The sequence below is a fragment of the Pinus tabuliformis genome, chromosome 1_1 (genome assembly GCF_031772625.1).
Source record: "Pinus tabuliformis cultivar Carrire ecotype Pingquan chromosome 1_1, CPIR1, whole genome shotgun sequence".
Lineage (NCBI taxonomy): Eukaryota > Viridiplantae > Streptophyta > Pinopsida > Pinales > Pinaceae > Pinus > Pinus tabuliformis.
In genome coordinates this window covers 578,331,697-578,475,875 of record NC_142297.1, presented here as the reverse complement: position 1 = coordinate 578,475,875, position 144,179 = coordinate 578,331,697, and positions in this window count along the sequence as shown.

Below are 144,179 nucleotides of genomic sequence, written 5' to 3'. Positions count from 1 at the left end.
GGCCATTGGCCTTAGCCCCGGGCACGTGGTCCCCATATGACCACGTTTTTTGGATTCAAGGTGTTAGCAGACATTTAAAGTGTTCGACAATTTCACCCAAAAATCAACGAAATTGTCGCTTCGTTAGCGTGATTTGGGGCGAAACTTTATGATGATGTCGGGTTTTGGGGAATTTGCAGTGAAATTAGCAAAATATTGGTAAAGGCCATAACTTCTTGATTTTTTACGAAATCAGGAGCAAAAAGAGGTTACACATGCATTTTTAGGCATTTTGGAGCCATTGGAACAAGTTTCAGAGCTTTCTAAGCATTGTAAACTGATGTATTCACATTTTTTAGCATAATAGAGAGGGACAAGCCTTTGGAAGTTGGACCAAGGAGATGTAACCCAGGAGGGGTGAACTCCTTCATCATGTTATGCTATGATACTGTTTATGGTGATGTTTATGTCTGTTATATGCTGATGTTCAGTCATTTGTTTATGTTAATTTGCATATAAAAATTACATAAAAGCACTCAAAAACTCATGTTTTAAACTTGCAAATAATCTCTTGAATCCTTAAGTGCATTTAACATAGTTTGGAAAGGAATTTAGTACAACAAACTAATTATCCGAATCAGATCAAGCATGGAGGAGCACATGCAAAGAAGGAAGAAGGTGACCATTGTTGATCATGATGAAGGGTTGAGTAAAAGCCACAAGAGAGGGGAGAAGGATGCTTAGAGAAATGATATGAGGAAACTAAGTTAAGAGGAATTTGAAAAGAAGATGACTGAGTTGAAGGAACAAATTAATGTGCTAATTCAACTGCTACAAGTGACACTACAAGAAAAAAGGTCATTGGTGAGGGTCATTCTTGTGATGGACCTTTAAGGTCCGTCACCAATGTCGCATATGGTGACGGTCTTTAAAAAAGTATTGTTGTAAGTGTATATAGTGATGGTCCTTTACGGTTTGTCACAAAAGCCATTTTCAATGACACTTTTGGTGAGGGTCGTTAAAGGCCCGTCACTAATTCTCTCTTTGGTGACACTTTTGGTGAGGGTCATTAAAGGCCCATTACTAATTCTCTCGTTGGTGACACTTCTAGTGATGATCTTTTATTGACCGTCACTAATGATATTTTTGGTTACTTTTGGTGGCGGTCAATAAATGTTCGTCATTATTTATCATTCCAATGAGTTTTTGATGACGCTTCATGCTCGTGATGGACCTTTAAGGTCCATCACCAATGTCACATATGGTGAAGGTCTTTAAAAAATTGTTGTTGTAAGTGTATATAGTGATGGCCCTTTAAGGTTTGTCACCAAATCCATTTTCAATGAAACTTTTGGCGAGGGTCATTAATTTCCCATCACTAATTCTCTCTTTGGTGACAATTCCAATGACGATCTTTTATTGAACCTCACAATGCTCTTTTTGGTTACTTTTGGTGACGGTCAAAAAATGTTCATCATCATTGATCATTCCAATGAGTTTTTGATGACGCTATGTACCTATTACTATATTTTTTGTCAAAATATAATGATTTAAGACCATTGTTGTGGAGTCTTTTTCATTATGTGTCCAAGGTCATAGTGGTTATAATAGCTAGTCAATTTGTTAAGAAGTAATTAGTGTGTATCATTTCCCTCAAGTCATAAGAATATAATCTTCCTATGAGTCAACACATGATTCATCTCTATTAGGTTTATTATCTAGCAAATTCCTTTAAATAAAGTTCCACTAGTGTGTGTAGGAACTATATTCTTTAATACATAATCAAGCTCTGTAAATTCTATTAATGAGAGAGACCTAGAAATCCTCAACACTCATGACACACCTTAACATTCTTTGGAACAATACGCTAACATTCCTTGGCACCTCGCATGTCTTGGAACATCTTTGTACCTGGAACATCTTTGTACCTAGAACATCTTGCCATGAGTAGGATGCAAAAGCACATGTTGGAATGCCATATCATAGCATAACACTCCCCTATCATGTGTTGGCATTCCCTGTAGTCCCTAGCATGCCCTGGAACTCCTTGGCATAATATTGCATTGACAAAAATTAGCACTTGGTACACATTGGCACTTGGCATGTATTGGAACATATTATTAGTGTGCCTATCATGCACCTTTTGAAAAAGATAAAGTCCCAACATGTTAACCCTCTTATGTGTTCATTTCCTTTCATTTTAGCTTGGTTATTCCTTTTGTTTCCTTGAAACTCCTTGACGCATATTGGCATACTTTGTCACCCTGCACATTCTAGCATGTCTTAGCACTGGAATACCTTGGCACTATTTGGCACATGTTAGCACACCCCGGAACTACCTAGCACACTCTAGAACTTCTTGACATTCCCTGATATTCCCTAGAATGCCTTACCTATTCTTAGCATACCTTGTCACTCCCTCCTTGGCATGACAACTAGCACTGATTGACACTCCCCAACACACCCTCATATCCATTCACTTCCATGCATTTTGACCTAGTGCTCCCTTGTGTTGTCCTAGTACTACCTAACACTCCTCATTATGCATTGGCACTCTCTAGCACACCTTAGCAGTCATAAGTGAAGAATGAAACTTGTAAAAAATGTTACCAGACTCGGAATAGACAATAAATTGTTGAGGCAAAAGAGCTAAGAGTTTTAATCAGATTGGGGAAAAATTGGAAAAAAAAATCAGGAAAAAATCAGTGAATTCAATAAATAAAAATATACACATGTATTGAATTAAAAAAATCATTTTTCATTGATATTCAGTAAAGCCATGTCCAAACAATTCATAATATCAATAGATGTCCAAAATATCATGAATGAATAAGCATCTCATATATGTTATGAGTCCAAACATGATCCAAAGTACTGAGTCATGACTCCTAACTAGTGACTACATAGAACTAGAAGCAACTACTTCTAAAAGTTTACAAACAACTGCATACTAATTAGAAAAAATCAGTAACTAAGAGTCTAAGACTCTTAAGAGTGAGAACTAGAAGTGATTCCTCCCACTCCTCCACTTGCTTGACTCTCAAAGTTCTTCAAGTCATGTAGGCTTAAAAGAGGAGCCTCCTCTAATTGGACCCAATCTGCTGCATTTGTAGTTTGCAAATCTATCTCTTCAAGGTCTATTGGTGAATGATCCAAACCTATCATTATCATGAGACATTGAAATGTGAATTTAAGTTTGAATTTGAACTTTAAAGTTTAAACTTTAAATTCCAAATCAGATTATGAAACCTTCAAATTCAAGCTCTCACCTAGTATTTTCTTGCTGTGAAGTTGTAGATTGTAATGGAAAAATACAAGGTCATTTAAGCGATTTTGCCTCAATCGGTTGCGCTTCTTAGAATGTATTTTCTTAAACATGATCCAGTTGCACTCACAACCTGAAGCACTGCATGCTTGGTTTAAGATTTGAATGGAAAATCTCTTCAAATTTGGAATATCACTACAAAAGTTTTGCCACCAAAGACCTAGCAAGTGGCAAGGGTTCGTGAGTAGACATACTAAATACTAAATAGTAAATACTTAAAAAGACAACAAAAGTTAATAAAACATTTAACATACAAAGTAAAGTTTAAACAAATTTAATGAATTGATAAAGACTTCAAGCCTCAAAGTGTACCTGGCAACACCTTAGACCTTTCTCGTATAACAGTGGTATAGGAAAATAATTTAGGTGGTGCTCTATAATCCTATAGTTGGGAAAATACACGAATTTGAAATTCTGGATCAGGGAAGCACCTTTCCATGCATGTCATAAGTCCTCTATGAACCTCCCCATCCTCATTAAATTTTCTCTTATCATAAAAATACTATGGGTTTAAGAAGTCCCTAGCAACATGTAAGGGGGAATGCAATTTCCTATCTCAATGTGCATCAATAATGTCCCAAAGAGGCATATACTTTGCCTCCTCATCCCCATATCTTCTTGTGATGGCCTCCTTTGTGAGATCCATCACCTCATAAATGTAACCCATACGGGTTTGTCACCATCAACCATCCTGAAAGTTCAAGCTTTCAAATTTAAATTAATATGAAACATTGAAAATAAAAAGAAGCTTGAAATGAAATTTAAAACATGAAAAAGTTAAAAGACTTGAAGTACCTGAGAACTCTAACAAGGGATTCCATCACAATAATAATCTCTTCGGCATCTTTCCAGAAACCGTCATTAAACACAAGTGCAACAACTTCAATGCCTTCAAGGGTCTTGGAATGTTTAGATGCCCCCCACTCAGGTCCCAAGGACATCCTCTTCAGATTTATCTTTCACTCAACCAAAGGGTTGAAAAGTCATAACCAAAGGAATACGCCAAACATTCAATTGTTGAACAATGAAACTTGAAACTCTCCATTGAAAACGACATTGAAACTTCAATATAGTAATATACCTATTATTTAAGCCAAGTTCCAATGTACCTCGATTGTTGAATAGTGAAGTGGCTAAACCTAAAGGTAACACACATTGAAGGTGACACATGACTGCTAGAGGGTTGATATGGAGTATAGATAGAGAACACATTGGCGACTGCTCGATATGGAGTCTAGACTTAGGTTCACCTTGGCGGTTCCCCGATATTGAGTCTGGACTGTGTAATAGTGAATAGTGATTGATTACTGAAGGTCTCGACGTATGAGTTTTGGGCCTAAGAAATGAGAAATAAATTTTGGAACGATTGACGTTTAGTTTTTAGTAATGCGGCATACCTAAACTTGAAAAACTCGTGCTCGTCGAGTCAAGGCTGAAAATCGAATAAATTGGAATCTATCATAGGACTCTGCTTTAATCGGCAAGTATGAAGTCAAACTTTCATTGACCATGAGTTAAACTTGGTCAATGTGAGTTAGACTCGCAAATATTTAGATTGGATCATTTAGAGAGCGATAATATTCCAACTCGTGATTAATCGTGATTGATCAGTGAGTCTTGTTTCACTGCTTGTAACTGAAATCTGAACTGAAAATATGAGATCTTACAATTGAAACTAATTGTGAATTTTCTAAACTGAAATTGGCCCATCTGACATCATTTCTATTTGCAGCTAGGCACGGCAGTGGAAGAGATTTATTTTAAATCAGGTTCATGGAGAAAATATTTTATGGAAGATGTTTCTTTTATGTCGAGGAAGACATAGTAATATTTTTTATTAAATTTTAATAACAGTAGTATCTACTCTGTATCTCCCGTATCTCATTACTTTTATCTCCTGTAACTCATACATAAAGTGTGGTAATAGTGGACATGTAGCATCAAGCTCCACTCCTTTTAATCCAAAGTTCTGCATGCAAACCTTTGTGTCACTTGCTCTGCAATGCCTTCATTGTGGAGTGTGGAGTTAACACCTATCTTTGCATGACAAAAGCTACACATACCTTTTGACTTAGCTTTTTCACCTTTTGTCCATTCTTTGTTTGGAGTCTGGGAAAACAAGCTCCACATGCTTTTTTTCCATACCTCTATGTGAGTGTAACTTTGCACATTTTCTTTGCTTCAAACAATATCAAAAGCATTTGTGAGCTTATTTCAAGGCATGAATACATGCTTCAATCATGGAAAATAGCAAAGTTTCTAAAGCAAAAAATAACGATGGAGATATCATTTTCCATTTCAAATATGTTAGGATTCTATTGAGATTTTTTTAGAGATAATTATTAACTGGCCCTCTACTTTTCCCTTTTTCTTAATATAAAACTCCATCTCTTATTACATTTCTAATCAAGAGATTTACATCAAATACTAGATCAAAGGGACAAGGACTTTTCATAAATGCTTCCTTGTCCAGTAGAAGAATAAATGGTCAACATGTCAACTTGGCTCCAATTTCTTGGGAATTAATAATTGTTTTGAAAAATGGCTACTCTTTTTTGAATCTAGAACTATGTTTAAGCTTTGAAAATGGATTTTCCTCCAAATTGATCTTGGAAAGGTCCTTATTAAAGGCTTCTCTATATCTCCTGCACTAGAATGAATGGCTTGTATGTTGAAAAGTATAGCAGAGCTCCCTTCTGAAAATCATGATCATCCCATTGTCACCAAGAGCTCCTCCATTTCCCCAAATTGGACCCAAAACAACATTGAGTACTTAATTATGATCCAACCTGAGAAATTTTGATTGACACTGCAACTCAAGAGCTATTAAATTTGAAGTGCTAATATGATTTGTCATTCTTTCATTGAATAAGTATATTGTTTTTGAATTTGTCATTTGTGCTTGTAGTATGTGGTACTGACCTTGTTTCACTTGAAATGGTTTTTATTCTTGGACTATGAAAATTCTAGTAAGATTTAGGCCTTTTGTAGTATTTGTACCCCATGATCATTTTTGCAAGATGTATATCCTATGTGGAAAGAAATAAGCATTTAGTTATTACCTCCTAAAATAAAGCACTATTTCTTTTATTAGGTGCCATGTAATGTCCTCTACAAATTGAGGATGAATGGGACGTAATATCCTATCCACTCGCGTAGACTATAGTCCTCCATAAAGGGGAAAAAACCCCAAAATACCCATTGTTGGGAAATTTTTGAGGAAACTGGGCTTAAATAACCCAAATTTGGGGTTTGGAGTAAGGTTTACTCAATCACTTAAGAATATGAAACCCCTCTACAAAATTTACAAAAAAAGAAGGATTGAATTCATTTTGGATCACCAAGTGTGGATTAATTCATTTGTTCTTGAGCATTAGGTCTAATAGTTTTTTACCCCTTCTATCTCTTATCAATTTCAGTGGTGAAATATTCCACCTTAGTTGACATTCCCTTATTATCTCATTGTTTGAGCACAAGGGTCTCTGGTTGGTTAGCAAATTCTGTTGGATATTGGTCTCTTGTCTTTTTCTGGGCACAAGATTTCTATTAAAGGTGAATGAATTTGGAGGATAGTGCATGATAGATTAGTTTTGTTTGGCATACACCTCTCTTGAAGGAAGCAACAAAGTTTCTAAGTCCTTAATATCTTGTTCTGGGCAAAGAACTTACCTTAGGAAGTGGATTCGTTTTTGGCACCTGGAGTAGCGAAACTCTTTGCTTTATTTAGTTTTTGCATGCACAGTTAAAAGGAGCCCTTCCCTAGTTATTAATTCTCAACCTTAACTAAGGAAGCATGTTTGCATATCTCATATGATATTCACTAGTAGCAAAATTTAATTGTCTTATCTATCCATGCAAAGAAGGTGCATTAGGATTAGGAGTTAAGAAAGTTGAGACATTGTTGTACATGTTTCTAGATTCATTGTACCTTCTAGACTAAAGGAAAAGTGAATAGTAGTGTTTGAAATTTTTAGTTATTTCTTGTTTCAAAGAGCAATTAATAGTGATGTGATTTGAGTTTCAAATTTGTGTACTTGTTGTTACTTTCTTTAGTGGCATGTGCTTCCTTGTTCAGAACAAGGGGTTTTTCTGCAGTATCTAGCCTCCAAAGCTTCTTCGATGCAAACTAAATATCAAATCATGCCCTCGTACTCCAAATCATCGAAGGCATCACCCTAGAGAAGTTCCAAAGTAGACCAATGAGCTTTGATAGGCCAACTCCAACCCCATGTCACTATACAAGTGTTGACATCACTGCTACAAAAATTATTATGAAGTTTTGCATCCTACACTAATCCTAAGATGGATGCCCAAAGGGGTTCTAGAACAAGGCTTAACCTTCATTACCACATTTAAGACTTTTTAAAGGGATCGGTCCCTTTAAACCATACCAATTTTTACACTTTCACAATGTGGCCATGTTCCTATCAATTTATATTTTGTATTGAAAATTCAGTCCTATGTTACATGTTTATTAAATTTAGGAACTATTATAGGTTAGCTCCAGCAAAATGTCAACAAATTTGTGGGTTAGGTTGGAATTTCTGCAAATACTATCACACATGCATATATAATCACACATTTTCCTTTTTAGATCTTGATTGGTTGAACAAAATGGTTCACTGCCTGTGTAATTGTGTCCCATACCTCCACATCGACACTCATACATAACAATATTCTTAATTCTTCATCTGTGTGCACAATAAGGTCCCTTTTGGTTGCTACTTTTGATGGAGAAACCTCTGACAGTACACATTTTACCATAGAGTTGTTGTTGTTGGTTAGAAATCTCCAGAGGAGTCTTACACCAGATATATAAATGGCTATTCTATGTCACAATAATAAGCATTAACATATGAATATGTGCAGACCCTAAACTATGTGCATTCAATCCATTACTTTTTCTTTCATGGAAGATTTCATTCTGCATAGTAGATGTGTTGTGGCACTTGGGTGTGTCCGCATAAAAAATTCTAAGTCCAAACTTGAATTCTCATGTGTCATGGAAATTCAACATATGCCTTGTTCACCTAAGAACTACTTGTAACTCATCTTAGGGTACTCATGTACAATCTCACTCATCCCACTTAACAAGTTACCAGGGCAAGGCTCATCACATCCAACCTTGGTCTAAAACAATTAAGCAACACAATTTACATCTTGACATGCCATAGCACCTGACATGTCTTAGAATTCCTTGGCACTATGTGGCATGCGTTAACATCCCCTACATTCCTTGGCATGCTTTGACACTCCCTAGCACACCATGGCACTTCCTAACATGCCTTGGTAGTTTAGCATACCTTGGCATTGCCTAGCATATAACCTTGTCACTCCCTCCTTAACACACCTAGAACTCATTGAAACTCCCTCTTACACACTCTTATTTGTTAATTTCCATGCATTTTGAACTAGTCTTCCTTATGTTTCCTTAACACCCCCTAGCTCACCCTAGCACTTGACACATCTTGGCCTACCACCTTAACACTCTAGCATTCCTTGGCACTACATAGTATACCTTGTCACTCTCTCCTTAGCACACCTAGACATCGCTGACACTCTTGGTCACAAACTCTTATTCATTCATTTCCATGCATTTTTACATAGTTATCCCTTGTGTTTCCCTAGCACTCCTTATCGCTCCTTGACACGTGTTGTTACACCTTAGCACCTATGACATCTTGGCATGTCGCCCTAGCCTCTAGCATGCCTTAACACTGCCTAGCATACCTTGTCAATTTTTCCTTAGCACACCTAGAACTCACTGAAACTTCTAATCACAAACTCTTGTTCGTTCATTTCCATTCATTTTCACATAGTTCTCCCTTGTGTTTCCATGGAACTCCCAGCTAACACTTCCTTACACATGTTGGCACATCTTGGCCGCATGTCACCCTAGAACTCTAGCATTCCTTAGTATTTCCAAGCATGCCTTGTAACTCCTCCTTCACACACTTGGAACTCACTAACACTCCATGCCACACACTCTTATTCCTTCATTTCCATGCATTATGACCTAGTGCTCCCTTGTGTTTCCCTAACACTCCCTAACACTCCTTGGCACACATTGGCACACCATGGCACTTGTCACATCTTAGTAGGATTTCCTAGCACTCTATTGTCTATTGGCACTGCTTATCATACGTTGTCACTCCCTCCTTAGCACACCTATAAATTGTTAATACTCCCTATCACACACACACACATTCATTCATTTACATGTAATTGAAACGAGTCCTCCCTTGTGTTTCCTTGGCAATCCCTAACATGTGTTGGCGCCACATCCCAGAACCTAGCACACATTGGCATGCCTTAGCACTTGGCATGTCTTTACATGCCTAACATTCCTTGGAAATTTATAACATGTGTTAGCACTTCCTGAAATTCCCTGCACACCTTGGCACTCCCTAGTTTTCATGCCCTCATAGATAACCTTACTTTTTTTGTGGCTTGGGAACCCAACCAAGTCATTGAAAAAATAGTTTTGTGCCTAGACCAAAGTCTCCCTTTGTCTCAAACTTCTTTTTCCATCGTCTTATCACAATCATAGGCTTTCCTCCTACAATTCCTAATATGAAATTCTCCTAACACACTTTGTCCATGGGACACCTAGAATTCACTGACACTCCCTGGCATAATCTCTTACTCATTCATTTCCATGCACTTTGACCTAGTTGTCCCTTATGATTCCCTGACACTCCCAAACACTCCTTGACATGCATTGACACTATCTGGCATATGTCAACACACCTTTTCATTCCTTGGCATGCCATGGCACTCCTTAATTATCATTCTCTCATAACTACCATTATTTTCTTTTATACTCAGGAACCCAACCAAGTCCTGCCTAGACTACAACAAATTGACCAAGTTACATTTACTACAACTAGACTATGCATTGTTCCCCTAATGGACTATAAATCATCTTAGGCTTCTCATGTCCAATATTAACTCATCCCACTTAACAAGTTACCAAGTCAAGGATCACATCCAACAGTTCCCATAAAACAACTAAGCAACACAGTTTACATCTTCACATGCCATAACATCTGGCATGTATAACAATCCATTGGCACTACATGGCACACATTATCATCCCTTACATTCACTGGCATGATTTTCCACTCCCTAACAAACCCTACCACTCCCTAACATGCCTTGACACTCTAGCATACCTTGGCACTACCTAGCATATACCCTTGTCACTCCCTCCTTAACACAATTGGAACTTGCTGACACTCCCTATCACACACTCTTATCTATTCATTTCCATGCAATTTGAACTAGTTCTCCCTTGTGTTCTCATGGCACTCCCTGACACACATTGGCACACCCTAGGACTTGGCACATCTTGGCATGTCGCCCTGGCACTCTAGCATTACTTGGAACTACCTAGCATACCTTGTCACTCCCTCAGCACACCTATGATTCGTTGACAATCCCTGTCACGCACTCTTATTCATTCATTTCCATGCATTTGAAACTAGTGATCCCTTGCTTTTCCATGACACTCCATAACTCACCCTAGCATGCATTGGCACACCTTAGCACCTAGCACATCTTGTCATGTTTCCCTGGCCTTTAGAATTACTTAGCACTACCTAGCATACCTTGTCACTCCCTCCTTAGCACACCTTGAAATCATTGACACTTCCTGTCACAAACTCTTAATCATTCATTTGCATGCATTATTTTCACCTAGTGCTCCCTTGTGTTTCCCTAATGCTCCCTAACACTTCCTAGCACTATTTGGCACACCTTGGCACCTAGCACATATTGGCTGCATGTCACTCTGGCACGCTAGAATGACTTAGCGCTGCTTAGCATACCATGTCACTCCCCTCTTACCACACTTGGAACTCATTGACACTCCCTATCACACACTCTTATTCATTCATTTCCATGCATTTTGACCTAGTGCTCCCTTATGTTTCCCTAGCACTCACTAACACTCACCACACATTGGCACACCTAACTGCAATGAGTTTCACTAACAGTCAATCCAAAAAACCTTCCAAAGTCTAGCTAATTACTTGTTCTTCACTAAGATATTAGGTTTAAGTTTATTGTATAGTGTTTAGTGTGAAAATATTACTAGGTGTTTTTATCGCATAGAGTAATTATGATCTTCCCCATGTACACAAGGATAATTGAGAAGTGTTTCCCATAATCATTCAAGTGGAACTTCAACATGTACATCAGGGTAACCACAAAATATTTATCATATTTACACAATTCAAGGTGATAGGAAAATATTTAAATTATATACGTGAATGTACTAAGATCGGGACCATTAGTATCATATCTACATATTTACCACAAGATGAGGGTCATTACAACCCATTAAAAATAGCCATAAGGCCTTCCTCTTTTCTAGCTCCTTGACCACAAGGGTTTAATTGAAAAACACATAGTTCCTTTAAAGATTTGTAGGTTGAGGCATCCACTTCAAGCCCTTGAACTTAAAGATAATCAAATATTTTCAATTTGTTACAATAATAAGTCCATTATGCACACTCGTCATCTTAGAGTTGGATAGAGAGGGAGAATACTTGATTGATTCCAGTCTTGTAAATGAAAAACTTTGCCTACTCATTGGTTGGACACTTCACCACTAGTTGACACCACTAACACACACCAAAAGTCCAATATACCAATAATATGTGCCCTACACCCAAGGGCTTAGACTACACCTCCATAAAATGTACCTTGAACATTAGATGTCCCAAAACAGTAATATTCTAACCCTAACCTATTTGTTAGATTTTTGTAACTTTCTTCTTATCTAACATTTGTTTATAACTATTTAATCCACTTACCATATACTCTCTCTTGTTTGCACCCACCTAGTATACAAGAGCACTTATGTTTTTAATACAACCAAGTTAAGAGGGCATGTTTCTTTCTTACACTTGAATGTTTTCAATAAATTCAAGTTAAGAGCACGTGTTTCTTTTTCAAATTCCAAAAGTATAACATGTCTATCTCTATAAACTAATAACAAAATCATTGCATAAAAAAGGTAAGCTTAAAATTAAATTAAAATTAGATTATTATTATTATGATAAATGCACCAAATATGGAAAAATTGTTTTCAAACACAACCATAAAAAAAAGTGTTAGTTTATCAAATACAACTAAAAACTTATTAAGCTATCCTAGATCCATCTTAACCCGGATCTATCAAGCACCGAGAGGGATCCAATATCTTGGTAGATCCAAGTTAAGATGGATAGAGGCTGGTTATATAATACTATAATATATATATATATATATATATATATATATATATATATATATATATATATATATATATATATATATATATTTGTATCTATGTGTCTCTTTCTTATTCCCTCTCTCTATCTCACCCCCCAAACATACACACATTCTCTCCATATCTATCTCTCTCTCCCTCCCTCTTCCTCTTCACCTCTCTCTCTTTCGTCTATCTCTCCTCTCTCCATCGCTCCCTTTTCACTCCCTCTCTCTCTCTACCTTTCTCCCTCTATGTATTTCTTCTTGCTTCCCTCTCTCTCCCCCTCTAACTTCATCTCTATCTCCTCTCTCTCAGTCCTCTCTCTCCATTTCTCTCTCACCTCCCTCTATCCCCCCCATCACTCTCTCTCTCCCCCCTCCATCTTTGTGCCTCCTTCTCTTTATCTTTCCCTTCTCTCCCTATCTTTATCCCCACCTATTCTCTCTCTCCCCTCCTCTCTTCTCTCCCTCTCTCTCTATCCATCTATCCCTTGTCACTCCCTCTCTCTCTCCACCTTTATCTCCCTATGCCTTATTTCTTTCCTCCCTCTCTCTCCACCTCTATCTCCCTATGCCTTAGTTATTTCATCCCTCTCTCTCCCCCTCCAATTATATATCTCTCTCTCCCCCTCCAACTCCATATCTCTCTCCCCCACTTTCTTCTTCTCTCTCTCCCCTCTCTCTTCCTACCTCCTCTCTGTCTCCCCCCATCACTCTCTCACTCTCGGTCTCTCTGTCTCTCTCCACCCTCCATCTTTGTCACTATCTCCCTCCACCTCTCTTCCCTTCACTTTGCTTGCTATCATCACTTGGATCCTTAGTTAAGATAGATCTATGTTGGTTCTTACTAATATTTGTATTATATAAATTTCACATCTTTAAATACAAAAATATTGTCATTTTTTATTTTATTAAAACCTTAATTTAATTTATATGGGAATAATTTTAGTATTCACGAGGATAGAGGGTTTATATATATCTCAAAACTAATTACAACACTTTTCCTATTAGCTTCAAATAAAAAATGTTATAAAATTAAATTAAATTAAAATATTTTTATTGTGAAATAAGTTATGGTTTTTGGGCATGTGGTATTGACAAGGCATGATATTGGCCCATGGTATTGTAACAAATCCTATTTACAAGTTAATAATATCCATGGTAAAGTGGGGGTGAATATGGATGGTTAAGAATGTTGTCATATTGTTATAAAATATTTAGATTGTGAAATAAGATGTGATTTTTTGGCATGTGGTATTGATAAGCCATGGTATTAGCCCATGATATTGTAATAAAACCTATTCACTAGTTCATAATATCAATGATAAAGCGGGGGTGAATATCCATGATTAAGAATCCTATCATATTCTTATAAAATATTTTGATTTTGAAATAAGTTATGTTTTTTGGGCAAGTGATATTGATAAGCCATGGTATTGGCCCATGGTATTGTAACAAAGTCCATTTCCAAGTTAATAATATCCATGGTAAAGTGAGAATGAATATCCATGGTTAAGAATATTTTCATATTGTTATAAAATATTTTGATTGTGAAATAAGTTATGTTTTTAGAGCATGTGGTATTGATAAGCCATAGTATTGGCCCATGGTATTATAACAAAACCAATTTTTTACAAGTTAATAATATCCATTGTAAAGTGGGGGGTGAATATCCATGGTTAAGAATCTTGTCATATTATTATAAAATATTTTGGTTGTGAAATAAGTTATGGTTTTTGGGCTTGAGGTATTGATAAGCCATGGTATTAGCTCATGGTATTGTAACAAAACTTATTCATAGGTTAATAACAAAATCAAAATATAACAAATTGAATTTTATTATTTTTATTATTAATTGAGCCAACATTTAGATTTTTGCACTCATCCCCATACTTTTGAATTTTATTATTATTATTACTATTATTCTTTAAATAAGCCCATATTTAGAATTGTTTACATACTTACATTACACCTACACATCTACTCTATACTCTATAAATATAGTATTTATTGTTTTTTAGGGAGGGACATTTTTGAAAAAATTCAGCCTTAATTTTGATGTAATAAAGCCCTCCTAATTCCAATCTTCATTTACTTTCTAAAACAAGCAATATATTTTCACTTTTCATAGGGCGAGGGGAAAACAAGTAGATATTTTCACTTTTCACAAGGCGGGAGGGAAAACGAGATTGAAGAGAGTTGTGAATTAAATTTTCACTTTTCATAAGGCGGAGGGAGGGAAAATTAGTAGCATATTTTTTCTTTTCACAGGTGGGAGGAAAAACGAGATTGAAGAGAGTTGTGAATTAAGGTTTTAGTAGTAGCAGATTGATATCGAACCCCACCATTAGATCTTCAATCTATTAATGGTGTCCAGGTATGTTTCATTTGTAACCTCGCTGCATTTACATACCACTTTTAGTATTCTTCAACACAGGGAGTACACACACCTCAGATCTCTGGTTCAAAATTCACTATTTTTTTCATCCTTGCTTTTAAGTTTACAAGTAGCATATTTTCACTTTTCACAGGGTAGGAGGGAAAACAAAATTGAAGAGAGTTGTGAATTAAGGTTTTACCAGTAGCAGACTAATATCGAACCCCACCATTGGATATTTAATCCATTAATGGCGCCCAGGGGATATTTCATTTCTAACCTCGTTGCATTTCCACCCCACTTTTAGTCTTTTGCCACACAAGGAGGACTAGTTCAAAATTCACTATTTTTTGATCCTTTCTTTTAAGTTTAAGAGTAGCATATTTTCACTTTTCACAGGGTGGGAGGGAAAACGAGATTGAAGAGTGTTGTGAATTAAGGTTTTACCAGTAGAAGACTGATATTGAACCCCACCATTGGATCTTCAATCCATTAATGGTGCCCAGGTATGTTTCATTTCTAACCTCGTTGCATTTCCACCCCACTTTTAGTCTTCTTCCACACAGGGAGGAGTACACACACCTCAAATCCCCCACCATTGGATCTTCAATCCATTAATGGCACCCAGGTATGTTTAATTTCTAACGTCGTTGCATTTACACCCCACTTTTATTCTTCTTCCACACAGGGAGGAGTACACACACCTCAGATCTCTGGTTCAAAATTCACTATTTTTTTCATCCTTGCTTTTAAGTTTACGAGTAGCATATTTTCACTTTTCATAGGGTGGGAGGGAAAACAAGATTGAAGAGAGTTGTGAGTTAAGGTTTTACCTCTGGCGCCCAGGTATGTTTCATTTCTAACCTCACTGCATTTGCACCCCACTTTTAGTCTTCTTCCACACAAGGAGGACTGGTTCAAAATTCACTATTTTTTTCATCCTTTCTTTTAAGTTTAAGAGTAGTATATTTTCACTTTTCACAGGGAAGGAGGGAAAACTAGGGAACATACGTAAAAGCATATGTATTTTTCCTTCTTTTATGGTTTATCTCTATAGAGTTGATTTTACTGGGCGTACATTGTATGCATCTCAAAATTTCTCTTTAGGAAATCCTATTTTTATTCTTTCCAAGAAAAACTCTCTGGGGAATCCTAATGGATGTTTCCCCACATTCATGGATGGCATCCCTGGTAAACCCATTGGCATTGACTAGTGCACCTCACCCAAGCAATTTTCAAACAGGGCACTTGCCAGCATAGAACTAGCCAAATACCCAGTAACATTATTGACATTCCATTGGGCTAACCCCTTGGGCTCAATAAATCATAATCAACTACACTATTTTCCATATTAACATATTGATCCTATTTAACTGTTTTTTAGAGTAACCATAACAATCCAAGCCCGTTCCTATTTTTATTTTGGTTTTTAATTCCTTCTTTGGTGTGGTGACAACTTTATATGACTGTATAGATGTTTATTTTTGTCAGAGTATATGTTGAAAAGTAGATGATCTCTTACATTCTACCTTGTATGTTATGTATTGATGGAGTTTTTCATTAGTTATGACCAAAGAACTGTGTCAGGCATGTATACAAAGATTCTTGCATCACTATTTATAAACTCAACATTATCCTTAAACAAGCAAAGTAGATCCTTAATTCTACATGTTTGTATCTCAGGGAACTTCCAATCCTAATAAATGAGGTGAAATTTAAGTGTTTCCAGAATCCAAATCTCAGGTTTTGTGAATTCACTCATATATGGTCCTGGAAAAGCGAAGTGAAATTTAATTATTTCCAAATCTTAAGTTCTGTGAATTCACTCATATTTGGTGTTGGAATCTTTTGAGCAAATGGGAAGAATTTCTTTTAGTTGCATTCAAATTTTCAAAAAATAATACTAAATTTCTCCCTGAAATGGCTTTGGGATTGAAAATTTTGTAAATATTTTTAGGGAAACAGCCCAAAATACGTTTTCTAGATTAGAGTTTTATAACACTAGGTACTAAAACAGTCTTCTATTTTCTGCTGCAAATGTCTGATAGAGTCTTCCCAGAAACTGATCAGAAAATTAGGTAGATGCACTGGATGGACTAAATAATTTTTAATGAATAATGACTTAACATAAATGATATATTTGGTTGCATAAATAAATAACTTAGAAGCATGATATGAAGAAGAAATCTCAACGATATTGACATATTCTCAATTGAGTTGAATGAGGCCAAGAATAACTTTGACTAGAGGGTGTTGAAAATGCCATAATTTTGTTTTGGTTGGATAGATTTAGAACTAAAAATCAACAGTTTTCTTGCTTGTATAACTTGGGAATATTTTTGTATCTCAAGCCTCAACCTTATTGAATAATATGATTTATGCCTTGCAATGTTGAGATATGCTGTGATACCACTTGCTAGTAACCTAAACACTTTGGATGAAAATTTAGTTGTGAATTTTACTTTCAAAAGATATAAGTGAAAATATAGATTAATTGTCCCTTGTGTAGAATTTCCTTGAAATTCTGCTACTGCTTGAATGAATAAATCTGAAACTAATTGTTGCATGAAGACAAAAAATATCTCTACCAATTTGCAGTGGAATAGAATAGAAATAAAACACAGTCACACTATAGCAAAAAAACAAAAATTTCTAGGGAACCCAACTGGGAAAGCCCTCTGCTAGCTATAGAAATTTAAAATACTATCCATATTAGACTTTGAGACACCTTCTTCAAGACCAGGTTCATCGATGCTTATTGCTTTCCATATTCATTAATTAGAATAGCTATAAAGTGTCTCTTTGGTTTCAGAAAGCAGATCAGGATCAACTTCATCCAAGAATCCCATAGAAGGCTCATCAGGAGCAAGAAGAAAGGTGTTTTTTTATTTTATTTCATCACATGCATCCATCATAATCACTGATTTGTCTTCATTTCTTTCACAGTCGTTTTCAATGTTAGATGTAAAAGGTAATTTAGTATGATATAATCCTTAGGTAACCAACCTCATACATATTTTTGGTTAATTTATGTTGTTTGAAGTTTATTGAGTTTGATTTTTATCATGAAACTACTAGAAGCATACTAGAATGGGTGAGTTGATTATCTTGATAACAATGTTATGGTTTGATCTAGTCCTTGAAATGAACTTATAGTTGATGGTCAAAATTTCACATTCCTTTCATTTTTTTATCTTCACATATAACAAATATCTTTATGTTATAGCCTCTAGCTAGATATATACAGTAACTTCCACTCAAAAGTTAGATGCCATCATTTTGGAGCTTGAGCTTACTCAAATTACCTTTGTTTGAGTTGAAAATGTCATTAAATCTCATTATATCATCTATTGCAGAGCATGAATCCAATTTACCTTTGTTTCAGTTAAAAATGTAATTAGATCTTGCTATATCATCTTTTGTAGAGAATGAATCCAATTTCTCATAGTCCATTTGCTTGAGGTATAACAAAGCTACTTTAATTCATAAAACTTACTTTTCATATTCTATTTGCTGATTGTGGTTCTGCAGGCCACATCTGCATTGGAAAAGGGGCATATTTAATGAAGTGTGGAAGGAGAGGGAAGCTTTAGTTATGTCCTTTCAAACTTTCTAAGGTATGTAATAAAATTTTAAAGAAATTCTCCATAGAATCTTGTGCTTTAACTTTTTCTTTTGATAATAGATTATTTATGTGATCTCCCCTCTCTTACACACAACCAGAGTCCAGACATACATGGTTTTTTGGGATATGTGGACAATGGAAAGATTTATGCTAACCATTTATCTATAAATTTACACTGTAGAAGATCAAGCATTTACAGTTGAATATTTCTTTACCACTAGACTCCTATTTTTCAGGCATATACCTCACGTTTAAATCAATTTATTGCTGACTCTGTATAGACCTTCCATTGGAGGGTAAAGAGTGAACACTACCATTGCTTAATCTTTCTATAGACCAAGTAAAGATTCCAAATGTGTATAAATTAGTGTCTCCTTGGAGAATCCCAAGAGTGGCGCTATTGTAGAAACAAGAAATTTGTTTATTTTGAGTTCTTCATTAGTGCATTGATAGTATATTGTTTATTCCATACAATACCTCAACAATGTATGATCAAATTACAGTTAAGCATGTCATAATATTTTGACTTACCCTCTTTTAGAGGGAAAATAGAGTGCGTGTCAAACTTGCACATCAAAATTTTATCATGTAAAGTTTACCTGGGACAAGTTTTGTGGATCTAAGCAGCAAGGTACCTCTTGAAATTCAAGAGGCAATAATACTACAAAGTGGGAAAGAGGTTTCACAGTTAACTTGGATTTCACATTATGGTTGGAGTCGGTTTGTTGGCAAGATGATGGATACCCCAACTTCCTGTTTATGACTGAGTGCAAGACTGAATCCTTTGACATATTCCTCGCTCAATTGTCATTAAGTGATGCATTTTCTCAGAAGTGTTGCACACCTATAAACTTTAATAAAGTTTTTCTTGAGTCTTCAGAGGTGGTTAGATTTTCAAAGCACACAGGTACAAGAAGAGGAGAAATAATATGCCCAACTAATTTGAAGTTATCTACCTGTGAATAGGGTGTTCCCATTCATAAACCTGACGACTCGCTCTACTTATTTCTAGAGACAAACTTTGGGACATGCCATGAATCGTGAGTCAATTCCAACCCCATAACTATAAATTTCTTATTTAAATCTATACCCAATAGATTAGAATCTGCACAAGGAGAACTCCATTCTTGTTTCGAAATAACCTGCAATCGACTTGTACCATGCTATTTAATATTTTCTGTATTTATTCGCATCCTTGGTCTATGACATAAAGATGCAACAAGCTACCTTGCATTTTCTATACTAACACTCCTAAAAAATAATAAAGTATGCCCAAATATATCATTTCAAATGATCTATGTAGCTCACCTTTTGGTTTTTCAATTATTAAAGTTGTTACCTATATTGATGAGAACTTCTACAACCGATACCACAGTGACAGTATATGTTATAGTTTTATCCGTGTTTCTCTGAAGGTTTTCTCCTTTAGCAGAGCAACAATAGACTGTAGTTTGCATTTAGGGGAGAAGTGTACCTAGTAGCAACCTTGGCCTGTGTGCAGATGGGTTGAATGCACATTAGACTCTATATGTTGTTTTGAAGGTGTTTCTCCTTCAAAAATACTTCATCTTAGTAGATTATTTCGGTTTGCGCCTTTAGTAGATGCATGTAGCCTTGGGATACATGTTGTAAATTATAGTTTTCCTATGAGGTTGTAGCAGCGATGAAAGAAGTGCATCGATTTTAGGCATATTTAGTATGCTTTTATAGTTTGACTTAGATGATCACTTTTGTTAATTTAGGTGTTTTTCTTAGTTCTGTTTTATGCATAGATTTATCTTTAAGAAAAGTGCATATTAGATAAGGGTTCTATATTTTGAGTAGGGGGCACACTTCTAGGTAGGAGGTACTCTATTCTAGGAAGTTTTTGCCATGTGGGTTAGGTGCTTTATCCGAGAATCCCAAGAGGAGCTATTGTAGAAATAAGAAATTCGTTTATTTTAAGTTCTTCATTAGTGCATTGATAGTATATTGTTTAGTCCATGCAATACCTCAATATTGTATACAACCATATTTAGTATGCTTTTATAGTTTGACTCAAATGCTCACTTTTCTTAATTTAGGTGTTTTTCTTAGTTTTGTTTTATGCACAAATTTATCTTTAATAAAAGTTCACAGTAGATAAGGGTTCTATATTTTGAGTAGGGGACACACTTCTAGGTAGGAGGTACTCTATTCTAGGAAGCTTTTTCCATGCAGGTTAGGTGCTTTATTTGAGAATCCCAAGAGGCGCTATTGTAGCAATAAGAAATTCGTTTATTTTGAGTTCTTCATTAGTGCATTGATATTATATTGTTTATTCCATGCAATACCTCAATATTGTATGATCAAATTACAATTAAGATTGTCATAATATTTTGACTTACCCTCTTTTAGAGGGAAACTAGAGTGTGTGTCAAGCTTGCACGTCACAATTGTATCATGCAAAGTTTACCTAGCATGAGTTTTGTGGATCTAAGCAGCTAGATACCCGTTGGAATTCAAGAGGGAACAATACTACAAAGTGGGAAAGAGGTTTCAAAGTTAGCCTGCCTTTCACATTATGGTTGGAGTCGATTTGTTGCAAGATGCTGGATACCCCAACTTCCTTTTTATGACTGAGTGCAAGATTGAATCCTTTGACATATTCATCGCTCAATTGTCATTAAGCGATGGGTTTTCTCAGAAGTGTTTCACATCTATAAACTTTACTAGAGTTGTTATTGAGTCTTTGGATGTGGTTATCTTTTCAAAGCACGTACGTAAAAAAAGACGAGAAATAATATGCCCGACTAATTTCAAGTTATCTTCCTACGAATAGGGTGTTCCCTTCCATAAACCTGACGACTTGATCTACTTCTTTCTAGTGAAAAAATTTGGGACTTTTCATGAATTGTGAGACAATTTCAACCCCATAACTATCAATTTTTTTTATTTAAAGTTATACCCACTAGATTAGAACCCGCACAAGGAGAATTCCATTCCTGTTTCAAAATAGCTTACAATCGACTTATACCATGCTATTTAATATTTTATGTATTTCTTCGCATCCTTGGCCTGTGACATAAAGACACAACAAGTTACCTTGCATTTTCTATACTAACACTCCTAAACAATAATAAAGTATGCCCAAATCTATCATTTCAAATTATCTATGCATCTCACCTTTTGGTTTTTCAATTATCGAAGTTGTTACCTATATTGATGAGATCATTGACAACTGAGGCCATAGTGACAATATCTGTTAGAGTTTTATCCATGTTGCACTAAAGGTGTTTTTCCTTCAACAACACTACAATACATTGTAGTTTCCATTCAGCGGAGAAGTGTACCCACTAGAAGCCTTGGTCTATGTGCAAATGGGTTGAATTCAAAATAGACTTTATCTATTGTTTTGAAGGTATTTCTCCTTCAATAGTACTTCATCTCAACAGATCCTTTCAATCTACATCTTCAGCAAATGCATACAGCCTTGGGGTAGATGCTATAGATTCTAGTTTTGCTGTGAGGGTATAGCAACAATGAAAGAATCACATTGATTTTAGGCATCTTATTGTTGTTGTATGAAAGCATGCTTGTCTAGTGTTTACCAAACTTATATAGAGCCATATTTATTATACTTTTATAGTTTGACTTAGATGCTCACTTTTCTTAATTTAGGTGTTTTTCTTAGTACTATTTTATGCACAGATTTATCTTTAAGAAAAGTGCATAGTAGAGAAGGGTTCTATATTTTGAGCAAGGGACACTCTTCTAGGTAGGAGGTACTCTATTCTAGGGAGATTCTGTCATGCATATTAGGTGCTTTATCCTAGACAAAGTTCCAAGTCCTTGCCTCCTTGACAAAGTCCCTGCTAGACAAGACATCGGTGGATAGAGTTCCAAGTCCCTAAATTTTCCAAAAACCCACCTGACCCTAGCTATCTAGCCTAAAATCCTTTACATTCTAGTCATCTTTTGGTTGTGATTTCATAGAGAGAGCCCTTTCTGGTTTGGTAGGGATAGCTACCAAACTAAAAGCTTGGTCTGTGGTTACCTCCGTCGATCTCTTCATCAACCTGGGACATTATGGAAGATAACAAAGGGCATGACAACTAGGGAGTGCCAAGGTGTTCTAGTGAATGTAAGGTTCCCAAGTCATGGAAAAATGCAATGATAGTTGTGAGGTCATGACTGCCAAGGTGTGTTAGGGAATGCTAAGATGTGTCAGATAGTACAAAGACATGTCAAACAAGCTAAGATGTGCCAAGTGCTAAGGCATGCCAAGATGTACAAGGGTTCCAAGTCCCTGCCACCTCTTCTTCTATATGATATCCACTTATGACATTTCCTTTGAAATATTTGGTGCATTTGATAGTTATAGGTCATTTATAGGTTATAAATGTCTTTAGAGTTTCACTTCTAATTGAGTATTCAACTGAACATATTGATTCTCTTATACATAACTATTTTTCCCTACACCCAATTTTCATAACTTCAATAACCATTAGGTAGGGACCTACATCTTCGATGTTTCTTTGCTTGTTTAGTAAAATATTGCCGAGACTTTAATTTATTGAAAGTTGTAGAATTTACAATTTATGAAGTTTCAAGGTCTAATTTTTTTTTTTTTTTTTAAAGGGTGCTAACTCAATGGAAGAGCACTTGCTTTACAAACAGGAGGTTTGTGGTTCGATTCCATCGTGCCCTAACATCCATATGGAATGGCGACGATCAATTTTTGGTGACAAAGGCTCTTTTGACCATCACCAATGAGCTTTGGTGACATTTTTTGACCCTCACCAAAAATATGAAATGGTGGCGGTCAACGAACGCCACCATATATACACATCACTAGTGACGACCCTTAAATGTCCGTAACCATAAATTGTTGTTGTTGATATGAAATGGTGACGGTCATTGTTTGTCATTATAGTCATTATTTATGATGGACATTGAATGTCACCAAAACACCTATACTTCTAGCAATGCAGCTTTTGGTGACGGTCAATGAACGTCACCATATATATGCACCAATACTAATGACCATTAAACATCCATCACAATAAATCATTATTGTTCATGTGAAATGGTGACGGTCACTATCCGTCATTATAGTCAATATTCGTGATGGATCTTGAATGTCACCATAACACCTATACTTTTGGCAATGCCACCTTTGGTGACGTTCAGTTTTTGGTGACCAAGGTTATGGTCCGTCACCATTGCTCATATGCAGCAATGGTGACGGTCGCTATCCATCATTATAAATCATTATTGGTGACGAACTCTGAATGTCACTACAACACCTATACTTTTGGTGATGCCACATTTGGTGACATTTAGTTTTTGGTGATGGAGGCTATGGTCCATCACCATTTCTCATATGAAATGGTGACGGTCATTATCCGTCATTATAAATCATTATCGGTGACGGACTTTGAATGTCACTACAACACCTATACTTTTTGCGATGCCACCTTTGGTGACATTCAGTTTTTGGCGACGAATGCTCTTTTGACCATCACTAATGAGCTTATGGTGACATTTTTCGCCCCTCACCAATGTCCTTTTTTCTTGTAGTGAGAGGGAAGAAGGCTAGAAACAGATGAGGAGGAAGGTTAAATTATTATTTAAACAAAAGGAATTTAAGATGAAATCCCCAAAATCCAAAGAGGTATGGAAGCTGAGGATGAAGCATTTGATAAAATCTTGGATGGAAGAAGAAAGGCTCAGAGTAGCTGAGCCTAAAGAAGGGATAATTATTTTTTGTGAATCAGAAGAAAGATCACTCATTGAGGATGAGGAGAAGTGACCAGTGGAAAGTCGAAGGCAGGAGAAGGTGATGGATAATGAGGTCAGAGAACCTTGTATGATTTTTTAGACTAATAAATTATGTGCAGATGCATAATTTGCAAGTAAAGAAGATGAGAAACCATTAAAAGTCCTTGCAAATTGAAAGCATGCATAATTTGTCCAAAGGGGAAACATGAAAGTAAACTTGCTCCAAAAATACTAGAGAGGTTGCTAGATGTTGAAAGGGGGAAAGAAGAAGAAGTGGAATTTGTTACAAAAGAGACTGAAACACATCCTAAGTGCTTCTTTAGTGAAAGAAATCAGATTCATTGAGTATGAGCGAGTGGAAGTCCACTTTTGTGAACAAGAGCAAGGATTAACCCTAGGAGAGGAAGATGATGGTGACAAAATGATTATGTACTTATCTCTATATGTCCATGGCATCAGATTAAGAGGAGGAAGAAATTAATGTATTTTTATCTAATTGTTTGAGTGAGGTTGAATTTGTAGGTACTGAATACCATAGAGCTAAACATGTGCCAAAGAATATGGAGAATACAAAACATCAGGAGGAGATGAAGTATGTTGATAAGGAACAACAAGAGAAAGTCAATTCAGAAGGTGGACAACCTCAAATAAGTGTCACAAAGTAAGGAGATGCAGGGTTATCTCAAGAATATTGTGGGAAGACTGCATTAAAGGAAGATGAGGTGCTTAAAGCCTCAAAGGATTTGTGTGGAAATCAAACTGCTGGAAGCATAATTGAAGATGTAGATGAAGTAAAACAAATGTTGTCAGAAAAAAGACAAGGGATAGGAGACAAATGTGTCTCATGATCAATTACAATCAAGAAGTATGGAGCAATATTTTATCTTAGGAATGAATCAACAAGTTGAGATAATGTATGGATCCATTCAATATACAAAAGAAGGAAATCTATTGTTCATAGAGAAACCATGAAGAGGCTTAAAAAACTACTATAACAAAGAATATAATGAGGTAGATAATACAATCTTGTAATCTCGGGATAGGTTCATGAAGATGATTGGTATTAGTACTTTGAATCAACAAGGGATAATTAGCATGTACTAGAAATAAGGAAGATTGGATATGGAGGTTGAGGAAATAATGATGTTGACAAAGAGAGTACCTGAAGAATGGTGCAATGGTGAAGAAAGGTTATTTAGTTTCAACATTTAGATGACTAGAGGGACTACATCAACATGGTAGAGGTGAATCAACTACAAAGTAGAATATGGGATTGAGGAAGGAAGAGGACAACCAACATCAAGTTGAATGTGCAAGATTGCCTCAACAAAGAAAATGGCACTGTTGGCTTGTTGGGGCCTGACCCAGGTCCGAAGATGATTTAGCCAAAAAAATCCCAGTACTACTGGCCCTTTCGGCAACAGTTCGCGGAGCACAGACTGAGGTATCACCCAAAGTAGTATGGGAGGGTGCTAGAAATAGGTTCCAGCACCTTGGGGATGTCTGATGGATTCCAAGTGGTCCACGGTTTGACCCTGCGTGCACGTCACTACGCATGCTTATCAGTACCTCGCAGCCTGGGATGCTACCTTCGCGCAACCCTACTCGGGGGCCGAACAATTTTATTACCAAAAATAATTACTAGTAACCTGATATTAGTTGATTAACTTAGCTTATCTATATGCTTTCAATTATACTTAACAATATTCACCTTTCATACAAATGTGCACAGTAAATAAACAACATAATTGCAAATGATATCAAATAAGTAATAACACAAGAACATATACACGGAATTAAGATAAAACTACTCTTTATTATTCTTCTTCCTTGGTTACAGACCCAACTCCACCCTACACACTTAGCTGCAGGGGTCTGCGCACTCAGCTGCAGACTCTACTAGGCCTCTGCGCACTCAACTGCAGAGCCTCTTCCTACTACTACGACCCAAGATACTTAGACTCTTGCTCTATGCTCGCTATCTTATTCTATCTATCAGATTCCATCGATTCATTCCTTACTTTACAACTTAGAGCCTCGCTCTATTTATACAATCCCATGGTTTGCGGACCATGGGTAGGCTGACACTACATTCAAAACTTAGGGCGGACAACCCTATGACTCTAACATACAATTTGTGCTACGCGCCCGCAATTTGCGAAATATTTACTACAATATTAATCAAAACTTGGACTTTGAGCCCCAAACCATGTTGTGGGGGGATTCCATGCCCAATAGGCCCCCAACACAAACATCTTGACTTGCCCTTGAGTCACATTGTCGGTGCGACGATCTTGGCGCAAAGTCCCTCCAACTGTTCTTGTACGGTGCTGATGTCTGCAACGCACTGAGATGCTGCTTGCTGAACCTGCTACATTCTCCCTTCTGAGACCTCTGTTTCTGGTGTGTTGCACTAGATCTGTGCATGCATCCCCTAAATCTGCTCAAGATTTCCTTCAATATCAGCCGTGATTGTGAAGGTTTCATCAATCCATGGCTCGATGCGCACTTTGAGAACTGCTTCATTATGGTGTGCCGCATCCACCTACTCCTTTAGTGCCTTGGCTTGCTGCATCCTTGCAAGCCATTGAGTAAGGACTACTGTCTACGCAGTCCCTCTAATGTTGTCGTACTGTTGCTGGAGTTTGCGTGCCTCTATCTCCAGCCGCTGGATGTTGGGGTCCTCCTGCAACATCGTGAGGACCTCAAGCGCCTATTCCAACATGTTGGTACAATCGCGCACTGCACCTCCAATCTCTTCCAACCCTGTTGTAATAGCGCTGGCATTCTATTCTTTGAATTTCGGGGGAGTGGAAGGCTACGCCTTCAACTGCTTCTTGGCGATCTGGAGATTCAACTCTAGCTACACCCTTGTTATCTCTTCTCTCGCGTCGCAGACTCCACCGGAAAAACTGTGGATTCGCACTTCCATCGGTAGATCTGCTGCGATAACCAGATCTAGGACATGTCGGCAAGTGTCATCTATCGTCTGCACCAACCTTTGGTTTTGCGACACAAACTTGACACGCTGCAAGCTGAGCTGCTCCATATTGATCTTCTGTTCACTAGGAACTTGGATTGTGTGGTTCTCCCTAGCTTGCAACTCTACTGTTATCCCATCTTGTAGTTGATAGAGAATTTCCCGAGGAAGGGTAGCTAGATTAAAGTCAATACCTTTCATCATGCTAACCATAATTTGATCCATTGCATCTGGTGATACTAATTCTCCCATTGGAAACACTATTGTGTTGGCCATCCTCGCGGGCAGCATCTGCTCTACTGCTGAAGTGCCTGCTGTGACGTGGGTAGACAGGGTATCTTCCTGAGGGGTCCACACCTGTAAATCTTGCAGCTGCACCCTGAGGGCCCCCAACACAGCCTAGTGCTCCATCATAAATTCTTGAAGAGATTCACTAGTGACATCGTGAACCATCTTGCCGATGTCATGGAGATCACCTTTGGTTAAGGTGATCGGGTCAATGGCCAACTTCGAAGCCTTGACCTTCTTCCTTGGACCCGATCTCTCTACGATGCATGGCCGTTTGAGCTGTGTGGATGCGGTCCCTGGGTCCACGCTCCCTTCTGCTATTTCTGTGTCCTCTGCCTCCTACCCTGAGGATGTTGCTTGGCCCTCCTCTGCCTGTATCGTTGCAGCCTCTGCTGTCTGCACTGTTGCTGCTGCTTCTATGGCCTTCTTCTGCTCCGTGACTTCCTATGCCGCTTCGCGGACTGCTCTTACCTCAGCTGCCACTTTTTCGTTCCACCTTCTTGTGACCAATTGGGTGATGCACAACTTGGCATCATCCTTGTTTTTCTATGCTGCCTCTTTCTCCAGTTCCGCCAAATCTAGGGTGCGCCACTCAGGAGGCCATGTCTCCAATACAGTGAAGATTGCGTCATCAGTGGCTACAAATGGTAGCTTTGTCCACTGCTTCACTGGATCCTTTCACGCCCTGATGTATATGTTGTGCATATCCACCTTGAAGTCTGCAAAACTCTGCAGACTATTGTGCACCGTAGGTGACAGGCACGGCCTCCTGTTGATCCACATTTGGATGCTCGCCTCCATGAGCACCCAGAAAATTTTTGTATCACGAATCTGTTTCGCATCCTTGGTGGCCCAGAGCGAAGCGTACTTCGCGGCCTCTGGTAAGTCTCGGTCAATGTTCAAGAATTGACTATCCTCCGACAGTTCTCCCACTACCAGCAAGATGGATAAGAGCAACCACGCATAGTGGAAGGTCTTACCCTACTCCTAGGCTTTGCGACAATTCAACAAAAATTCCTTGCAGAGGAATTTAGCCCAATTGAAATGGACCCCCTCCGCGCACTGCTTGGCTAGCGTGATCACTAGCACTGGTACCTCATCGGTGCGACACTTCCTCATCACTTTGCCAGCCAGGAAATGGGTGGCTACACTTACCCCTTTGTCCTTGACGCTGGTGATAGTGTAGCCCCTCTTTTTCTTCTCCAGCTTATACTTTGCCTTCATGGCCTCTACGAGAGCCAGATCGCTACTTTTCCTGGCTATCGTCGCGGTGTCCTTTCCCTTACAAGGAAGTCGAGAGATTCGGTGGATGAGGTATGCTATGATGGGAATAGGCTCCTCCAGCCATAGATACCCATCATGCACCAGGCAAAGCAGCTGCCTGATGATGAAAATGGTGATGGGCGCGTGGTGGTAATGTGGTATCCATAACAAATGCAGCAACCCAACCTTTTCCACACCACGCAACCATTTTCACGGCTCTAACGTTATCACCGCCCCCTCTGTATTTTGCTTCATTAGATTTTCTGTCTCTAAGTGCGGGAACTTCTCACTGTCAGCAAGGTCCTAGTCTTCAAATTTCATGGTGGGCACGCGGCGTAGGTGCGAGCCCTCAAATACAATGCCATCAGGGAGGAGCGGGGTTTGGAGTGAACTCTTTGTTGCATCTAGATCCTTCGGTACTTTGGCCTTCCCTTTTCATGGAGGGACATACACGGGCAGTTTCTTTGTAGAGCACAATGGTTGGATGTCCTCTTCCACGTCTTCTTCTTCTTCTGCAGTGAAAATCAGGGCCTGTAAATCTTCTTCATCCTCATCTGTTTCAATCATGACTTCATTTCCTTTTTATTCCATTGATAACTTGCTGTGCAGCGGATTCCTTGGGGACATGCGTACTGGTACCATTTCCTGCTTATCCTTCTTTGGCCTCGGCGTCCATGGTGATTTGGGAATTTTTGTCACAACCCCAGCACCTTCGAGAACATCCTATACCAAGGGGGTCTGCGTGGCCTCACTGGCGGTTCCTTCTTTAATTCCCAACTCATCCTCAGTGGTCGTCATCATCTCTACCTTGTATGCTGTCTGTCAGGAACTCAGGGGCTTTATTATCGCTCAGATCTCAACATTTTGTGCTCTGCTCAACCACTCGATGCTCAAATGACCAAGTGTTGTCCGCTGGCTAGCCCTTTGAGTTCTATAGCGCCTTTTGAATTCAAATTTGACCGTTCCCCCCAATTCCGGGCCATTAATTCTTTCTTAGCGGTAGTTTTTCCCAAATCTTGCCCATAACGTGAGTCCTAAATGCCCACTGCCTGCTCCATTTGGCCTCAAATCGGACATCCCATCATGAATAGTGACACCAATAGTCAATTCCCAATAAATCCGCACAACAGCACAACCCTTCATGCACGGTCGCGAACCCTGTGATGTCCCACTCCTGTGCGCATCTCTCATATCGCGTAGCCCCCAGGTAGAATATTTTATAGTCCCACACTCCATTTCAATTGCCTGGAGCGCTAAGACTGTCCTTCCTATGGCTAGCCAGGTGGGTGCACCACCCGTGCGGGGCTTCATCTCATCCTCCACCATGGTTCATGGAGAATCCCCATAGTCCATTGTAGTGATCGGCATTGTGCACTATACTATTTGCACTATGCTGTCTTAGTCACTACGTTTGGCGAGATGCGGCCTCAGCCACAACAACAAACTAACCAATTCATGACGACAGATTTCCAATTTGTCAGTATGACTGTATGCACCTTGCCTTGCCATCCTCAGTTTTTCGATGAGAAATGCTTTCTTTATTTCGTTTTCCGGCTTCTTAACCTTGGCATCCATTAAAGCTCTTTTCTCCCTTAGCTGTACCCAATCTTTTTCAAGTTCATGAAGTCTAAAGTTTCCTCGTCGGATTTATTCCTCAAGTCTTATATGTTCTGTTTTGCGCAACTATGTGATTTCTTCATTCTGGTCTAAGCAGACCATTGTATCTACAGGTGTTGTTATGCGTGGACTCATCTTTGCATGCTCCACAGGGACTACAACCCCTGCTTCATTCTTCAGCTTCGGATGTGCTTGCGCGGTCAGAGTTTTGCACATGGTCCTATAAGCCCATACAATCGCTGGTACGCACAGGTCCCATTCGGTGCATCTCACATGGTGGATCCTATTCAGCACTTCGCACACCTTGTCAAAGGCTTCCCCGTGTTTGAATTTTGGCACACTAGGTTTTATCATGCTTTGTCATTAGCACACTTGTCTTGCCTGCTTCTGATTGTTATTCCTATTTCCTATCATGATAGCGATGTGCATTCATGCGGGCTATGTACCATACATCTGTACCCATTTGGAAAGGTGGGCACGCAAGCTATTTTGTCCCTCATAATTGGCTCTCATCCATTGATGAGGTTTTCCTAATCATATAAGCATCCCCCTTCTGCATTCAAGCCAACTCTCAATACTTCTCTGATGCGTACCCCACTACCTTGCGGGCGTTGTGCGCAGTGCCCATTTTAGAGCATCAAACCGCTGCTGTTCTAGCACTGCACTTTCAAATTTGTTCAAGACTTCACCCACTGGTGTTAACCCATCATACATAGGTAGATCCCTTACCGTTGTTGTCACGCAGCATAGTGATCTTACCATCATGTTGCAATTAAGCGTGGTTACCTCCTGTAATTGGTTCTACCATCATTCTGTTTCCTCATCCAAATCTGATGTATAGGAGCTTTTGTGCTCCCATAAAATCTGGCCATCCACTGTAGGATTCACCCAATCCCGTTCCCGAGTGGTTATCTTGTAGATATAGTCTAGCTCATCATCGCACACTGGCTCTGTGTAGCGCCCTCCTTCTACAAGGTCTAAAGGCACCACTACGTGTAGTGACTTTTTCTCAAAAATCATTTTGCGCTTCTTTAGATTTACTACTCTGTTCATATTAGTGGCCCAGTCTATTTCCAATAGCACGGGATAGGGATTAATGTCATCAACAATCTCTATCACCTCAAAATCTGCAAGCGCGCTTGCACCTTCGATGTCTACTATTATCCCCTGCAATCTTCCCATCCGTAGGATATTCTGTTGGTTCGCCATCCATAATTGAATAGGGGACCATTGCAACGCGGGCCTACCCATGCGCTCCCATGTTTGCTTTGGCAGCACATTCGCATCTGATCCTAGATCCAGAATTACTTGATCCATTTCATACTCCCCAATTCGCACAGTCAATCTCATTTCCCTTCCTGCTCGTGATGTATGCTTTCCAAGCTTCTGGACTACGTGCGGTTCTCTTGACCCAACGCACCTAGTGATAAGTTCTTGTAGCCCTTTCACAACCTTGCTGTCACGTAGAAGTTTTATACATGTCTCCAGAAAGGTAGTGATCATTGAAGGATCGATCTCTGGTTTTAGTTGATCCTTACTACCTGAAGTGGAGGCCTCTATGAAGCTCTTCTTAGCTTCCATGAATGTCTCCTTCGTGCGCTCTAAATCAAATTCAGGTTCCTTTGTAGGAGCCTTGCGAAACCACACACTTTCTTCAGGCTGCTTCCCTTTGTCATCTCTTGTCGTGATACTACTTCTAAGAACTATGTTTACATTCAGGTCCTCTTCGTGCGGTTCAGACCTCATCATTTGCAAATTCTAAGTCGGGGGAGGCTGTAGTATCCCTTTATCGCGCAACCTCGCTACCAGTGTAGGGTAGTCCTCCGTCTCATGATAAAACTGAGTACAATATAAACATGATGTTCTCATTAGGTTTGTACAATCACGGGCATAATGCCCTGCCCCTCCCAATTGTAACAAATAAGTTGTCCGTGACCCCTTCCTAGTCCCATTCCACCTCGACCTCATCCACGCCCTTGAAATCCAGCGCGTGCCATTGCTGCATTTGGGTTGAGGGCTCTTGTTTCGATCTGCACTCTATAGGGAGGAGTCCAATCCATCATTAGCTCTTAACTTTTGTAGGTGCACTCATCATGGCCTACCGACCTGTAGAAATTAAAAAACAATTGCTAGGACGTCTGCGTATACTTCTGTAATAGATGACAATTATTCGTGGCATGTTTTCCTCCTATCTAATAGATCGTGCACCATAATGTAGGCGCAGCGCTTGGTCCTGCTTGCGCCTCTTAATGGCATCGACCCTTCTCCCACCAAGTAATTCACGAATACTGGACAATGGTCCTTGTCATGCCCTTGGCCTTTGCATTTTATGCACCATATCTCCTCGTGCTCCTCTGGTCGAGTTGTCTTGTCCTGTTTCAAACTCTACATTTCTAGACACAAATTTTGCAGTTGCACGTGGATTTGTTGGACTCCTAGGCTAGGATCTTGTATTGGGGTCTCGTGTAGTCTCATTGAAATCTCCAAAGCTTCGACCTGGGTGGATAACTTCTACTATGGCAACACCGTCCTTAGATGCGGTGTTAGTGACGCTACAAACCATGCGCAATGCTACCCATCTGTCAAGGTCATGTTGGCTTTGTGAATCATACTCTTTAGTATCTGATCCAGATCCCATGGGGTCTCGCCTGGAAGCATTGTGATCTCCTTAAACCCAATAATTGATTGTGTCTCCGACTTTGGCCAGCTAAATTCCTTGTTCAGCGCGGCTTGGATATCTGCGATCCCCATGTTCGGATGACCATTAGAATGCTTAATGTACCATGTTAGTGTGTGATCCTGCAACACGCTCACCAATGTTTCCTTCTTTATATTGTCATCCATGACTCCTTGTGCTTCCCATACGGCCCTTACCACGAACCAAAATTGGTTCGGATCTTCGTTCCCTACTCTCCTGAATACAGGAAATTTTATCGCGCTCGCCATAGTGAACTGTGGTGGTGGCGGAGGTGGTGTGGGTGGAGATGGAGGTGAATGTGGTGAGATTGGTGGTGGTGTAGGTGGAGGTGGTAGGCGCGAAATTCGTTGCCTTATTAGACTAACCACGCTTCTCGGAGAAACTTTCGGAAGCTCTTCCTCGCTTTCCTGCCGAGGCGAAATCAAGGGGCTATTTTCTATCTCTGTGCTACCTTTGTTTCTATAGATCCTCCCACTTCACGTAGCCCCAAACATCAATTTATTCGCATCACCCACTTTTCACACAATAACATCTTAATCCAAGTGTTCAAAGATTTAATGTACTTACCTCGTAGTCCTTTGAGGAAGCTTCGTTCCGCCTCGCTGTAGGTGACTGTCGTGTCTACTGCGAACTCGGTGATAAACCCCCTTATAATTCAATTGAGCCAATGGTCCACAGCGCACGTGATCTGATCTTCCGATGGTTCTAATCTGCGCATTAATTTTGGAGTCCACACAATTGGTTTGTCAAGCCTACACCTTCCCTAACTGTCTGATAGCTTTGCGATCCACTCATACAATTCAGAGGGAAAGGATGCAAAGAAAATTTCATGGATTTTCGTATATAAGTAGCGCTCCAACCACTGTTCCTTTGATACTCGTGGAATCCTATTTTCCTACGCCGCAAACTCATGAATCATTCTTTCTAACCACCCTTCAATTTCTTTCCTCGTTGGATTCCAGTGACATGACATCAGACATCCCTTATGCAGATCCTGATCCTGACAACGAAACTATTTGTTGGCTTGTTGGGGCTTGACCCAGGTTCGAAGATGATTTAGCCAAAAAAATCCTGGTACTACTGGCCCTTTCAACAACACTCAACGGAGCACGGACTAAGGTCTCACCCGAACTAGTATGGGAAGGTGCTAGAACCAGGTTTCCGCACCTTGGGGATGTCTGATGGGTTCCAAGTGGTCCGCGGTTTGACCCTGCGCACACGTCGCTACATGCACTTATCAGTACCCCACAACCTTGGATGCTGCCTTCGCATAGCCCTACTCGGGGGCTGAACAATGTTATTACCCAAATCCTTATAGTAACCCGATATTAGTTGATTAACTTAGATTATATGTATGCTTTCAATTATACTTAACAATATTCACTATTAATACAAATGTGCGTAGTAAATAAACAGTATAATTGCAAATGATATCAAATAGGTAATAACACAAGAACAAATACATGGAATTTAGATATAACTTCTCTTTATTATTCTTCTTCCTTGGTTATAGACCCAACTCCGCCCTACGCACTCAGCTGTAGGGATCCATGCACTCAGTTGTAGACTCTACTAGGCCTCTACACACTCAGCTACAGAGCCTTTTCCTACTACTACAACCTAAGATACTTAGACTCTTGCTCTATGCTCGCTATCTTATTCTATCTATCAGATTCCATCGATTCATTCCTTACTTTACAACTTAGAGCCTCGTTCTATTCATACAATCCCATGGTCCATGGACCATGGGTAGGTTGACACTACATTCAAAACTTAGGGCGGACAACCCTATGACTCTAACATACAATTTACGCTCTGTGCCTGCAATTTGCAGAGTCTTTACAACAATATTACTCAAAGCTTGGGCTTTGAGCCCCAAACCATGCTGGGGGGATTTCATGCCCAACAGGCCCCCAACACAAACATCGTGACTTGCCCTGGAGTCACTTTGTCGGCGCGAAGTCCCTCCAACTGTTCCCATATGGTGCTGATGTCTGTAGCGCACTGAGCTGCTGCTTTCTGAACCTGTTGCATCCTCCCCTCTGAGAACTTTGTTTCTGGCATGCTGCAATGCATCTGTGCATGCATCCCTTGAACCTGTACAAGCTTTACTTCAATATCTGCCATGATTGTGAAGGCTTCACTTGATACTTTAGTGCCTTGGCTTGTTGCATCCTTGCAAGCCGCTAAGTAAGGACTATTATCTACGCAGTCACTTTGATGCTGTCGTACTATTGGTGGAGTTTGCGTGCCTCTATCTCTAGTTGCTGGATGTTGGGGTCCTCCTGCAACACCGTGAGGACCTCAAGTGCCTGTTCCAACATGTTGGTACAGTTGGGCACTACACCTCCAATCTCCTCCAACCTTGCTATAATAGTGCTGGCATGCTGTTCTTTGAATTCGGGAGAGTGGAACGCTGTGCCTTCAACCGCAGCTTGGCGATATAGAGATTCAGCTCCAGCTACACCCTTGTTGTCTCTTCTCTCACGTCACAGACTCCATTGACCAAATTGTGGATCCACACTTCCACCGATAGATCTGCTGCAATAGCCATCTTTGGGACACCTTGACAAGCTTCATCTACCGTCTGCACACACCTTCGGTTCTGCGACACCAACTCATTGCGTAACAAGCTGAGCTGCTCCATATTGATCTTCTGTTCACTAAGAACCTGGATTGCATAGTTCTCCCTAGCGCGCAGCTCTGCTGTTATCCCATCTTGTAGCTGATAGAGCGTTTCCCAGGGAAGGGAAGCTAGATTAAGGCCAAGGCCTTTCATCATGATAACCATCATTTGGTCCATCTCATCTGATGATACTGATGCTCCCTTTGGCAACCCTATTGTTTTGGCCATCCTCGCGCGCAACATCTGCTCTGCGGCTGAAGTGCCTGCTGTGACGTGGGTAGACAGGGTACCTTCCTAAGGGGGCCACACCTGTAACTCCTGTAGCTGCGCTCTGAGGGCCCCCAACACAGTCTGGTGCTCAACCATAAATTCTTGAAGTGCTTCATTAGTGACATCGCGAACCGTATCGCCGATGTCATGGAGATCACCTTCGGTTAAGGTGATCGGGTTAATGGACAGCTTCGAAGCCTTGACCTTCTTCCTTGGCCCCGATCTCTTTGCGATGCGTGGTCGGTTTAGCTATGTGGATGCGGTCCCTAGGTCCATGCTCCCTTCTGCTATTTTTGTGTCCTCTGCCTCCTACCCTGAGGACGTTGCTTGGCCCTCCTTTTCCTCTACCATTGTGGCCTCTACTGTCTGTGCTCTTGCTACTGCTTTTGCGGCCTTCTTCTACTCCATGGATTCCTGTGTCGCTTCACAAACTACTCTTGCCTTAGATACTGCTTTTTCATTCTGCCTTCTCGTGGACAGTTGGGTGACGCACAGATTGGCATCATCCTTGTTTTTTTGTGCTACTGCTTTCTCCAGTTCCACCAAATCTGGGGTGCGCCACTCAGGAGGCCATGTCTCCAATACAGTGAAGATTGTGTCATCAGTGGAAAAAAATGGTAGATTTGTCCACTGCTTCACCAAGTCCTTTTGCGCCCTGATGTATATGTTGTGCATATCCGCCTTGAAGTCTGCAAACTTTGTAGACTATTGTGGACCGTAGGTGACAAGCGTGGCCTCTTATTGATCCACATTCGGATGCTTGCCTCCATGAGCACCCAGAAAATTTTTGTATCATGAATCCGTTTCACGTCCTTGGTGGCCTAGAGTGAAGCGTACTTCATGGCCTCTGGTAAGTCTCGGTCAATGTTTGGGAACTGATTCTCTGATAGTTCTCTCGCTACTAGCAAGATGGATATGAGAAACCATGTGTAGTGGAAGGTCTTACCCTGCTCCTAGGCTTTGCGACAGTTCAACAAAAATTCCTCTCAGAGGAATTCCACCCAGTTGAACTGTACCCCCTTCGTGCACTACTCGGTTAGCGTGATCACTGGCGTTGGTACCTCATCGACACGACACTTCCTCATCACTTTGCTGGCCAGGAGTTGGGTGGCTACACGCACCCCTTTGTCCTTGATGCTAGTGATAGTGTAGCCCCTCTTTTTCTTCTCCGGCTTATACTTTTCCTTCATGGCCTCTGTAAGAGCCAAATCACTACTTTTCCCAGCTATCATCGTAGGGTCCTTTCCCTTACAGGGAAGCTGAGAAATTCAATGGATGAGGTCTGCCATGATGGGAATAGGCTCCTCCAACCATAGATACCCATCATGCACCAAGTAGAGTAGCTGCTTGATGACGAAAATGGTGATGGGCATGTGGCGGTAATGTGGTATCCATATCAAATGCAGTAACCCGACCTTTTCCACACTGCGTAACCATTTTCGTTGCTCTAATGTTATCACGACCCCCTCCATATTCTGATTCATCAGATTTGCCATCTCTAAGTGCGGGAACTTATCACTGTCTACGAGGTCCCAGTCTTCAAATATCATGGTGGGCATGTGGCCTAAGTGCAAGCACTCAAATACAATTCCATCGGGGAGGAGTGGGGTTTGGAGTGAACTCTTTGTTGCATCCAGATCCTTTAGTACTTTGGCTTTCCCTTTTCACGGAGGGACATACACGGGCAGTTTCGCTGCAGAGCACAACGGTTGGATGTCCTCCTCCACATCTTCTTATTTTTCTGCGGTGGCAATTAGGTCCTGCAAATCTTCTTCATACTAATTTTTTTCAATCGTGACTGCCTTCCCTTTTTCTTCCATTGATAACTTGTTGTGCCACTGATTCCTCAGGGACATGCGTACGGTCCCATTGCTTTTTTATCCTTCTTCAGACTTGGCGTCCACGGTGATTTGGGAAATTCTGTCACAACCCCAGCGCCTTCGAGAACATCCTATACCATGGGGGTTTGTATGGCCTCATTGACAGTTCCTTCTTCAATTCCCAACCCATCCTTAGTGGCTGTCATCATCTCTACACTGTATACTATCTGTCGCGAACTCAATGGCTTTATTGTCGCTCGGCTCTCAACACTCTATTCTTTTCTCAACTGCCCAATGCTCAAATGATCAAGTGTTGTTCGTTGGCTAGCCCTTTGAGTTTTATAGCACCTTTTGAATTCAAATTCAACCGTTCCCCCCAATTCCGGGCCATTAATGCTTTCTTAGCGGTAAATTTTCCCAAATCTTGCCCATAACTCACGTCCTAAATGCCCACCGCCCACTCCATTTGGCCTCAAATCGGACATCCCGTCATGAATAGTGACACCAACATCACTTCCTAGCCAATCCGCGTGGTAGCGCAACCCTCCATGCACGTTCACGAACCTTGTGACATCTCGCTCTTGCTTGCATCTCTCATATCGCGCAGCCCCTAGGTAGAATATTTTATAGTCCCGCACTCCCTTTCAACTGCCTGGAGTGTTAAGACTATCCTTCCTATGGCTAGTCAGGTGGGTGCATCACCCGTGCGGGGCTTGATCTCATCCTCCACCATGGTTCACGGAGAATCCCCATATTCCATTGTAGTGATCGGCATCGCGCACTCTATTATTTTCACTGTGCTTCCCTGGTCACTACGTTTGGCAAGATGCGGCCTCAACCACGACAGCAGACTAACTAATTCACAGTGATATCTTTCTAATTTGTCAGTAGGACTGTACACACCTTGCCTTGCCATCCTCAGTTTTTCGACGAGAAATGACTTCTTTATTTTGTTTTCCAGCTTCTTAACCTTGGGGTCCATTAAAGCACTTTTCTCCCTTACTCATACCCATTCTTTTTCAAGTTCAGATTCATACAATCGCGAGAATCATACCATGACCCTCCACAATTGTAACAAATCAGCTATCCGTGACCCCTTCCTGGTCCCATTCCACCTCAACCTCGTCCGCGCCCCTAAACTCTAGCGCGCGCCATTCCTGCATTTGGGTCGAGGGCTCCTATTTTGGTCTACACTTTGTAGGAAGGAGTCCAATCCATCATTAGCTTGTAACTTCTGCAGGTGCGCTCATCATGGCCTACCAACTTGCAGAAATTACAGAACAATTGATGGGACATCTGCGTATACTTCTGTAATAGATGACAATTATTCGTAGCATGTTTTCCTCCTATCTGACAGATCGCGCACCATAATGTAGATGCCACGCTCGGTCCTAGTTGTTCCTATAGTCTTAATGGCATTGGCCCTCCTCTCTCCAAGTAGTTCGTGAAGACTAGACAATGGTCCTTCTCATGCCCCTGGCCTTTGCATTTTATGCACCATATCTTCTTGTGTGCCTCTGTTCAAGTTGTCCTGTCTTGTTTCAAACTCTACATTTCTAGACACAAATTTTGCAGTTGCACGTGGATTTGTTGGACTCCCAGGCTAGGATCTTGTATTGGAGTTTCGTGTAGTCTCATTGCAATCTCCAAAGCTTTGACCTGGGTGGATAACTTCTGTTGCGACAACGCCATCCTTAGCTGCAGTGTTATTGACGCTACAAACCATGCGCTGATCCGAACTTAAATAGGAATGCAACAAATTACAGAGATAACCATAAACACAGATATGCAGTGGAAATAATACTTCATTTCATTAATGTAAAATACTGAAATATGCTTACAAACAGTAATGGAAATAAACCAGCTAGGGCGATGGTAGCTTATCTCTGAGATGAGATGTGGTGGCTACATGCCTCTGAACTATTACAATGAGGCTCGAAGGCCTATTTATTTTTGAGAAACAATGGAAAACCCTTAACATTCCAAAACCTAACCCTAGAAGATGAAACACCAAACTATGGGCCCCATTTGGGTAAATTGGCACCTCAATTTCCCGGGGTCGTAACTTTGGCATACGATCTCCATTTGACGCGTAAAATAGCTCGTTAGAAAGATCTATTCGAGAAATACCACTTTAGGAAGGGAAACATTGGTCCATGGACACATGTTGCCCCCAAATTTCCCAAAAAATGTCATTTAGGGCCTCAAAATGGCTCCAGAAGTTCAGGACCCGAAAAACTGCTAAAAATAGTAAACTGTGCTATAAGTTAGGAAACTGAAAGGACTAAAAGAGACAGTTGTGGGGGTCCAAATGGGATAGGTGGGTGGCCACCAACATCCACTTGGATCATTCCTCCCCCCTTAGGAAGTAGTGGTCCCCATTGCACTGAGTTCCTCCCTGAGATGAGGAAGCTTTTGCTGAGCTGGGTCTCTGGTGAGTTGTTCTGCAATCTCTGATGTGTCCAGAAATGGTGGGAAGCATGGTCGACGACGGTCCACATTGAACACTCGGTGCAAGACAAGGAATGGAGGAATGTTGTGCTTCAAAGCATTGTTTCCCGTAGCCTTGGTTCTGGTGTAAGGACCATGTCGGAGTCGCCTGAGTTTCTGATGGGTTCTGGTAAGGTGTTCTCTTTGTAGATGTAACCAAAATTTGTCGCCCACCTGAAACTTGTGTGGTACCCCTGTGGGTGAGGAGAAGTTGTTCCTGTGTTCTGTCATGACCGTATCCCTTTGCTGCTGTAGCTGCATGGAGGAACCCTTTGCAGGGATCATGGATTTAGCAACGATCTTCCCCTTACTTTCGGAGTGAACCAAATAGGAAATAAATTTCCTAGTCTGTGATATGAGCTTGCTGCCTTTCTTGGTAGTGATCAAAGAGGTGGTGGTAGGTGGGGCTACCTCCGGTATCCTGTATAATGACTTATCCAAAGAAATAATGACAACGCGAGGCCTTGACTCATACACAGCATGTCGCCTCCACAAGTATGGCTGGCCTAATAGTACATCACAAACATCCAGAGGTGTAACATCACACAATACCTCGTCTGTGAAGGGCTTGATGTTGTAGGGAAGGCGGCACTGCTGGCAAACTTTGAGATCTCGTCCTTCATGAAGCCACCCGATACTGTACGGCTGCAGGTGTGGTGTAGTCGGTAGGCCCAACCGCTTCACGACCTCTGCTGAAATGAGGTTCTTTTGGCTGCCACTGTCGACAATGAATTGCAACGGCAAACCCTTCACCCACATCTGTGAGTGGAAAAGATGTTCCCCTTCCTCTGGATCATTGGGCTCATTTTTCTGGATCTTGGCCATGGCAACAGTGGTGCTAAGATCTGCATCAATGATCTCCTTACCTTTGCCATTCCCCTTGTCGGGTTCTGGCTCAGGGTCGGAACATGCATCTGATTCAGAAGCCTTCAACTCGGCCACCAGCGACTGCTTGGTCCAACACTCACTTGTGTTATGAGTGGGATTCTTGTGGAACTCACACCACTTTCCTGTGTCCTTCTTCAACTTCGTGGTGTTGTTCTTTTCTTGCAGCTTCGATGGGTTGTCTTGGGTCACCCCACCTTGGCTTTGTCCTTTGGGCTTTGGATTTGCAGATCCAAAGTCTCGCTTCTTCTGTTTGAACTTTTCTCAATTTTGACAGCGTATTGGTACGCCATGTCGAGCGAGGAGATGTTCAGGAATTCCATCTCTTCCTGGATGTATCTGTGTAGGCAGCCGTGGTATTTGAGTACCAGATGCAACTGAGAATCTTTGATACCCAACTGTGTGCGAAGGGTATGAGAAATGTTCGTGAACTCCGGCACATCTTGGTCTCGTCCCTGCCGCAGTGTGGTCCATTTGATGTATTTGTCCTCATAGCTTTTGATAGGGTAGTACTGCTCCTTGATGGCATCTCGGAATGAATACCAAGTGGGTGCAGTTGAAAATAGTGAGCCCATGCTTGCATCCTTCTGCTCGTAGTAGGTTTCCCACCAGTCCTTGATGTGGGGGGCTGCTTTGAGAAGAGCGAAAACAATCTTTTCCCGACTCGAAAATTCATGAACAGAAAAATATCCTTCTAGCAAATTTAACCATTTATCTACGACATTTGCATCTATCTGACCCTCGAAGATGGGGATTTAAAAATTAATTTGTACCTTAAATGGTGTGGCATTTCCAGAGTAGCTGTTGGAAGCCGATGCGTCACCTCTAGGTAGTCGCTGAAGGATCTGGGCAAAGTTGTCCATCATCGCGTTCTGTTGTCGCTCAAGGGCTTCTTCGAGCAAGATTTTGATAGGATCTCCTGCCCCCTTGTCTTTCTTCTCATCCGCCATGGGAGGCCGTCGAGATTTGAGAGGCTGGTCTTGCAAAGGTTCGACCAGTTCAAGCCCTAACTCCTTATATCTCGACCTCGTTGGGGACATGCAAAGAAAAACAGAGAAAAACGCAGACCGCTCTGATACCACTGATCTAGATTTAAACAGGAACGCAACAAATTACAGAGATAACCATAAACACAGATATGCAGCAGAAATAATACTTCATTTCATTAATGTAAAATACTGAAATATGCTTACAAACTGTAATGGAAATAAACCAGCTAGGGCGATGGTAGCTTATCTCTGAGAAGAGATGTGGTGGCTACATGCCTATGAACTATGTTACAATGAGGCTCGAAGGCCTATTTATTGTTGAGAAACAATGGAAAACCCTTAACATTCCAAAACCTAACCCTAGAAGATGAAACGCCAAACTATGGGCCTCGTTTGGGTAAATTGGTACATCAATTTCCTGGGGTCGTAACTTTGGCATACGATCTCCATTTGACGCATACGATAGCTTGTTATAAAGATCTATCCGAGAACTACCACTTTGGGAAGGGAAAAATTGGTCCTTGGACCCATGTTGCCCCCAGATTTCCCAAAAAACGTCGTTTAGGGCCTTAAAACGGCTCCAGAAGTTCAGGACCTAAAAAATTGCTAAAAATAGTAAACTGTGCTACAATTTAGGAAACTAAAAAGACTGAAAGAGACAGTTGTGGGGGTCCAAATGGGATAGGTGGGTGGCCACCAACATCCACCTGGATCATGCGCCGTGCTGCCCATCTGTCAAGGTCATGTTGGCTTCGCGAATCATACTCTTTAGTCTTTGATCCAGATCCCATGGGGTCTCGCCTGGAAGCATCGTGGTCTCCTTAAACCTGATAATTGATTGTGTCTCCGACTTTGGCCTGCTAAATTCCCTGTTCAGCGTGGTCTGGACATCTGCAATCCTTGCGTTCAGATGGTCATTAGAATGCTTAATGTACCATGTCAGTGTACGATCCTACAACGCGCTCACCAATGTTGCCTTCTTTATATTGTCATCCGCACCTCCTTGTGCTTCCCATACGGCCCTTACCATGAACCAAAATTGGTCTGAATCTTCATTCCCTACTCCCTTGAATATTGGAAATTTTATCACGCTCGCCACATTGAACTGTGGTGGTGGCAGAGGTGGTGTGGGCGAAGATAGAGGTGAAGATGGTGAGATTGGTGGTGGTGTAGGTGGAGGTGGCAGGGGCGTAATTTACTACCTTATCAGACTACCGTGCTTCTTGGAGAAACTTTCGCGAGCTCTTCCTCGCTTTTCCACCTAGGAGAAATCAAGGGGTTATTTTCTATCTCTGCGCTACCTTTGTTTCTATAGATCCTCCAAATTCACGTAGCCCCAAACATCAATTTATTCGCATAACCCGCATTTCACAAAATAACATCTTAATCCAAGTGTTCAAAGATTTAATGTACTTACCTCGCGGTCCTTTAATGAAGCATCATTTCGCCTCGCTGTAGCCGATTGTCGTGTCTACCACGAACTCAGTGATAAACCCCCTTATAATTCGATTGAGCCAATGGTCCACAGTGCGCGCGATCTTATCTTCTGATGCTTCTAGTCTGCACACTAATTCTGGAGTCCACATAATTGGTTTGTTGAGCCTACACCTTCCCTGAATGTCTACTACCTTCACGATCCACTCATACAACTCAGAGGGAAAGGATGCAAAGAAAATTTCGTGGATTTCCGTATATAAGTAGCGCTCCAACCACTGTTCCTTTGATACTCACGGATTCCTGTTTTCCTGCGCCGCGAACTCGTGAATCTTTCTTTCTAACCACCCTTCAATTTCTTTCTTCGTTGGATTCCAGTGACATGACATCAGACATCCATTATGTAGATCCCTGTCTCAGCAATGGAATCATTTGTTGGCTTGTTGGGGCCTGACCCAAGTTCGGAGATGATTTATCCAAACAAATCCCGGTACTACTAGCCCTTTTGGCACCACTCCGCGGAGCACAGACTGAGGTCTCACCCGAAGTAGTATGGGAGGGTGCTAGAACCAGGTTTCCGCACCCTGGGGATGTCTGATGGGTTCCAAGTGGTCCGTGGTTTGACCCTATGCATACGTCGCTACGCGTGCTTATCAGTACCTCACAGCCTGGGATGCTACCTTCACGCAACCCTACTTGGGGGCCGAACAGTGTTATTACCCAAATCCTTATTAGTAACCTGATATTAGTTGATTAACTTAGCTTATCTGTATGCTTTCGGTTATATTTAACAATATTCACCATTCATACAAATGCACGCATTAAATAAACAGTATAATTGCAAATGATATCAAACAGGTAATAACACAAGAACAGATACATGGAATTCAGATAAAACTTCTCTTTATTATTCTTCTTCCTTGGTTACAGACCTGATTCCACCCTATGTGCTCAGCTGTAGGGGTCCACGCACTCAGCTACGGACTCTACTAGGCCTCTGTGCAGTCAGCTGCAGAGCCTCTCCCTACTACTATGACCTAAGATACTTAGACTCTTGCTCTATGCTCACTATCTTATTCTATCTATCAGATTCCGTCAATTCATGCCTTACCTTACAAATTAGAGCCTCGCTCTATTTATACAATTCCATGGTCCGTGGACCATGGGTAGGCCGACACTACATTCAAAACTGAGGGTGGACAACACTATGACTCTAACATACAATTCGCACTCTGCGCCTGCAATTTGCAGAGTCTTTACAACAATATTACTCAAAACTTGGGCGTTGAGCCCCAAACCATGTTGTGGGGAGATTCCATGCCCAACAGGCTCCCAACACAAACATCGTGACTTGCCCTCGAGTCACTCTATTGGTGCAGTGATCTTGGCGCGGAGTCCCTCCAATTGTTCCCATATGGTGCTGATGTCTGCAGCGCACTGAGCTGATGCTTGCTATACTTGTTACATTCTCCCTTCTGAGACCTCTGTTTCCGGCATGCTGCGATGCATCTGTGCGTGCATCCCCTGAATCTGCACGAGATTTCCTTCAATATCTATCATGATTGTGAAGGCTTCATCAATCCATGGTTGGACGCATACTTCGAGAACTGCTTCCTTATGACGTGCCACATCCACCTGCTCCTTTAGTGCCTTCGCTTGTTGCATCCTTGCAAGCCGTTGAGTAAGGAATACTGTCTGCGCAGTCCCTCTGATGTTGTCTTACTATTGCTGGAGTTTGCGTGCCTCTGTCTCCAGCCACTAGATGTTGGGGTCCTCCTGCAACGTTGTGAGGACCTCAAGCGCCTGTTCCAACATGTTGGTAAAGTTGCGCACTGCACCTCCAATCTCTTCCAACCCTGCCGTTATAATGTTGGCATGCTGTTCTTTGAATTCTGGGGGAGTGGAAGGCTGCGCCTTCAACCGTAACTCAGCGATCTAGAGATTTAGCTCCAGCTGCACCCTTGTTTTCTCTTCTCTCGCGTCACAGACTCCACTGGACAAACTATGGATCCGCACTTCCATTGGTAGATCTACTGCAATAGCTAGTTCTGGGACACATTGGAAAGTGTCATCTATCGTTTGCACCAACCTTTGATTTTGCGACACCAACTCGTCGCGCTGCAAGCTAAGCTGCTCCATATTGATCTTCTGTTCACTAAGAACTTGGATCGCATGGTTCTCCCTAGCATGCATATATGCTTTTATCCCATCCTGTAGCTGATAGAGCATTTCCTGGGGAAGGGTAGCTAAATTAAGGTCAAGGCCTTTCATCATGCCAATTGTCATTTGGTCCATCTCATCTGATGATACTAACGCTCCCTTTGGCAACACTATGGTGTTGGCCATCCTCCCGCGCAGCGTTCGCTTTGCTGTTGAAGTGCTTGTTGCGACGTGGGTAGACAAGGTACCTTCTTGAGAGGGCTGCATCTGTAACTCCTGCAGTTGTGCCCTGAGGGCCCCCAACACAGTCTGGTGTTCTGTCATAAATTCTTGAAGCGCTTCACTGGTGACATCGCGAACCATCTCGCCGATGTCATGGAGATCACCTTCAGTTAAGGTGATCGGGTCAATGGCTAGCTTCGAAGTCTTGACCTTCTTCTTTGGGCCAAATCTCTGTGTGATGTGCCACCGTTTGAGCTGTGTGGATGCGGTCCCTCGGTTTGCGCTCCCTTCTTCTATTTCTGTGTCCTCTGCCTCCTGCCCTAAGGATGTTGCTTGGCCCTCCTCTGCTTGTACCATTGCGGCCTCTACTGTCTGCGCTGCTGATACTGCTTCTACAGTCTTCTTCTGCTCCACGGCTTCCTATGCTGCTTCACAGACTACTCTTACCTCAGCTGCTGCTTTTTCGTTCCGCCTTCTCGCGGCCAATTGGGTGATGCACAGCTTGGCATCATCCTTCTTTTTCTGTGCTGTCACTTTCTCTACTTTTGCCAAATATAGGGTGCACCACTCGAGAGGCCATGTCTCCAATACAGTGAAGCTTGTGTCGTTAGTGGCTACAAATGGTAGCTTTTTCCATTGGTTCGTTGGGTCCTTTCGCACCCTGGTGTATATGTTGTGCATATTCGCCTTGAAGTCTGCAAAACACTGCAGACTATTGTGCACCGTAGGTGACAGGCGTGGCCTCCTCTTGATCCACATTCGGATGCTCGCGTCCATGAGCACCCAGAAAATTTTTGTATCGTGAATCTGTTTCATGTCCTTGGTGGCCCAGAGCGAGGCGTACTTTGCTGCCTCTGGCACAACCATTTTCACTGCTCTAACGTTATCACCGCCCCCTCCTTATTCTACTTCATCAGATTTGTCGTCTCTAAGTGCGAGAAATTTTCACTGTCCACGAGGTCCTAGTCTTCAAATTGCATGGTGGGCACGTGGCCTAGGTGCAAGCCCTCAAATACAATACCATCGGGGAGGAGCAAGGCCTGGAGTGAACTCTTAGTTGTATCCAGATCCTTTGGTACTTTGGCTTTCCCTTTCTGCAGAGGGACATACATGGGTAGTTTTGCTGCAGAGCGCAATGGTTGGATGTCCTCCTCCATGTCTTCTTCTTCTAGGGCGGAAATTAGTGCCTGTAAATTTTCTTCATCCTCATCTGTTTCAATCGTGACTGTCTTCCCTTTTCCTTCCATTGATAACTTGCTGTGTCGTGGATTCCTCGGGGACATGCGTACTGGTCCCATTGCCTGCTTATCCTTCTTCGGCCTCGGCGTCCGCGGTGATTTGGGAATTTCTGTCACAACCCCAGCACCTTCAGGAACATCCTGTACCATGGGGGTCTATGCAGCCTCATCAACGGTTCCTTCTTTAATTCCCAACGTATCCTTAGTGGCCGTCATCATCTCTACACTGTATGTTGTTTGTCGCGAACTCAAGGACTTTATTATCACTTTGCTCTCAACACTCTCTGCTCTTCTCAACTGCTCAATGCTCAAATGACCAAGTGTTGTCCGCCGGCTAGACCTTTGAGTTTTATAGTGCCTTTTGAATTCAAATTCGACCGTTCCCTGCAATTCAGGGCCATTAATGCTTTCTTTGCGGCAGATTTTCCCAAATCTTGCCCATAAATTGTGTCATAAATGTCCACTGCCCGCTCCATTTGGCCTCAAATTAGACATGCTGTCATGAATAGTGACAACAATGGTCACTTCCCAACCAATCCATGTGGCAGCATAGCCCTTTATGCGTGTTCGTGAACCCTGTGACGTCCTACTCCTGGGCGCATTTCTCTTATCGCGTAGCCCCTAAGCAGAATATTTTATATTCCGCGCTCCCTTTCAACTACTTGGAGCGCTAAGACTGTCCTTTCTACGGCTAGTCAGGTCGGCACACCACCCGTGCAGGGCTTCATCTCATCCTCCACCATGGTTCGCGGATGATCCGAATGGAAACTGGCATCAACCCATGGTATTCATCCACCTATGGAATTTACCCATGGCATTGTACGTGGAATCCACCCATGGTATTTATCCATCCACGGTATTTATCCACCCATGGTATTGTAAGTGACATCCACCCATGGTATTCATTTACCCATGGTATTTTCCCATGGTATTGTGACATCCACCCATGATATTTATCCAACCATGGTATTCATTAACAAATGGAATTGACCCATGGTATTGTAACTGAAAAATACTATAAGTAAGAAGTCGCATTTTGTAAAAGCTCAGTTTGTCTACCACAATGTAGCTTTTACAATTATTCTTTTTTTTAATAAAAAATTCTTTGTGGTTTTTTTTATTGGGAACTCTCCTCTTTTTCTTCTGGAATTTCAATTTTTCAGATCTTGGGGGCCTCTCCCCCAAAATCCATTTCAATATTTTAGATCTTGTGGGCCTCCCCACAAGATCTGGATCAGTGGTATTAGAGCAGGTTATGATTCCATGGGAATGAGGGTTTGGTGCATATTTCAGTTTCAAATTTTGCAACAATATTAAAAAAACTTTAGGCATGTGCTACGTCCTCCACAGAGCATCTTCTTGTGCTAAGCGGGAATAATTTTTCTTTTTTCATTTTTTTGCATGAATGTTTTTGGGCGGTGAGTTTGTAGATCAGATCTAAAATTTTTGGTGCAAAATTTACAAAAAAAAAATAACATATCTGGATTCCTTGTGAAAAGATACCCAAATTCAAAAAAAATTGGCCGAATCGGAGTTCGGATGAGGGAGATATCGCTGATTTAAAATCAGCTATGTTGTAGAAATGTTTTTGACGACAATTCATGGACGATGAATCTCCTATATTTTTATAAAATTTTGGTGAAAAATTTCAAAAAAGTGATTGTATATCTGAGCTCCTCTCAAAAAATCGCTCAATTTGAAAAAACAAATGGGTCAAATCGGAGTTTGGATGTGGGAGATATCACTGATTTAAAATCAACTATTTTTCAGAACTTTTATGACGACGGAAAAGTTGCAACGCTAATATGAGATTCTAGAGTCTCCAGATAAGGATTTACAACACATGGGAATATGAAAAATGGTCCTTTGGTTTCAAAAAATAGGTTATAATAAATTTTTTGAGTTATATTGACTGAGTTATATCCATTTTAATTTTGGAGCAGCATTCAGAGCGAGTTCCCTTTGGAGATGTGCCCTCCCACCCTGCTTTAGTAGGAACCTGCTTCAAATTCATCAGTTTCAGCATAGTAGCATTCGACTTGGGTTCTTTGGAGATGTGCCTCCCACCCAGGCTATGTAGGTACCTGCTATCTCATCAATAACCAACATCATGGTTATGGGTCAACCACACAAAATCCTGTCATCGAAGTCCATTTGCTAGGCCGCACACTATTAGTATCACAGTTGGTCACAAGCATTACAGGGTATCTCTATCCTCAGATCTTTGTTCATCATGGTTACGGGTCATCCACAAACCCACACTTCATCGAAGTCCATTTGATAGGCCGCACACTGTCAGTATCACAGTTGGTCACAAGCATTATAGGGTATCTCTATCCTTGGATCTTCGTTCATCATGGTTATGGGTTAACCACATACAACCCTTCTCTTTAGTGGCTCTTCATATTCAACAAAGTCTTCGCAGGAGGGAACTTCACGCAATGGGGACCATTACTTCTTAAGGAGGAAGGAATGATCTGAATGGAAAATGGCATCAACCCATGGTATCCATCCACCCATGTTATTCATCCACACATGGAATTTACCCATTGTATTGTAAGTGGCATCCACCCATGGTATTTATCCACCCATAGTGTTGTAAGTGACATCCACCCATGGTATTCATTTACCCATGGTATTTTCCCATGGTATTGTGACATCCACCCATGGTATTTATCCTCCTATGGTATTCATTAACTCATGGAATTGACCTGTGGTATTGTAACTGAAAAATACTATAAGTAAGAAGTCACATTTTGTAAAAGGACAATTTGTCTACCACAATGTAACTTTTACAATTATTCTCTGTTTTAATAAAAAATTCTTTGTGGTTTTTTTTATTGGGTACTCTCCTCTTTTTCTTCTAGGATTTCAATTTTTCAAATCTTGGGGGCCTCTCCCCCAAAATTCATTTCAATATTTTTGATCTTGGGTGCCTTCCCCCAAGATCTAGATCAGCGGAGAATCCCCATATTCCATTGTAGTGATCAACATCGCGCACTCTACTATTTTCACTGTGCTGCCCTAGTCACTACGTTTGGCGAGATGCTGCCTCATCCATAGCAACAAACTAACCAATTCACGATGATAGCTTTCCAATTTGTTAGTATGACTGTATGCACCTTGCCATGCCATCCTCGGTTTTTTGACGAGAAATGCTTTCTTTATTTCATTTTCCGGCTTCTTAACCTCAGCTTCCATTAAAGCACTTTTCTCCCTTAGCTGTACCCAGTCTTTTTCAAGTTCGCGGAGTCTAAAGTTTCCCTGTCGAATTTCTTCCTCAAGTCTTTTATGTTCTATTTCGCGCAATTGTGTGATTTCTTCGTTTCGGTCTGTGCAGACCATCGTATCTACGGGTGCTGGTATGCGCGGACTCGTCTTTTCATGATCCACAAGGAGTACAACCCTTGCTTCATACTTCAGCTTTGGACACGCTTGCACAGTCAGAGTTTTTCACATGGTCCTATAAGACCATACAATCGCTGGTACGCGCAGGTCCTAGTCAGTGTGTCTCACATGGTGGACCATGTTCAACACTTTGCACACCTTGTCAAAGGCTTCCCCGTGTATGACTTTTGGCATGCTAGGTTTTATCATGCTTCGTTGTTCGTGCACTTGTCTTGCCTAGTTTTGCTTGTTGTTCCTATTTCCTATTGTGATAGCGGTGTGCGTTTGTGCAGGTTTCGTACCATACACCTGTACCCATATGGAAAGGTGGGCACGCAAGCTCTTTTTCCCCTCATAACCGGTTCTCATCCATAGCTGAGGTTTTCCAAATCGCATAAGCATCTCCCTTCTGCATTCACGTTAGCTCTCAATACTTATCTGATGCATACCCCACCACCTTGCGGGCGTCGCGCATAGTGCCTATTTCAGAGCATCGAACCACTGCTGTTCTGGCACTGCACTTTCAAATTTGTTTAGGAATTCATCCACCACTGTCAACCTGTCATACCTAAGCAAATCCCTTACCTCTGTTGTCACACAGCACAATGATCTTACCATCATGTTGCAATTAGGCGTGGTTACCTCCTATAACCAATTTTTCCATCATTCTGTTTCCTCATCCCAATCTGATGTGCAGGAGCTTTCGCGTTCCCACGAAATCTGGCCATCCACTATAGGATTCACCCAATCCTGTTCTTGAGTGGTTATCTTGTAGATACAGTCTAGCTCGTCTTCTCTCTCGTCCTTGCGCACTGGCTCTGTGTAGCGCACTCTTTCCACAGGGTCTAAAGGCACCACTACGCGTAGTGAGTTTTTCTCAAAAATCATTTTACGCTTCTTTTGATTTATTACTCTGTTCATATCAGTGGCCCAATCTATTCCCAGTAGTGCAGGACAGGGATTGTTGTCATCGAAAATCTCTATCACCTTGAAATCTGCAAGCGTTCTTGCACCTTCGATGTCTACTGTTATCCCCTGTAATCTTCCCATCGGTAGGATTTTCTGCTGGTTCGCCATCCGTAATTGAATAAGAGACCATTGCAACGCGGGCCTACCCATGCGCTCCCATGTTTGCTTTGGCAGCACATTCGCGTCTGATCCTAGATCCAGAATTTCTTGATCCATTTCATACCCCCCGATTTGCGCAGTCAATCTCATTTCCCTTCATGTTTGTGATGTGTGCTTTCTGAGCTTCCGGACTACGTGTGGTTCTCCTAACCCAACGCACCTAGTGATAAGTTCTTGCATCCCTTTCACAGCCTTGCTGTCGCGCTACAGTTTCATACATGTCTCCAGAAAGGTAGTGATCATTGAAGGATCCATCTTTGGCTATAGTAGATCCTTACTACTTGAAGTGGAGGCCTCCATGAAGTTATTCTTAGCTTCCATGAATGTTTTCTTCACGCGCTCTAAATCAAATTAAAGTTTCTTTGTAGGAGCCTTGCGAACCCACACACTTTCTTCAAGTTTCTTCCCTTTGTCATCTCCTGTCGTGATATCGCTTCTGAGCACTATGTTTACATTTGGGTCCTCTTCGCACGGTTCAGACGTCATCATTTGAAAATTCTGAGTTGGGGTAGGCTGGAGTATCCCTTTATCGTGCAGCCTCGCTATCAGTGTAGGGTAGTCCTCCGTCTCATGATCAAACTGAGTACAATAAAAACATGACGCTCTCGTCGGATTTGTACAATCGCGGGCATAATGCCCTGGCTGTCCACGATTGTAACAAATCAGCTGTCTGAGACCCCTTCCTGGTCCCATTCCACCTCAACCTTGTCCGCACCCCTGAAATCCAGCTCACCCCTTTCCTGTGTTTCAGTCGAGGGCTCGTGTTTTGGTCTGTACTCTGTAGGCAAGAGTCCAATCCATCATCAGCTTGTAACTTCTGCAGGTGCACTCATCATGGCCTATTGACCTACAGAAATTATAGAACAATTTTTGGGATGTTTGCGTATACTTCTGTAATAGATGACAATTATCCGCAGCATGTTTTCCTCCTATTTGATAGATCGCACACCATAATGCAAGTGCTGCGATCGGTCCTGCTTGTGGCTCTGGTCTTAATGGCATCAACCCTCCTGTCGCCAATTAGTTTGCGAAGACTGGACAATGGTCCTTGTCATGCCCCTGGCCTTTGCATCTTATGCACCATATCTCCTCACGCACCTCTCGTCAATTTGTCCTATCCTGTTTCAAACTCTGCATTTCTAAACACAAATTTTGTAGTTGCGCGTGGATTTTTTAGACTCCCAGGCCAGGATCTTGTATTGGGGTCTAGTGAAATCTCATTGCAATCTGCAAAGCTTCGGCCTAGGTGGATAACTTCTACTGTGACAATGCCGTCCTTAGATGCAGTGTTAATGACTCTACAAACCATGTGCAGAGCTGCCCATCTATTAAGGTCATGTTGGCTTCACAAATCATACTCTTTAGTCTCTCATCCAGATCCCATGGGGTCTCGCTTGGAAGCATCACGATCTCCTTAAACCCGATAATCGATTGTGTCTCCAACTTTGGCCTGCTAAATTCCCTATTCAACACGGGCTAGATATCTGCAATCCTCACATCCGAATGGTCATTACAATGCTTGATCCAAAATGGATCTATAATAGACTTCTAAGTCTAAAAATTCTCCTCACAAAGGAAAATGAAAGTCAAGGGATGCTCTTGGAAATATTCCCATTGTATAGATCTCTTCAATCTAAATCTAATGCAATTTGAATAGGCTAAAATGGACTTTGGATGAAGAAGTTATTGTAATAAGAAGTTTGCCCATTGTCTTTTGAAAGGAGGAAAATTCTTATAAAAATGGGTTTAAGACCTTATATGGAAAAATTGCATTGAAACGGTTAAAAGGAGGACTTAGACCAAAGGTGGAAGGAATCCCCCAATAGCGATCTCTGACATATCGCATTGGATATCGCATCGGAGGTAGGCCTTAGCACGATATCGGGACCCAGATGGAGCTGATTGTGATATGCGATGATTGGCATCGGCGATCAGCGATAGAGGAGATATCGCTAAAGGCCATGCGACGTGAAACTTGCGATTGCGATGATCGGATCCATGGATCGGTGTCAGCGTGTTCCATGGTATATGGAAAGAACCGTCAGGCTGTACCAACAACGATATGTGATGTGTGATATCAACTGTCGGATCGGAAAAAGAATGGACGGTCCTGATTTAATCGGCGATCAGCGATTGGTGACCCCCCGATATGGGCCAATGCACATTGCGATATGTGACTTGTGATATGTCGATAAAAGAAGGACCCGATGGGAATTATGGACGTGATTTCATAAATTTTGAAATCTAGGATTACGGGATTTCTATGTATTTCTCGTGCATTGGGTTTTTTTGGCCATACACCTATGCGATTGTGAATTGCGATAGAATGGCAGACCCGATGGGTTTATAGATGCGATTTCATATATTTGAAGTCCAATTAAATGCTCCATGATGAGTTTTCCTGTGTATTCCGTTATTTGGCTATTTCGGCCAAGGGAAGGAAAAACGATCGGGTTCTTGTGCCCGCAGGTTCCTTTCCAATTGTAAATTGCTTCTTGTAAGGAAACAATTAGGCTTCCATGCATTAGGCAACTGTAGCTACTGTGTATTAAATACATAGAGAACAGAATTGACAGGGAGGCACAGAGGCCGAGCGAAAATAGAATCCACAGAGAGCAGTGGATCTCCGGCGGCTTAGGCAGAGTCATGCCCAAAGGAATCTCGGAGAAGCTCAGAAAAACTCAGAGATGCTAAGAGGATAGCCACCAGAGCCGTAGAGCTAGAGTGCTTGACAGAGGCATAGCCGCTAGAGGTTGGAGGCAGAGTGTGAGAGCCAGAGAGCTCAAAGAGGACTTCTACAAGCCATGGAGTTGTAATGAAGTTCAGAACAGTAAAGAGATTGAAATGATCAAGCTATTGCTGATGTCCAAAATGTGCTGAGGACAAAAGAAGGAGTTCCAGAGACAATATAGAATTCTAAGGGAGTCAGAGAATCCATAAAATCAAGAAGCTCAGAGCACTGACTGAAGGAGTCCAGTCCAGAGAAGCCTAGATATGTCTGCAGAGTATGGACAACCAGCGGGATAAGATGGTATTCTAAAGCCATAGCTTCAATTGAAAACCAATGGAGTTAAGTGTGGAACTTGTAAAATAAGCATTACCATAATCCCAAAGAGCATAGTTGAGTTGATTAGAGCTCAAGGAGACGTAGCCCAAGATATCAGGGTGAACTCCATATTATATTGTTGCCTTATGTGTTTGTTTATTTGCTGCATTTTACTGTTATGTGTGTTTATATATCAGTTTAAGCAAATAGACTTAAGACAATTAAGCAGTTAAAGGCAAACACAAGCATACACCTATTTCGAGCATTTTTAATTCTGTAATTGGTTAATCATAAGCTAGATCTTGGAAATTAATAAGATTTGGAGTGGGAGAGGTTCTTGTAAGCTGACAAGAAGCCTTTAGTGCCCCATTTTCAGATCAGGTGTTATCAGAGCTTCAGGTTTATTAACCCCACCTTCAAATAAGGTGATATCAAAGAAGGTTATATCAGAGTAGGATGCTTGATTGCCAGAGCAATCTATATGCTTGGTTGACTTGAAAGGTGTTCAAATAGTAGCAAGGATTTTACTGTTTGATTGTTTGTAAACTGAATGTTGTTTGAGTTTGCAGAAGTGAAGGGAAAGCTACTGATATCTAAGTCCGGGAGAGGACAAGAAGGAAGAAGGGCTGAAGGCATTCTTCTTATCCCAAAGGACCTCAAAGCAATCCTTGAAGCACAAGAGGTTTGTTGCAAAAGGTTGCTTTCATAAGCTCTTTGTTAATCTTGTTTGAAGTTCTTTTGTTCATTTTAATAATGACAACTTCTACAAGTGAGTCCTCAAATTATTCTTTCTTCACAAGAGTCTTTGATGAAGACATGAAGCAAGACTTGTTCATCACGATGGATATGGTGAGAGAAATGTATGAGGATGGAAGGAAGAGCATCATACTTAGAGAGCAGTTGAATTCCATGAAGGAAGAGAAGTAGTTGCTTTCTGACAAATTGCAGGAAATGGAGAGACAACTTCATATTGCAAATATGAACCTGGAAAGGATGCATGAGTTGGAGACACATCTGTTTTTTGCAATAGAAGCCTTAGTCAAGTGTCAGCTTGAAGAAGAGGTAAATAATTCTAGTTTGTCTTCAATTTCCTCTAAGGATGTTTATATTGGTTCTTTTGAAAAACATAGCAGAGGCATAGGTTCCAAGTTAATGTCCAAGATGGGCTATGAAGGAAAAGGCTTGGGCAAACATGCATAGGGTATTTTTGAGCCAATAATGGTTGAGGAAAGGCCTAAGTATTTGGGTCTTGGATGTGGATAGTCTTATGGAGAAAGTTCCAAAGCTTCCATGAAGGCCATTCAAACAATTCCAAGAAAGAGTTTCATTTTAGGTATTCTACCTCAAGAGTGTAAAGAATGTATTCATGGGGAATGCAATAGCTTGAAACATCATTTGCAGGATGCAGGTGTTCATAAGAATGCACTTGAACCAAAGAGTTGTGGAAACTCTGACAACCTAGAAGAGATTGATGGTGTTCCAAAGGGAGCTACTTCTTCATTCAATTCACCTCCTCATGAAGGCAATAAACGTGAAAAATAAAGGTATAAATATGGTTCTAACCGTATTCCTTTTGATTATGTTTAGCATGATAAATTTCCATATAAGCATGGGAAAAGAATTACATGTTCCTTTTGTTGTTTGGATAACCATAATGTTTCTAGATGTTGGAAGAGAATGGCTACATACAGGAAAATTTTGAAGGAAAGGAAGCAAGAAGCCAAAGGTCCATTGGACAAGGAAAATCATGCTATCAAGAAGATGCACTTGTGTTGCACTTATTGCCATAAGCAAGGATATATTGCTGAAAAATGTTGGACTCTGAATCCAACAATGCTTCCATAGAACTTGAAGAAGGTGGAAAGAGAAAATGGAAGGAATGGAAATGAAGTTTTTGTGAATGATGTGTTTCAAGATGATTCACATGTTGCTGTTGATGTGTAGACAAAGGAAGGACCTTTGAAATGGATTGGTAAGAAATGGTCAAAGTTCTTATCCAATTAAGGTTGCATGTCTTTTGAAGATACATTATATAGAGTCACATCTATTTTCATTTCTTTGTTAATGAGATGCAAGTTGCAGGGTTTTACTAAGAAGGTGAATGGAAAAGTTGAGTAGACAGACTCACTTTATTGATGCAACATTATATTCATTTCAGCTTCGAAAGTACACTATGCTTAAGCGAAAGTTGAAAGGTGAAATGCATGCATAAGCATGATATGCATGAACAAAGGGATGTTGATGATTTCCTTGTATTTGAACATGTATGTGTAATTAAATTGAAGGGTTGATTGCTTTGTTTTAAACATGCATGTAATATTGACTTTGGAAAGTTGATTTGGTCTCCAAGATGGAAATAATGATGAAGTGTTTCATCTTTGGAAAATCATGTAGAAAAAGATGTAAAGACATGCTTGACTTGAAGGGTCAATTGTTTTAAAGGCATGTTTTGTTGGCTTGTTATCTAGTTAATCATTTATATGCATATGTAAAGACATGGAGGTGTTCACAAGATGTGAAATCTGTTTCTTTTGTTGAAACAGGAGTTTAGACCATCCAGTTGTTGCCTGTAATCTTGTTGTTGTTAACAGTTGTTGTTGACAGTATGTCAAACAGGTACAAATGAAAATTTTGTGAAGAAGATGTAACTTCAAATTGGTTTGAGCCACCTTGGATCAATGATCAAGGCAGAGAAGTTCAAACTACCTTCTGTAACCTTCTCAGTAGGAGTTCTGCAGGAAGTCAAGGAGGAAGACAGTTCTTCCCAAGAGGACAAGCACATCCAGGAAGGGAGTGCTCAAAGGTTTTGGTTCAGAGGCACTAGCCATGCAGGCAAGTGTATGAAGGATGAAAGAAGAGGGTGTTGTTACTCTCATTTACTATTCAGATCAATATATCAGTCTTTTGGAGACCAAAAGTTCTTTTTAGTGGGAAGGTGTGATCCAAAATGGATCTAGAATAGACTTCTAAGTCTAAAAATGTTCCTCACAGAGGAAAATGAAAGTCAAGGGATGCTATTGGAAATAGTCCCATTGCATAGATCTCTTCACTCTGAATCTAATGAAATTTGAATGGGCTAAAATGGACTTGGGATGAAGAAGTTATTATAATAAGAAGTTTGCCCATTGTCCTTTGAAAATGAGGCAAATTCTTATAAAAATGGGCTTAAGGCCTTATATGGAAAAATCGCATCAGAAGGGTTAAAAGGAGGACTTAGACCAAAGGCAGAAGGACTCCCCTGATAGCGATCTCTGACATATCGCATCGAAGGTAGGCCTTAGCGCGATATTGGGACCCAGGCGGAGCCGATTGCGATATGTGATGATTGGCGTTGGCGATTGGCGATTGGCGATCAGAGGAGATATCGCTAAGGGATATGTGACGTGTGACTTGTGATTGCAATGATTAGATCGTTGGATTGACGTCGGTGTGTTCCATGGTATATGGAAAGAACCCTCAGGCCATAGCGATAGCGATATGCGATGTGTGATATCAACCGTCAGATCGAGAAAAGAATGGACGATCCTGATTTGATCGGTGACCGGCGATCGGTGATCCCCGATACAAAGGGCCAATGTACATTGCGATATGTGACTAGAGATATGCTGATAAAAGGTGGACCTGATGGGAATTATGGACGCAATTCATAATTTTTGAAATTCGGAATTACAGGATTTCTATGTATTTCCCGTGCATTGGGTCTTTTTGGCCATATGCATATGCAATTGCAATTTGCGATAGAATGGCAGACTCGATGGGTTTATAGATGCGATTGCATATATCTGAAGTTCGATTAAATGCTCCATGATGCGTTTTCCTATGTATTTTTGTTATTTGGCTATTTCGACCAGGGGAAAGCAAAATGATTGGGTTCTAGTGCCCGCCGGTTCCTTTCCAAATGTAAACTACTTCTTGTAAGGAAATAATCGAGCTTCCATGCGTTAGGTGACTGTAGCTATTGTGTATTAAATACACAGAGAAAAGAATTGACACGGGGGCACAAAGGCTGAGAGAAAATAGAAACCATAAAGAGCAGTGGATATTTGGAGGCTCAGGCAGAGTCATTCCTAGAGGAAGCTCGGAGAAGCTAAAAAAAAATTAGAGATGCTGAGAGGATAGCCACCAGAGCCGCAGAGCCAAAGTGCTTGACAGAGGCATAGCCACTAGAGGTTGGAGGTAGAGCCTGAGAGCCAGAGAGCTCAAAGAGGACTTCTACAAGCCATGGAGCTGCAATGAAGTTCAGAATAGCAAAGAGATCAAAATGATCAAGCTATTGCTGATATCCAAAATGTGCTGAGGACAGAAGAAGGAATTCCAGAGACAATACAAAATTCTGAGGGAGTCAAAGAAGCCAGAAGCTCAAGAATCTCAGAGCACTGACTGAAGGAGGCCAGTCCAGAGAAGCCTAGATCTGTCTATAGAGTATGGACAGCCAGCGGGATAAGATGGTATTTTAAACCCATAGGTTGAGTTGTAAACCAATGGAGTTAACTGTGGAACTTGTAAAAGAAGTATTACCATAATCCCAAAGAGCCTAGTCGAGTTGATTAGAGCTCAAGGAGACGTAGCCTAAGATATCAGGGTGAACTCTATATTATATTGTTGTCTTATGTGTTTGTTTATTGGATACATTTTACTATTATGTGTGTTTATATATCAATTTAAGCAAATAGAGTTAAGGCAACTAAGCAGTTAAAGGCAAACACAAGCATACACCTATTTCAAGCATTTTTAATTTCGTAATTGGTTAATCATAAGCTAGATCTTGGAAATTAATAAGCTTTGGAGTGGGAGAGGTTCTTGTAAGCTAATAAGAAGCCTTTAGTGCCCCATTTTTAGATCAATGCTTAATGTACCATGTTAGTGCACGATCCTGCAACACGCTCACCAAAGTTGCCTTCTTTATATTGTCATCTATGACTCCTTGTGCTTCCTATACGACCCTTAACACGAACCAAAATTTGTCCAGATCTTCGTTCCCTACTCCCCTGAATACCAGCAATTTTATCGCACTTGCTATATTGAACTATGGTGGTGGCAGAGGTGGTGTGGGTGAAGATGGAGGTGAAGATAGTGAGACTGGTGGTGCTGTAGGTGGAGGTGGTAGGCGCAAAATTTGCTGCCTTATCAGACTGACTGTGCTTCTCAGAGAAACTTTCATGAGCTCTTCCTCGCTTTCCCCCTGAGGTGAAATCAAGGGGTTATTTTCTATCTCTGTGCTACCTTCATTCTATAGATCCTCCCACTTTGCGTAGCCCCAAACATCAATTTATTTTCATAACTCGCTTTTCACACAATAACATCTTAATCCAAGTGTTCAAAGATTTAATGTACTTACCTCACGATCCTTTGAGGAAGCATCATTCTGCCTCGTTGTAGCTGACTGTCATATCTACCGCAAACTCGGTGATAAACCCCCCTATAATTTGATAGAGCTAATGGTCCACAGCACGCGCGATATTATCTTCTGATACTTCTAGTCTGCACACTAATTTTGGAGTCCACACAATTGGTTTGTCAAGCCCACACCTTCCCTGACTGTCTGATAGCTTCAACCACTGTTCCTTTGATACTCATGGATTCTTGTTTTTTGTGCCGCGAAATCATGAATCTTTATGTATAACCACCCTTCAATTTCTTTCTTTGTTGGATTCCAATGACACGACATCAGACATCCCTTATGCAGATCCCAGTCCTGGCAACAGAACCATTTGTTGGCTTATTGGGGCCTGACCTAGGTTCGAAGATGATTTAGCCAAACAAATCCCAATACTACTGGTCCTTTCGGCAATAGTCTGTGGAGCGTAGACTGAGGTCTCACTCAAAGTAGTATGGGAGGGTGCTAGAACCAGGTTTTCACGCCCTAGGGATGTTTTATGGGTTCCAAGTGGTCTACTGTTTGACCCTGCACATACGTCGCTACGCGCGTTTATCAGTACTTGTAGCCTTGGATGCTACCTTTGCGCAGCCCTACTCAGGGGCCAAACAGTGTTATTACCAAAATCCTTACTAGTAACCTGATATTAGTTGATTAAATTAGCTTATTTGTATGCTTTCAGTTATACTTAACAATATTCACCATTCATACAAATGTGCATAGTAAATAAACAATATAATTGCAAATGATATCAAACAGGTAATAACACAAGAATAGATACACGGAATTCAGATAAAACTTCTCTTTATTATTCTTCTTCCTTTGTTACAGACCCGACTCCGCCTTGTGCACTTAGCTGGAGGGGTCCATGCGCTCAGCTACAAACTCTACTAGGCCTCTATGCACTCAACTGTAGAGCCTCTTCCTACTACTACGATCCAAGATACTTAGACTCTTGCTCTATGCTCGCTACCTTATTCTATCTATCAGATTCCATTGATTCATTCCTTACTTTACAACTTTGAGCCTTGCTCTATTTATACAATCCCATGGTTCGCGAACCATGGGTAGGCTGACACTACATTCAAAACTTAGGGCGGATAACCCTATGAATCTAACATACAATTTGCGCTCCGCGCCCGTAATTCGCGGAGTCTTTACAACAATATTACTCAAAAATTTGTCTTTGAGCCCCAAACCATGCTTTGGGGGGATACCATGCCCAACATGCCCCCAACACAAACATCGTGACTTGCCCTCAAGTTACTCTGTCGGTGTGGTGATCCTAGCGCGGAGTCCCTCCAAGTGTTCCCGTACGGTGTTGATTTCTGCAACGCACTGAGCTGCTGCTTGCTAAAAATGCTGCATTCTCACTTTTGAGACCTTTGTTTTTGGCATGCTGCATTGCATCTGTGCATGCATCCCCTAAATCTACGTGAGATTTCCTTCAATATTTGCCATGATTGTGAAGGATTTGCTAATCCATGGCTAGACACGTGATTTAAGAACTGCTTCCTTATGGCGCGCCGCATCCACCTGCTCCTTTAGTGCCTTGGCTTGCTGCATCCTTGCAAGCCGTTGAATAAGGACTACTGTCTGCACAGTCCCTCTAATGCTGTCATACTGTTGCTGGAGTTCGCGTGCCTCTATCTCCAGCCGCTGGATGTTGGTGTCCTCTTGCAATTTCGTGAGGACCTCAAGTGCCTATTCCAACCAGTTCCCCACCCGTTTCAATACTCCCCCGTCTGGGGATTCGAAGGATCCAGCAAAGAACGACAAGGAAGAAGAAATGAAAGACAAATCAGATGCTTCTCCTAATGGAAAACAGACTGAAGAAGAAGACATGCAGGCGCAACCAATGGAAGAGGAACCGGAAAGTGTAGATTTGTAGGGGTTGGATATCCAAGAACTGGAACTTGCATGCAAAGCGCAAGCTTACGACAGCATCTCAGAAGCCCAACTCAGCAAGCTGGAAGTTGTCATCTCACGAGCATACGAGCATAAACAACTTGGGATTCAACCTAGCAGTCAGTGGGACGGAAGCCAACCTCCAAAAGAGTCAAAGAAGAAGGGACGCAAAACAGATCTACAAAGAACGATTGAGGTAGGGAAAATCCTGGTTGACTCAGGCAGGTATGTGAAACTGACAAAGTACTACAAACCCTCCCCAACTGGTTGAATCATGAAGATGGTTTCATGGAATTTAAGAGGGCTCAACAACCCAGGTAAACTTAGAATTCTAGAAAACATGATTAAAGTGGAGAAACCACAAATTTGTCTACTCCAGGAAACCAAATGCAGCGGCACCACTTTAGGCAACATCCTCACAAAAGCTTGGCCAGGATACCGCTCAGTAGCAGTTGATGCAACATGAGCATCAAGAGGACTAGCCATAGCATGGAATACTCAAGAAATAGATCTCTCCGAGTTCCACGCCTCTCAACACCTCATTCAAGCAGTCTTCCACATTTTGGGCACGAATGTACATGGTAACCTCTCTAAATACTTTCCGCAGGACTCAGGGAACAAAATAGCTCTTCTGGACACCATTGAAGCACTGAATAACACCAGAAGGTACCCTCTCTGGATTATGGGAGGAAATTTCAATATGATTACTAAGCTAGAGGAAAAAATAGGAGGACGAAATAGGCTGGAGCAGGAAAATACTCATTTCAAAAACTTCATTCAAAAGGCATCCCTTATAGACATGCCCTTCTGCAATGGTACTTTCACATGGAGTAACCGCAGAGCAGGAAATCAACAAATTGCGTCCAAGCTTGACCGCTTCCTCATCTCAGACAATGCGATCCATCTCGGAGGAGATTTCTCAGCCGCCATTCTCCAGCAATCAGGTTCGGACCATTGGCCCATAGCTCTCCAATGGCAGCGCCCTAGAAACCAGACCAGAAGACCCTTTCGGTTTGAAAGCTTCTGGCTCTCGCACCCTGAGTTCAAAGACTTTGTCAAAGTCACCTGGTCCTCCTTCATTCCCACAGAAGGATCCAGGATGTACAACTTCCAACAGAAGCTCAGATTCCTAAAATTCCACCTAAAGCGATGGAATAGAGAAACCTTTGGAGACATATTCAAAGCACAGCGAGAGCTCAACCGAGAACTAGCGGATCTCCACCAAAAGGTCATCACTGAGGGACACACAGAAGGGACACTAGAAAAGGAAAGGCACCTTCACAAGCAGATTGAGGACAGACAGAAGCAAGAGGAAATCTACTGGAAACAAAAATCCAGAATCAGATGGTTAAAGGAGGGCGAACGGAACACTAAATTCTTTCACAGAACCACCTATTCAAAGGAGGATGCACAACAACATTCCTTTCATCCAAAGGCCTGGAGGTGAGAGAGTAGAATCGCATGAGGAAATCGAGGAGGAATTGCACAACCACTTCAACCAGATCCTGCAAGAGCCGGAAGGAGAAAGAAGACAAGCAATTGAGAAAATAACTAATAATGTGCCCAGAATCATTACCGAGGAACATAATAAGCTTCTCCTTCGCCCGATACAGCTTCAGGAGGTGGAAGATGCGATGTCTCAGCTCAAGGAAGGAAAGGCACCAGGACCAGACAGATTCACCACTACATTCTTCCACACCTTTTGGGAAATGATCAAACAGGAAGTTTGGCAAATCGTTGAAGAATCGAGGGCAGGCCACTGGATGCTTCCATCTCTCAACAATACATTCATAGCCCTCATTCCCAAAGAGGCGAACTCCATCACACCTGACAAGTTCCGGCCCATTGCTCTTTGCAACGTCATTTACAAGGTCATCTCCAAAGTGGTGGCCAACCGGCTCAAACCCTTGTTGCCGCTGCTAGTTTCCCAAGAACAATCAAGTTACGTGGAAGGAAGAAAAATTCTGGACGACATCCTTCTGACGCACGAGATCATCCATTCCCTCAAACAATCGAAACAAGCAGGTATGATTCTTAAGCTTGATCTTTCAAAGGCCTTTGACAAACTCAGTTGGAACTTTATTCAGCAAATGCTAAAAGCTTTTGGATTTAATACCATGTGGGTTCGATGGATAATGAGCTTGATAAGTTCCACTCAATACTCCATTCTCGTTAATGGAATTCCCTCACGACCTTTTAAACCCACGAGAGGAATTAGGCAAGGGGACCCTCTATCCCCCTTCCTATTTGTTCTCATGGCAGAAGGGCTGGGCCGTCACATCAAGCAGGCCCTCCTCTCCCACCAGCTCAAAGGTCTCTCCGTTCACAACTCCCCTGCCTCCTCGCATCAACAGTTTGTCGATGACACTATGCTTTTTGGATATCCTTCAGCCCAGGAAGCCTCTCATCTCAAATCCTTACTCAACGATTTTGCTAACGCTTCTGGCACTGAAGTAAACTACGCCAAATCACAGATTTTCTTCTTTCATACACCTCCTCGGGTCAAATCTGCTGTCACTCGCATTCTGGGCTTTCCTTCAGCAACCCTTCCCTCTAAATACCTGGGAGCCCCTCTTACAGCCTCTGCTATTAAGCACTCCTCATGGCGTTCCCTCCTCGAGAAGCTTGAAACTCGACTCAACTTATGGATGCACAGATCTCTCAACCTAGCTAGCCGAGTCGTGCTCATTAAATCTGTTCTGCAGGCAATGCCACTATACCTTTTCTCTGTCCTAGCAGCTCCCAAATGGGTCATAAAGAGAATTAGGAAGCTCCAGCGCAGTTTCCTTTGGGGTGGATCAGCTACAAATAGGAAGTGGGCGCTTGTCAAATGGGCTACAGTATGTCAACCAAAGGAAAAAGGAGGCATAGGCCTAAGAGATCCGGAGCACAACAACTCTATTATGAGTGCCAAAATATGGTGGCACTGGATCACCAATCCTGATAAGCCCTGGGAAAAATCTGGACAGCCAAATACGCCAACAACCGTCCCCAGGATGAGCTCATACGGTTTACCCCCAGGGATAAAGGATCTCTAATCTGGAATGTGGCAAAACAACATTACCATCTCATACAGCATCACAGTTTCTGGGAGGTCAGGAACGGTAAGACAACGAGATTTTGGACGGACGCATGGAACCAAATTCCCAAGCTCACCAACATCCTCAATATACCGGAGGACCAATTAAGGCAGGAACAGCAGCAAGGAAAAATCTATCACCATTGGTTGCAGGAATCGGAGCGTGGATTCCGGAAATGGATGTAAGGAGACCAGCTAGCTAATCTCACAAATCTACAGGATACAGGGGACTTAGAAAGGGAGCTTGGAAGAAGGAGAATCAGACATGATGAGGGTGCTGATATCCTAAGATGGGGATACCACTGAAAAGGTAACTTTTCAACCTCAGAAGCCTACAAAATTATCTGCACCCAGAACAATCCCACGGATCCGATTTGGAGCTTAATTTGGGATTCTAATACTTGGCCCAAAGTCTCTCATTTTCTGTGGCTGGTAAGTCACAAAAAAATTCTCACATGGGAAAATTACGAAGGAGGAACTTCCATGGACCTTCGATATGTCCCAACTGCCACCAAAATGAAGAGACTCTCCAACACTTACTAGATTCATGCCCCCTCGCCAATCACTTGTGGGAAAAGGCTAGTTTCAGATGTCAAAAGAAATGCAGAACAATGGATGACATAACGGACTCCCTCAGACATTGGCCGCGGCACCCCTACAAAAGCACGCTCCTCAATTGCCTATGGAAACTTCTACCAGGCCTCATCCTATGGGGTATATGGAAAGAACGGAATAAGAGGATTTTCAAGAATCAGAGCTCGAAGATGGATGATCTATGGACCAGAATATGCGGCAACCTCAATGAAACGCTGGCTCTCCACTCCTGGACGCAGGAAGATCTTCCAACACTAGACTCCGAGGAAGCTATTCTAAACAATTGGAATTTAACTCTGCCTCAGATCCCCCAATCTAGAAGTCCTTCCACAAGCAGCAGCACCACAAAGGCCACATGGAAGGTACCCCCCATTAATACTTACAAGCTTAACTTTGATGGGGCCTCCAAAGGCAACCCAGGCAAAGCAGGCTTCGGAGGTATAATCAGAAATCAAGCAGGCACAATCATTCAGCTATACTTCGGATCTTTAGGCTGGGATACCAACAACTCGGCGTAAATAGAAGGTCTATGGCAAGGAATTTTACTAGCAGGGAATAGCAATCTTCAGCCGCTAATCGTGGAAGGAGACTCCTAGATTCTCATAAACATAGACAGGAGACTTCAGAATGGCTCACAGGCTGGGAAAATCACCAACAGCTGGAGACTAGCTGCCAGGCTAGAGGCCATTGAACAAGCTCTCCGCAGCAATCGAGCAATTACCTTCACCCATACCAAAAGAGAAGGTAACAAGGTTGCGGATTGTCTAGCTAACATAGGTGCAGACACTGAACACTATCTCCTTACAGGATCAATAGACATCATACCGGACACTTCAAGGGCTTAGGAACTCGAAAGCCTGATCCAAGAAGAAGCCATCACCCCGGATGCGGGTGTCACAGGGCATGGCATGCCACATGCTCAGCATGTGCCACCACGTGACGAGCAAAGGGAATTTATGACCCGGGCCGCCGAAAGGTTAAGAAGGGGAAGGCGCGGCAGAGTTATTAATGGTGACGCTGGGAACGATGGAGAACCAGCAGAAGGCATTCAATGTCTGCAAATCCCAAGAGAATGAATGCAAGGTTAAATGGAAGAGAATGTTGCTGCTCAGGGCTCAGAGAGCCAAGCCAGCAACGCAGAATTCAGAGGGTAGCAGGAACGCATCTGAGGCAGAAGGTGAAGGCGTTCACCTGGGCGACGTTGGCTTCTTGTTGGCCCATCCTGTGCGTGATACCTGGGCAATTAAACTCGGCTTTGTGGGGAGTTGGGGACGGCACTCAGACAGCAGAAGGAGGTGGGATTTCAATCCCACAGGTTCGTTCTTGGAGCAACTTGAAGGCGCAGTGGAATTCATGGCACGAACGCGGGAAAGACAGCCATGCAGGAGGGGTTCTGGACGCGGAACATCCTCTCGCTCCCCTGCAGCAGATGAACACCATCACTGCTGCTGCTGCTACTGTCACAGGAGAGCGGGAGCCTTACCAGTTTCAGCCAATCAGTTCATGGAGGTGGGTAGCTCCAGTGAAAGTGAGGCCGGGCTTCCAGCCTTCGGCACAGTGGTCTTCACATTGGGCAGCACGCAGAGCAACCCAGGCATCAATGCGCATATATCAATCCTCTTCACGAAGGTTCCGGAGGAGAACGATAAGGGAAAGCAACCGGTTTTGGCTGAGAGCGACAAGGGAAAGCAACCGGTTTTGGATGAGATGCCTCACGAAGGCAACAGAGTGGAGGGTCCAGAGCTGCAATCTACATTTGAGACGGGCAATTCAGGGCAGGAGCCGCAGCAAGCCCCACCACAGCCTTCAGAGCAGACTCCGCCGGACGCTGAGAAGGACCCCTGGGCTGGTATTCCGGAAGGCCAAGGATGGAGTTATATCTATGAGGCGGAGCCTGAAGAATAATCCTCAGAGGCACTATCTGGTCTACTTCTTTCGCTATGTTAATTTGCTTTTAGTTCCTCTTCATACTCTATGTCCATCTGCTATATGTCTTTTTGTGTTTTTTGCTAAGAAGCCCCTGCGCGGGCTGATAAAATACTGTCTATGTTCAAGTCTGAGTCAAATGTTTTGGTTAATCATGGAGATGATGCCCCTGCGTGGGCAAATTCTGTGTCAAGCAAAGTCTTCCACGGCGCCACAGATGGCCCTGGACAAACTGTTTTTCTGCCTGTAATGTTACCTGTATATAATATAATCGACTAGCTAGTTTTACTGAGAAAAAAAAAATATTTACGAACACTCAAAAAATGCATTATATTTAGGTGAAACCTATGGGCAAAATACTATTGGACTAGATTGTTATTAATACCATGCAAAAAAACATTATTATCCCTAATATTAGTATTAATAAAAATAAAAATGGCACATGGTATTGACCCATGGTATTCACCAAAATGGCACATGGTATTGACCCATGGTATTCACCTGGAATGTAGCCTATTTAAATGGGGGAATTAAACCAGCATAGATCCATCTTTACTCTGGATCTACTAACCCCCGAGAGGTATCAAATATCATGATATGCAAACTAGCATAGAGTGAAAAAATATTTGATCCGATCAAGAGTAAAAAATAGATGTTGTAATTTAATGTATGTTAAACATTTTAGCTTGGTTAAAATAAAAAATAAAATAAAAATCAACTATTAATTTTATTAATTTTTATAAATTACTAATAGTAGTTTTTAAGCTCCAGGTTTATGATAACCCATGGTATTGACCAATGGTAATACCATGGTATTCATGTGAGCATAGACTATTTAAAGGGGAAATTCTATCATCTTAGATCCATCTTAATTCTGGGTCTACCAAGTGCTCAGAGGGATAAATAGGTTTCATCCCCGTAAGAGTGGTATATGTGGAGTTAACATGGATATAGGTTGGTTTTTATGATAATGAAGATATTAAATAGACTTAGGAAATTATATTGTAAAAACATCTTAAGGTGAATGGTTAAAGCATAGACATTGGACAAGTATATTTGTATACTTCTGTTTTAAACTAAAACAAATCCAGGGCTAAAAGGAATGGAATGATTGCACTGGTCATCCTTCTATAACTTTCCAACATATGCTGGAGTAAACAGATTGTAATTTGGGTAATTTTTCTAATTGCAAACAGGAACATACTTGTGTATTGGCAAGGTGGTTACGAGGTCCCTAGAAGTGATGAATTTGAATTTTTCTTGGTTTTATATATAGTATTAGGTTTTTTCTCATGCTTTCTGTGAATGGCACAAATGAATTTTATCCTACACCCACTAGATTATCGATATGTAATTTTGGTAATTTTGATTTCAAAAGATATTTTAAAGAAATGCAATGATTTCATTTGTGTATTCAATAAACACAAGATTTTATAATTAAGTAAAATATTCGCCATGTCTGGTGAGATATTCGCCAAAAAAATATATATACATATCATATTATTGATAAAATCGCCTTCCTTTTTTCCTATATACCATGGAGATTCGCCCATTTATTATACATGTAAATCTGGGGGGGTTCTTAAAATTTTCCCTGGCGCTGGTGTGTTGTTCTTTGAATTCCGGGGGAGTGGAAGGATGCGCCTTCAACCACAGCTTGACGATCTGGAGATTCAACTCCAATCGCAACCTTGTTGTCTCTTCTCTTGCGTCACAAACTCCACTAGCCAAATTGTGGATCCACACTTCCACCAGTAGATCTACTATGATAGCTAGCTCTAGGACGCGTCGACAAGTGTCATTTACCGTCTGCACCAACCTTTTGTTCTGTGACACCAACTCATCATGCTGCAAGCTGAGCTACTCCATATTGATCTTCTATTCACTAAGGACTTGGATTGCATGGTTCTCCTTAGCGCGCAACTTTGCTGTTATCCCATCCTATAGCTGATAGAGCATTTCCCAGGGAAGGGCAGCTAGATTAAGACCAAGGCCTTTCATCATGCTAACTGTCATTCGGTCCATCGCATCTGATGATACTAACACTCCCTCTGGTAACACTATTATGTTGGCCATCCTCGCGCGCAACATCTGCTCTGCTGCTGAAGTGCCTGCTGTGACGTGGGTAGACAGGGTACCTCCCTGAGGGGGCCACACCTGTAACTCCTGTAGTTGCACCTTGAGGGAACCCAACACAGTCTTGTGCTCCGTCATAAATCCTTGAAGTGCTTCACTGGTGACATCGCGAATCATCTCACTGATGTCATGGAGATCTCCTTCGATTAAGGTAATTGGGGCAATGGCCAGCTTCGAAGCCTTGACCTTCTTCCTTGGTCCCGATCTCTCTATGATGCATAGGCGTTTGAGCTGTGCGGACGCAGTCCCTGGGTCCACACTCCCTTTTGCTATTTCTATGTCCTCTACCTCCTACCTTGAGCTTGTTTCTTGGCCATACTTTGCTTGTACCGTTGCGTCCTTTGATGTTTATGTTGCTGCTGATGCTTCTATGGCCTTCTTCTGCTTCGCGACTTCTTGTGCTGCTTCACGGACTGCTCTTACCTTAGTTGCTGCTTTTTCTTTCCGCATTCTTGCGGCTAGTTGGTTGACGCGCAACTTGGAATCATCCTTCTTTTTCTGTGTTGCCGCTTTCTCCAGTTCCGCCAAATATGGGGCGCCCCACTTGGGAGGCCATGTCTCCAATACAGTGAATATTGCATCGTCAGTGGCTACAAATGGTAGCTTTGTCCACTACTTTGTCGGGTCCTTTCGCACCCTAATGTATATGTTGTGCATATCCACCTTGAAGTCTGCAAAAATCTGTAGACTATTGTGCACCGTAGGTGATAGCCGTGGCCTCCTATTAATCCACATTCGGATGCTTGCCTCCATGAGCACCCAGAAAATTTTTGTATCGCGAATCCGTTTCGCATCCTTGGTGGCCTAGAGTGAAGCATACTTCACGACCTCTGGTAAGTCTCGGTCAATGTTCGAGAACTGACTATCCTCTGACAGTTCTCCCACTACTAGCAAGATAGATAAGAGAAACCACGCGTAGTGGAAGGTCTTACCCTACTCTTGGGCTTTGCGAAAATTCAACAAAAATTCCATGCAGAGGAATTCGGCCCAGTTGAACTAGACCCCCTCTGCGCACTGCTCGGCTAGCACGATCACTAGCACCAGTACCTCATTGGTGTGACACTTCCTCATCACTTTTCCATCTAGGAGTTGGGTGGCTACACGCACCCCTTTTTCCTTGATGCTGGTGATAGCGTAGCCCCTCTTTTTCTTCTCCAGCTTATACTTTACCTTCATGGCCTCTGCGAGAGCCAAATCGCTACTTTTCCTGGCTATCATCGTGGGGTCCTTTCCCTTACAGGGAAGCCGAGAAATTCGGTGGATGAGGTCTGCCGTGATGGGAATAGGCTCCTCCAGCCATAGATACCCATCATGCGCTAGGCAGAGCAGCTGCCTGATGACAAAAATGGTGATGTGTATCCATAACAAAAGTAGCAACCTGGCCTTTTCCACACCGCACAACCATTTTCACGGATCTAACGTTATTACTGCCCCCTCTGTATTCTGCTTCATCAGATTTTCCGTCTCTAAGTGTGGGAACTTCTCGCTGTCTACGAGGTCCCAGTATTCAAATTTCATGGTGAGAACGTGGTCTAGGTGCGAGCCCTCAAATACAATGCCATCAGGGAGGAGCGGGCTGTGTAGTGAACTCTTTGTTGCATCCAGATCCTTTGGTACTTTGGCTTTCCCTTTCTGTGGTGGGAAATACGCGGGCAATTTTGGCTCAGAGCGCAACGGTTGGATGTCTTCTTGCAAGTCTTCTTCTTATTATGTGGCAGCAATCAGGGCATGCAAACCTTCTTCATCCTCATCTTTTTCAATCGTTACTGCCTTCCATTTTTTTCCATTGATAACTTGTTGTGCCACATATTCGGCGAGGACATGCGTACTAGTCCCATTGCCTGCTTATCCTTCTTCAGCCTCAGCGTCTGTGGTGATTTGGGAATTTCTGTCACAACCCCAACACCTTTGGGAACATCCTGTACCATGGGGGTCTGCGCGGCCTCACCGGTGGTTCCTTCTTCAATTCCCAACCCATCCTTAGTGGCCGTCATCATCTCTACACTGTATGCTGTCTGTCGCGAACTTAGGGGCTCTATTATCGCTCGGCTCTCAACACTCTGTGCTCTGCTCAACTGCTCAATGCTCAAATGACCAAGTGTTGTTCGCTGGCTAGCCCTTTGAGTTTTATAGCACCTTTTGAATTCAAATTCGACTGTTCCCCCCAATTTCGGGCCATTAATGCTTTCTTGGTGGCAGATTTTCCCAAATCTTGCCCATAACTCACGTCTTAAATGCCCGCCGCCCACTACATTTGGCCTCAAATCAGACATCCCATCATGAATAGTGACACTAATGGTTACTTCCCAGCCAATCCACGTGGCAGTACAACCCTTCATGTGTGGTCACGAGCCCTGTGACGTCTCGCTCCTATGCACATCTCTCATATCACGTAGCCCCCAGATAGAATATTTTATAGTCCCGCACTCCCTTTCAACTGCCTGGAGTGCTAAGACTGTCCTTACAATGGCTAGTTAGGTGGGCGCATCACCCGTGCGGGGCTTCATCTCGTCCTCCACCATGGTTCACGGAGAATCCCCATATTCCATTGTAGTGATCGGCATCGTGCACTCTACTATTTGCACTGTGCTGCCTTGGTCACTGCGTTTGGTGAGATGCGGCCTCAGCCATGGAAACAGAATAAATAATTCACGACGATAGCTTTCCAATTTCTCAGTATGACTGTACACACCTTGCCTTGCCATCCTCAGTTTTTGGACAAGAAATGATTTATTTATTTTGTTTTCCGGCTTCTTAACCTTGACGCCCATTAAAGCGCTTTTCTCCCTTAGCCATACCTGGTCTTTTTCCAGTTCACGAAGTCTAATGTTTCCCCATCATATTTCTTCCTCAAGTCTTATATGTTATGTTTTGCACAGCTGTGTGATTTCTTCGTTCTAGTCTGCGCGGACCATCGTATCTATGGGTGCTATTATGCGCGGACTTGTCTTCACATGCTCCACAGGGACTATAACCCCTGCTTCATACTTCAGCTTCAGACGCTCTTGTGCAGTTAGAGTTTTACACATGGTCCTATAATCCCATACAACCACTGGTACACGCAGGTCCTAGTCGGTGCGTCTCACATGGTGGACCCTATTCAACACTTCACACACCTTGTCAAAGGCTTCGCCATGTATGACTTTTGGCATGGTAGGTTTTATCATGCTTCATCATTCGTGCACTTATCTTGCTTGCTTTTTCGTGTTGTTCCTATTTCCTATCATGATAGTGGTGTGCGTTTGTGCGGGCTGCATACCATACACCTATACCCATTTGGAAAGGTGGGAGCACAAGCCGTTTCACCCCTCATAACTGGCTCTCATCCGTAGCTAAGGTTTTCCAAATCGTATAAGCATCCCCCTTCTACATTCGCACCAGCTCTCAATACTTTTCTGATGCGTACCCCACCACCTTGCGGGCATCACTCGCAGTGCCCATTTCAGAGCATTGAACCACTGCTGTTATGGCACTGCGCTTTCAAATTTGTTCAAGAATTCAACCACCGTTGTCAACCCATCATACATAGTTAGATCCCTTACCTCTATTGTCATGCAGTGAAGTGACCTTACCATCATGTTGCAATTAAGCGTGGTTACCTCCTGTAACCGGTTCTGCCATCGTTCTGTTTCCTCATCCAAATCTGAAGTGCAGGAGCTTTCGCGCTCCCATGAAATCCGGCCATCTGCTGTAGGATTCACCCAATCTTATTCTCGAGCGGTTATCTTGTAGATATAGTCTAGCTCGTCGTTGCGCACTGGCTCTGTGTAGTGCGCTCCTTCCACAGGGTCTAAAGGCACCGCTACGCATAGTGATTTTTTCTCAAAAATAATTTTGCACTTCTTTAGATTTATTACTCCGTTCATATCAGTGGCCTAGTCTATTCCCAATAGTGCGAGATAGTGATTGCTGTCATCGACAATCTCTATCACCTCGAAATCCGCAAGTGTGCTCGCACCTTCGATGTCTACTGTTATCCCCTGCAATCTTCCCATCGGTAGGATCTTCTGCTGGTTCGCCATTCATAATGGAATAGGGGACCATTGCAACGCAGGCCAACCCATGTGCTCCCATGTCTGCTTTGGGAGCACATTCGCATCCGATCCTAGATCCGGAATTACTTGATCCATTTCATACTCCCCAATTTGCGCAGTCAATCTCATTTCCCTCCCTGTTCGTGATGTGTGCTTTTCGAGCTTCTGGACTACGTGCAGTTCTCATGACCCATCGCACTTAGTGATAAGTTCCTGTAGCCCTTTCACAGCCTTGCTGTCACACAATAGTTTTATACATGTCTCCAGAGAGGTAGTGATCATTGAAGGATCCATCTATGACTCTAGTTGATCCTTACTACCTGAAGTGGGGGCCTCTGTGGAGCTCTTCTTAGTTTCCATGAATGTCTCCTTCGCGCACTGTAAATCAAATTCAGGTTCCTTTGTAGGAGCCTTGCAAACCAACACACTTTCTTCAGGTTGCTTCCCTTTGTCATCTCCTGTTGTGATACCACTTCTGAGCACTATGTTTACATTCGGGTCCTTTTCGTGCGATTCAGACCTGATCATTTGCAAATTTTGAGTCGGGGGAGGCTAGAGTATCCCTTTATCGCACAACCTCACTATTAGTGTAGGGAAGTCCTCCATCTCATGATCAAAATAAGTACAATATAAACATGATTCTCTCGTTGGATTTGTAAAATCACGGGCATAATGCCCTGGCCCTTCACAATTGTAACAAATTAGCTATCTGCAACCCTTTCCTGGTTCCATTCCATCTCGACCTCATCTACGCCCTTGAAATCCAACGCGCGCCATTCCTGCATTTGGTTTGAGGGCTCGTGTTTTGGTCTGCACTCTGTAGGTAGGAGTCAGATCCATCATCAGCTCGTAACTTTTGTAGGTGCGCTCATCATGGCCTACCGACCTGCAGAAATTACAGAACAATTGCTGGGACATCTGTGTATGCTTCTGTAATAGATGAAAATTATCTATAGCGTGCTTTACTCCTATCTGATAGATCGCGCACCATAATGCAGGTGCCACACCTGGTCCTGCTTGTGCCTCTGGTCTTATGGAATCGACCCTCCACCCGCCAAGTAGTTCGTGAAGATTGGAAAATGGTCCTTGTTATGCCCCTGGCCTTTGCATTTTATGCACCTTATATCCTCGCGCGCCTCTAGTCAAGTTGTCCTATCTTGTTCAAACTTTGCATTTCTAGACACAAATTTTGCAGTCGCACACGGATTTGTTGGACTCCCAGGCTAGGATCTTGTATTGGGGTCTCGTGCAGTCTCATTGCAATCTCCAAAGCTTCGGCCTGGGTGGATGACTTCTACTGCGACAACACCATCCTTATATGTGGTGTTAGTGAAGCTACAAACCATGCACGATGCTGCCCATTTGTCAAGGTCATGTTGGCTTCATGAATCATACTCTTCAGTCTCTGATCTAGATCCCATGGGGTCTCACCTCAAAGCATATCGATCTCCTTAAACCCGATAATCGATTGTCTCTCCGACTTTGGCCTGCTAAATTCCCTATTCAGCGCAGCCTAGATATCTGTGATCCTCACGTTCAGATGGTAATTAGAATGCTTAATGTACCATATCAGTGTGCGATCCTGCAATGTGCTCACCAACGTTTCCTTCTTTATATTGTCATCCATGACTCATTGTGCTTCCCATACAACTCTTACCATGAACCAAAATTGGTCTGGATCTTCATTCCCTACTCCCCTGAATACCGCAATTTTATCGCGCTCGCCGTATTGAACTGTGGTGGTGGCAAAGGTGGTGTGGGTGGAAATGGAGGTGAAGATGGTGATACTGGTGGTGGTGTAGGTGGAGGTGGTAGGCATGTAATTCACTGCCTTATCAAACTGACTGCGCTTCTCGGAGAAACTTTTGCGAGCTCTTCCTGGCTTTCCTACCGAGGCGAAATCAAAGGGATGTTTTCTATCTCTACACTACCTTCGTTTCTATAGATCCTCTCACTTCACATAGCCCCAAACATCAATTTATTCGTATAACTTGCTTTTCACACAATAACATCTTAATCAAAGTGTTCAAAGATTTAATGTGCTTACCTCGTGGTCCTTTGAGGAAGTGTCGTTCCACCTCGCTGTAGTTGACTTTCATGTCTACTGCAAACTCAGTGATGTTCAAACCACTGTTCCTTTGATAATCGCGGATTCCTGTTTTCCTATGCCATGAATTTGTGAATCTTTCTGTCTAAACATCCTTCAATTTATTTTTTGTTGGATTCCAATGACACGACATCAGAGATCCCATATGCAGATCTTGGTCCCGGCAACGGAACCATTTGTTGGCTTGTTGGGGCTTGACCCAGGTTCGGAGATGATTTAGCCAAACAAAGCTTAGTACTACTGGCACTTTCAACAACAGTCCACGAAGTGCAGATTGAGGTCTCACTCGAAGTAGTATGGGAGGGTGCTAGAACTAGTTTTCTGCACCATGGGGATGTCTGATGGGTTCCAAGTGGTCCATAGTTTGACCCTGTATGCACGTCGCTACGCGCGCTTATCAGTACGTTGCAACCTAGGATGTTGCCTTCGCGCAACCCTACTCGGGGGCTGAACAGTGTTATTACCCAAATCCTTACTAGTAACCCGATATTAGTTGATTAACTTAGCTTATCTGTATGCTTTCAGTTATACTTAACAATATTCACCATTCATACAAATGCGCGCAGTAAATAAACAATATAATTGCAAATGACATCAAATAGGTAATAACACAAGAAAAAATACACATAATTCAGATAAAACTTCTCTTTATTATTCTTCTTCCTTGGTTACAGACTCGACTCCGCCCTGCACACTTAGCTGCAGGGGTCCGCGCACTCAGTTGCGGACTCTACTAGGCCTCTGTGCACTCAGCTGCAAAGCCTCTTCTTACTACTATGACCCAAGATACTTAGACTCTTGCTCTATGCTCGCTCTCTTATTCTATATATCATATTCCATCGACTCATTCCTTACTTTACAACTTAGAGCCTCGCTCTATTTATACAATCCCATGGTCCGCGGACCATGGGTAGGCCAACACTACATTCAAAACTTAGGGCAGACAACCCTATGACTCTAACATACAATTTGCGCTCCGTGCCCATAATTCGCGGAGTAATTACAACCATGTTACTCAAAACTTGGGCTTTGAGCCCCAAACCATGTTGTGGGGGGATTCCATGCCCAACTGGCCCCCAACACAAACATCATGACTCGCCCTCGAGTCACTCTGTCGGTGCAACGATCCTTGTACGGAGTCCCTCCAATTGTTCCCGTACGGTGCTGATGTCTATAGCGCACTGAGCTCCTACTTACTAAACCTGCTGCATTCTCCCTTCTGAGACCTCTGTTTCCGGCATGATGCACTGCATCTGTGCATGCATCCCCTGAATCTGCGTGAGCTTTCCTTCAATATCTGTGGTGATTGTGAAGGCTTCGTCAAGCCATGGTTGGACGTGCACTTTGAGAACTACATCTTTATGGCGCGCCGCTTCCACTTGCTCCTTTAGTGCCTTGGCTTACTGCATCCTTGCAAGCTGGTAAGTAAGGACTACTGTTTGCGCATTCCCTCTGATGCTATCATATTGTTGTTGGAGTTCATGTGCCTTTGTCTCCAGCCGCTGGATGTTGGGGTCCTCCTGCAACTTCGTGAGGACCTAAAGTGCTTGCCAAAATGTTGGTACAGTCACGCACTGCACCTCCAATCTCTTCCAACCTTGCTGTAATAGTGCTGGTGCGATGTTCTTTGAATTCTAGGGGAGTGGAAGGATGCGCCTTCAACCGCAGCTCAGAAATCTAGAGATTTAGCTCCAACTACACCCTTGTTGTCTCTTCTCTCGCGTCGTGGAATTCACTGGTGAAATTGTGGATCCGCACTTCCACCGGTAGATCTGTTGCGATAGCAAGCTCTGGGATGCGTACCTTCCTGAGGGGGACACACCTGTAACTCCTATAGCTACACCCTGAGGGCCCCCAACACAGTATGGTGCTTCGTCATAAATTCTTGAAGCGCTTCACTGGTGACATCGAGAATCGTCTCGCCAATGTCATGGAGATCACCTTTGGTTAAGGTGATCGGGTCAATGGTGAGCTTAGAAGCCTTGACCTTCTTCCTTGGGCTTGATCTCTCTACGATGCGCAACCATTTGCGCTGTGTGGATGTGGTCCCTGGGTCTGTGCTCCTGTTAGGCCCCTAAACTACTAGTGTAACCCCTTATTGTTATTAGTACAACCCACTTATTATATTGATGTACCCATGTAGTGCCCATATTGTTACTATTGTGCCCCAGAGAAGCCCACTATCGTTATTATTGTGCCCTTACATTATTATTGTTATGTCGGCTATGATTATGTTATGACCCCTTAGACTCCTATATATAGAAAGGAGGTCTTTTCATTTGTATCATCCAAGAATTGTTCATTTATGTAATGTAAAGGAGGTTGCCCCCTCAAAGAGGCTAAATTATAAGGCGTTGATCTATCTTTTCTATCTTTTCTTGAGCTCGTTTCATAACATTTGGTATTAGAGCTTTGGATTCTAGGGTTTCGCTGCTCCAAACAGGTCATCGTGGCATTTTCGCTATAAATTTTTTTCGGCGACATTTTAGAAGTGTAAAAAAAAACCCATTTGAGAAGCAATCGTGTTGAACCTTGGGTCCGAATTTCAGAGCTTTTCACGCTATATTTTCGGAGATAGGATCTGAGGAAGTTTGTCTTTTTGCAGACTCCTGAATTACATTCCAAATAGGTGACCTAGGGAAAATCGTCATAAATTTCTCTCTGGGGATCAGATTGAAATTTTGTCAGAAGGTATAGAAAGAGGACGAACTTTATTTTCTTGTATACATTTTTCAGATCCAAAGGTCGAAACAGTGACTCGTGGCACATCGTACAAGTTCACTCTACTGAACTAGTCTATAATCAAGTCACTGTGGGAGATTTCGCATAACGCTTCCTTGGAGAATCCAATTTGGGTCAGACTAGTGGCATTGGCAAGAGGACGCAGAGGGCTACTACAGGTTGCAATTTCAGAACTTAAAGATCTAAAAGCACAAAGTTACAGTCGTTTCAAGATCGCGCTCCTAAAATCAAGAAAAAGCAAGATGAGGAAGTTTGATGGCAAGGATCCAGTAAATTGGATACTTCAGATGGAGCAATATTTTGATCTACATGGTGTACCACTATTACAAAAGGTATGTATTGCATCTTTATATCTAGAACGAGATCAATTTTTATGGTATGAAGGGCTTTGTTCTCATAAACAACTTGTTACGTGGTTAATTTTCGCGGAGGAAATGATAACACATTATGAGGATACAAAGAGCAACACCTTCTTTAGAGCAACACCACAACAATTGGAAAGAGTAAAAGGGCTTTGTGACATAGTGGAAAGAAAAATTATGGAAACTAGGAAGCATACCCCTCACAACTATAAAGATGGAAGTGTTGTTTCTCCGAGCCTTCCACAACCTAGAAGGGTTACACGAATGGTAGCTTTGTCCGCTACTTCACCGAGTCCTTTCACACCCTGATGTATATGTTGTGCATCTCCACCTTGAAGTCTGCAAAACTCTGTAGACTATTGTGTACCGTAGGTGACAGGCGTGGCCTCCTGTTGATCCACATTCGGATGCTCACCTCCATGAGAACCCATAAAAGTTTTGTATGGTGAATCCGTTTCACATCCTTGGTGGCTCAGAGTGAAGTGTACTTTGTGTCTCTGGTAAGTCTTGGTCAATGTTCGAGAGCTGACTATCCTCTGGTAGTTCTCTCACTACGAGCAAGATGGATAAGAGAAACCACATGTAGTGGAAGGTATTACCCTACTCCGGGGCTTCACAATAGTTCAACAAAAATTCCTCACAGAGGAATTCAACCCAGTTGAACTGGACCCCCTCCACGCACTGCTCGGCTAACATGATAATTGGCACTGGTACCTCATCGGCGCAACACTTCCTCATCACTTTGTCGGCCAAGAGTTGGGTGGCTATGTGCATCCCTTTTTCCTTGATGCTGGTGATAGCATAGCCCCTCTTTTTCTTCTCTAGCTTATACTTTTCCTTCATGGCCTCTACGAGAGCCAAATCGCTACTTTTCCCGGCTATCATTGCGGGGTCCTTTCCCTTACAGGGAAGCCAAGAAATTCAGTGGATGAGGTCTGTCATGATGGGAATAGGCTCCTCCAGCCATAGATACCCATCATGCACCAGGCAGAGCAGCTGCATGATGATGAAAATGGTGATGGGTGCGCGGTGGTAATGTGGTATCCATAACAAATGCAACAACCTGACCTTTTCCACACTGCACAGCCATTTTCGTGGCTCTAACATTATCACCGTCCCCTTCGTATTCTACTTCATCAGATTTTTTGTCTCTAAGTGCGGGAACTTCTTTCTGTCCACGAGGTCCTAGTCTTCAAATTTCATGGTGGGCACCCGACCTAGGTGTGAGCCCTCAAATACAATTCCATTAGGTAGGAGCGGGGTCTTGAGTGAACTCTTTGTTGCATCCAGATCCTTTGGTACTTTGGCTTTCCCTTTCTGCAGAGGGACATAGTGGGCAGTTACACTGTAGAGCACAATGGTTGGATGTTCTCCTCCATGTCTTCTTCTTGTTCTGTGGTGGCAATCAGGGCCTGCAAATCTTCTTCATCCTCATCTGTTTCGATCATGACTGCCTTCCCTTTTTCTTCCATTGATAACTTGCTGTGTCGTGGATTCCTCGGGGACATGCGTATTGGTCCCATTACCTGCTTATCCTTCTTTGACCTCGGTTTCGGTGGTGAATTTGGAATTTCTGTGACAACCCCAGCGCCTTCGGGAACATCCTGTACCATGGGGATCTTCGCGGCCTCGCCGACGATTCCTTCTTCAATTCCCAACCCATCCTTAGTGGTTATCATCATATCTACACTGTATGCTATTTGTCATGAACTCAGGGGCTTTATTATTGCTCCGCTCTTAACACTCTGTGCTCTGCTCAACTGCTCAATACTCAAATGACCAACTGTTGTCCGCTGGCTAGCCCTTTGAGTTTTATAGCACCTTTTGAATTCAAATTTGACCGTTCCCCCCAATTTCGGGCCATTAATGATTTCTTGGCGGCGGATTTTCCCAAATCTTACCAATAACGCAATATTAAATGCCCGCCTCCCGCTCCATTTGGCCTCAAATCAGACATCCTATCATGAATGGTGACACCAATGGTCACTTCCCAGCCAATTCGCGTGGTAGCGCAGCCCTTCATGAATGGTCGAAAACCCTATGACGTCCCACTCCTGTGCACATCTCTCATATCATGCAGCCTCCAGGTAGAATATTTTATAGTCCCGCTCTCCCTTTCAATTGCTTAGAGCGCTAAGACTTTCCTTCCTACGGCTAGTCAGGTGGGCGCACCACCCGTGTGGGGCTTCATCTCGTCCTCCACCATGGTTCGCGGAGAATACCCATATTCCATTGTAGTGATTGGCATCATGCGCTCTACTATTTGCATTGTGCTGCCCTCATCACTACGTTTGGAAAGATGTGGCCTCAGCCACAACAACAGACTAACCAATTCATGACGATAGCTTTCCAATTTGTCAGTATGACTGTATGCACCTTGCTTTGCCATCCTTGATTTTTCGACAAGAAATGATTTCTTTATTTCATTTTTCAGCTTCTTAACCTTGATGTCCATTAAAGAGCTTTTCTCCCTTAGCTATACCCGGTCTTTTTCAAGTTCCCGAAGTCTAAAGTTTCCTCGTCGGATTTCTTCCTCAAGTCTTATATGTTCTGTTTCGTGCAACTGTGTGATTTCTTCATTCCGGTCTGTGTGGACCATCATATCTATGGGTGCTGTTATGCGCAGACTTGTCTTCACATGCTCCATAGGGACTACAACCCTTGCTTCATACTTTAGCTAAGTTTTTCTCAGTCAGAGTTTTGTACATCGTCCTATAAGCCCATACAATTTTTGGTACGCGCAGGTCCCAATTGGTGTGTCTCACATGGTGGAACCTATTCATCACTTCACACACCTTGTCAAAGGCTTCCCCATTTATGACTTTTGGCACGCTAGGATTTATCATGCTTCATCATTCACGCACTTGTCTTGCCTGCTTTTGCTTGTTGTTCATGTTTCCTATCGTGATAGTGGTGTGCATTCGTGTGTGCTGTGTACCATACACCTATACCCATCTGGAAAGGTGGGCGCACAAGATGTTTCAACCCTCACAACTAGCTATCATTCGTAGCTGAGTTTTTCCAAATCATATAAGAATCCCCTTCTGTATTCGTGCTAGCTCTCAATACTTATTTGATGCGTACCCCACCACCTTGCGGGCGTCGCGCGCAGTGCCCATTTCTGAGCATCGAACCGCTATTGTTCTGGCACTACACTTTCAAATTTGTTCAGAAATTCATCCACCGTTGTCAACCCATCATACATAGGCATATACCTTACCTCTATTTTCATGCAGTGCAGTGATCTTACCATCATGTTGCAATTAAACGTGGTTACCTCATGTAACCAGTTTCGACATCATTCTGTTTCCTCATCTGAATCTGATGTGCAGGAGCTTTCGCGCTCCCACGAAATCTGACCATCCGTTGTAGGATTCACCCAATCCTGTTCCTGAGTGGTTATTTTGTAGATAAAATCTAGCTTTTCTTCACTCTCGTCGTTGGTGAGCCCCAGTATTGCAGCAATAATGCTACAACTCCTGGAACTCCCTTCTTTAATTTTATCAACCTGGTAGTTCGTAACAAACTTGAAAGCGACGGTGCTATATGCACAAGTACTAGCTCTTGCCGCAGTTGTCACTTGATCAGCTGGCACAAGTCCGCTACGAGCTTAAGCCAACTTCTATGAGCTCTGAGAAGAAGCTTTTTAACTGATGGACGAAAGCTAACTCAAAGAAGGCTGATCTACTTGCAGAAAGAAACTGGAAAGCTGAAAGGAAACGTAAACCCTAGAAAACCCTAATTTTACCAGCTATCCCTACTGATGCAAGAAAGAGGATGCAAGCTATTGAAAGAAATACCATTGACTTCTAGGAAGGTAAATGCACGTACCTAAGCTACTTCTACAGTAACATCTGAAAAAAACATCTTTTTTTATTTTTGAATAAGTTGCTAGAATTATCATGCATGCGATTTGACTGTTTTGACTGTACAGAGGTGGATTGGCAAGAGGAAATGCTTGGAGGAGGTCAAGAAGGTTCAGAGAGGGCCTAAGGGGTCCCTAACACCCTTCCATAGAGTTTCAAAAATTTTGGCTATCAAGAAACCTCATTCGTGAGCTTCTACAGGAAGTCTGCAGGGGTTCTACAGGATGTTTGTAATTTTTCTACAGAATGTTTAGAAATGGGATTTTTTAGGATGGATGGAGGAAGAAAGATGAAGGAGTGGGTATGGAGGTGAGATAGGGGTGTGAGGATGTCCAGGACTTGGTGAATGAGGCTGAAGAGTGGCTAAGGCGATTGGTTTGGTTTAAAGATAAGAGAAACAATGTTGTGTGAGAGTATATGAACTAGGGTAGAGTGTGAAAATGTACCAAATGAGAGGCAAGAATCTAAGTTAGGGGATGGAGAAGACGGGATTGATGGAGTACAGGTAGATGGAGAGATATTACAGGCGCTCTGCACATTATCTTTCGAACTAGACAAACGAATACTTGGAAAATCAAGAAGCTAATTACTTTGACCTAATCTGACCTAGATAACAACAAAGAAATGGAACAAAAGTCTATTTGCAATGGAACCATGTGAAATAACTATGCAACAAAGAAATCAAGAATCTGAACATGTAACCAACTTCTGCAAATACAAATCGAACACTAATGATTGCATGGCGAAGCAAAGACTTTGTTTTTGTTGGCAGCAAGGTCACCTTGATCCCAGCTCCTGATCCCACTGAGGGAGAGGTGAAATCAAAGGTGCTTGATGGCCTTTTTTTCTGAAGATATTCCCTGTTATTAACCTATCAACTAAATCTGAACATGAAAATCCTTTTTTAATAATCAAAAGCAACCTAAATAACAAAACAAGATTTAAATCTAAATAACAGATTTTATTCTAAGAATGCAGCAAAAACACATAAAGGCAAACAAAGGAGGTACTGGGCACTTGAGATGGGCCCAACCCCAAGAGCTACAACCTCCTAAGAGAGATTAGAGCTGGTGCAAAATCTGGATTCATCTTTATTGATAAAAAGAAATGTTACATTCCAAAAACTGTCCACAAGGAAAAGCTTGAAAATGTGCTGAAATTCAAAGCTAATCTACTGCCTAAAAAATGACTAAAATCGAACTACACACTAGCTAACTTCTTCCTACAAAGTGACTAACTGAAATGAGGCCCTAAGCCCTCTTATTTATACAAATTGAGGACCCCAACAACCCTCCTAAACTTTAGGAACTCGGCTGCCAAAACTTGTAGTTAACAACACTTTTACTAGCACTTTCTCGGATGCCCTTGTGATAATCGATTTGGTGGCCCTTGAACTCCGAGCTGATGGTGGAGAATTCGAGGTAAAGGCCCATAAATTAAGGGGACACCTTCCTACAAATCCTCTCCCTTGTTCTCCCATGAATTTGGCTGCCAAGCTCATTAAAACCTTTGATTTTGTCTCAAAATTGACTAAAAATCTGTGCAAAGCACCCATTAGACTTGTTGGCATAATGACTAACCCAATTCACTCTATTAGCATAAATATAATAAAAAACATGCAATAAACTAATGAGAATGGTGGATTAAGTCGAATTAGGAGGTTGAATGAGCCCATATAATTATCCATTTTTGGGGCTCCTCAGTTGTCACACACTAGCTTTGTGTAGCGTGATCCTTCCACAGGGTCTAATGGCACCACTACGCGTAGTGAATTTTTCTCAAAATTCATTTTGTGCTTCTTTAAATTTATTACTCCATTCGTATTAGTGGCCCAGTATATTCCCAGTAGTGAGGCATAGGGATTACTGTCATCGACAATATCTATCACCTCGAAATCTTCAAGCGTGCTCGCACCTTTGATGTCTACTATTATCCCCTGCAATCTTCCCATTGGTAGGATCTTCTGCTAGTTCACCATCCGTAATTCAATAGGGGACCATTGCAATTCGGGCCTACCCATGTGCTCCCATGTATGCTTTGGCAGCACATTCATGTCTGATCCTAGATCTAGAATTACTTGATCCATTTCATACTCCCCGATTTGTGTAGCAATCTAATTTCCTTTCCTATTCCGAATGTGTGCTTTCCGAGCTTCCAAACTACGCACGGTTCTCTTGACCTAGCGCACCTAGTGATAAGTTCCTACAACCCTTTCACAGCCTTGCTGTCGCACAACAGTTTCATACATGTCTCCAGAAAGGTAGTGATCATTGAAGGATCCATCTCCTGCTGTAGTTGATCCTTACTACCTGAAGTGGAGGCCTCCGTGAAGCTCTTCTTAGCTTCCATGAATGTCTCCTTCACATGCTCTAAATTAAATTCAGGTTCCTTTGTAGGAGCCTTGCGAACCCATGCAATTTCTTTAGGCTGCTTCCCTTTGTCATCTCCTGTCGTGATACTACTTCTAAGCACTATGTTTACATTCGGGTCCTCTTCGCATGGTTTAGACCTCATCATTTGCAAATTCTGAGTCGAGGGAGGTTGGAGTATCCCTTTATCACGTAGCCTCGCTATTAGTGTAGGGAAGTCCTCTGTCTCATGTTCAAACTGAGTACAATATAAAGATGATGCTCTCATCGGATTTTTACAATCGTGGGAATAATGCCCTGGCCCTCCGCAATTGTAACAAATCAGCTGTCCGCGACCCCTTCTTGGTCTCATTCCACCTTGACCTCGTTCGTGCCCCTGAAATCTAGCACGCGCCATTCGTGCATTTGGGTCGACGGCTTGTGTTTCGGTTTGCACTCTGTACGATCCATCATCAGCTCGTTACTTCTACAGGTGCCCTCATCATGGCCTACCGACCAGTAGAAATTACAGAATAATTGCTGGGACATCTTCGTATACTTCTGTAATAGATGAAAATTATCCATAGCATGTTTTCCTCCTATTTGACAAATGGTGCACTGTTGAGCTAATTTGTGGACCTAAATTAACAAAATTATTTCTTATCAATCCGGGTTGTTTATGCTTTGAGGCAAGTTCACTATATGTGAAGATCATATGTAATCAAACCTTGAAAGATAAGTTATTCAAAAGCTAAAGGTAATACATTCTATAACTCTAATTCAATCAACTTAAAAGGAGGAAAAACATTGAAAGGGTTCTTGACTTCAAGAAGTCCACCTTCACCTCAATTATCACTTAATGAATCAGAGATTGAAACGAAAAGCTTAAGATGGATAAATTATTAATGAAAGAAGCTCTTAACTTAAGAGACACATAAGGTATTCCATCATAATTCATTAATCTCAATATCAAAATCTCAATGAGAAACTACTTGCATGCAAACAAAAGAAACTAGTTTTGATTCATCATTTTAGCAGAAGGGATGCCCAACTTGAACACCTGTTTTTCCAACTCAATAAAGTGATGAATAAGCTATTAACTAATGAAATCAATCACTATGCATAAACCATAAAGAAAACTGAAATAAAGCTTTGAAAAACTAGTGCTACAATCAACCAGATTACAAGGAAATGAAACTAGTTAACAAGGAAGTGTACTTAGCTTGGAATGGGGGCCCTCCACCCTTGCCTTGCACATTTTGAGAGGTGATATCAGAAGCTTAAATTCAGTCACACATCCACAGCATTGAACAACAAAATAATAATAACACAAGTCTTCAAATTAACTCCTCAATCCCAAGATGTTACAACATAAAAGTATATCATAAAATCAATACATAAGCCATCAAAGTTTTGGCTTTAAATAAGAAGTCTCATGAACAAACTGATCTATATTCACTCAAACAAACCCATCCACTCTCATCCACCTATCTAAGTCGAATTCATTACTCCCATCCCAAGAAAGATGACCATTCCTATGAAATCTCAAAACTACCCTATTTCTATGGAATTCCTGAATGACTAGTCATGGTTGACTAGCACTAAATGGGCCTAATAAAGCTTGTTCTGTTCGAACTAAGCATTGTTGTCTTAGTCCTAGTACCCAAGCTGTTCATCCATGCATTCCATTCGTGCCCAAGTTTCCTGCAACCATATCAACCATAGAGCTATTACGAGAATTTCTGAATCTGCCAATTTTGCACTAAAAACCAAATTTTCATAAAAACTTTAGAAATTGAAAAATTAAAATTAAATACCTGAATGGATATCAAATATACATCAAAATGGGATAAATGAAGGGAAAATGGATGGAAAATAGATGGATAAGTAAGTTTCTTTGAGCAAAAATAAGACCAAAACTAAGGCCCAACATCTCTCCCTTGCTTATCATCAAGCATGTCCCCATGCTTGCTTGCTCCTCTTTGACCTCCGTCTCTCTGTAGTAGATGTTGTACCTGTAGATGCTTCCTGTTGTGCTACCCTGACCAAACAATCCAGACCTGTGTCATGTCTCTCCCTAAACAAAGCTGCTTTGACCTTTTGTTTTTCATACTTTTCCTGCCACATGTTCTTTTCCTTTAGCCATTTAAATGCTCGCTTAGAAAGTAGATCATTTTTCCTTTTCAGCCTCCCCAATTCTTCATTTAATTTTTCATTTGCCTTAACCAATTTAGCATTATCTTTCTTATTTTCCTTGTTTTCTTCTTTTAATTGTTTCTCCAAGATTTTGCTAATTTCCAATTGGTTAGTTAAATCCGTGATTCTTCCCAAATTGATTTCTCTCTCAAAATCTTGTGTTGTTTTCATTAGTGATGCTGCTGCTGCATCATCATATGAAGAATCCTTGTCAAATACCTCTTGTGCAATATCATTTTCTTCTTGTTGTCTTGGGGAATATGTTTCTACTTCCTTGTCTAAATCAATGGGACTAAATATTCTAGGAATAGACATAACAGATGTTTCATTTTCTTGCATAACCATGCTATTCTGTTGTTTGGCTCTTGTTCTAGGATACAAGGATGAGTTCATCAATCCTTTTTTTTCCTGCTCTGTTTTATCCTGTACCACATTAACCTGTTCAATGAATTGATTTTTAGACATGAATTCTCTCCACACTATGCCCTGTGATCTCACCTGATACTCAACTAGGATTTTGATTAATCCTTGGTGGTAAATCTGTCCTGCTTTAGGCCTGTGTTTATGTTTGACTGTTTCAATAATTCTCAAAAGGCTTCTATATAGGAAATAAGGCAAATTAATCCTATCCTCCCCTTTTATATGCTGCAGAAGTCTGACATGATACAAGTGGGCAACGCTATATCCTCTATCACAGGTCAAAAACTTTTGGATAACCAAAACCAACTCACCCCATGGTTCATTAAACCATTCCCTGGGTATCCCTTTTGTTCTATCAAATGCCCCTTTCTGGTTCTTTTCAAGAAAGAAAGTCCAAGATTTCTCCTTGAAGTGCAGGCCTTTGTAATACTTCTCAACTGTCATGGGTAGATCTAAAGCTTGGGAAAGATATTCCTGGGTTACAGGAATAATGACATCTCCCACCCGTGTCTGGTCTTGACTGAAATTGTTTATAAAATCCCTGGTTATTTGTTCAGAGTGGCCGTCAAATTTTTTTAGGAAACTTATCATCCCCGCCTGGTAAAGTTTTTCTATAGTTTCCTTCCCCCAGCTCTCTATCTGAAATTTCGGCTCTACTCTGACTTACATTGCTTCTGTAAACCAATGAATGAATTCCTCTGCTGTTACTAATTTCATTTTGACAAAAAAGATATAACTATTTGTTTATTTTCAAAATGAAATTTTGAAAGCGAAGAAGCTTACCTTCCTCCTCTCAATAAACTTAATTCTGACCTCTACTTGACTCTGTTCTCTACAACAACATTGTTTTAGTTCCCTGTTCAATGCAAACATACACCTGTATACCCCTGTTAATATGCTGCTCTCTGTTTCTAAAAACAAAAATACATATATAAACAATATCCATATATGCTCCTTGCCTTATTTCGTTGCCAAAATTCAAACCATTGTTTTACTGTGTATATTCAACCAGGAAAAATGAGTAGTGCGCATGCATATGGCTCTCGGCCTCATCAAAAAAAAATTCAAGATGCTCTCGGCCTAACCAAAAATATTTGCAAAAACGCTTTTGACTGATCACAAAATTTGGAAAATATGCCTACGGCCTCATCATAAAAACAATTACCAAAAATGCGCTTGGTTGCATCAAAAATATGGGCAAGAAGGCGCTCGGCCTTAGCATGGCAGATTGAGGACTATACACATACGCTCGGCCTCACAAACACGAGTGATAAAATAAGAAAACACGGCGCATTTAGCTCAGCAATCAAATCTTCTTTTGGCAAATCAAAATTTCACATGCATTATCCATTCAATCCTTAGGCATTTCAATCCCCTGTTTTCGGTGCAAACAAAACAACAGTGCGCAGCAAGGGTTATGGACGCATGTCGTTTCATAACAGTTGATTGTTTGTTTTGACGTTTGAACCGGTGCGCAATCAAAACAATGTATGGCAATAAACAAGCGCAGTGCGCAGTCTATAACATTCACATTTTAATACCCACTCACCGCCATTCAATATAACATGCCATAACAACTAAGTTTCGTGCCTCCTCTGTGTATAGTTTCCATTGTTAACACGACATACCATAAAAATTCCTTATAACAATGCCAAATCCTAAACGTGTTAACCATGCAATGCATTGTCATTTAAGGGAAGCGTGATCCACTAGCAGTGCATACCAAGATTCACGCAGCGAATCAACGGATTTGAGGCTATGGTTTCGGCTTACCTGTTATCAACAAGCACTTTGAGGGATATCCGGCGCTCCAAATCCTTGTCTCAACTTGTGCAATTGACTGGTGGCAGGGACAAAGCAATCGTAACCATTAATTCAGATAGTTCATGACCTTGACTCACTGTATGCCGAGCTTTAAACAACTAGCGCTTTACCTGATTAAATCCCAAAAATCTGCTATCCTTGAACGTGAAACCCGGGATGATTTCCTTCTTTAAATCCGCCCCAACTCAATTCACTCTTCTTTTTACTATGCTGCGGCCTCAAACACCATTTCTCTGAGCTATTTGGCAATGAATGTTATGGTTTAAATAACGCAAGAGCTCAGTCAGTTCATGACCATTTCAGGGCTGTACTGCGCTTTGTGTCCATTGGTGTTTACAATGCGTGGTTTACATGGCCGTCCTGTTTGACCAGTCGCCCGACTGTGTCATGAGGATGGCCGAATCATTGTTTTCATACGCATGACCCCTGCGCAGTATACTGTCCAATGACCATGAGTTGCCATGCCACTGTGTTAAGCTCGTACCTGTGTGCTGGCTGGTAGTTGTTTGGGGTTAATGTTTTGTTTATTACGGTTGTTTTACCATCATGCCCACCGTCATGCGCTTGCAATGATATAAAACCATTGCTTGTTTTACAATTATTCGCATGTAATGATATTTCAACCTCCCCGTCGTAATGTTTCAATTGTTGTTTTGCATGCGGCCGTCCACCATATATATCATACCATTGTGTTATGAGCCTTCACTTATAACTATATCATATACCATATGTTGTGCACCACTTATCATATGCGCGTTGGGTGATATAAATGATTTTGAGCGCATTCACACATTTTGTTTTGAACTATGGTATATGTTGTATGATATAACTTTTGATTTCCATATAGCGCATGGGGTTTATTTGACTTGTATAACATAGCTTTATAATTTTAAAATGACCATTTGGGTCATATTTAAAATTATCACCATCACTAATGCTTTGAGTTGTATGTGCAGGTTGAAGGTTGTCCCAGTTTGGTCTTTCTAAGCTCTTAAAGAAAAATACTTTAGGAGTAATAGGGAATATGTATGGAAATGAAAGGGAATAGGGTTATGATGTATAAGAGTATGGAAATGAAAGGGAATAGGGTTATGATGTATAAGGGTTATAGGAATATAGGATATGAATGATAATGAATATCCTCAGGTACTAATTTCAACTTAACAAAAACTAAAAATTTCTAAGAAAAATTTGAATTTTTAAAGCACAAAATGACTATACATATACTCCCCTGGATGATGGCTGTACAAGTGAGATGAAATCAATTGATCAGATGTTGTAGATGAGTCAAAATGTAAACTTTATTGTTGCTCCTTGTTCTTCATGTTCTGGTTCTTGAATTGTTAATCAGGTCCCTCTGTAATGATTCTTTGTTTCAGGTCCCTTTCACTGCTTACAAAATATGCACATGTTGTTTTGACATTGGCAGGTCTTTCAGGTCCCTTGGCAATGATTTGTTATGTCAGGTCCCTTTGTTGACAATACAAGTTCTGTCTATACTTCAACTTTCCAGCTAAAGAGCTGATGTTTGCAACTTCAGCTGTCCAGTTAAAGAGCGAATGCAAGTCTCCCCCTTGTTGAAGATATGACTTGTCCTCAAGTCATTTGGTGGTGGAGAGTGCCTGCATTAAATGTATCTGAGAACAATAGAACAAGTATAAGGAATTCATAGAGTCTAAGTTGCCCTGGTTTTCCCCTATGAATTCGTGCTTGCAAAGTGCCAGTTGCCTGGTTTTCTTTTTTTTTTTGTAAGCTTCGGTAGGACCCAATTACATCATTTTCCAATTTTTTACAACCTCGCAGGATTCGAACTTGGGTGGGGGGTGTGAAAACCATCCGCCCCAGCCATTACATCATGCACGTCATGTGCTTAAACCTTTTTTTTTTTTTTGTAAGCTTAGGTGGGACCTTCTCATTTTCGAGTTTTTACATGTCCGTTATTCACCCCATTTCCAGGGAGGGTAGCACAAGAATTGAACCCAAGATCTCCGGTTCAGTGAGACTTCATTTCCACGGCCATTGCCACTTGAGCTACTGCCAGTTGCCTGGTTTTCACTTGCAAACAAATTTTTTTTTTTCTTTAATGTTTTTTTTTTTAATGTTTTTATGTGTTTTATTTATTTATTTTTATTTTTTTATTTTTATTCAACTACTAGACTGGAAGATGGCTGATCCTATGCCATGAGTTTCAGTTCTGTATCTTCGATCAATTGTTTCATAAATGCTTCTTTACTCATAGGCCTATTGTAAACTTTGAGCCTATGTCCATTCACTATAAACGAGGTGGAATCCTGGTCGATTGTCTTGATCCTGACTGCTCCATTGTCAAAGATTTTGTTAATTTCATATGGGCCTAGTCAGTGTGTTGTGAACTTCGCTTTGAAGTCTTTGAATTTGGAGTCAAAAAGCAATGCCCAGTCTCCCTTGTGAAATGTCTTTGTTTTGATATATCTGTCATGCCGCTTCATTCTTTGTTGTTGCACCAATGTAGTATGTTCCATGGCTTGTTGACGATGCTCATCTAACTGATTCAGTTCCATGATCCGCTGCTGTTGTGCTTCTGTCAAGTCGAGTCCTAGTTCAGCTGCTAGTCTGTATGTATGTATATGAAACTCTATAGGCAGTAGGGCCTCTTTCCCATATACTAACTGGTATGGACTGAAACCAGTTGTAGTTTTCCATGTGATCCTGTAGGCCCATAGTGCATCTTTTAATTTTTCAGACCAGTCTTCTCTGTTCATTTGTACTGTTTTTGTCATGATATTTTGTAGGAATTTATTTGTTAATTCAACCTGCCCATTTGCTTGTGGATGATATGGTGTAGATTTCCTGTGTTTGATCTTGTATTTCTCCGTTAGATCTCGTACCAGCTTTGATGTAAACTGTGTGCCTTGATCTGTTACAATTTGTCTAGGTACTCCATATCTGACAAAGATTTCTTCAAAAAGAAAGGTGACCACTATATCTTTTGTTGCTCTGTTTACTGCTTTTGCTTCTACCCATTTGGTTACATAGTCTGTACATACTAAGATGTACCTCTTCCCATTTGATGGTGGATTGATAGGTCCAACAAAGTCAAGTGCCCACTGCTCAAATGGTTCTATGAGAACCTGTGGCTTCAGCGACATTTCATCCGATGTTATTGGTCGCCCTATTCTCTGGTAGCTGTCACATTGCTTGACATATTTCTTAGAATCTTGAAGATGGATGGCCAGTAATAGCCCAGTTGCAGCACCTTATACGCTGTTCGTTTATCTGCAAAATGGCCACCACATGGTTCATCGTGACATGCTCTTAGAATGTCTAATATTTCGTCTTCTCGTACACATTTTCTAATTATCAAGTCTGAACCAGTATAAAATAAATCACCATTTACCCAACTATATCTAGGGCTTGCTCTAACAATTTTGTATTTTTTCTTTTTAGTGAATTGAGTTGGAAACTTTCCAGAAGATAAATAGTTTGCAATGTCTGCAAACCATGGTGTTTTGACTGTGATGGAAAACATATGTTCATCTGGAAAGTTATTTGCAACTGGATTTGGATCGTTGGGTGAGTGTATGCGGGATAGAAAGTTAGCCACTTGATTTTCTTTGCCTGGCCGATCTTGTATTGTGATATTAAATTCTTGCAATAACAATAACCATCTTGTTATTTGTCCATTGATGATGGGTTTATTCATCAAGTATTTGATTGCTGAATGATCAGTATGAATGAAAACTTGATATCCTGTTATATAGTGCCGGAATTTATTTACTGCATGGATAACGGCTAACATTTCTTTTTCTGTGACTGTGTAGTTCATTTCTGCAGGTGTTAGATTCTTGCTTATAAAGTATATTGCATAAGTGAACAAGTTCTCTTTCTGTCCAAGAGAGGCACCGATCGTGGTATCGGATGCATCAGTTGATATATGAAATGGTAAAGACCAGTTGGGCCCACGAAGAATGGGGGCAACTGACAATTTCTCTTTCAGAATTTGAAATGCATTTTGACAATCATTTGTCCAGTGAAATTCGATATCTTTTGCTAATAGTTTGAACAGAGGTTGGGCTATTTTACTAAAGTTTTCAATGAATCATCTATAATAGCCTGCATAACCTAAGAAACTTCTTACCTCTTTCTGTGTTGTAGGAGGCATTAAGTTTACTAGGACTTGGATTTTTGCTGGATCCACCTTTATTCCTGAAGCAGAAATGTGGTGTCCCAGAACTATTCCTTCTGTCAACATCATATAGCATTTCTCATTGCTTAATGACAAATTTGTTTCAATGCATCGTTTCAAAACTTTCTCAAGGTTGTTTAAGCAATCATTGTATGTGTTTCCGTAAACTGTGAAGTCATCCATATAGACCTCTACACATTCATGAATTAGATCAGCAAATATTGCAAGTACTGCTCGTTGGAAAGTTGCAGGTGCATTGCATAGACCAAATGGCAAAACATTATATGCATATGTTCCCCATGGGCAAGTAAATGTTGTCTTGTCTTGGTCTTCTGTTGCTATTCTTATCTGGTTGTATCCGCTAAACCCATCTAAGAAGGAGAAAAATTTCTTCCCAGCTAATGAGTCTAACACTTGATCAATGAATGGTAGAGGAAAATGATCTTTTAGTGTAGCTTTGTTTAGTTCCCGATAGTCCACACATACCCTCCACTTTCCATTTTTCTTTGGTACAATAACCAGTGGAGAAACCCATTGACTATCTGAAATAGGATAGATGAATCCAACTTTTAACAATTTTTGCAGTTCTTCTTTCACTATTTCCTTCATCATGGGATTCATTCGTCTTTGAGGTTGTCTTACAGGTTGAAGTTGATCATATGTATAGATGTGGTGGATACATGTACTAGGATGGATTCCTTGCATATCAGTATAATCCCAGGCAAAAGCTTTTGAATATTTCTGTAATAATGCAATTACCTCTTGCTCTTGTTCTGATTGCAATTTGTTTCCAATGTTTAGATGTTTTCCAGGATGAACCTCAATTGTTTTTATTGTTGGCTTGGAGATTGTGTTTACAGGAAAGATGTCTATAAAATATTTCTGCAAAGTTTGAATTGTACAAGTTTCCTGAAAGCATTGATTCAAAAGATTACTTGCAGCTTCATATTGAACTTTTCTAAGCTGCTCTAAAATACTTGGTTCTGAAATGAAAAGATCCATTAAGTCTTCATTCTCTTCTTCTTCTCTAAAATCAAAGAATTGATTTATACTTAAAACTGATTTTGTTTGCTGTTTTTCTTGAGTTTCAAGTACTGATTCTAAAGAAGTTGATTGTGCAGGTGAATAAAGAGTTATGTGTTTCCTTTCATCTCCATGTGAAATAATCATGCTTCCAGATCTGCATCCTATGAAGGCATCAGCGGTAGCTAACCATGGTCTGCCTAAGATTAGAGGATGTCCTCCCAAATTTGTCTTTGGTTGCAAGATCAGGAAGTCAACAGGATACTCCCATGAATCCAAAGAGACTATGATATCTTCCAATATTCCTTCATGAAAAACTTTAGATCTATCTGCTAGTTCCAAGATTGTAGAAGTTGATCTAATGTTGTTTAAATGCAAAGTTTTCATTGTCTCCATTGTCATTACATTTATAGCTGCTCCAAAGTCTATTAATGTGTTTGGTACTGAGAAATTATTTATTGATATAGTAACCATAGGGATACCAGGATCAATATATTTCTCTACTATAGTTTGTGTAGACATGAGGCTTGCTAACTTACCAATGACTTGGATTGTAGTAGGATCCTTTTTCTTTTTCTCTGATTTCCGAATGCACAATTCCTTTATTGTTTTAGCATATATTGGTATTTCTTTAATTGCCTTCAACAAAGGGATTTTTACATAAGCATTTTTTTAACTCATCTAAGATATCAAATTCAGGAAGGATCGTTTTGTTTTGTTGTTCCACTAACCTCTCAGGATAAGGTGGTGTTTGTGTTGTAATATTTGTTCCTTTCTGATTTTGTATCTCAGTTTGTGATGTTTTAGGTGATTCTCCTTGTTCAATTGGTTCTTCTATGATTGGAGGAGAATCCTTTTTAAGCACTTTTCCAGACCTTAGATGGACATCATTAAGAGGAAGAATCGAATATGTAGGGAAACATGCTGCTTCCTCTACGGTGTATGCAAATTTGTCCACCTTATTATTTGGATTGGCCATTGGTTGGGCTGGTAGTTGAGTTAGTCTGGGTTTGATTTGTGGGTAGCTGTAACTGTTGTGGTTGGGTCAACAACGATGGTGGATTCTGCTGTGGAAATGGGATGGATTGCGGATATGAAGAATGTTTTTGTTGAAAGGGTATGGATTGTGGATATTGTGGATATGCAAATGGTTGTTGGTATTGTTGCTGGTATTGTTGTTGATACTGTTGAGGTGGCTGGTTTCCATAACCATATCCTCTCCAACCTTGTGCAGGTTGTTGTGAATATTGTTGTGGAGGCCAAGCTTGCCATGGCATTGGAGGGGTCCAAGGATTGTGAGGTGGATAGGGATAATTTTGTTGAGGGAATTGCTACTGATTTTGTTGAGGCATCCTAGGTTGCCATGGTCTTCGTGGTGCTACATAATAGAAACCTTCTATCCCTGGCACTTCTTCCATTGAGTTCATTTGTAATTCTTTCAATCTTAAACAATTCTTTGTGGAATGATTTTCTGTACAAAGACCACAAACCTGAATACTATCCAAAGGACATTCTCTCAAGGGATGTTTCTTTTTACATTTGGAACAAAAGATTGCTAGAGCTTGTTCTTGTTCTTCTTTCTTCTTGTTTGCCTTTAGCACATCTACTTGTGTCCCTAATGTACTCAAGAGATATGTTTTGAAATTTTCCAATAAGCTTCCTATTTCAGCTCTTGTTATCCCTCCTGCAGCTGATTTTGCTGCTTTTGAACTTACTTCCCTTCTTCCGGTTTTTGATCTTCCTCTAGAATATTTTTGACATAACTCAACAATTTCATCGAATGGTAGGTTTGAAATGTCTCCTTTACCCATCATATTCAAAATGTCAAGGTATTCATCCCTTACACCCTTGAGAAAGATCGTGCGAATGGTTTTTCGATTTAGAGAGTGTTGTTTAGATTTCTGTAGATTATATGCAAATCTTTCCAAATACTCTTTTAAACTTTCATCTTCTTGTTGTGTCATTCGGAAAACATCTTCCTTTGAATCTCTAGATCTACAATAAGCTTGATATTTCTTAAGGAAGACAGATCTCATATCATCCCAAGAAGCTATTGTTTGTTCTCCTAAACTCATAAACCATTTCAAAGCTGCTGCTTTTAATGTTGCAGGGAAAAGACGAAGTTTATGAACGTCATCAGTATATCCATATGTTCTACATAGAATATCAAATTCAAACATAAATGCATCAGGATCTTCTGTGGACATTCCATAAAATTTTGGCAATACAGAAGGTGGAATATTTTTCATTTTTACTTCTTCTCCTAATATTGCACTTGTGTCTACTATTGGAAAGCCAAAAGTAGTTTCTTGATCATTTCCATCTTCTTGTCTTTTCCGATCGTTTTCTAGCTTCCTATCATTTTCTTGTTTTGCCTCCTCTTCTCTTTTTCTTCTCCATTCTCTTTGTTGTCTTTCATATTCAGCCCTTTGTTGTTCAGGAGTGAAAATAACGGATCCATGTCCCTCTTCTGCCATTGATTGATTTGTTTCAATTTCAAGTGGAATTTCAGGTTGTTGGAAGATAGGAGGATTTATGGATGGAAAGACAGGTTGTTTTCCTTTAATAATTTATTTTTGTTTTCCGGAAGTGGAGAATTGTTTTTTTTTTGCTTCCCAAGCTAACAAAGTTTGCCTTTCAATCAAGGTTAATCTTTGTCCAGTTCTTTGTTTTTCTGCCAATTCCTCAATTATTGGATTACCAGTAATTGGGGTGTGTGATGATCCTATTTCTACTTGTGGGGGGTTTTTGATAAATCTACCTTGAGGATCTCTATATCTAGGCATAAAGAAACATAACTAAAAAGGAATGTAACTAATGTTTTTGTTGTTTTGAAATTTATCTTTCTATTGACTATGCCGATATTTGCCTCCCCGACAACGGCGCCAAAATGTTGAGCTAATTTGTGGACCTAAATTAGCACAATTATTTCTTATCAATCCGGGTTGTTTATGCTTTGAGGCAAGTTCACTATATGTGAAGATCAGATGTAATCAAACCTTGAAAGATAAGTTATTCAAAAGCTAAAGGTAATACATTCTATAACTCTAATTCAATCAGCTTAAAAGGAGGAAAAACATTGAAAGGGTTCTTGACTTCAAGAAGTCCACCTTCACCTCAATTATCACTTAATGAATTAGAGATTGAAACGAAAAGCTTAAGATGGATAAATTATTAATGAAAGAAGCTCTTAACTTAATAGACACATAAGGTATTCCATCATAATTCATTCATCTCAATATCAAAATCTCAATGAGAAACTACTTGCATGCAAACAAAAGAAACTAGTTTTGATTCATCATTTTAGCAGGAGGGATGCCCAACTTGAACACCTATTTTCCAACTCAATAAAGTGATGAATAAACTATAAACTAATGAAATCAATCACTATGCATAAACCATAAAGCAAACTGAAATAAAGCTTTGAAAAACTAGTGCTACAATCAACCAGATTACAAGGAAATGAAACTAGTTAACAAGGAAGTGTACTTAGCTTGGAATGGGGGCCCTCCACTCTTGCCTTGCACACTTTGAGAGGTGATATCAGAAGCTTAAATTAAGTCACACATCCATAGCATTGAAAAACAAAATAATAATAACACAAGTCTTCAAATTAACTCCTCAATCCCAAGATGTCACAGCATAAAAGTATATCATAAAATCAATACATAAGCCATCAAAGTTTTTGCTTTAAATAAGAAGTCTCATGAACAAACTGATATATATTCACTCAAACAAACCCATCTACTCTCATCCACCTATCTAAGTCGAATTCATTACTCCCATCCCAAGAAAGATGACCATTTCTATGAAATCTCAAAACTGCCCTATTTCTATGGGATTCGTGAATGACTAGTCATGGTTGACTAGCACCAAATGGGCCTAATAATTTATAAAGCTTGTTCTGTTCGAACTAAGCATTGCTGGCTTAGTCCTAGTTCCCAAGCTGTTCATCCATACATTCCATTTGTGCCCAAGTGTCCTGCAACCATATCAACCATAGAGCTATTATGGGAATTTATGAATCTGCCAATTTTGCACTAAAAACCAAATTTTCATAAAAACTTTAGAAATTGAAAAATTAAAATTAAATACCTGAATGGATATCAAATATACATCAAAATGGGATAAATGAAGGGAAAATGGATGGGAAATATATGGATAAGTAAGTTTCTTTGAGCAAAAATAAGACCAAAACTAAGGCCCAACATGCACCATAATGCAGGTGTCGTGCTCGGTCCTGCTTATGCCTCTGGTTTTAATGGCATTGGACCTCCTCCCACCAAGTAGTTAACGAAGATTGGGCAATGATCCTTATCATGCCCCTGGCCTTTACATTTTATGCACCATATCTCCTCGCGTGCCTCTGGTCGAGTTGTCCTATCCTATTTCAAAATCTATATTTCCAGACACAAATTTTGCAATTGCGTGTGGATTTGTTGGACTCCCAAGCCAGGATCTTGTATTGAGGTCTCGTGTAGTCTCATTGAAATCTCCAAAGCTTCAGCCTGGGTGGATAACTTCTGTTGCGACAACACCGTCCTTAGATGTAGTTTTAGTGACACTACAAACCATGTGTAGTGCTACCCATCTGTCAAGGTCATGTTGGATTCGCGAATGATACTCTTCAGCATCTGAGCCAGATCCCATGGGGTCTCACCTGGAAGCATCGTGATCTCCTTAAAGCCGATAATTTATTGTGTCTCTAACTTTGGCCTGCTAAATTCCCTGTTCAGTGCAACCTGGATATTTGCGTTCCCCGCATTCGAATGGTCATTAGAATGCTTAATGTACCATGTCAGTGTGTGATCCTGCAATGAGCTAACCAACGTTGCCTTCTTTATATTATCATCCACAACTCCTTGTGCTTCCCGTACGACCCTTACCACAAACCAAAATTGGTTTAGATCTTTGTTCCCTACTCCCCTGAATACTAGCAGTTTTATCGCACTTGCCATATAGAACTGTGGTGGTGGCGGAGGTGGTGTGGGTAGAGATGGAGGTGAAGATGGTGAGACTGGTGGTGGTGTAGGTGGAGGTGGTAGGCACAGAATTCACTGCGTTATCAAATTGACCACACTTCTTGGAGAAACTTTCGCAAGCTCTTCCTCGCTTTCTTGTCGAGGCGAAATCAAGGGGCTATTTTCTATCTCTGTGCTACCTTCGTTTCTATAGATCCTCCCACTTTGCATAGCCCCAAACATTAATTTATTTGCATAACCCACTTTTCACACAATAACATCTTAATCCAAGTGTTCAAATATTTAATGTACTTACCTCGCGGTCCTTTGAGGAAGCGTCGTTCCGCCTCACTGTAGCTGACTGTCGTGTCTACCGCGAACTCGGCGATAAACCCCCCTATAATTCAATTGAGCCAATGGTCCATAGTGTGTGTGATCTTATTTTCCGATGCTTCTAGTCTACGCACTAATTCTGGAGTCCACACAATTGGTTTGTCAAGCCTACACCTTTCCTGATTGTTTGATAGCTTCGCGATCCACTCATACAACTCAGAGGGAATGGATGCAAAGAAAATTTAGTGGATTTACATATATAAGTAGTGCTCCAACCACTGTTCCCTTGATACTCGCGGATTCCTATTTTCCAGTGCTGCGAACTCGTGAATATTTTTGTCTAACCACCCTTCAATTTCTTTCTTTGTTGGATTCCAGTGACATGACATCAGACATCCCTTATGCAGATCCCGGTCCCGGAAACAGAACCATTTATTGGCTTGTTGGGGCCTAACCCAGGTTCGAAAATGATTTAGCCAAACAAATCTTGGTACTACTGGCCCTTTCTGAATCCACGGAGCGCGGACTGAGGTCTCACCCGAAGTAGTATGGGAGGGTGCTAGAACCAGGTTTCCACAACCTGGGGATGTATGATGGGTTCCAAGTGCTCCGTAGTTTGACCCTACGTGCATGTCTCTATGTGTGCTTATCAGTACCTTGTAGCCTGGGATGTTGCCTTCGCACAACCCTACTCGGGGGCCGAACAATGTTATTACCCAAATCTTTACTGGTAACCTGATATTAGTTGATTAACTTAGCTTATCTGTATGCTTTCATTTATACTTAACAATATTCACCATTCATACAAATGCGTGCAGTAAATAAATAGTATAATTGCAAATGATATCAAATAGGTAATAACACAAGAACAGATACACAAAATTCAGATAAAACTTCTCTTTATTATTCTTCTTCCTTGGTTATAGATCCGACTCCACCCTGTGCACTCAGCTATAGGGGTCCGCGCACTCAACTACGGACTATACTAGGTCTCTGTGCACTCAGCTACAGAGCCTCCTCCTACTACTACGACCCAAGATACTTAGATTCTTGCTCTATGCTCGCTATCTTATTATATCTATCAGATTCTTGCTCTATGCTCGTTATCTTATTCTATCTATCAGATTCCATCCATTCATTCCTTACTTTACAACTTAGAGCCTCACTCTATTTGTATAATCCCATGGTCCGCAGATCATGGGTAGGTCGAAACTACATCCAAAACTTAGGGTGGACAACCCTATGACTCTAACATATAATTCATGCTCCGCGCCCGCAATTCATGGAGTCTTTACAACAATATTACTCAAAACTTGGGCTTTGAGCCCCAAACCATGCTGTGGGGGGATTCCATGCCCATCAGTCCCCATCACAAACATCGTGACGCGCCCTCAAGTCACTCTGTCGGCGCGACCATCTTGGTGCGGGGCCCTCCAACTGTTCCCGTACGGTGCTAATGTTTGCAACGCACTGAGCTGCTGCTTGTTGAACCTGTTGGATTCTCCCTTCTGAGACCTCTATTTTTGGCATGTTGCATTGCATCTGTGCATGCATCCCCTGAATCTGCGTGAGCTTTCCTTCAATATCTACCGTGATTGTGAAGGCTTCATCAATCCATGGCTGGATGCGTGCTTTTAGAACTGCATCCTTATGGCGCATCATGTCTACGTTATCCTTTAGTACCTTGGCTTGCTGCATCCTTGCAAGCAGCAGAGTAAGGACTGCTGTCTACGCAGTCCCTCTAATGATGTTGTACTGTTGCTGGAGTTCGCGTGCCTCTGTCCCCAGCCACTGGATGTTGGGGTCCTCCGGCAATGTTGTGAGGACCTCAAGTGCCTGTTCCAACATGTTGGTACAGTCGCGCAGTGCACCTCCAATCTCTTCCAACCCTACTGTAATAGTGCTGGCATGCTTTTCTTTGAATTCCAAGGGAGTGGAAGGTTGCGTCTTCAACCGTAGCTCCGTGATCTGGAGATTTAGCTCTAGCTGCACCCTTGTTGTCTCTTCTCTCCTGTTGCGGACTCCACTAGCCAAACTATGGATCTGCACTTCCACCCGTAGATTTGCTGCGATATCTAGCTCTAGGACGCATCAGCAAGTGTCATCTACCATCTGCACCAACCTTTGGTTTTGCGACACCAACTCATTGTGTTGTAAGTTGAGCTGCTCCATATTGATCTTTTTTTCACTAAGAACTTGGATCGCGTGGTTCTCTATAGCGCGTAGCTCTGCTATTATCCCATCCTATAGATGATAGAGCATTTCCCGGGGAAGGGCAGCTAGATTAAGGCTAAGTCCTTTCATCATGCTAACCGTAATTCGGTCCATTGCATCTGATGATACTAACACTCCCTCTTGCAACACTATTGTGTTGGCCATCCTTGCGCACAACATCTACTCTATTGCTGAAGTGCCTGCTGTGACGTGGGTAGACAGGGTACCTTCCTGAGGGGGCCGCACCTATAACTCCTGTAGCTGCGCCCTGAGGGCCCCCAACACAGTCTGGTGCTCCGTCATAAATTCTTGAAGTGCTTCACTAGTGACATCATGAACCGTCTCACCGATGTCATGGAGATCACCTTCAGTTAAGGTGATCGGGTCAATGGCCAGCTTCGAAGCCTTGACCTTCTTCCCTAGGCCTGATCTCTCTACGATGCGTGACCATTTGAGTTGTGTGGATGCGGTCCCTGGGTCCATGCTCCCTTATGCTATTTCTGTGTCCTTTGCCTCTTGCCCTGAGGACGTTGCTTGGCCCTCCTCTGCCTGTACTGTTGCGGCCTCTGTTGTTTGCGGTGCTACTTTTGCTTTTGCTACCTTCTTCTGCTCTGCGACTTCCTGTGCCACTTCGGGGATTTCTCTTACCTCAGCTGCCATGTTTTTGTTTCAGCCAGTTGGGTGACGCGCAGCTTAGCATCATCCTTCTTTTTCTGTGCTGTCGCTTTCTCGAGTTCCGCCAAATTTGGGGCGCGCCACTTGGGAGGCCATGTCTCCAATACAATGAAGATTGCATCATCAGTGGCTACAAATGGCAGCTTTGTCCACTACTTCACTGGGTCCTTTCGCATAATGATGTATATGTTGTGCATATCTACCTTGAAGTCTGTAAAACTCTACAGACTATTGTACATCGTAGGTGACAGGCGCAACCTCCTGTTGATCCACATTCGGGTGCTCGCCTCCATGAGCACCTAGAAAATTGTTGTATCATGAATCCGTTTCGCATCCTTGGTGGCCCAGAGAGAAGCGTACTTTACGGCCTCTGGTAAGTCTCAGTAAATGTTTGGGAACTGACTATCCTTCGGCAGTTCTCCCACTACCAGCAAGATGGACAAGAGCAACCAAGCGTAGTGGAAGTGCTAGAAAAATATTATATATAATAGAGAAATGCAAGACATATAATATGCGGAAAAACACAAACAAATAAAACCAGAGAGACACAGATATATGTGGTTCACCCATTTTGGGCTACATCCACCCTGAACAACCAGTCCTTCCTTTCTATTATCCAGCAAAATGAAGAGACACAACCTACAACAGATCAGCTGTAATATCCTCTGTTTTCTCTCATAGTCTCACCTCTCTGTTTCTCGATTTTAGAATACACATCTATTCCACAGCATCAATACAATACCCTCATACAAAGAGAGGGGTTTCCTTCTAGGGCAAAAAACCATAAAATAAACATAAATTCTACCGTCGAATCATCTGCCTAATGAACGGCCTGCACCCCCCCGCATGCAGTGGTGTCCAATCTTCCTGGGGTATACATCCGACTGAAAAAATACCTCTAAATTAGGATGATAATCATGCTCCACACCCAAAAGGAAGGTCTTACCCTACTACTGGGCTTCGTGACAGTTCAACAAAAATTCCTCACAGAGGAATTCAGCCCAGTTGAACTAGACCCCCTTCGCGCACTGCTTGGCTAGCGCGATCATTGGCGCCAGTACCTCATCGGTGTGACATTTCCTCATCACTTTGCTGGCCAGGAGTTGGGTGGCTACATGCACCCCTTTTTCCTTGATGCTAGTGATAGCATAGCCCCTCTTTTTCTTCTCCATCTTATACTTTGCCTTCATGGCCTCTGCGAGAGCCAAATCGCTACTTTTCCTGGCTATCGTCACGGGGTCCTTTCCCTTACAAGGAAGCCGAGAAATTCAGTGGATGAGGTCTGCCGTGATGGGAATAGGCTCCTCCAGCCATAGATACCCATCATGCACCAGGCAGAGCAACTGCCTGATGACGAAAATGGTGATGGGTGCACGGTGGAAATGTGGTATCCATAACAAATGCAACAACCCAACCTTTTCCACACTGCACAACCATTTTCGCGGCTCTAACGTTATCACTACCCCCTCTATATTCTGCTTCATCAGATTTTCCATCTCTAAGTGTGGGAACTTCTCGCTGTCCACGAGGTCCCATTCTTCAAATTTCATGGTGGAAATGTGGCCTAGGTGCGAGCCCTCAAATACAATGCCATCGGGGAGGAGCGGGGTGTGGAGTGAACTCTTTGTTGCATCCATATCCTGCGGTACTTTGGCTTTCCCTTTTTGTGGAGGGACATACGTGGGTAGTTTCGCTGCAAAGCGCAATGGTTAGATGTCCTCCTCCACGTCTTCTTCTTCTTCTGCAGCAGTAATCAGGGCCTGTAAATCTTCTTCATCCTCATCTGTTTCAATCGTGACTGCCTTCCCTTTTTCGTCCATTGATAACTTGCTGTGTCGTGGATTCCTCGGGGACATGCATACTGGTCCCATTGCCTGCTTATCCTTCTTCGGCCTTGGCGTCTGTGGTGATTTGGGAATTTCTATCACAACCGCAGTGCCTTCGGGAAAATCCTGTACCATAGGGGTCTGCACGGCCTCGTCGGTGGTTCCTTCTTCAATTCCTAACCCATCCTTAGTGGTTGTCATCATCTATACATTGTATGTTGTCTGTCGCAAACTTAGGGGCTTTATTATCACTCGACTTTCAATACTTTGTGCTCTGCTCAACCGCTCAATGCTCAAATGACCAAGTGTTGTCCGCTGGCTAGCCCTTTGAGTTTTATAGCACCTTTTGAATTCAAATTAGACCGTTCCTCCCAACTCTGGGCCATTAATGCTTTCTTGGTGGTATATTTTCCCAAATCTTGCCCATAACTTGCGTCTTAAATGCCCGTCGCCTGCTCTATTTGACCTCAAATCGGACATCCCATCATGAATAATGACACCAATGGTCACTTCCTAGCCAATCCGCGCGGCAGCGCAACCCTTCATGCGCGGTCACGAACCCTGTGACATCCCACTCCTATGCACATCTCTCATATCATGCAACCCCCAGGTAGAATATTTTATAGTCTTGCGCTCTCTTTCAACTACCTGGAGAGCTTAGACTGTCCTTCCTACAGCTAGTTAGGTGGGCGCACCACCCGTGTGGGGCTTCATCTCGTCCTCCACCATGGTTCGTGGAGAATCCCCATATTCCATTGTAGTGATCGGCATTGCGCACTCTACTATTTGCATTGTGCTACCCTGGTCACTACGTATGGCGAGATGCGGCGTCAACCACGACAGCAGACTAACCAATTCACGATGATAGGTTTCCAATTTGTCAGTATGACTGTAAGCACCTTGCCTTGCCATCCTTGGTTTTTCAACGAGAAATTCTTTCTTTATTTTGTTTTCTGGCTTCTTAACCTCAGCGTCCATTAAAGCACTTTTCTACCTTAGCCATACCCGGTGTTTTTCAAGTTTGTGAAGTCTAAATTTTCCCCATTGGATTTCTTCCTCAAATCTTATATGTTCTGTTTCGCTCAACTGTGTGATTTCTTCGTTCCGGTTTGTGCGGACCATCATATCTATGGGTGCTGTTATGCACAGACTCCTCTTCACATGCTCCACAGGGACTACATCCCCTACTTCATACTTTAGCTTCGGACGTGCTTGCGCGGTCAGATTTTTGCACATGGTCCTATAAGCCCATACAGGCGTTGGTACACATAGGTCTCAGTCAGTGCGTCTCACATGGTCAACCCTGTTCAACACTTCGCACACCTTGTTAAAGGCTTCCCCATGTATGACATTTGGTGTGCTAGGTTTTATCATGCTTCGTCATTTGCGCACTTGTCTTGCCTGCTTTTTCTTTTTGTTCCTATTTCCTATTGTGATAACGATGTGCATTGGTGCAGGTTGCGTACCATACACCTATACCCATCTGGAAAGGTGGGTGCGCAAGCTTTTTTGCCCCTCATAATCGGCTCTCATCCATAGATGAGGTTTTCCAAATCATATAAGAATCCCCCTTATGCATTTGCACTAGCTCTTAATACTTCTCTGATGCGTACCCCACCACCTTGTGGGCGTCGTTCTCAGTGCCCTTTTTAGAGCATTGAACTGTTGTTGTTCTGGCACTGTGCTTTCAAATTTGTTCAGGAATTCATCCACTGTTATCAACCCATCATACATAGGCAGATCCCTTACCTTTGTTGTCATGCAACACAGTGATCTTACCATCATGTTGCAATTAAGCATGGTTACCTCCTGTGACCGGTTCTACCATTGTTCTGTTTCCTCATCCGAATCTGATGTGCAGGAGCTTTCGTGATCCCATGAAATCTGGCCATCCATTGTAGGATTCACCCAATCCTATTCCCGAGTGGTTATCTTGTATATACGGTCTAGCTCATCGTCGCTCTCGTCATCACGCACAGGCTTCGTGTTGCACGCTCCTTCCGTAGGGTCTAAAGGCACCACTATGCGTAGTGACTTTTTCTCAAAATTCATTTTGCGCTTCTTTAGATTTATTACTCCATTCATATCAGTGGCCTAGTCTATTCCCAGTAGCGCGGGATAGGGATTGCTGTCATCAACAATCTCTATCACCTCGAAATCTGCAAGTGTGCTCACACCTTCGATGTCTACTATTATCCCCTGCAATCTTCCCATCGGTAGGATCTTCTGCTAGTTCACCATCCGTAATTGAATAGGGGACCATTGCAACGCGGGCCTACCCATGCACTCCCATGTCTACTTTGGTAGCACATTCGCGTTCGATCCTAGATCCAGAATTACTTGATCCATTTCATACTCCCTGATTTGCGTAGTCAATCTCATTTCCCTTCCTGTTTGTGATGTGTTGTTTTCAAGCTTCTGGACTACACGTGGTTCTCTTGACCCCGCACACCTAGTGATAAGTTCCTGCAGCACTTTCATAGCCTTGCTGTCGCGTAGCAGTTTCATACATGTCTCCAGAATGGTAGTGATCATTGAAGGATCCATCTCTGACTCTAGTTTATCCTTACTACTTGAAGTGGAGGCCTCCGTGAAGCTATTCTTAGCTTCCATGAATGTCTCCTTCGCGCGCTCTAAATCAAATTCAGGTTCCTTTTTAGGAGCCTTGCGAACCCACACACTCTCTTTAGGATGCTTCCCTTTGTCATCTCCTGTCGTGATACCACTTCTGAGAACTATGTTTACGTTTGGGTCCTATTCATGTGGTTCAGACCTCATTATTTTCAAATTCTGAGTCGGGGGAGGCTGGAGTATCCCTTTATCACGCAGCCTCGCTATCAGTGTAGGGCAATCCTCTATCTCATGATCAAAATGAGTACAATATAAACATGATGCTCTCATCGGATTTGTACAATCGCGGGCATAATGCCGTAGCCCTCCACAATTGTAACAAATCAGCTATCTGCGATCCCTTCCTAGTCCCATTCCACCTCGAACTCGTCCGCGCCCTTGAAATCTACCACGTGCCATTCTTCCATTTGGGTCAAGGGCTCGTTTTTTAGTTTGCACTCTGTAGGTAGGAGTCTGATCCATCATTAGCTCGTAACTTCTGCAGGTGCACTCATCATGGCCTACCGACCTGTAGAAATTACAGAACAATTGCTGGGACGTCTGCATATACTTCTGTAATAGATGAAAATTATCCGTAGCGTGTTTCAACATTTGGATGACTAGAGGGACCACATCAACATGGTAGAGGTGAATCAACTACAAAGTAAAATATGGGATTGAGGAAGGAAGAGGACAACCAACATCAAGTTGACTGTGCAAGATTGCCTCAACAAAGAAAATGGCACATTGTGTAATAAAGTTTGATATCTTGGCAGAATAAAGTCAAGGATAAAACAACCATCAACAACATGAACATATATGTGGGTAGCAACAACACTTTTTTTTGGGATCTTGGAAGTTTTTGCAGATTAAAGACATTTGACCAGGAGGTCAAAATTTTTCTACTTGGGCAATTTGATGTAGAAGCATCACCCTAGGCAAATCATTTTGTTTAAAAACCCAAGGAATCCATGTGAATTCTAGAAAAGGAAATTTTATTTTTGTGCGTAAGTTAGAAAATTGTAGTGAGAATCTAGGTTGTTAGTCAGGCCATGTGGCTCACTATAATATTTCCAATTAGTAAGCTAAGGAGTTATGTTGTTTTAGTCCCTGAACAAGTGGGGGGCCTTTATCACTGTAACATGTGTAGAGCATAGTTTTAGTTTATTGGAAAAATGCCTAATTACTCTTTGATTGTAGAGATATTTTCCCAAGCAATACTATTTTATAGAAGCATGGGTAGAATAGGAGGGAAGCTTCGAGCATAGTACGTGACAAAATTATGATTGGAGGTCTGCGAGCCTCCGTGTTCATATTTTCTAATTAAGGAATGATTACGAGTATGAAATCTATTGTGTGTAATTGTGTGTGTGATCTCTCTACGTAGTCTCTCTACAAATAGGGTTTTGTTAGTTTGGAGTTTAGACATGAGACTTCCTTGATTTTGTCTGGGTGATTATACACGGTTGAGGGAATGAAATGAAGGGAATAATTGTGCATTCATTGGTTTTCATTTATCTCCAAACCATGCACTAAGTAGTAGGGGTCCATGAGTGTTTATTCCCTTCATAACCTGTAAAAATATCTATCCAAAATTTATGGATTTGGCATTAACTCAACGAAGGAAAAAAGAGTCAGATTGAAGTTCAAAGGGCCACGTAACTCTCAAAATAATCAACTTTGATAATGAATGAGCATGTGTTAAGAAGTCAAGAGAAGGATATTTGTGGAAAAAAACTCAAAGGCAAATATGTTGAAAAACGTGTGGCTTGAAGGTCCCATATGAAATCCATCAAGGAGACTCCAATCAAAGTTGTTAGTAATTATCCTCCCTAATTTGAATAAATTGCGGCAACCAATCTATGGAAACTCCATCAACCTAAGTTCGAATTCGAAGAATTTAGGACAACCTTCATTGGGTTAAGGACCCAATTGACATAGTTGGCCTTTGGAGGAGTTGGGGGTGCGAAGCCAAAAATGAAAGGGAGTCGGGGTGCAAACTCTGACTCTAAGTTGGGGTTGACCTCCAATCAGCTCCGATGGGGATTACAAGGTTATATACATTTAATTTTGGTGGGGTTTTATAAAGGAGGTTTAAGAAAGATGAGGGCGTAGTTAAATAGGAAGTTGTGCCCAATGAAAAGGAAGGTTTTAATTAAATAAAGAAGAGGTGTTTTGTTGCTTGGAGAAGATACAAAAGGGAAAAGACACATGGAATTTGGAGGAGTTATAATGAAGGTTCTTCATTTGACTTACAGCTCAAGGAAAGAGCAATAGGTTAAGATTAGGATTTGCATTTTTGTTTGGTGAGAGAGGTGAAAGGGCCTTCTGCCATGAGTAGCTACAAATTGGTTGTGGAATTTAAGTTTCGACCAAGTTTATTATCATGGAGGTTTTGTTTTCTCCCATCGCTCTACAAAGAATAATTTTTGGCAAAGAAAGTAAGCCACTGAAGGGGCTTGCTATCATAAAGGGTCTTCCTCATTTGAAGAAATGACTATTTATGAGGGGGAGATAATGCTTCAGAGGAGATTCCATACATTGATCCAAGATATGGATTTCCCTTTAAGATGTGGAATCTCATTGTTAGATTCTTGATATGTTCTTGCATGATTGAATCTATCCAAATAATAAAGTTGTTGCTCGATAGTGTTTTTAGTCTTTGAATATTTACGAAAAATTACATTTCTAGAAAAAATAAACTTCTTTTTTACCTCATCATAAAGATGATATGCCTTTATGGTATCTAAATACCCTAGGAAGATGCATTTCCAATTCCTTTCATCAAGCTTGCTTCTTTGATCCTTAGGAATCAAGTCATAGCACGTGGAATCAAAGACTTTGAGATTCCTTGCCGAAAAAAACGTGGCCATACCACTTTGCATAAGGAGTCTTATTTTTCAGAGCATGAGATGTATATATATTGCACATAGAACTGCATTAGTCCAAAACATCAACTTTATATTTTTGAAAAACAACATTGAGTGAACCATATTCAAGATAGGCTTGTTCTTTCTTTCAACTACACCATTTTGTTGAGTATTGTATGGAACAATAGATTAATGTTGAATCCAGGATGGAAATCATGATTTTCAAATTCATTAGAAGTATATCCTTTTCCATTATTAATGTGAATGGAGTCAATATGTGATTGTGCATAATTTTTCAATCCATACATAAAACTCTTTCAAAGTTTCAAAAGCTTGTGATTTTCTCTTCCAAAAATATACCTAACACATCTTGCTATAATCATCAATAAAATTCATCATTATTTATTTCCATTTGCAGAAGGAACATGCATAGGGACCTACAAATTAGAATGAATCAGTGAAAGTTTTCTATGTGCTCTAGAAGTAGAATCATGAAATGGATGTTTGTTATGTTTTCCTAGGATACATGCATCACATTGGTTTAATTTCATAGGAACGGTTGACAAACCATAAATAAAATTCTTTTTTAGTAAATGAATACTACCATAATCAAGATGTCAAAATCTTTCATGCTATAGAATATTGGATGGAAATGTACCTTCATTATGTTGAGAGAGGTAGTAGAGTTCTGTGCATGAGTAGATGTTCCTTCCAACTTCAACAATTTTTCCTCATCTGCTCCTATCATGAAAAAAATGCTTTAAATTATATATATATGTTCATCAAACATATGAATATGTCAAACTGAGGATCATTCAATAATTTTAATGTATTTTTCATGAATTAGAGGCACAAATTTATTGTAAAGGAGAAACAATTATTTACATGGGATATTGGTTTACCCAATGACTTTTCAGTTTCATATTTAGAATTATTTACAATTCACCATAATCCCGTAGGATTAGGTGTCTAACATTCCCATCTTAATATTAAGGGGTGTTTGTGAGTCCAAGCACCATTTTGAACTTTTCAATTTTTTCTCTTCCAAATGCTTTGGTGAAAATGTCTGCAATTCACTCATTCGTAGAACAATGTCTTAAATGAATAGTTTTGGCCTCTACATGGTATCAAATCAAATGATACTTAGTGTTTATGTGTTTGGTTTGATCAAAGAATGTGGGATTCTTAGCCAACTTGATTGCAGAAGTATTGTCAATAAGTAGAGGAGTCGAGTTTACTTGTTTCTCTTGCAACTATTCAAGTATTTTCCTAAGCCACACAATTTCCTTTGTTGCTTCTACGATTGCCACATATTCTGCCTTTCTTGTGGAATATGTTGGAACTAATTGTGTGTATGACCTCTAGGAGACATATGTTCTTCCTAGACTCATGAGATATCCCGAGGTTGATACTCCATTTTCCTTGTCCTCATTAGAGTCTAAATCATAATTTATAATTAGACTAAAGTCATCCACCATGGTGTACTTGAGTCCATAATCTTGAGTCCGCTTTAAGTATCTCAAGACTCTTTTTGTAGCAGACCAATTCCCTTCACATGGCTTTTGCATGATTTTGGAAAGGATGCTAACAACAAATGAGATATCTAGTCCATTTGTGGTGAGGTAGATGAGACTTCCTACAAGTAGTTTGTACTTTATTGCAACCTCAAATTTGTTCCCTTCTTTCTATGTAATCTTCAAGTTTTGTTCCATTGGATTCGAGAGAGAGTTGCATTCTGTCATGTCGAATCTGTTCAATAGTTCTCCAATGTATTTTTTTTTGGAAATGAATATTTATTTTGGATTTTGACTGAGTTCAATGCCCAAGTAATTATGAATATGTCCCAAGTCTGTCATTTCAAAAAATTTCTTTAGTTCTTTCTTTAAATATGCAATTTTTTTCCCCAATTATTAATAGATCATCTACATATACTACAAGATACACAACTATTTTTCCAACCTTTTTGACAAACAATTTTACATCATCAAGATTATAGTGTTTGAAATTTATCTTTATAAGATGCTCGGTTAACTTTTCATATCATGCTTGTGGTGCCTATTTGAGGCCATACAAGGATGTGATGAGCTTGCATACCTTTTGTTCTTGTCCCTACATAAAAAAACCCTCAAGTTGAGACATAATTTTTTTTATTTCAAATCCACATTCATGTAATTTTTCTCCATGTCCATTTGATGGGTTTTCCATCCATTATGTGCTACCAAATAGAATATGGTCTAGATGGTTACCCATTTTTATATGGGAGTGAAGGTTTCTTCATAGTTAACACATTCTTTTTGCACAAATTCTTTTTCCACAAGCCTTTATTTGTGCTTGTTAATTAAGCCATCAGATTTATACTTGTCAAGTAAGACATATGATTTATACTTGTTTTTGAAGACCCAATTGTAGCCAAATTGGTTTGGTTCTGTATGGAGGGTCTACTAGCTTTCAAGCCCATTTTTGATGAGTTCATAGTATTACTTCCTGTTAGGTCCCTATGATACTAGTGTAGCCCTTTATATTGTTATTTTTGTGCCCCACAGAAGGCCACTATTGTTATTGTTGTGCCCTTACATTATTATTGTTATTTAGGCCCTAATTACAGTTTTACCTTTTAGACTCATATTTATATGAAGGGGGTCTTTTAATTTGAATCATCAAAGAATTGTTCATTTATGTGATGTAAAATGAGGTTCCCCCCTTGAAGTGGCTTATTATCAATGAATTGATCTATCTCTTCTTATGTTTTTGTGCTATTTTGATGTGGGTATATAACACTTCTGCATAGATTCTTTCCATTCATCATGAGAAGCAGTTTCTTTGAAGGAAGTGGGTTCAAAGTCAATGGATAAATTCATTTCACAATTATATGAAATATCTATGTCATCCACATCACCTGAATTTTCACCTCCATTGTCATCTCTAGCAGAACTCCTGGCTCCAATCTTTCTGATCTCATCACGATGAACAATTTCAATTGTTTTTATCAACCGTTTTGGTCATTTTGGAGAAGGATTGGATGGCTCCTCCGAGGGTGTGGCATCGTCAATGTTAAACTTCTAAATTATTCCTATAACATCATCCAAATCTGACGAGATGTTTGGAACTTCTTCATCAGGAGGAGTTGGCTCAGTAGAAGGAGATTCCAAAGATTGATCTAGAATTGGGTTCCCCCCTTCAACATTTGAAATATCATTGTAAAATTCATGATATGTCTTAATTGATATAAAAACCCTAATTAATTTACAATTATGCATGCAATGTAAATATTTTTGGAAAAAAATGGGCTAAGTAATGGGACAAAGATTCAGAGGGCTAGGGTGGTTGCTTGCCGGGGATAATATTAAAGTACATGAAAATTTGAAATGAAGAATGGGTAGCCTACTAGCGAGAAAGATGTAAAGATGTGTTGGACACTAACTGTAACAAACAAAATTGCATTTAAAACAACCTAGGGAATAATTGGACAAGTGGCACATTTTGTACTAGCTGACAAGATTTGTTGGCAGGAGCTACTATCTGGAGGAGAAAATTCAAACAACAAGGAAAATATTAAGAGACAAGAGGGATAGTGTGGTAGTAGGAGAGATAACCCATTCAAACTGTTAGGGAAACACAAGGGACAGAGGAAAAAGGAAAATTGAACTACTAGAGAAAGGAAACACAATAGAAAGGAATTTGAACTCATTAGGAGAAGGGGGGAGAAGGGAATCTAGAGGAAAAAAGAGGAAAGGAAAATCTGGAAAAAAAAAAAACCAGTGTGCAGGAAGCACTAAAGGAAGAGAAATTGAATGGTGAAAAAAATTGTAGCACAACAAAAAGAATGATGTTTTGGCTGGAAAGGAGTAGGAAGAAATCATTAGGTGAGGAATTAATTGCATCTTGAGTCCCCTTTGGCCAAGAGGGTTGAGATGTTGTTTCTCAGAAAATCCATGAGGGTTGGGGTGGAGGATTATTCCTAGAAAATTATTGGAAGATTTATGGATGTTTCCTTGTTGTAGCTTGATTTTATTGTGAGTTATGGAATCCATGAATTGGGTGGAACCATAGTGTTTGGTTCTAAAGTGTGGATACAATTGGTCTGTGTACTTTGAGGACCGAAACTCAGTGGTTGGAGGTGGAAGAATCTCTAGAGTCCCTGGTTCAACTAGAGGTTGTGTTTAATCCATGAGCAAAAGACTCCTCAACCTCTATAATCCATCTCGAGGGTGAGAATTTCAAGTGATATTTGGGTGTATTTGTCTATGGTTGGGTGGAGAGTTATTGTTCTAGATTCAATTTCCCATTAGTTTTGAGATAAGTGTTTCTCATGTTGTCATAAAACAAGTAATATATATATATATGAGAAAGAAAATGTGGTTCCTTACAAGAAGTTCAATGCAGTTGAGAAGGGACATGGGTCATAACCTAAAGAGCATCATAACAAAGATGATGGTAGGCATGGAAAATTTTAGGGGCTAATATTCGCAATTGGGCTAATTTCCCATGCATTTTCCAAAAAAAAGATGCATTAATTTCCATTTTTTCTAAAAATGATTTGCCCAAATTTTATAGTATAAAACTATTTTACTTTAAAAATTGCCAAAATTTTGTATAGAGGCTATATAAAATTATTAGAAATTTGACTATTTTTAGAAAAGTATCATCAAACATTTTACAAATTTCATATTGTGGATCAGTGAGATTCGCCAAGTTCTCTAAAATTTAAGATAAATTTCCATCCTTAAAATTTTCCCTAATGGTAGGGGACCGTTCTGGTGTTTGATATGTGGCAAGGATCACCACAAGAAGGATTTTCAATTGTACTAGGGTGGTAGGCCTCAAATCTATAGTGCTCAGGAGGCCCAGACAGTTGGGGATGATGGTCATAACATTCCTTGGATTTATGTAGCTGTGGACAACAAGCAAGCAGATCACCAAGCGTCCATTATTTAGATGGAAGGTAAGCTTTGTGGTTGATTTGTTTCTATTTTGATTGATCTTCGGATATAGTTATGTTAATCCTAACCTAGTGGATAAGTGTGGCTTGAGAAAAGAAGTGCATGCAAAGTATTGGTTGGTGCAGTTAGCTACATATATTAAGAAGAGAGTTCATCACTGGGTAAGAGATTGTGCATTCGAGCTAAATGGTATGCCTACAACAACACATCTGAATGTACTGCCACTAGGATCATATAGTATTCTTTTGGGTATGGATTGGTTGTACCTTCACAGGACCAAAGTAGATTTTTATGACAAGGATATTGAGTGCCTGGATGATAATGGGGAAAAGAGAATTCTACAAGGAAAAAGGAATCCTAAATCAATAACGATTGTCACCGCAATGTAGGCTAAGCATAGTTGCAGGAAAGGATGTGTGATGTTTGTAGTCCATATCTCTAGTGACAAGGGTAAGGATGTTGAGGATGCAGAAATCTTCAAGAGGTACCATGTATTACAATGGTTTGAGGATGTGCTTCTTGCAGAGATTCTAGAGTTCCCTCCCCATAGGGAAGTGGAATTTTCTATTGAGTTGGTACCTAGAGAAGCACTAGCATCAAAGGCACCTTACAGGATGAGCACTTTAGATTTGGAAGAATTGAAGTTGCAGTTGAAGGAAATTATTAATAAGGGATACATTAGGCCAAGTGTATCATCTTGGGGTGCACAAATATTGTTAGTGAAGAAGAAGGATGGTACTCTCAAGTTGTGTATTGATTACATGCAGTTGAACAAGGTGACGATCAAGAACATGTACCCATTGCTGAGGATTGATGATTTGTTTGATAAGTTGAAGGGAGAATCAATGTTCTCGAAGATTGATCTAAGACAAGGATACCATTAGGTATGCATCAAAGAAGAAGATATCTACAAGATTGCTTTCAGGACCAGGTATGGGCATTATGATTTTGTTGTAGTTCCATTCAGTTTGACTAATGCTCTAGCTACTTTTATGTTCTTGATGAAAAGTGTGATGCATCCTTATCTAGACAAGTTTGTTATTGTATTCATTGATGACATATTGATATATTCTAAGAATTAGGCAGAGCATGTCAAACATTTAGAAACATTGTTGAGGTTTATAAGAGAGAATTAGTTGTATGGAAAGCATAGTAAGTGTAGTTTATTTCAGACAGAGATGCATTACTTAGGACATGTTGTTTCCAAGGAAGGCATAGTAGTAGATCTAGAAAAGATAAGGGTTATCATGGAGTAGGAAGTTCCCAGGAATGTGGATGAAGTCAGATCATTTATGGGGTTAGCCGGTTACTATAGGAGGTTCATATGGAACTTCTCACAGATTTCATATCCCATTACGTCTTTACAGAGAAAAGGGAAGGAATTTGAATGGATAGAGGAATGTGAAACAAGTTTTGAGTAGCTAAAGCAGTTGATAAATGCTTCAGTTCTTAATATTGCAGATCCATATAAAGAGTTCAAGGTGTGTATAGATGCCTGCAAGAGAGGAATTTGTGGAGTATTGATGCAGGAGGGAAAGGTGGTATGCTATGAGTCTAGGAAACTAAATGTGCAAGAGTAGAACTATGTGACTCATGATCTTGAGTTGACATATATTATCCATGCATTGAAGATGTGGAGACACTATCTTCTTGGTAGGAGGTTCATATTTATGAGCGGCCACAGTGGGTTGAGATATCTATTTGACCAATTGAATCCGAATGCCAGGAAAGCTAGATGGTTGGCCACCCTTAGTGGGTTTGACGTTGAGATGAGATACATCAAGGGTAAGGAGAATAGGTGATGAACGCTAGTATTGCAGCAAGAATGCTGCAACTCTTGGGGCTACCAACTTTACTTTATCAACCCGAGGTTTGTACAAACTTGGAGGTGAAAGTGTTGTATACATAGTAGATGCAATGATCTACTCTTGTGACTTTTCAACTGGGACGATAGACCACTAGGGTTTCTCAAACCAGTCTTTTATTAACTAGAAGAATTCTGACTACCAAATGGAGAAGGGAAAATCATCCTTAATGAAAGAAAAGGAATGTTGCCTACTTTAAGGAATGAAAGACTAAATTGGAAGATGCTATAAAGTGACATGAAATCATCTAGCTACACATTTACACATTTTTCTTGCAAAAGAATCCTAACTTAACCTTGTTTATAACATGTGATGATATAGACTATCTGAGCATGGAATCTGATCTAAGGAGAATTATGACTGCTGCATGCATGTGCTAATTTAGGAATTGTAGAAAAAATCATTTTTTGATGTTTTAATTTTTATGAATGCAAATGCTAATTTTCACTTGTTCTTTGGCAGGGGAGATAGGTATGGAGGGAAAGGTATGGATTAGTCTTGAGGGTATGGAAGCCAAGTGGAAGCCTAATCTAAGCTCAGATAACACTTTTTTCTAATTTCAAGCTTAAAATAGGCTGCTACAGGGTTTCCTGTAGTACTACTATAGGATGTCCTAGTTCTACTACATGATGCCCTGTTTTACTACGGGAAACAGGTCAAAAGCTTAGGAGATGGTAGGAAAGGTAGAATGAAGTGTGGGAAAGGTATTTGATGGAGAAATAAGGCATGGAAGAGGTGAACACTATCTAAGGCCCAGTCAGGTGCTTCAAGATGGTTGGATATGCTCAATGGAAATGGAATTTTTTCTTACAAAATAAGGATTGAGATTTAGGGTTTAGTGGACTTTGGGAGAATGGGTGGTGAATGAGATGAGGTCCCCCTACAAATTGGAAGCTCCTACAAAAACATACACTTGTATTCATTTATACAAAAATTAATCTATACATGGAAAATATTTATTGAATGGAGGAAAAAAAATTGTTATTAGATAATGGCTAAGTTCATGAATGGAAGTACTTTAAACCCATAACAAAACTTAAGAGATCAAAATGAAAATTGAAAATAATCATAAGGGACTCAAATGCAATGATCTATTTATCAAGAAACCCTAGATTATGTAGTAATCAAACAAGAAATTTGTTTTTGGGATGTATGAATGAAACCCTAAAGTCATGATCCCATGAGGGAGATGAGGTGAAAGCCACTGTCACAAGATTTTCTGAAGTATCTATTGTCACTATGATACCACTGATCTAACTATCCACAAATGGAAGCAAACCAATTAATCACCCAACTACTTGCAAATTAACAAAAACAAAATCACTTCAACAAATAACTATGAATGTAATCTAAGCATACATGTACAAGAAGATGAACCTCTGCTACTAGGGTTGGATCATGTGAATTCTTCTCATTTTCATTAAAATATCAAAAATCCATAAGAGTCATCAATCAAAAATGTCTTAGATCGAAAATGACTCTTAGCTACAAAAAAAATGTCGAATCTCAATGAGGCTCTAGGCCTTCTTATTTATACAACTTAATCTACCAACAAATTCCTTAAATTTAGGGAGGCTTGGCTCCCAACATGAGATCAACTAGTCTTCAACTATCACTAGCTTGGCTGCCAATGACCTTAATGACTCGACTGCTTGTTACTCCGAGCTGATGAGATTTGGTGGAGGAATATTTGAGTGAGTGAGGAGTTAAGGAGGGAGATATAATATCCTAAAATCCCTCGTGCTTGTCTACTTCAAGTTCCTACACTTTAATTAGCTAAAATTTGCTCCAAAACCTACAATCAATGCACATTAGACCACAAGACATGGCATCTCATCTTTACCCTTCTCATTAAAAAAAATATAAAAAAACATGTAAATAAATGTGGGAACAGTTGGTTTTAATAAGCTGGAGAGTGGCATTAAGGTCCATATAATTTACCCATTGATGAGCCTCATCATCACCCCCCTACTGAAAGTGTTGCTCATCCTCTGAGCAACTCAATCTATGTCCATGTCTTTCATTGCTTTGGTGGCCTCCCTGACATTCCAGGCCTCTGTTGCAGTATTGTTGGGTGTGGTTTTTTACCTATTTTCTGCACATTCTTTCCCAGTTTCGATCCTTCTATCCTCCAGGCCTATGACTTTATATGATTAATTCCACTGTTTTCTCACCTTTATAGCCTATTCTACTATCATGTTACTTTTTCGTATTTTACTGAATAATACAATGCTTTATTCCTTTTTGTGGCTAACTAGGGGAGCATTGAAGAAGTATTTTGGAAAGCTCTTCTCCTTTTCAAGTGTTGCTCGCAAGAACAAGGTTATGGAGTAGACAGGAAGCGCAGATTAACTACAGAGAAGGGTAGAACAGTTCGCTGTTACACCTTGGATGTTGTCACAGGTTGTTGTTACACATTGGATGTTGTTACAGGTTCTTGTTACACATTGGATGCTGTTACAGGGTGCTGTTACACTACGTGCTGATACAAAAGTCTACTGTTACACCAAGGGTGCTGTCACCAGTGATGCCGTAACATCCTGAACCGTTATTCACTAGCAGGATGCTGTTGCACCGAAGCTAGCAAATGTGGGTACTATTCCACATAACAACTGTCAGTAGTAGGAATTGTTTATTTTGGAAGAAACATACCCAAGTGGTTGCAATCCTAACTAATGTATGTTTGTATTTAGAAATAGGTTGTAACTACTTTTATTTTTTATCAACATGAGAATTGTGAGATTCTCATGACTGATCTATTTCTAATTTCGGGTATGTAATAACTATAAAGGAACTCGATTCTCCATGTCCAAGGAGATGACATATAGAAAAATACTGTTACTCTGCTTCTATAACTTTGAGTTTATTTTTAATATTAATCAGCACAGTGATGCTATTACTGCTCTTCAACTGATTCATTAATTACCTTTGTGTTATTCCTATGCCTTGGTGAGGAGGAAGGGCCCTCCTCTTTGGCAGGGACTGCAGTGATAGAAGTAGTGTACATTCTAGTCTAGCTAATTGATTTATGGTTTCTCGTTGTTGTTGTACAAATTGTGGGTTACATTTGCTGTTGTTTCAATTTACATTATGCTGTTACATTGAGTTAATCAACATAATGGTAGTAACAAGCTAGAGTAGATATTAGTTCATGTGTGGTGCACCTTTACTTTGATAGTTGCGAAGTGTGATTTAATTCTGTAGAGTGTTTTTTTTATGTCTGCATGAATGGTTTGTTTCAGCAATTTGGTTCAGCGAAATCTTTTACTGTTTTATGCATTTTCTCATTCTTTTAGTGTATTGAAACAAACAATGCGAACTCCATTGAAACATCAAGACCCACCCTGGGTTGAAAATAAAATGTTGCAGTCTCGGTAAATTAGGATTGATTAAAAAAACTACATTTTGGTGCCATTGTCGAGGATGGCAGTTGATGATACAGTCAGCCAAGTTGTTTGTTTGATATAGAGTGTCCCTAGTCCATAATTTCTGGGCTGTAAGACGAGAGGTAAGAACCTGTGCATCACTCTAACATACCTCAATGGGCTCACCATTGTGATCACTAGGGAACTTACGGAGTTTTGGTGTTTTGTTTAGCTTGTCTTCAACTCTTCAGTCGGCGGTAATATGAGAGGTAAGAACTTGCACATCGCTCTAGCATACCTGGGTAGGCTCACCACTGTTGAAGACTGAGACACTTAGGGTGTGAATTAATACACATAGGGTCCATGTGTGAAACTGTAGGAATTATAGAGATACCAAACTACCCCCACTCTAATTAGTCACAGGAAAAACAAACTGTAAAAGGAAAGGAAGAGTGTAGATTTGGGAAGGAAAACATTTATCCATGAGCTAATCTCTAAGGCAAAAAAAGAACAGTCCAACTCTCAAAGGGATGCAAGGAAGACAAGGTCGCAGAAAGCTATTACTCCCATAGCAAAAGCAGAAACCTGTAATTCCTTTATCTCCGGACCATATCATTCTAAAGCTAGCACCCATACCCTTAAGACCAAGAATCTGATTCAAGGGCAGGAGGGGGAAGCTAGTAGTCATAACTTAAGGACCGAGGGGCAAGGGGAGACTGAGGGGTAACATTGAACACCTGGGATGGAGAACACCTGTTGGTTTATCAATACCCAAATACAGGTAGTGCGAGAAACAGCCAGCCCCAAGGACATCTGAGCCACTAATCAAACCTAGAAGACCATCACAAGAACAATTTTAAGGACATTTGTTACAACAAGGGTTAGAGGGATTAGTCATGGGAGAAAACAATGAAAACAATGCTAAGACATATGCTACTATCACCACTTTTGTTCCCAATCGAGGATATCAGAGGTGAAGCTCCTATGAAAAATATTCCTCTACCATCCTTACCATCCTTCTAGGGATGATTGTGGAAGATCTAGACACCTTTCTATTTGGGCTCTGCTTCTATTCGAACATGGAATGATATGAAGGAGACATTCATATCAAAGTACCAAGACTATTGTAGAACCAGGGACTTAAGGGAGGAGATATTTAGAATGACACAGAAGGAGGATGAAAGCCTGGAATATTATGTGGAGAGGTTCCACTATAATCTGCAGATGTCTAAACATAGCGATTTATACTAGGAAATATTGACGACTATATTTATTAGAGGAATAAGTGATGAATACCTTGACATCCTAAACCTATTAGGGAAGAGGGGTATATCGCAAGAACCATTCACTGAGATTGTAAAGATCTGTCTAAGATGCTCCAGAGGATCGTCTAAGGGGAGGAGCAAGTTTTGAAATGCCTCTTCCTAGATACAAAAATCTACAGGAGGGGGAGTAACCAGAGCACAGATCGGGAATTTGTTTGAAAATTTCAAGACCGATATCCTCAGTACTCTCTCTACCCAGATATTGACATCACAGATCAAGAAGAAACAAGTGGAAGCTGACACACCTCTGGATGTGTTATGTCTGAATTTCCAGAAGAAACATCCTTTGAGGGAATGCGAATTGAACAACATCAGCTTGTGTAATATTTGCAAGATGGAACATTCGACAAGGAAATGTATGGAGCTTCCTAAACTGAAGACAATACTTAGAGAATCAAGCGAGGAAGTGAAATCCTCTTATTTCATCGCACCAAGGAGACCATGGCAACCACGACCTCTAGGTATGCGTCAAGAATTTTCCTCTTTCAATTCGTGGAACAATGCATATAATACTCAACAATATCCATGGAAATATCCTAATCCTCCTTTAGAATAGTTTCCTTCACCCTAGAACTAGTGGTCTCCATCTCCCTCTATCCAATATCCTCAATCTCAACCATATCCTTAGAACCAGAATTGGAGGGGAAATGCCTAGAATTCAATATTACCTAGATTACCCATGTAACAACAGTTGTAGTTACCTCCTTTCCAAACTCCTACTCCTCTACTGCCTGTGCGAACCCAACTACCTGTTCAACCTAACCCAAACTCCAACAATAAAGCAGCTCAGGGTATAGAGGCTCTGACTACCTTCCAGACCTACCTTATTACCCCTGTGGTCTTAATGAAATACATTTGTGATTGGGCAAGGTAATTAAACCAAGTCACTCCCCTATCATTACAAAGGAGGAATGTGAACCATCCAGAAGAGATATCAGAGGCTCTGAGGTGGACACTATGCCTACAACAACAGATATAGAGGAAGCTGTTACATCTGTAATAGGCAACCTAGGAAGGACTGTTACTATTGTAACAACCAACTTGGGAAAGGCTGATACACCTGTAACATCCGATTTGGTTGTCGTAACTAAGGACCCTCCGTATTCTCAAATATTGGCTAAACCTGGGATGACCTCACAACCCAAATATGATTTTCTTAGGGAGTTGCAAAATATGCATGTATGAATTCTTTTACTACAAGCCCTTAAGGAAGTACCTATTTATGCTAAAATAGTGAGAGATTATGCATCAAGGAACCTGGGAGGAAGCCTAAAGACCCTGCCACCATACATGTGATGGGGAAATTATCCGAATTAATGTCTGCTCAGCCTCTCCTATCTAAGTATAATGATCCTGGAAATCCTACGGTCACTGTCTACATTAATGATCAACCCATAGCTAACACATTGATCAATCTTGGGGCTGCCATTAATGTAATGACAAAGGATCTCTTTACCACTCTTGAGCTATAGGGACTTAGACATACTCCTACTATACTTGAATTAGTGGACATGTCCCATGTCAAACCTGAGGGGGTGTTAGAGGATATCGTGATTACAATAGCTTCCTAGAGGTATCCGGCTAACTTTCTTATCTTATGGCCCAAATCCAATTTGGGGGGACATCTTTTGATCTTAGGGATACCTTGGTTGGCCACTACAGATGCATTTATAGGCTGCAGATCGAGACCTATGGTGATCTCGAATGGCCAGGCAAAAAAGAACCTTAGCCTTTACCCCCCAAAACCAAATGTTGATGTATACAACCCTTGGTGGGATGAGTTTGAACCTGATTTAGATCTTCACCTGCCTCTCCTCACTCTAGTGAAAGCCCAGTATTTCAAGGATGAGACAGAAGATGATGTCATTAATGGTTTTATTAGCAACTTGTTTTCTATCACTTTTGTTAAAAATGAGAACAAGGAAGAAGAGGTGGAAGATATAGATTTTGAACAAATGAGAACTGCTCCAAATATTGACAGCAGTTCGATTGAGATAGAACCTGGAAAGTTTTTGAATATTAACCCCAACTTGACTGCTGAGCAAAACCAACTGCTGTTACAACTGTTAGAGAAATACAAAAATGCATTTGCATGGGACTATACAGATATGAAAGGGATCCACCCTAACCTATGAACTCACCAGATTTATTTGAAGGATGGATGCAAACCAGTCAGACAACCACAACACTGCATGAACCCAGCACTGAAGAAGGTGGTAAAGGAAGAATTGTAGAAAATCCTGAGTGCTAATTTTATCTATTCAATATCTGATAGTCAGTGGGTGTCGCTGCTTTTCATCGTTCCTAAAAAGAATGGCAATTGGAGAGTCTGCGTAGATTATAGAGAACTTAATAAAGCCACTCAAAAGGACCATTTTCACCTACCATTTATAGATCAAGTCCTTGATACACTTTCCAGAAAGAAATTCTTTTCATTCTTGGATGGATTTAGTGGCTACAATTAGATACAGATTTCCCTGGAGGATCAGGATAAAACAACCTTCACTTGCCCTTGGGGAACCTTCGCATACAGAGTGCTCCCTTTTGGACTCTGTAATGTGCCAACAACCTTTCAAAGGGAAATACTGGGAATTTTTTCTAACTTGTTGAATGAGTTCCTCAAAATCTTCATGGATGATTTTACACCTTATGGAAACTCTTTTGAAACAACATTAGTTAATCTGGAAAAAGTGTTGGAACACTACGTATAGACTAATGTTGCTTTGAGCACTGAAAAATGTCACATGATGATGACTGAAGGGATCGTGCTTGGACACTACATTTCTACTGAAGGAATCAAGGTAGACCCTACAAAAATAAAGGTAATTTTGAAAATCCCAACCCCCAAAACGCAAAAATAGGTACGTAGTTTCTTGGGGCATGTAGGGTATTACAGGAGATTTATAGAAAATTTTTCAAAAATTGCATCGCCATTGTTCTGTTTTCTCATGAAGGATGTCGACTTTTTGTGGATAGGGAAGTCTGAGAAGGCCTTTTTAAAATTGAAATGTTGTGTATCAGCAGGTCGGGTCTTGCGAGGACCTAATTGGGAACTGTCGTTTCACATAGCTACATATGCATATGAAATTACTGTAGGTGCTGTTTTGGGCCAACTGGAGGATAAGAAACCTCATGCTATTTACTACATAAGCAAAAATCTAACCTCGATTGAGCTCAAGTACATAGTGACCAAAAATGATTTCTTAGCAGTTGTACATGCCATCAATAAATTCCCACATTATATCCCCAGGTATCAAGTATTTGTACACACTGACCATTCTGCCATTTGTTTTTCAATGAATAAGTCAATTACCAATGGTAGAATTACATGCTGGTTATTGTTGTTACAATAATTTGATATCACAATTGTCGATAAACCCGGAAAAGATAATGTAGTAGCTAATTTTGTTTATAGGTTAACTATTGATGACAATTGCATTCCTACTGAGGATTCTTTCCCAGCTAAATATCTTTTTGCTATTTCTACTTACCCACCTTGGTATGCAGATATAGACAATTATCTTACTGCAGGGAAGTTTCCATAGTATTTTACCTCCAAGGAGAAAAGAAAGATCATACAACAAAGTGATACATATACCTGGATGGATGGGAACTTCTATCACACTGGACCAGATTTCGAGATCAGACATTGTGTTAGAGAAGATGAGGTCTTTGACATCCTTAAATCTCGTCACAAAGAACCTTGTGGAGGGCACTTCGTGGACAAATGAACATGATACAAAGTCCTTTCAACAGGGTATTATTGGCCAACAATATTTTAGGATTCCAAGAAGTTTGTGAAGGGATGTGGTAGTTGCTAAATGATGGGCTAGCCACTGCAATCAGATGAGATGCCATTACAACCCCAAATCGTCTTAGAATCCTTTGAGAAATGGGCTCTAGATTTTGTGGGACCAATTAATCCCTCATCTAGACAGAAATATTACATCTTTGTCTGCACTAACTATGTCACAAAATGGGTTGAGGCAAAGGCACTAACCAGAGCCACGGAGCGGGCTGTATCAGAATTTCTATTTGAAGAAATCTTTTTCTGATTTGGCATATCCAGGGAGATAGTCATAGATGGAGGGCCCCAGGTCACATCTCATAGGATCCAAGAGTTGGTTGAAAAATATAAAATCCATCATAGAATCACAACACCTTATCATCCACAAGCAAATGACCAAGTGGAAAGCAATAACACAATCATTGAGGGGATCCTTACTAAGACTGTGGCCAGTCACTGAAGAAATTGGGCTGATAAACTTCCAGAAGTGTTGTGGGCATACAGGACTACATGGAGGAATACCACTGGATTCTCACCATATGAACTTGTGTATGGTAAAAACCCCTTATTCCCCATTGTTTTTGAAATCAAGACACTAAGAAAAACAATGTAGGTCAATTTGGATCTGGCTATAGCATAAAAGCAGAGATTGAAACAACTCAATGAATTGGAGGAGAAACGGTTAGCTGCTATCCAACAAATAGAGATTATCCAGCAACAGAGAGCTAAGTGGCATGATAGATTCATCAAGAAGAAGAAGTTCCAGAAAGGAGATTGGGATCTCTTATACGACTCGCGATTTAAATATTTCAAGGGTAAGCTCTGCACCATATGGCTAGGTCCCTATGAGGTAGATGTAGTGTTTGACAATGGGACTATAATTTGGTGACCATTGACAGTGCGAGGACACCATTGCTTGCAAATGAGGACCTTCTTCAGTTATATCACAAACCTACTTCAAGGGATTCATTTGTCAACATTGTTACAAATTTGGCTCTACAAATTACAGGAACAAGGGAAAGCCCCCCCGTGCTGCAAAAATTATAATTTTTCCAATAATTGTAACAATTGAAAATAAACTACGGTTGGCAGCTATTACGCCTTCAAACTCTTACATAATAATAATAATAATAATAATAATAATCTGGCTGTGAAAACCTTTTCCGGGCATAGATAGACACTCTTTGTAGTAGTTGAAAACCACCATGTGGCGGCTATTACACATTCTAAACATCATCTGTTATTTCAAAGCATACCTTACAATAAGTGATGTTACATGATCTTTTCTTCTTTATTTCTTTTAAAATCAAAGTAATATATATTAGTCATCTTGGTTGTTACACTTGTAACAACAGATGACTTTTAAGAAATAAATGAGATATTTTATTGTAATAAATAATAGGCATCACTGTGATCCTCATCATCAGAATTAAGTTCGCGCGTCTCGTCGTCGGAGCTTGGTTTGTGCGTCATGCCACCCATGACTTCTCCCCACGTCACCCAAGTACGTCATCAAAAGGTAATATTGTATTCACTTTATTTGGTAATTATGGCAACTTAACATGACTTTTGATGGCCGAGGACGGTTGTCACATTTAAGTTGGGGGGGTTGGCGGGGGTGGGGGGTGGGAGCGAATCATATTGAGACATGACCGTCGCATGATTTGTGATTATTCAAAAATCCCTACAATTAAGGCACGATGACCTGGTATTTATTGTTACTTAATGCTCAATCATACCAAAAAGGGGAAGTGTACCTTCGATAAGACCTCCCATGACTCAACATTAATAAGGCAAATTTATTGTGCGGTATGAACCATGATTGCAAAATCCTAATTTGAAATCCTCACTTGTGCCACCCTACCACCCTACCATTTACCCCTACTGGAGCACTGCATCCCCATTCAGAGTGCTCAAAGAGGTGGGAAAATAACAGTGTAGGCTGAAACAACTAAGTTGTGTGCTGACTACCCCGAAACATCTAAAGGAAAGGAGGAGGAGAAAAAACACTAAATTTTCATAAGTAATGGGTGGAGCAGCAATTTGGCATGAGCCAGGGTCCATAGAAGCCTTGGAGAATTTCCCTGAAGCATGTTATATTTTCAAGGATGCAGGCTGGTTTGAATTCTTCCAGAGGTTGGAGGGATCAGGTGATGGTGTTGCCATGGAATTTGCAAAGACTTTGGAAAGGAACCAGACGGAGGTCAAAGGGTTGAAGCTGGAGGTCATGTAAGAGGTGATTGCTAGAGTGACAAGATTACTAGTGGAAGGGAAGAGGTGGTTTAGTAGGAAAGTTAATGACCCCTCCCTAAAGGGGGATTTCCTCCAAGAAGAAGAGTCGCTAGTAAAGAAAGGAAGGGGGGTCGACAGGCTGTCACTCCCCCAACCATGGGCTAATGTTGCCCTCTATCTCATCAAGTACATTACTTGTGAGGGAAGGGCAAAAATTGTGTTTAATACCACTTTCCATTGTTGAACCACCTTCGGCATCAACAGCTTATCAAACTTCCCTACTTCTTGCTGGGAAACATTAGGCATATGGCTGCGGCTGTAAAAACAATTGCGCATCCAAAAACGTGTGTCACCAACCATGGCCTTATCAAGCTCATTGTGTTAGACACCTTGAGCCACCAGCGTAAGAATTGGGAATAATTCCTAAGGAAGAAGGCCAGGACCACCCATAGGAGGCAAACCGGGACGACTGAGGAAGCTCCAACAGTGACAAAGGAGTAGCCATAGCCCTTGATAGTAAGGGTTGGTAAGTGGCTAGTTGACAAACCAATTGGTGACAGGCGACTGAAGTAGAGGATAAGGGTTAGCAGGCACCCAGAGTCCCCATCCATGCCAAGGAAGAACAAAGAAGTAGCAGAGCAGAAGGATGAGGAGCCAGCTCAGCCAGAGGAACCTTCTTCACCTGCTAAGAACGAAACTTGATCCTTGCTGTAAAGAATTGAAAATTTAGAAAAAGAAAATAGAGAGCTAAGGGAACAACTAGAAGAGGGAAAGGAAGATGCAATATCCATAGGGATAGATACTTTGGCTGAGTCCATGGACAGGGTCAGAAGGGGAGATGTTCCAGGCACTCCATGCGCAACCTGTGCTAGGAAGCTAGTGGTAGCAAGATTTAAAGTCTGTGCACCAGACACCACCTCGAGGGAGACACAAACTAAAATCTGGGAAGCTGACACACAAGAACATGTTGAGGATGTTGCTATTACACAAGAACCAACAACAGAGATGACACAATCCACAGAAAGTGATCGGGTAATGGATACACAGGAGCCCTTGGCTGACACTGCTGTTTCACCAAAATCAACAGTAGAGGTGGAATTTAGCCAATGAAAGGAAGGAGAAGCTAACAACCATGAGCCTGTGGTTGACACTTCTATTACACAAGAACCAACAGTGGAGACAGAAGCATACTCAGGGAAAAACGATATATAGAAGTCTATGGATGACACTGCTGTTACACAAGAACCAACAGTGAGAATGGAAGTTGACCAGGAAGATAAAGAAACTATGATAAAATCCATTGACGAAGCTGCTGTTACATAAGAACTGGCAGCTGAAGTGGAACATTTTCACCCTCAGGAGGGTGTTACACCCTCAATTGATAGTGAATGTGGGAGAACACAAGGTCCTGAAGAAGGATGGTGTTCTGAAAAGATGTTGTTGTTACCAGAGCTACAGAAATGGAAGCAGCAGGCGCTCTCTTTATAAGAGGGGGTGATCTCGCTCAAGGAACAAAAAAGGATGATGGACTCCCTTAGAGCGAAATGGATTAAGGAAGATGATGAGCCCCAAATTTGGTAACTTGTTGGGCTCATTTGGCCTAATTATCCTTGTTCAATCCTTCATTTTTCATAGCTTATGCATTATTTTTTGGTATGTTTATGTCATTTGTATGAATAAGGGTAGTCACTCTTCCTAGGTGGCTCACACGTGCTCATTTCAGGTTTTCTTGACACATGTTGGAGCAAAACCGAGCAATCATGGGCTAGAAGACAGCCAAGCTTGGGGTGAGGATTCGTAGGGGGGTTGTCTATGGCATTAAATAGCCTTCCTCAAGATCTTCACCCCCAACTCCAAGCTCCAAAGGCCACCAAAACCGGATCTAGAAGGCAACCAAGCAGATTTTGGAAGGAGATGTCTACTCATAGTTTGGGTAGTGAAGTCCCATAGATTTAGGAGGCCAGCTAGGGCCCTCGTGGTGTATAAATGTTAAGGCCTCAGCCTTCGTGAGGGACTTTTGGAAACCATTGCATATTTTGCACTACAATGTTGTTAGCTCTACTTTGTTCTCTTGTAGCCATTTTTGGCATAACTCTTGAATTATGACTATTTTTTGATAATGAGAAGCAGTTCGATTTTATATACACTCTAAGTTTTCTATAGGAGCCATAGCTCTTAGGGTTGGGCCCAACCTGAGAGCCTAGAGCTTCCTTTTTGTACTGTTACCTTTCCTTTATGCATCATTGTTCTCATTTTATGCATTTGAAACGTATTTCTGTTGGGCAGATTTAGTTGTGTTGGTTAAATAGGTCACTGTTTATGAATAGAATTGCTTCAGATGTTTAAAATGAATTGGTAGGATAATAACAGGAAGAAGCTCCAAAAAATGGGTCAAAAACACTCTCTGTTTCGCCTCATCCTTATTGGATCAGGGGCTGGAACTGAAGAAACAGTGTTGCCCCAAAAAAAACACTAGTTTGCTTGACCATGCAATCCTTAGTGTATTGTTTTCATTTGCAAAAGTTAGTTATGGGTTCAGATCTCTGAAAGGTGTCTTTGCATGATTGATGTACATGGTTTTCTTTCTAAATAAAGCTACTGTTCATTCGTTTTATTGACAGTTAGATTAGATTAGCTAGGACTTTGATTATTTGTAAGACGTTGTTGATTCGGTTAAATGTACATTGTGCAGGGTATATCTACCACTCTCTCATCCGCCTAAGCTTCATCAAAGCCTGCTGTTCCATCTCCTAGCTAGGTTCCTCATCTCACTTCTGTCCTCTTGCCCACGTAACCCTACCTTTTTGTGCAATCATTGTTTCAACCTTCTTTGAGCCAATTTAGCCATCTACACCTTCTCACCACTCCATCCACCAGTCCCTGGGCCACTACCAGACCCTATCCTACCTCCATATCCATTCATGCATCTTCCCTCACTCACACATCCTCCAAAATCCAATTTTTAAACATCCTGTAGAAATTTCTGAACATCCTGTAGAAATTCGTGAACACCCTGTAGAACCCTTGCAGACTTCCTATAGAAGCTCACAAATGAGGTTTCTTGAGAGCCAAACTTTGTGAAACTCTTTGGAAGGGTGTTAGGGACTCCTTAGACCCTCTCTGAACCTTTCCGACCTCTTCCAAGCATTTCTCCTCCTTGATCCACCCCTGCACAGTCGAAGAACAGTGAAAGCATATGCATGGTGAAACTGACGACTTAAACAAAAATACAAAAAGATGTTTTCTCCAAGTAGAGTTAGTCTAGACACATGTATTTTACCTTCATAGAAGTAATGGCATCTCTTCCAGTAGTTTGCATTCTCTCCTTTGCATCAATAGGACTAGCTGGTAGAATTAGGGTTTGCTAGGGTTTGCGTTACTTTTTGGCTTTCAGTTCCTTCCGTAAGTAGATTGGCTTCCTTTGAGTTAGCTTTCATCCATCAGTTAAAAAGCTTCTTCTAAGAGCTCATAGAAGTTGGCTTAAGCCCCTAGCAGGACTTGTGCCAGTTGAGCAAGTGACAGCTGCGGCAAGAGCTAGTACTTGTGCATACAGCACCGTCGCTTCCAAGTTTGTTACGAACTATCGGGTTGATATAAGTAAAGAAGGGAGTCCCAGGATTTGCAGCATTTTTGCTGCAATACTGGAGCCCACCATCTTTTTGGCACCGTTGCCGGGGAAGCGTCAGAGTATTTGTGATTGCTGCTTTTCTTCTATTTTCCTGTTCTCGCCTTCTGCTAAATAGTTATTTCATTTCCATTCTGCAATTTCATTTCTGCAAAAGTAAAGTAGACACTTCCTGCTTTCATAGATTAGAATTTCAATTCTGCAAGCATAACATAGAATTTCAATTCTGCAAGCATAAAATAGAATTTCAATTTTGCAAGCGTAGTCTAGTATCTCTTTCTCACAATTTGATTTCAGTAGAGTAGATTAGTTCTTTCCTGCTTTTATTTCAATTCTGAATTTTCATTCCTGCAAGATAGATTCTAGTTAGTTGCAATTCCATCTGTTTTAGTTTTGCAGGTACAAGTAGAGAAAAAGCAAAATCAACCAAAAATCCTTTCATGCCTCATAGGAACAGAGATAATACCAGAAAATTCCTACCCAACACCCCCACCACTTCACTGAGTCACCCTTCTCTCTTCTTTGGTGGCAGTGATCCAGAAGAACCTATAGTTGAACCTCCTGAGATATACGAAGATCCTATAATAGAAGAAGAGTAAGAAAACATTCCTATTGAAACCATGGCTGACAACAGAAATGGTGGAAACGATGACGAGAGAATAGAAGGTACCTTCCCCATCCGAGAGACTAACGGAGACATGAAAATGAAGAACATAAGTCCCTTGGCCTTACCTCATTTCCATGGATTGACCAATGAAGACCCTGATACCTTCCTGTTTGAGTTTGCTGTCCTTTGTCGAACATATGATTATACAGAAGATGAGCAAAAATTGAAACTCTTTCCCTCTACCCTCAAGGATGTAGCATTACGCTGGTTCATGGGGTTACCTGGAAACAGTATCACCACTTGGGCTCAGATGCAGCAAGCTTTCAATACCAAATACCGGGACTACTGTAGGTCTAAGGAAACCAAGGGAGAAATCTTTTGGATGACCATGGGAAGCGATGAGTCTTTAGAAGATTATGAGGAAAGGTTCCAACTTAGCTATAAATGGGCCAGGTGCACACTTGACCCTGACTCCCTAAAGCTGGTTCTGCTCTGAGGAGTCCCTGAAGACCTTCTAGATACCCTTCACATGCTAGCTGGGGGAGACATCTACCAACTGCCTTATGAGGACATAAAGACTGTGTTTAGAAACCACTCTAGGGCAGCCCGGAAAAGAGGTAGGGGAAACCCACTTTCAGCTAGTACCACCTTCTCCAAGCATGAGTTTTCTAACCAGATGGAAGACCTCAAGAGTGAGATGAGATAGACTATTGCCATGCAACTTGATACCTTCCAAATTCAGCAAAAGAAAGAGGAAGCTGAGAGGGCTTTGGCCATCTTCTGTCCCAGGTGTACGAGGAAGCACCCGAAGAACGAGTGTCCATTGCACTCAGTAGAGGTATGTTTCGTTTGTGAGGAGGACCACCCCACAAACCAATGCCCAACCTTACCAGGATTTAAAGCCATATACCAAGGGACTGAGGCACCCCTTGAACCTCTCTACTTCCTCAACCAAAGGAGGCCGCATGGACGTAGACCTTACCAACAAGGGATGCAAGGGACATCCCAAGCTTATTATAACCCCAACCAGTCTGCTCACATGCCTTCATGGGGTCCCCCTGCTCATCCTGCCTGGTCTGCACCTCCTCGGTGGTCTTATCCCCCTCAATACCATGCTCAACCCATTGCTCATTCCTTTCACTCACATGTCCAGCCACAACCTCAGTGGAATGCACCTCAACTGGGGTGGAGGCCCCAGTACAACACTCCTCCCGCCGTTTTTCCTCCACCACCGGCTCAACCACAACCATTAACTCTTGCTCCTCCAAGACAACCCCAAATGCCTGCTCAACCGAACCCGAACCCCAACAACCGACAGCCCCAGTAGGTATATACTGGGGAGACAACATGTCCTACCTATGCTGTGGAGATCCAGGAGATCAAACTGCGATCCGGGAAGACTCTTCCAGATCGCCAACCTCCTCCCCCAAAGGACAAGGAAGACAAACAGGAAAGTGAACCCAAAGCCATTCCACCCTTTCTTGAAAGACTAACAGTAACGACACAACCAAACCCGGAGGAGACTGAACTTATAGGGGAACTGAAACAGTTGTGTGTGAAAATACCACTTCTCCAGGCCATCAAAGATGTACCGATACACAACAAATTGGTTAAGGAAAAGTGTTTCAGGCACCCAGGCAGGTGAAAGAGAGATGTCTCAACTATCAATGTCATAGGAAAACTATCCGATCTGATGTTGGGGCAAGTAATCTGTCCAAAGTATTTGGATCCTGGGAGTTCTGTAGTTGATGTCCACATCAATGGCACCATTATCCCCCATACCTTGATTGATCTAGGGGCCGCCATTAATGTGATGACCAGGGACACCATGCTTAAACTCAACTTTCAGAGTTCCTTAAGGAAGACCTCGACAGTCCTGCAGTTGGCAGATCGCTCCAGCATGACTCCCGAAGGGATCGTGGAGGATGTCTTGGTCTCTGTTGACTCTTGGGAGTATCCCGCGAACTTCTTGGTCCTTCAGCCCAAGGCAAAGCTTAATGGATACCCCCTCATTTTGGGAAGGCCTTGGTTAGCCACTGCGGATGCTTACATAAGCTGCCGAGCGGGAAACATGACCATCAAAACTGGTCCTATGTCCAAGCAGTTAGTCCTATACCCTCCTGCCCAACCTCTGTTAGAGCATGACTTACCACTTTGGTTGGAAGAAGGAGACAAGGATGAGGTCTACTCTGCACCCTTGTGCACGATAGAAACCACTAGGGGAGGTCCTCAAACTGAGGATGATTTGATTGAGACGATGATTCAAAATCCACCTCCCAGTGCTCTCTCCTTAGAAGAATTGGTGGAAGATACCCAAGCCAGCACCTTAGTGGACCTCTGTGTGACTAATGCAACCTCTCCCAGAGTTACGAATGTGGAGTTTGGTCCCGAAAGAACTCTAAAGATCAGCTCCTCCCTATCTCCTTCCTAGGAGAAGGAGCTGTGTAGCTTACTAAAAAATCACTTAGATGCTTTCGCTTGGAGCTATAAGGAGATGAAAGGAGTCCATCCTTCGGTCTGTACCCATCACATCTACATCAAAGATGATTGTAAACCAATCAGGCAGCCCCAGAGGAGAATGAATCTAGCCCTTAAAGACATTGTCAAAGAAGAGTTGCAAAAATTATTGGATGCAGGATTCATCTACCCTATCTCCGATAGTGAGTGGGTTCCACCTCTAGTGCTTGTGCCCAAGAAGAATGGGAAGTGGAGAATCTGTGTAGATTACTGAGAAATTAACAAAGCCACCAAGAAAGACCATTTCCCTTTGCCTTTCATAGATCAAGTGCTGGATGGACTGGTAGGAAAGAAGTTTTTCTCATTCCTAGATGGGTTCAACGGGTATAATCGGATACAAATTAGCCTGGAGGACCAGGATAAGACCACCTTCACTTGTCCATGGGGTACCTTTTCCTATCGAGTCCTTCCCTTTGGGCTATGCAATGCCCCTGCCACTTTCTAGAGAGCTGTATTGAGCATCTTTGCCGAGTTGGTTCATGATTCGGTGGAAATCTATATGGACGACTTTACTCCTTATGGGTCCAACTTCCAAGAAGAATTGACTAATCTGGTAAAAGTTTTAAGCAAATGCATTGAGATGAACCTGTTCCTCAGCCTTGAAAAATGTGAATTCTTGATGACTGAAGGGACTGTGTTAGGTCATACCATTTCTTGCCAAGGATTACGGGTGGATCCTAACAAAATTGCTCTCATAAAGAAGGTTCCACCTCCTCAGAAGGTAAGAGATGTTCGGAGTTTCTTAGGCTTAGCAGGATATTATAGAAGATTCATTAAAGACTTCAATAAGCTAGCCTAGCCATTGTTTGGCCTCTTAGCAAAAGATGTTGAGTTTAAATGGATTGACGATTGTCAGAGGGCTCTGAATGAATTAAAGGATAAGTTGGTGTCCGCCCCGATCTTAAGAGGTCCAAATTGGGCCCTACCTTTCCACATCCACACTGATGCCTCGAACAAAGCCATAGGGGCAGCCTTAGGACAAGTCGAGGAAAAACTTCCATATGCCATATACTTTGTCAGCAAAAACTTATCCAAGGCAGAATTGAATTATACTGTAACTGAGAAGGAGTTCCTGCCCGTGGTCCATTCCTTGAACAAGTTCCGACACTACATCACTGGCTATCAAACATTTGTACATACTGATCATGCTACAATTAGATATTTAATGAATAAACCTGATGTGAATGCTCGTATTATTAGATGGTTACTTTTGTTGCAGCAGTTTGATTTCACTATCGTTGACAAACCAGGTAAAGAAAATGTTGTTGCTGACTTCTTGTCTAGATTGGATTTACCTGCATGTGAAGAAGGAACAGTGGATGACCAGATGCCAGATGAACATCTTTTTTCTATCTCAGTACTCTCTCCTTGGTTTGCTGATATAGCAAACTACCTGGTCTCAGCACAGTTCCCTCCGCATCTATCCTCAAAGGAGAAGAGGAGAATTGTGAGGAAGAGTGCCTCATTCACTTGGATCGGGGGCAACCTGTTCAAGCTTGGCCCCGATCAGATCTTAAGGCGTTGTGTAAGGGAGAAGGAAGTCTTTGACATCCTCCTAACCTGTCACGATGGGCCGTGTGGAGGACATTTTGGAGCCAAGAGGACTGCCTTCAAAATTCTACATGTAGGCTACTATTGGCCCACTCTTCATCAAGATGTCAGAAGATATATCAGCCAATGTGACCGATGCCAAAGGATGGGGAAACCGAATCCAAGGGACGAAATGCCTCTCCAGCCTCAAGTGACTCTTGAGCCATTTGAGAAGTGGGGTATGGATTTTGTGGGTCCTATCAACCCTCCTTCAAGGGAAAGGTCTTACATCATTGTGTGCACAGACTATCTGACAAAGTGGGCGGAAACCAAGGCAATCAAAGCAGCAACAGAAGAAAAGGTGGTGGAATTTTTAAGAGAAAACATCTTCTACAAATTTTGTTACCCAAGAGAGTTAGTCACCGATCAAGGAAGCCAGTTCACGTCCAACTTAATTGAAGACTTGCTCGCTCATCACAAGATAAAGCATCAGACTTCCACCCCATATCATCCTCAAGCAAATGGGCAGGTGGAAGTCACCAATAGGGCATTAGAAGGGATTTTGACTAAGGTGGTGAGCAGCAGCAGAAAGGATTGGGTAGGTCGCCTGGTTGAGGCCACTTGGGCCTACAACCCCACTTGGAAGGCCACAAACAATTTCAAACCTTATGAGCTGGTCTATGGGAAGAGAGCTTTGCTGTCAATCGGGTTTGTGTACAACACATTGAGGATGGCAGCTTAGCTGGACCTAGATCTCAGCCATGCTCAACAAGAAAGGTTATTGCAGCTGAATGGGTTAGATGAACACCGAATGCAGGCCCTCCTCCACTCAGAAGTGGTTCAGCTTCAGAGGAAGATATGGCATGACCGGCACCTCAATGACAAACAATTCCAGCCAGGAGATTGGGCGCTGCTGTATGATTCCAGACATAAGGATTTCAAGGGGAAGCTGAGGACAAGATGGTTAGGACCATATGTAGTGGAGAAGTGTAATGACAATGGTTCTGTCCTTATCCGGACCATTGATGAAGAAGCCCTCCCCATGCTCGTCAATGGGCATCGACTAAAGATCTACATGAAACCTCTTTCGAGGCAAGAGTTCATCAAAACTGTGGAAAAATCAGTGCTGGTCATAGAGAAGGGTTCTGCCTCTGTTTTGGGCACACCCTGAGCATCATTATACATAAAAAAAAGGAAAAGAAAAATGCAATAAAAAATATCCTTGGGTGAAAACCTTTCTGAGGCGCCCAAGGCAGATGGTAGGGGTGAAAACCTCATTGAGGTGCCCCTGCTGTCTCTCTGAAAAAGAATTGGAATAAAAAGATCCTTGGGTGAAAACCTCTCTGAGGTGCCCAAGGCAGATAGTAGGGGTGAAAACCTCATTGAGGCTCCCTGTTGTCTCTTAAAAAAAAAAGAAAAAAGGAAAAAAACAAAAAACAAAAAGAAAGGAAAATAAAAAAGAAGAAGGAAGAAACAAAAAAAAAAACAGGCTTAATCTCTGGAAATTGTTGTAGGTTGCAGGAACACAATGCAAAAAGGAGGCCTCTCAACTCAAGGACAAGGGTCCCTACCAAGCTACCAGGCAACCTCACATACACTCCCTCCATGAACACTCATTTTTTCCAAGGTTTGGACACAATTTGGTCATGGTTTAGCCTTCTACAGGAAGCTACAGGACTTTCTACAGGAAGTTCTGTATTTCTACAGGAAACATCCTGTAGAGCCTTTGGGCGGGCCAAGATCGATTATGAAGAAGAATTTGAAGCTTGAAGCCCGTTGAGGAGGCATGCAACCACTCTTTTCTTCCATCCTCCACTTGTTTCACCTCCTTTCACCACCATTGCTGCCATATGGCCGAATATACCTGCACAGTCATACCAAAACTTTGTTTTCTCAGATAAAAAAAAAAAAAAAATGTTTTTAAGGAGGAAATAAAGCATGCAGAGGCTCGCACACTTTACCTGTCAAGGCAATCTCAGGACCCTACACTTGTGAATTTCGACTCAATGATCTCAGCATGCACCCCAGGAGGAGAAACGACTATAGGATGTCCTACAGGAATCCTATAGTAGCTGATCCAGCTGGAGCACATACCATGGAGACACTAGCAGCTCATGAAGCCAGTGCATGCAGCATACACCACCAGGAAATCAGGTCTCAAGGTCTCGTAGCCAGCAACAACCAATGAAGAGGAGCTCCAGCACCCGTACACGAAGCAGTAGCAAGAAGATCCGAAATTCCTCATCTTGAAGCCTGAAAAAAGCCCACGTCCACGGCCGCACAAGTAAGTGCCTAACCTTATTTTGTCAAATTACACAAGCTATACTCTAAATGTGCACGACTGTGAGAATGAACGGATTGAACAAGTCGGGTAGCCATTCAACTGGCCACCACAACCAGTCCGACGGCCTCGTTGGATACGAATGGCCTTGGTTATGTCGAAAAGACAGGAAATTGACAAGTGGGAAGTGTCTAGTCAGAGAGAAGTGGCAATATAATAGGATGGCGGTGGTGAATGCAGAGGGAAGAATTTGGTGGTCAGGGACATGCCGCGGAATGATGGCTGTGATGTCGGCCAACGGATTGACTGGGACAGCTCACCCCCACGCCATGAATTCCGCAGCAATTCAAAATCGGCCGGCTGAATCACTTATGATACACTGCAGTCATTTACTCACAACCGTTTTGCAGCCGAGTACGTATCCTCAATCCTCTGAAGGTTGTTAGCTCGAGTTCTCAGCCTGTTCCAACGTCCTGTTGCTGCTCAGAAAGTCCAGAACCACTGTAATGTTCTCCAGAAGCCGTGCATGATTTCTACAGGAAGCTGCGCTACAGGGAGCCCGGCATTACGGAAAAGCTTGGACTGTTCACGCCGAGGGTGGCAATTCTCAGTGAGGTAGGCCTGAACATAACTTTCCCATGCAAATAATTCAAAAGGTGGTGAATTCAACGTGTTGAGAGGGTAGGGAAAATGTGAATAAAGTCTGTTAATGAATTCAAAAGCTGTTTTCTTATCGCTCCATGAATTTGTCGTCGTAGTCTGCATGTGAGATTTTCTCCAGGGTTTTGAATTAAAATTGAGCCACTATCAAGGCTCACCGGTGGAAAATTGTGAATTTTATATGACTGTGTGCATAACAAGAGACATAGCTCTGCGCTCTGTGTAGAAAAATCCTGAAGCTCTCCTTCTGTACACGAGCAGGCAAGTTCAGAACAACAAAAACAGGTTTTTTATCATGCCGGGAGGGTTCATTAGAAAAGAGCCTTCAGACTCCAAGAAATTACGGGAAACCCCTGAGGTGGTGGACTTGTTTTCCCGTGCACACTGGATGTCATTCTGTGACAAGCTTCAAGGTCACGATGACGAAATTACAGAAGAATTCCTAAGGTCCTTGAAGCCGAAGTCAAAGACATTGGCCATTGTCAACTTCAGAGGATTGACCCTCAGACTCACTCCACAGCTCATTAGCAGAGTAACTAATCTACCAATGGGGGTACCCTAGGATAAGGAGGAGAGAAAATTGGGTCAGAAAGCTAAAAAAGAGTTCTTCTTGCCAGAGGAACAATTTTCAGAGGACAAGAATGGAGTTCGAAGAACTAGCCTACAACCATTCTGGAGTGAAGTCAGCCTCCAAATTATGAAGTATATTACGTGTGAGGGGCGATTTAGCATCGTGTATGGCTATCATTTCCGGCTGCTCACAGAACTCAGGCACCAAATGGACCTACCCTCCGAACAAAAATTGAGCATTCCTTACTTCCTCCTCCAATCCATGATTGAGTGTGCCACCAAACTGAGAGAGGGGACACCAGACCAGCTAGCCCATCATGGGATTATCAAGCTCCTCATGGAAGATGCACTCCACACTTACACTGTCCCTCTCTCCTGGGAAATTTTTCGGAATATGTCTAAAGATGATGACATCCGAATGTTGGTCGAGGAGCTCACTTCCTCCAGCAGCGAGGAGAAGGAGCACATTCAGGTAGAGAAGAAAGCTAAAGGACAAGAAACCCCGGGCAAAACACCAAAGAAAGAACAAAGAGGAACACAAGAAAAAGGCCAAACTGCCAAGACAGGGGGTGGTAAAATTACACCAACACCCAGGGAGAAGAGACTACAGAGCAGGGTAGAAAGGACTGAGAAAGTCCAAGCCAGTGAGGGCATCCCTAAGGCAGCCTCAGCCAAGCTAAAAGAAAAAGCACCCTCAGCCAAGCAAGCTAAAACGGTGCCATCTGATTCTACAGGAAATCAGAAGGTTATTTCTACAGGAAGTTTAAAAACGGCTTCTACAGGAAGCCAGAAACTAGCCACTACAGGACTTTCTACAGGAAGTCCGGAAAAAAGACAGCAGAAGGAGAAATCGGCCGAAACTTTAGCTAGGGAGGCAGCAGCTGTGCTGGCCACCCTAGGTACCTCTCCCAAGCCAAAAGAAAAACGAAAGAGGGAGACTCCTCTGTATTTTAAAGCAAGAAGGAGTGTGAGAATTAAGACTGGCAGACCCCAGCGTCCATCAAAAGAGCCAATCACAATTGTGGATACCTGTACCACACCAAGGGATAGGTCACCCTCCAAGATATCCATTACTTATGAGCGGGGGAGCCCGAAAACATCCTCATGGAGGGAAAGGATGGAGAAATTGAAACCTGAAGCCTCTCTACAGGATGTCGAGGCGGTTCTACAGGAAACTTTGGCTAGGCTGAAGGAAACTGAGCAGATGGAGGAAACAACAGCTAAGTCACCACAGTAGGAGGAGAAGACCGAGGTCATCGTGGAACCAAGCCCCCAGCCCAGCCTAGGCTCTTATTATAAATTTTTGGAGGCCGGAAAAATTATTCCTCAGAAATTCACAGTGCCACTGTTTCTAGCACTGGAGGAAGAAAGAGTACGAACCCACACTTGGATGAGGATCGCTAAATCCAAGGGGGTAGCAGATATAGGGCCTCTAGAGGAAAGGCTCAAGGAAACGCAAAGGGAGTTGGCAAGAGTATGGCATGTGGAAAGCTCCTAACAAGCCCAGTTAAGAGAAGAGAATGAGTTGCTTAGACAACAGCTACAGCTACAGGGATAGAGGAGAGAAGAGGACACAACAGCCAAGGACACCACAACAGAACCTCAAGAAAAAGAAGGAATGCAAGCTGATCTTGAGGAACTAAACCGACAACTACAGGAAAGGGAATTGCAGGCAGGCATAGAGATACAATCTCTAAAACAACAGATGCAAGAAAAGGAGGCACAACTGGCCTACATGGCCAGTTGGGCAATGGACGCTCTGCAATGTAGGCAACCAGCCAAATCTTATGGCCTATACCTAAGGGATCAGTGGCTGCAATTCCAAATTAACACATTGGCACAGAGGGGTATCTCCCAAATCCAAAACCCCCAGTAGTTCATGGATTTATGTAACAACAGTTCATTAGAAGATAAGGCCAAGCTATCAGAGTTCTACCTTCATAATTTGGCCCTTCCAAATGTAACCTCATGGGACCCCAAGCACAAAAGTAGCGGATATGCAGCTGATGGCAATGACCTCATGGTTAAACCACGAAGAAAAGAGAGCGACAGAGGTCAGAAATGTCATGAACCGAGAACTACATGAACCACTGCTGATTAGAGCAGAGCCAGGGGACCCCACAGCATTGATATCAGCCCACCAGCACCTAGCAACCAACTCTCAGGCTTTATTAGAGTACATGGATTGGCAGGCTCAGGCCATAGCACACTTCGAGGATATGGAGCGATTATTAGGGGACAATTGTGTTCATTCTTGCACTCGTAGGTGGAACACATTGTCCCACAACCTCAAAATCAGGGAATATCACACTCCAACTAGAATGAGGGAGGCCTTGGCACGAGTGCCTCCCTACAAGAAGTCTATGCAGAACCTCCAGGCCAGCTGGATCGGCCTCAAGCTAAGTCCACCTTTGCTTTTGGGATTGTTAGAAGGAAGCACAGAAGAAGAAGAGCATAAGCAGTGGGAAGAGGTGGAAAGGAAGGCTGGATTCCATGACAGTGAGGAGGATACTACTTCAGAAGCCTGGGATGTGAGGGTGGCAATTAAAGCAATGAAAGACAAGGAGCTGGACTAGTTGCTCAGAGGATGAGCAACCCTTTTCGCAAGGGGGTGATGATGAGCCCCAAATTTGGTAACTTGTTGGGCTCATTTGGCCTAATTATCCTTGTTCAATCCTTCATTTTTCATAGCTTGTGCATTATTTTTCAGTATGTTTATGTCATTTGTACGAATAAGGGTAGTCACTCTTCCTAGGTGGCTCACACGTGCTCATTTCAAGTTTTCTTAACACATGTTGGAGCAAAACCGAGAAATCATGGGCTAGAAGACAACCAAGCTTGGGGTGAGGATTCGTAGGGGGTTTGTCTATGGCATTAAATAGCCTTCCTCGGATCTTCACCCCCAACTCCGAGCTCCAAAGGCCACCAAAACCGTATCTAGAAGGCAACCAAGCAGATTTTGGAAGGAGCTGTCTACTCATAGTTTGGGCAGCCAAGTCCCATAGATTTAGGAGGCCAGCTAGGGCCCTCGTGGTGTATAAATGTTAAGGCCTCAGCCTTTGTGAGGGACTTTTGGAAAGCATTGCATATTTTGCACTACAGTGCTGTTAGCTCTACTTTGTTCTCTTGTAGCCATTTTTGGAATAACTCTTGACTTATGACTATTTTTTGATAATGAGAAGCAGTCCGATTTTATATCAACTCTGAGTTTTCTATAGGAGCCATAGCTCTCAGGGTTGGGCCCAACTTGAGAGCCTAGGGCTTCCTTTTTGTACTGTTACCTTTCCTTTATGCATCGTTGTTCTCATTTTATGCATTTGAAACGTATTTCTGTTGGGCAGATTTAGTTGTGTTGGTTAAATAGGTCACTGTTTATGAATAGAATTTCTTCAGATGTTTAAAATGGATTGGTAGGATAATAACATGAAGAAGCTCCAAAAAAGGGGTCAACAACACTCTTTGTTTCACCTCATCCTTATTAGATCAGGGGCTGGAACTGAAGAAACAATGCTGCCCCAACAAAAACACTAGTGTGCTTGACCATGCAATCCTTAGTGTACTGTTTTCATTTGTAGAAGTTAGTTATGGGTTCATATCTCTGAAATGTGTCTTTGCATGATTGATGTACATGGTTTTCTTTCTGAATAAAGCTGTTGTTCATTCGTTTTATTGACAGTTAGATTAGATTAGCTAGGACTTTGATTATTTGTAAGACGTTGTTGATTCGGTTAAATGTACATTGTGCAGGGCATCTCTACCACTCTCTCATCCACCTAAGCTTCATCAGAGCCAGCTGTTCCATCTCCTAGCTAGGTTCCTCATCTCACATCTGTCCTCTTGCCCACGTAACCCTACCTTTTTGTGCAATCATTGTTTCAGCCTTCTTTGAGCCAATTTAGCCATCTACACCTTCTCACCACTCCATCCACCAGTCCCTGGGCCACTACCAGACCCCTATCCTACCTCCATATCCATTCATGCATCTTCCCTCACTCACCCATCCTCCAAAATCCAATTTTTAAACATCCTGTAGAAATTTCTGAACATCCTGTAGAAATTCCTGAACATCCTGTAGAACCCCTGCAGACTTCCTATAGAAGCTCACAAATGAGGTTTCTTGAGAGCCAAAATTTGTGAAACTATCTGGAAGGGTGTTAGGGACTCCTTAGACCCTCTCTGAACCTTCCTGACCTCTTCCAAGCATTTCTCCTCCTTGATCCACCCCTACATAGTCAAAGAACAGTGAAAGCATATGCATGGTGAAACTGACGACTTAATCAAAAATACAAAAATATGTTTTCTCCAAGTAGAGGTAGTCTAGACACATGTATTTTACCTTCATAGAAGTAATGGCATCTCTTCCAGTAGTTTTCATTCTCTCCTTTGCATCAGTAGGACTAGCTGGTAGAGTTAGGGTTTACTAGGGTTTGCG